The 110,215-nt window shown below is 47.3% G+C and overlaps 2 protein-coding genes and 1 non-coding gene across 6 annotated transcripts; 1 reads left to right on the forward strand and 2 right to left on the reverse strand.

Moving 5' to 3' along the window:
- Positions 1 to 642: 642 nt before the first annotated feature.
- PLOD3 (procollagen-lysine,2-oxoglutarate 5-dioxygenase 3) lies at positions 643 to 37,330 on the forward strand. Its single transcript, XM_035135716.2, has 19 exons — positions 643 to 1,019; positions 15,849 to 15,940; positions 17,150 to 17,286; positions 18,482 to 18,645; positions 20,541 to 20,653; positions 21,554 to 21,617; positions 22,106 to 22,203; positions 22,574 to 22,675; positions 23,050 to 23,181; positions 24,097 to 24,218; positions 24,322 to 24,426; positions 24,549 to 24,674; positions 25,761 to 25,902; positions 26,803 to 26,916; positions 27,653 to 27,718; positions 27,815 to 27,919; positions 34,033 to 34,179; positions 34,546 to 34,671; positions 35,481 to 37,330. Exons 1-19 carry the CDS (start codon positions 914 to 916, stop codon positions 35,634 to 35,636), a joined length of 2,217 nt encoding a protein of 738 aa, XP_034991607.2. The 5' UTR covers positions 643 to 913; the 3' UTR covers positions 35,637 to 37,330.
- Positions 37,331 to 38,933: 1,603 nt separating this feature from the next.
- On the reverse strand, positions 38,934 to 92,581 carry ARHGEF15 (Rho guanine nucleotide exchange factor 15). Of its 4 annotated transcripts, XM_060281824.1 has the most exons (17): positions 92,415 to 92,581; positions 75,573 to 75,952; positions 57,132 to 57,586; positions 54,713 to 55,564; positions 52,815 to 52,875; positions 51,686 to 51,741; positions 50,815 to 51,047; positions 49,115 to 49,275; positions 48,634 to 48,786; positions 47,465 to 47,594; positions 47,039 to 47,113; positions 46,287 to 46,379; positions 44,453 to 44,607; positions 43,921 to 44,085; positions 43,543 to 43,628; positions 41,912 to 42,016; positions 38,934 to 40,743 (listed from the first exon to the last, which is right to left on the reverse strand). In XM_060281824.1, exons 3-17 carry the CDS (start codon positions 57,535 to 57,537, stop codon positions 40,556 to 40,558), a joined length of 2,919 nt encoding a protein of 972 aa, XP_060137807.1. In that variant the 5' UTR covers positions 57,538 to 57,586; positions 75,573 to 75,952; positions 92,415 to 92,581; the 3' UTR covers positions 38,934 to 40,555. The 4 variants fall into 4 exon arrangements, with proteins under 4 accessions (XP_060137807.1, XP_060137808.1, XP_060137805.1 ...); XM_060281825.1 differs by lacking the exon at positions 75,573 to 75,952; XM_060281822.1 differs by lacking the exon at positions 92,415 to 92,581 and having other exon boundaries at positions 75,573 to 80,636.
- TRNAS-GCU (transfer RNA serine (anticodon GCU)) lies at positions 78,383 to 78,464 on the reverse strand. Its single transcript has one exon. It is a non-coding gene; the product is annotated as a tRNA-Ser (tRNA).
- Positions 92,582 to 110,215: the final 17,634 nt, after the last annotated feature.

Consider the following 110,215-nt stretch of genomic DNA (forward strand, 5'->3'; position numbering starts at 1 on the left):
GTTATAAAAAATATTTATAGACCGCTATTTCATTTTTTAACAAACAACTAAAAACCTCTCTCTCTCTCTCTCTCTGTGTGTGTGTGTGTGTGTGTGTGTGTGACATAAATTACAATTGCAGAAAGACGTATCATTAACTGCCAGCATAAGCCTGGTTTTCAGCAGGTGTATGGAAGTGGCTAAGCCGTGGAACAATCTGGGCTCCCATCATTTTGAAGCAGGCGAAATGATACCGTACAATACATTATAAATAATATGGGCGAGGGCTTTAATACCTTTAAAATCTCATAACAGCACCTCCTGCTCTGGGCAACCCACCCTTCCTCCCTGCACACACACACCCCCCAGATCTCCCACCCACCCCGCGCGCAGATTTATTTTCTTGGCAACGTGGCATTGAAGGAAGCGCAGGTCTCCCCCTCCTTCCTCCTCTTTCCAAACACTTTTCGCGAACAGAATTTCTACTGCTTTCTCTCGCCGTCCCGAACTTTCCAAACTCCTGATTGGTCCGCAGAGGGAGGAGCCCCCGCGTCTCGATTGGCCGGCCGCTTGCCCGAGGTGCCGCGCGATTGGATGGCGGCCTCTCTCTCTTTTTCCCATGGGCTCCCATTGAAGAAAACGACCATGAAAGAGACGCGAAGGCCCACTACGTTTTTTTCTGGTTTCATGGGTGGGCGCAGCGGGAATATCGGGACCCCACCGCCGCATTCCCCCCCAAGGAAAGTGGAGGGGGGAGAAATAGGAAGAGGGTTTCCGATCTCCCCTTCCACCTCCCCCTTCTTTTTCCCAGCTGCAGGGCTGTTGCGGGGAGGAGCCTGACGTCGGTCCGGCCCCGCCGATCACGAGAGCTGAAAAAGCAGCAGCCCGGGCGGGCCCCGCAGTCTCTCGCCTCGGTTCCCGGGTTGCCTCCACCATGAAGCGGCAGAGATGCGTCGTTCTAAGCGCCGCCGCGATCCTAGCCACTCTGGTGATGGGCGCAGCAACGACCAGTGAGGGAGATCAAGAAGCCGTCGATCCAGGTACGAGACGAGATTTGGGCGTGGGGGTGGGTTGTAAGGATCGGTAGCAGAATGACCTTTCCAGGGATCGAGTGTTTCCACGCCGGAATGGGGCAGAGGTTGCAGTGGGGAGGGGTTGCAAAAATGGGATGTGTGTGTGTCATATTGAAAGAAGCATATTGGCAAACAGGAAAAAAAGAGGGTCGACCCGGGAATTGCAAGCCGCGCGCGGCGCCAGATAAGCGCCTGCACAGCGCCTTTTAACCATTGCTGGCCTTTCTCTTCGCTTTCTGGGAGAAGCCAAGAAGGTGGCGGAGTCCCAACTCCCATCAGTCCCGAGCAGTGGGCCTGGGATGATGAGAGAGGTCGTTCCTAACATCTGGAAGAAGCGCATCGCTTTCGGGTCTGAAAGCAAGACATTGACGTTTGTAGAGACGGGAAAAGTGTAGCCCAGGCTCTCCAGATGTTTTGAGACTACAACTCCCATCATCCCTGACCACTGGTCCTGTCAGCTAGGAATGATGGGAGTTGTAGTCTGAAAAACATCTGGAGAGCCGAGTTTGCCTATGCCTGGTGTAGCCCTATAGATGGTGTTGGGCTCCCGACTTCCATCAGCCTCCAGGTAGTGTGAACCGGTGGTTGAGGATCGTGGGAGTTGTAGTTCTGCAACATTCTTGGCTAGAAAAAAAATCATTTGTACATCCCTTTCCTTGTGATTGACCAAGTGAGCCAGGCGGAGGGGGAACAGAGGGAAATCAGAAAGGTGTGTGTGTATTTATATAGAGAGCACTTGACATAGTCCTTGTGACAGTGGAGGAAGGGACATGTTACCAGGGCCATCTTTACAAAATGTGTGTGCAGGCACACACATGGCACTAATGTGTTTGGGTGTAATGGGGGAGCAGAGAGGAAAGGTTGTGACACAGGTCAGATGAGAAGCAATAATGGGCCACCAACTTGGATGACTTGAAAAGAGGAATGGACAGCTAGGAAAAAGGTAATCAGTGGCTGTGTCCTACTTCAGCTCAGGCAGCCTGGCTCAGAACAGTCTTTAAAAGACTTGTTTTACTTCTGCCAGAGGAGCAGCAGCAGATTCCTCTCTAAGTGTTTGTCTTTTTGCAACAGATCCCAGTTTGTAGATCTCAGAGTTCTGGTACAAAACAAAGTAGATCCCACCAACTTGCAGTCCGCAACCCTTGGTGCAGGTTGCCTTTTTTTGCCAAGTCTTTTTATTATTTTTGCCAAGATCTGACAAGCGCTCTGATGCTAATCAAAGAATGTATTGTTGAGAGAATTTAGCGCTTTTTCCAGGTGGTGTCTTGGCCTCTCTTGGTTCATTCTCCCTTTGTGAGCCGCCTTTTCCAGAGGATGCTGATCTACATAATCTCGCCATGGTTGGGTTGTGGGAGGTTTTGGGTCGATACCCCACACTGCTTCAGGATCCACAAATCCTCTGACATGCTGGTGTGCCTCTTCTGCAGCATCTCATCCTCTACCCTTGGGACAGAAAAGCAGTTCCTCCTCCTGCTCTTCTTCCTTTAGATGGTTTGAGGAAGAGTCTTTTCCTGCCTTTTGCTTGTGATGTGAAAGTTGCAGACTTGGCGACTTAACAGAATTTGCAAAATTGCAACTTAACTGCTGCCCAGAAATATTTCATGGTGGTTTTACTGCTGCTGTTCTTGATTATGGTGATATTGGGACGGTAGTAGTCGTAGCTTACTGTGCTGGATCACACCGAGGTTCATCTAAGTCCAGCATTCTTAGAGTAGCTAACTAGATGCTTCTGTGTGTCCTCAAGGAAGGGATGCAGTGGCACCATCAGGGCTGAATTTCGAGGGCCCTTCGCCAGAATTAGGACCCCCAAATCCAGCAGGGCTGACTTACCGCATTTTGAACTGAAAACAGGCAGTGGCATCTAAAGAGCTCCTTCCCACCCATAAGGCCATGAAGTCCAGAGTTTAAAATGACCTAACTGCATTGCGGAATTTACAAAGGTAGCACTTCTCTTGCTGCTGGCTTGTGTGACTCATTGTGGTCTGGCCTGCCTTGGTTCCCCTATGGCTGAAATACTTGCTTTTTAAGATACCAGTACGTGTCTTTATAAGGCCCCATTAGCTAAAGTGGTGTCTCAGGTTAAGAACAGTTTCAGGTTAAGAACGGACCTCCAGAACGAATTAAGTTCTTAACCATAGGTACCACTGTAGTTCCTTTGAACTTCTGAAGTCGAGAGCTGGCAACTGCTAAAGCAGGAATGGGGAAGCCAGTGGCCCGCCAGATATTGCAGGACTCCAACTCCCATCACCTCCAGCCATTGTCTGTGCTGACTGGCACTGATGGGAGCTGGAGTCCAAGTAGATGCAGAGGGTTGGTTCCCCATCCCTACTCTAAAGCAAAGTGAGCTCTTGGAAGTAATGCATTGGGACACCCTTTGAGCCCACCTCACACTTAACCCAGTGGCGGAGATTCATGCTCCGGCACCGGGGGGGGCGGGGGCGGAGAGCAGGTGGGGGCGAGGCTGGTGCGCGTCCCGGGGGCGTGGCGCGCCACCCACCGGGGTGTGACGGGCACACCGCCTGGGGGCAGCACGGGTGGGGGGCAGCCGCGGTGGTACTCCCACCGAGATTGCACTGCCAGGGCCAGTGCGCTCCCCCCGCACTCCTCTTCCTCCACCCACCTTCCTTCCTTCCTTCCTTCCTTCCTTCCTTCCTTCCTTCCTTCCTTCCTTCCTTCCTTCCTTCCTTCCTTCCTTTTTTCCTTCCTTCCTTCCTTCCTTCCTGGTTGTGTGTTTTAAGCATGCACTTGAAAACATAAGGCACAAGCAACAAACTGGGGGCACAAAAGAAACATACCAGCTTCTTGGAATCATTCTAGGAGTGTCAGCATTTTATCGTTTAGCAGCTTTTTAGCTGGTGATTAATATTGTCTGCAGGGGCTGTTGCCTCTTGAAAAGGGTTTTGTGCATAGGTGGGTTTTGTGCTTGAAAGCGGGGGCTCTTGGTGTTAGCAGTTTGGCTTGAAGTGTTTTATTACCTGTGCTTTTTTAAAAATTGTATTTATGACATTGCATGTCTTGTTTTATCTGTGAGTTCCCAACAGGCTTTTTACATGTGCAACACACCAATATAAGCAATCAATAATAATTTTAAAATCATATGTATCGAAGAGCCCAAATTGCCTGGGGCTCCCCATTGAATGTATTTCCTGCATAATATATGAATAAGTTCTTGAGGAAGCTTTAGATTGGAGGCTTCCTCAGAGTGGAACCATAGAATTGTAGTCGGAAGGGACCCTGAGGATCATCTAATCCAGGCATCCCCAAACTTCGGCCCTCCAGATGTTTTGGACTACAATTCCCATCTTCCCCGACCAATGGCCCTGTTAGCTAGGGATCATGGGAGTTGTAGGCCAAAACATCTGGAGGGCCCATGATCCCTGACTGCAGACCATGCTGGCTAGGAATGATGGGAGATGAAGTCTTAACGTTATCTAGGAACCCGAGGTTGGAAAAGGCTGCTCTAACCACTATGCCACCAGATTTGGGTGACTGGACCTTTTTGTTCAATGTTGACTGTCTGTAAAGTGAGTGCCTTCTCTTGTTTTCCAAACATTGTGTTTCCTGTTTGGGACGAAGATGGAGCAGCCCGGTTTGCAATTTGGCTTGGATCCTGTCCTTCATAGATCTTTCTCGGTGGCTTAGTGTTGTTTAAGGACAACTCTCCAATGTGAGTTCCAGGGAGATGGCCTCTCTCTCTCTCTCTCTCGCCCCCCAGCCAGCTCTGCCAGTAATTATTTTTACAGAAGTTGCTGGATAGGATTTCATGGGGCTGGTGACTTCCGCCTTTGCGAAATATTACCGACTGCCAAAGGAAATATACGGACCGTGGAGACAGCTGTCCGGTTTTTGAGAGGTATTGCTATGTCCATGAATGGAATGCTGCCAGACTAAGACATTATCATATTTATTTGCATTTTCTCTATTTGGGCTCAAGGATTAGAGATTCCCTGGTCCTAAATCCTACTAGGTTGCAGCAGATGTCCTTTTTCTGCACTCTCTGTCTGTGGCTAAATGATTGCTAAAGGGCTGAATCCTTAGGAGAGGAGAAGTATGGTTTGTACAATTCCAGATTGAAGCAAGCTTAAGTTGGTTTGGGCATAACTGGAAGATAACTTAAAGCACCGGGCCTGCAGCCTAAGGTCTCATTCTGCCATAGCGCTTAAAGCACTAAACAACTTAGGCTCCCAATATCTGAAAAGCCAACTTCTTCCCAGCGTTCAAAATTCACCAAGCACATTTTGCACCTGGCTGTCCGCCACTTGCGACCAAGTGAAGATGCCCGGGCGCCAGGTTGGTGCCATCCACCATCTGGAGGGGCGTGCCTGCGGATCCTTGGATATGGGCTGTTTTCACACACTAGCAACACATCCTGTAGAATTCTGCCCATGATATTTTATCTGCACAATCAGAATGAATTTCAGGAACCAAAAAGTTGTATCGAAAAATACGACTTTCGAGGTGTCTGACCCCAAAATGCCAACTAGGCATTCAGTTTTGGCAACTGTAGCCCTGGTTTAAGGAGCCACTTGGCGCCTAGCTTATCTACCTGAGTTTCTAACACTGCAGTCCGTCCCTACAGACCCTCTTGGCCAGGGGTCAGCAAACTTTTTCAGCAGGGGGCCAGTCCACTGTCCCTCAGACCTTGTGGGGGGCCGGACTATATTTTGAAAAAAAAGAATGAATTACTATGCCCCACAAATAACCCAGAGATGCATTTTAAATAAAAGGACACATTCTACTCATGTAAAAATATGCTGATTCCCGGATCATCTGCGGGCTGGATTTAGAAGATGATTGGGCCAGATCTGGCCCCCGGGCCTTAGTTTGCCTACCCATGCTCTTGGCCAGGCGTCGTCAACGTTTTCCGGTTGTGGGCCGGATCATTCCCACTGATGCTGGCTCGTGGACCGGACACACTCCGGACTTGCGCAGAAGCAATTTCCAGCTTCTGGGTATGGGCGGCGCGGCATTGGAAATTGCTTCTGCGCATGCCTGGACATGCGCAGAAGCAATTTCTGGCGTCTGGGCATGCCCAAACGTTTTGCCATTTTCGGCACCACTCTGCGAGTCCCCGTGCCACGCTCTGCTGGTTTAGCGCAGTGTGGCACGAGAACTTGCCGAGCGGGTGGCTCGGTGACCGGCCGGCTCATGGGTCAGATAAACGGCCTCCGTGGGCCGCATCCGGCCCATGGGCCGGAGGTTGCCAATGCTTGCTCTTGGCTGTCTAGATCAGGGGTCAGCAAACTTTTTCAGCAGGGGGCTGGTCCACTGTCCCTCAGACCTTGTGGGGGGCCGAACTATATTTTGGAAAAAAAATATGAACGAATTCCTATGCCCCACAAATAACCCAGAGATGCATTTTAAATAAAAGGACACATTATATTCATGTAAAAACATGCCAATTCCTGGACCGTCCGTGGACTGTATTTTGAAGGCGATTGGGCTGCATCTGGCCCCCGGGCCTTAGTTTGGGGACCCCTGGTCTAGATTGTCTGAGGGAGCCCACCTGGTAGGTTGGGGTGTGTGAGGGCATTTTCTGTGGCAGTGTCTGAGCTGTGGAGTTCCCGCCACACAGAAAGGTGAAGGCACACCTGTTTCTCGTGGCCCTGACACCTGAGAGATGTGTTTTAGGGCTCACCCTATTTTCGATTGTGGCTTAACTGTTTTTTAATACTGTATTTTTAACTGGTTGTAACCCAGTTTGGGCAATGTGATAAGCCAAACCATGCAGCCACAGGAGGACTAGGCGAGGAACACTCCCTCATCCCAGCCAGCTCCTTGTTTCCTCTGGTGCAAACATGATACCAAGACCTGTTCACAATGAAGGAAAGGATGAGGGAGGCATGACCAGTGATTGGGGATGATGGGTATTGTAGTCCAGCAGCAACTGGAAAGTCCACATATTTCCCCCCCTCCTGACTTGGCGCTAACATGCCTGCTACTTTTCCTTTAGCACCATCCCACTAACTTAATTCAGCTGTCGAACTGGGGATATTCGAGCACAAAGTTTGACCACTTCTTCGCATAGGGTTTTCTCATTCCTCTTAATGCTCTTTCTTTTTGTCCATTTTTTGTCCTGCTCCTGTGGCAGGTTTTGTTAGGCGGCTCCCTGCTAAATAACTTTTCTTTCTTCCCTTTCTCGGTTGCCTGTGATTGACTGGTGCCATTTTTTCAGCTTCTTTCTCTCTCTCTGAGCGCACGGGACAATTTGAGACGTTGCTGGCTGGTTCTCGAATTCTCTGGCGACGCGGGGAGCGGGACTGGCTGGGAAGGCTCTCGCCAGACTTTCCAGAGTTTGAGGAGCAAAAAATAGTAGCTTGGAAAATATTGCCAGAGGGATACAATCGTAGGTTGGCAGGCTAGGTGGCGGCGCCGACGGCTGAGACGAGAAACCCTTGTTCAGGAGAAGTTTGTTTTGATGTGGGAAAGGTGGCTTCTTTTTGGCTTGGGTTTAAAGCAGAGTGGATCAAAACCAATGATTTAAAAATCTTTTTAAAATCGGATTTTTTTTTATTTAAAATGATTTTTAAAATAAAATGCTTTTGGAGGAAAAATCTAAAGATAGTTTTCTATTTAAGTTACGTTATGGTCCAAATGCTATTCATCAGGAAATAAGGATTTATTTTAAGTTTTTCATCTGTGCTAAAACTCAGGTTTCTTTAATTGCTTAACCACATCAGTTAACAAACATGGATATATATGCTGCCATGTTATTCTTGACTAGTGATTTAAATCAATTTTATTTAAATCAAATCCACCCTGATTTAAAGGCAGCCTGTTTTTTTATTGTCAGAGCTCAGGTGTGAAACCTTTTTCTTAGACTGAGGGCTGCATCAACTGAGGTACATATACATTTGCTTGAAGTACCGTGTTGGTCTTAATATAAGCCGCACTTTCCCCCCAAATTTCGACCATGAAAAGTTAAAGTGCGGCTTAAATTTGCTACCTTACAAAAATTGGCTTTTACGATATCGCTGCTGAAGCAGACACGCGGTGAAACGGAATGGGTGTGAGTGCCTGCGGAATTTTAAGGGAGTGGCTTATATTCGGGTTATTGTCTTTTTTCCCCTCCTCCCCCTTGAATTTTAAAGGTGCGGCTTATTTGCGGGTGCGGCTTATATTCAGCCCAATACGGTAGCTGTTAGGGGAAGGACCGGAAGAGCATCTGCTTTGCATGCAGAAGGTCTCTGGTCTAGTCTCCAGCAAATCCAGGTAGGACTAGGAGAGACTCCTTGCCTGAAACCCTGGAGAGTCGCTGCCTGTCCGTGCGGACATTACTTCGCCAGATGGGGCAGTGATCTGGGTCTGCACAAGGAACCTAGGGAGCTGCCTTAGACTGAGTCAACCCACTGGTCCATCTAGCACAGTAATGCATACACCGACTGGCAGCAGCTGTCCAAGATTACAAACCAGGTATCTCTCCCATCCCTACCTGGAGATGCTCTACAGCTGAGCCATGGCTCTTTTCCAAGTACAGTGGTACCTTGGTACTCAAACGCCTTAGTTCCCAAACGCTGAAAACCTGGAAGTAACTGTTCCCGGTTTCCAAACGTTTTTCGGAAGCTGAACATCTGATGCGGCTGTCGGCACTTGTTTCTGGGGCGCCTGCGCCAATCAGAAGCCGCACCTTGGTTTTTGAGCATTTTGGGAGTCAAGCGGACTTCCGGGACGGATTAAGTTTGGCGCTTTTGTTTTTGCTATTTATTTTGCGTTTTTGTTTTTGAGGCTTTTTTGGTTAATTTGTTTCTGTGACTGCGTGGAACCCAGTTCAGCTACCGATGGATTGATTGTGTGACTGTGGAAATGGATAAAAGCCCCCCATCCAAACAATGACTATCATCAGTGCAAGAAAGAAAGAAATAATTTTAATTTTGATCATCTACAATACTGTCTTATTTATTTTATAGTACAGTACATTGATTATTGCTTTCATAAATGATTATTGATTATTGCTTTCATATGGATCAGTGGTCTCGTTAGAAAGTAAAATTCATGCTAAGTTGCTGTTTTAGGGGTTGTTTTTAAAAGTCTGGAACGGATCAATCCGTTTTGCATTACAGTGGTGCCTCGCTTAACGAATGCCCTGCTTAACAAAATTTCCGCTTAACGAAAGGATTTTTCGAGCGGAGGTTGCCCCGCTAGACAAATTCGTTTTATGAAAAATTTGTGTAGCGAATCGCGGTTTCCCATAGGAATGCATTGAAATTCAATTAATGCGTTCCTATGGGCAAAAAATATTTTTTTTCAATGCATTCCTATGGGATTCGCTAGACGAATTTTTCGTTATAAGAAAAGACCCGTGGAACGAATTAAATTCGTCTAGCGAGGCACCACTGTACTTTCTATGGGAAAGCGTGCCTTGGTTTTGGAACGCTTTTGGTTTTGGAACAGACTTCCGGAACGGATTAAGTTTGAGAACCAAGGTACCGCTGTACAAAGCCGCTTCCTAAGGACGTCTTGGCATCCTCTTTTCCCTCTGCTTCTGCTCTCTCTCCCTGGGTGACCTGGTCTTCTTTCTCCCCAAGGTACGGCTTTCTCTGTGCTTTTACCCTCCGACTAAGAGGGACCTTCCCTTGTGAGCCGGAGGCCTCCCGACAGAGCAGCAACCTTGGCCTTCCCCCAAGGCTGCATTCCTGATCCCCTGAAAGGCCCATTGAGGAGCCAGAGGCCCTGGCGCTGTCTGGGACCGTCGGAGCCAAAAGGGGACGCGCAGGGCTTTAAAAGGAGGAGAGTGGAGGGAACCCAGGATGGAGTTACCACTTAGCTGTGCCAGGCCTCAGAGACACAGCTATTGTGGGGTTGTTGTTGTTTTTTATTGCCGGAACGGTGAGGAGAGACGGGGCCCATCAAGATATCTGCCCATCACTCTTGTCTTGGGAAACTCCAAACACAATGTGCCTTTTATTCTCATTTTAATTCCATCCGCCATTAGACTGATTGCAGAGACTCGGCTCTGAATAATTGCTACTGTTAAACCACTCTGCCCACATGGTGCATGGCCTTAGAAGTTGGACTAGAGTTCAAATTCCCCGCTCGGTCCTGGTCTAACCTACATCGCAGGGTTGTTGGAAGGTTGAAATGAGGCTGGGGAGAGAATTGTGTCTACCCCCTTGAGCTGCTTGGGGAATAGGTGGGGGCGTGCGCATAATAAAATACGCAAATAAATGCCCTGTATTTGCGCTCTTGTGCAGGGTCGGGGTGGCGCAAAATGCTTCTCTGCCAAGTGTGGAATTGAGCAGCAAACGCAGAGACCAGATCCGCTTGTATCTTGTAAGGAATGGTAGAAAGAACCCTGGGGTTTTTCTTTTTTGCTTTTTCAAACTCCCTGAAACAGAAAACTAGCGCAGCAGGGCTCAGCTACCTTTCTTCCTGCAAGTTCTTCGTTTTGCAAGGAGTTTTTCAACGGGTGCATTTTTAAAACTGCTCCTTCCATGCCCACCTCTCATTCTGAAATGGCACCACCTGGTCAGGATTCTACCATTCCATTCCGCCGCTTCCATCGCCCGGGCCGGAAGTTGAGATTTACCAAAATCCGCTGGCTTCCACTCTGGTCCTGTAGGTTTCAGTGACGCTGCCCTTGCTGTGTGGTCTCAGAGGCTTACCGTGCCAATGTGTGGATGCTATTGTGCCATGTAAGCACATGAGGCCTCTGTGTGTGTTTGGCGAAGCCTGTGGAACTCATTGCATTAGATTGATTTTGCTCAGGTTCCCATCAGTTCTGGAACAGCAGGGAGATCTGTGGCAGATGCATCGGGGGGGGGGATTATTTTTTCTTTGAGGCTGTACCCACCTCAACTGCATGCCACTCAGCACCCTTTTACCAGCCTGTCATGCCTTACATTGATATAATAAAACAGTGGCTATTCTCTGTTCCGCCTCCGTTCCTGATTTAGTCCACATGAGAGAAATCTGGTGCCTGATTTTCTTCTAATAGAGATTATTTATTGGTCCCAAATGACGGGACAGCATTGCACCCATCTTCCATAAATGGATTGATCAGAAGAGGCGGGAATTATAGGGACAGAACTACAGTACCCAAACTGTATAGAAATTTATTCGTGTTCATGACTGCAAAAAATGGAAAGAAGAAGAAACCCGGATAAAACAAGAATAGATACAAAAGCTTATGGAATACGCAGAAATTGTGAAACTTACTGGAAAAATAAAAAAATCAAGTTAACAAAACTTTTTTATATAAAAGAGTGGAAATGGTTTATTGAATATTTACAAACAAACTGTAAACAGACAAGAACATTGACAGGATTATTGTAATAACCTGCAGTTTTATAAGAGTGTACAGTCGTACCCTGGAAGTCGAACGGAATCCGTTCCGGAAGTCCGTTCGACTTCCAAAACGTACGAAAACCAAAGTGCGGCTTCTGATTGGCCGTTGGACGTTCAGGTTTGCGGAGTTCAGGAGCCAAAACGTCCGAGTGCCAAGGCATTCGGGATCCAAGGTATGACTGTACATTTAAAGTAGATGAATAAATGATTGAGTTAAGTTAATTTGGAATATGCAGGGGGGGAAACAAATTTAAGGAACCACAGAAAGGGGGAAGTCGAGTTTCAATACGCCAAAATGATTGTAAAGTTGCTGAAATGTATAAAATTGAAAATCATTTTTAAAAAATTTAAAAAAGAAAAGGTAAGAGGTGGGGAAAAGATCATCACTGAGTGGTAGAGAATCTACCCAAGTTCAATTCCCGATCTCTCCAGGTAGACCTGGGAGAGAGAGTCGCGTCTGAAACCCTGGAGAAGCCACTGTCTGTCTGAATCGCCCATAATGATTGAGATGCCACAGTAGTTTGAGGCAGGATAAGGCACAGATTCCTGTGAGTCAAAAGGAACTGTGTTGGTGAGATGACTCACTAGGCCCCACTCCCCAGAAACCTGGCAATGGACCACTGGATCGAGACTTATTTCTCACAGCTGGTTGGAGCTGAAGATGCCATGAGAACGAGGAAGAGTCATTGGTCCCAGCAGAGTTACTCCGATGCTCTGAGCCAAGGCTGCAGCTGTGTGGGTTGCAGTCTTCACTGCAAGGGAGGCTGCGCATGTGGGTTTTTTGCATGCATTGCATGTGCAGAGAGAGGCCTTTCTCCTCCTAGAAATCCATTGCATCCGTATTCATCTGTTTGTTGAGATATGGAGGGTGGGGAAGACCAAAATAGGGTTGGCGGGACCAGTCTATTGCCTGGACAAATACCAGTATATTTTGGCTGCTGTTTTAAAATTGTCAAATATTCCATAAAGCCATGAATGCCACCGTTGAGATGGCGGCTCACTTAAAAATAAAAACGATTTACAGTGTTATTTGTCAGCAAGTACAAGAGTGAAGGTTCTTCTCCTGCTAGTAGTCTGACGTATTCCTCATTGGGCAAGGCTGCGTGGCAGAATATCTGCTTTGCAGAAGATTCCAGGTTCAGTCTCTGGAGCATTTCCAGGGAAGGCTGGGAAAAGACTCCCTGTATGAAATGCTGCTGCCGGTCAGTGTAGGCAGTGCTGAGCTAGATGGACAGAAAACCATGCAAAAGTTTAAAAAGCAGCCCCGCATATAAAAATACTTTAAGGTGATTCCAACACAGATGATGACTGGGTTGAGGTTCTTTACTTAAAAGCCTCGTTGGAAGAGGAAGGTCTTCAGAAGCAGATTCCTCAAAAGGCACCTGTATGATTTGCAAAGGGAGGGAATTTCAAAGGGAATGTATTGTTTTGGGTGTTGCCATCGGTCTGTCTCAAGAGACAATGGAGTGCGCCTCCGGGAGTGAAGCCAAAATTCTGGGTTAGCAGCACCGAAATGACCTTCCCGGGGCCCAAACCTGGGGGGAGTGTCTGGAGGTCCTGGGCTGCCCAGATGACAAGACCTCCCCTCCCGGCCTCGCTGATGTGATCCAAAGAAAAGCAGAGCAATATGTTTTGCACCAGTTTGGCTGCAAGAACTGCTCCAAGGAGGTGTACAAGATGCCAACCAACTGTCTTAGGGACTCCACTCCAGATTAGGGTAGGGTTCCTGAGCCTTTTCTTCTCTCAAAGATACCCTGCAAGACAGCAGAAGTTTAGGATCAGAGTTTTCCATCTGACCCTCGCTTCCCTCTACAGCACATACAGAAACCCCATTCTTGTTTCAGGTAGGTAGCCGTGTTGGTCTGAGTTAAAACAAAATAAAAAAATTCCTTCAGTAGCACCTTAAAGACCAACTAAGTTTTTATTTTGGTATGAGCTTTCGTGTGCATGCACACTTCTTCAGATACACTGAAACAGAAGCCACCAGACCCTTATTCAGAGGGTGGGGGTGGGGGTGATGGGAATGGGTGATGGGCTGATAGGAGTGGTAAACCTCTTGATGACTGTTAACGACTGTTAATGACTGCAGTTGGTCTTGCGGGGGGGGGGAAGCAAGGGCTGAGGTGCTAAGGAAAGCTTGATCATGTATAATGAGATAAGAATCCTATGTCTTTGTTCATTCCAGGTGGCTCCATGGTTTTAAGCTTGGTAATGAGTTGCAATTCAGCAACTTCTCTTTCCAGTCTGTTTCTGAATTTTTTCTGTAATAAAACAGCTGCTTTGAGATCTTGTATAGAATGTCCTGGGAGATTGAAGTGTTCTCCTACTGGTTTCTCTGTCTTGTGGTTCCTGATGTTTGTTCCATTCTTGTTTGTTGGTCCCATCCCCTCAATCTGCCAGAGCCTGTCTTTGCATGCAGAGGAAGTCCCAAACTCACAGAGAGTTTGAGACCCACCTGGTTTAGCCAGCCAGTTGAAGCCATTCCTGGGGTGTGACCGCTGTCGCATGCTGGCAGATTCTAGGAGCCACAGCTGAGAGATGAGTGAAGGCTGGGGGGGGGGAGGTGGACAAATTGCCCCAGAAGGAGCACGACATGTCCCCACCAGAGGTAACACCCCATACAACCCAAAGGGAAGGTGCCACCACAATAAAGGCCCTATTCCTGTATTGTGAAGAACAGACCCCCAATAAAGATCTCCAGGAGGCCTTCTCACAGTGATATATTGGGTATATAAGGGCAAAGTGATCTTTAGGTAGAAGGATACAGGGTTGCAGGCTTATTCTGGATCCAGTCCTGAGCCTGTAAGCCAGCCTTCCCAAACCTCGAGCTCTCCAATTGTTTTTGGCTCCCATCTGCCCTAGCTGGCCAGTTGTGGCTGATGTCAGTTGTCGTCCAAAACATCTGGGGAGTGCCAGGTTGGGGAAGGCTGCTGTAGGCTGACCCAAGTGTTGCTGTACAAAAGCCTGAGAGAGGAATGGCCCAGTGACTGCCTTGCATTTATAGGAAAACTTTTATTCCCGTCTTTTAAATACAAATGGAATCATTATCATATGTACTGGCCGCACTATAACCAAGAGTTTATTTGTAATTAGTGTTCTGTATCAAACCAGTTGATGGTTAAAAAACATCTGCGTTGAAAAGTTTATGCTTTTTCAAATGAACAACCCTTATTTGACCAGATCTCTTTTGCCTGGTTAGATGCCAGCCAGCAAACCAAAATTATTTCTTTCTTTCCTTTGGTGCATAAGAGCGGGCCACATTGCGCCTGACCTTGGCTACTACTAGCGATGTTGCTTTTGGGAAGCTTCTCTGCTTACTCAACACGCTTGCAGCTGGCGCCTGGAATACGTGTAGTTCGTGGCTCCGGTGTGATCTGAATCTGGGTCCAAACCAAACCCACCTGGCTGCCTGAGCGCGCAAAATCTGCGCTCCTGTTAGCAGGGATCCTGTTGGTGTTGATCTCCGCTCTCCCCCTGCTCTCCCCCTGGGCCTCTCTCCTCCCTGCTGCTTGCAAGGATGGAAGAGCATCTTTTCCAGCACTTAATCACCAGGAATGTAATAGCTTGTGAGAAGGTAGACAGAGGGAGATGGCCCTTAGGCTATGTGCTACTGAGGGAGGAGGGGACACTTTGGTGAGCTGAGCTCTTGGTAAGGTAGTAGAGAAGAATTTAGCAACCTTCAATTGGAGGCTTCCTGGGGTGAAAGCTGGGCATAGTGTCTTGCGGTGGTCTTCAACTTGTCCAGAACCAAGACCCACCTCTGACACCAAGCTGCAACATGGGACCCACTTACAATTTGCACTGTTGATTTACACTGTAGGATCCCATCTTAGGTGGGGGTTCGCTTCCAGGGGTTCTGTATATACAGGAGAATCCCGCATACCCAAACCCAAGTAAGGCAGAGAGCTTAAAAGCTCTTTCTGTGCTGAGTAACCCTAAGTAGATCAGACATAAAAAGAGCTTTTAATATTATTATTTGCATACAGCCCTATAGCTATAGAACTCAGGTCGGTTCGCAACATAAGAATACGACATAAAATCCACAAAAGACATAATAAAAAATAAAAACAAAAACAAACCAATCTTCCACAACACATTTAAAAGGGGACACTTTGGATGTCACTCAGCCAAAAGCCTGGTTTCAATCCTGAAATCCTCGGGGGAAGAATGGGCTAACAATATTTCCAAGTTCATGTATCCAAATACTTTGCCTCTCCACAAAGAGCTCTTGCTAAATTCTCTACGATTGCTGGACTTGTTCAAGCTGCGAATGCTTCCAAAAATCTTCAGGGAAAATATGCACTTATGGTGCCATCTCCTGCTTTTGAGGAACTGGCTTGGGGGGGAAAAACATTCTTAATTCCTACCTAGCTTCTTTTAGGAACCTGGATCACAGCCCCCCCCCCCCCCGAGATAGATCCTGGCTTTGATAGCCGAGGTGCAGTTTATATATGTAAATCCTCTGGTTTCCATTCCTGATGCCATTTGGGGAATGTGTGTTCCTATTTTCAGGCAAACTCCTGGTACTGACAGCTGCCACAGATGAGACAGAGGGTTACCAGCGCTTCCTGCGGACGGCCAAGTACTTCAACTACACTGTCAAGGTGCGAGAAACTCTGAAAATAGCAGATATTTCCTTTCCATTACAATAATAAAAACATTTGAGGGGGGGGAGGTAGAATGTAGAGCCAAATTTCAGCTCTTAATTTAACTGTCCCTGGATTCTAGTTACAGGTAGGTAGCCGTGTTGGTCTGAGTCGAAGCAAAAATTTAAAAATTCCTTCAGTAGCACCTTAAAGACCAACTAAGTTTTTATTTTGGTATGAGCTTTCGTGTGCATGCACGGGTATCTGACGAAGTGTGCATGCACACTAAAGCTCATACCAAAATAAAAACTTAGTTGGTCTTTAAGGTGCTACTGAAGGAATTTTTTTATTTTTGTCCCTGGATTGTTTCCCCTATTTTAAGAAGTAGTCATAAAATAAGCCATAGCAGGATTTTAAGCATTTAAGGAATATAAACCATACCCCGGGAATAAGACATAGTGATAGGCGCAGCAGCAATGCCGTCAGTGGCAGGAGGAGGAGGAGGAGAAAAATAAGGCACCCCCTGAAAATAAGCAATGGGGGGGGGGTTGAGGAAAAATAAATATAAGACGGTGTCTTATTTTTGAAGAAACACGGTACCTCAGCAGTCTCGTTCTCTGGTACCTCATGGAGCATTACTGTATGGCGGCAGCCAGGGGAAACCTTTCTGAGCCTGAGGGCCGCATTCCCTTGCATGAAACCTTCCAGGGGCCACATGTGAATTGATGGTGGAAGGGACAGAGGCAAAGGTGGGCAGAGCAGCAGAGGAGACTCTTGCCTTTGCACAATAGGCTATATTCCATCCCAGGGCAGGCCCAAGACATTTTGGCACCTGAGGAGAACCACAAAATGGTGCCACCGGTCTGTAACGGGTGCCATTTCCTTGCCAGGGGTGGGTGGCCAACAGCGTCTCCTCTTCGCCAAGAGGCCGCTGTAGAGGTGGCATTGATGGGACTGCCACGGAGGCAGCAGATCCAGCCTCCAAGAAGTGTCCCGTCGCTGTCGTTGCTACCACAGCAGCAGGCAGCCCATTCCTTGGAAGATGGATCTGTTGTCCTTGTGGATCTTGCCGCCTGAGGCGGTCACCTCACTTTGCCTCGTGAGTGGGCCGGCCCTGTTCCATCCAGGCAAGGTGGAAGAGGCATTATCAGTTGAAGGGCAGTTTTGCTTCAGAAGAAAATAACGGATTTCTACCCCTGTCTTTCCCTGTTGCTGTCGTCTCCCCAGACTCTTGGCCTAGGAGAAGACTGGAAGGGTGGGGACGTGGCTCGGACGGTTGGCGGAGGACAGAAGGTCCGGTGGCTGAAGGCGGAAATGAAAAAACATGCCAATGAGGAGGACCTAATTGTCATGTTTGTAGACAGGTGAGCTCACAGATTCTCTCTATGCCAGTCGCAACAACTTGACTGTGAGGGAGGCCTACCTCGCAGGGTTTGTTATGAGACTTAACACTTAGATGTTTGATCTGTTAATTTCATTTCATTTCACTTCTTTTCTTTTCTTTCTTTTCTGCCTGCGTGGGCCCCAAAACTCAGGACAGGTGAGATGAGGAAATAATATATTAGCTGTGCAGGTCACAAGGAAATGGTTGGCGTTGTACTTAACCTGATAAGGGAGTGATGGGGAGGTCAGGGTCTTTTCCTTTTGGAGGGAGGAAAGTGAGGGGGTGGGCATGGAAACGGGAGGAAACTGAAGCTTGGGATGGGGGTATCCTTCTCCGGGGAAGAGTGGCAGCCGACCATTTAATTCCCACCCAGGTATTTGTGATTTATCACACTTTAATGGGTAACCTGGGAAGAGCTGTGTTCAAATCCCCCTACTTGTTAATAGAAGCTGGCTTGGTAGCTTTGGGCAGGTCAGTTACTTCCAGCCTAGCCTACCTCGCAGGGTGGTTGTGCTGATAGAATTCCATCCCAACCTCCATTTGGAGTTCCTTGGAGAAAGCACATGGTTATTAAAATTGATGGGCAACCAAGAAGATAAAGGGTCTGGAAACCAAAAAGGCTGATGGCCAATGGTTGAAGGAGCTGGGTATGTTTAGCCTAGAAAAGAGGAGACTAAGAGGTGATATGATAGCCATTTTCAAATAACTAAAGGGCTGTCCCTTGGAAGATGCAGCAAGCTTGTATTCTGCTGCTCCAGGGGGGATGACCCGAATGAATGGATCCCGTTGCAATAAAGGAGATTCTGACTAAACACCAGGAAGAACTTTATGATGGTAAGAGTTGTTTGACAGTGGAACGGACTCTTGGAAGTGGACGGACTCTCATTTATTGGATGTTTATAAGCAGAGGTTGGATGGCCATCTGTCAGGGCTTCTTTGATTCCTGCATTGTTGGGGGTTGGACTAGATGACCCCCAGGTCCCTTCCAGCTCTACAGTTCTAGGATTCTATAAGATGTTGAATGAGTACTGTTAGTAATTATAAATGGGCATGCTCTTTTCCTGGAGAAGGCCACAGGCGGAACTTGCAGTCCCAGCCTCACGATAAAGCATTGCCTTGCTTACCTGAGGCCCCTCGCTAAAAGCTCTCAATCTGCCCTCATGTCTGCTTCCCAGCTACGATGTGATCCTGGCAGGGAGCCCCATCGAACTCCTCTGGAAATTCCTGCAGTTCAAGAGCAACGTGGTCTTCTCAGCGGAAAGCTTCTGCTGGCCAGAGTGGTCGCTGGCTGAGAAGTACCCGCCGGTGGGCGTGGGAAAACGCTTTCTGAACTCTGGAGGTAAAAGGCCAGCTTCCCTTCCCTGTCCCCCTCCAACTCCCCCTCTAACAACCTAACTTGAATTCTATGCTAGGAAGGCGCATTGGAATCTGCTACTGGAATCAATTATCCAAAGATGTGCATGGGTTTTGCACAATTAATATTCCGGTGCCGAGTGCCAGGTTTCCAAATAATACAGCGTTTCTTTAGCAAGCGGTGTGGGTTTGGATGGGTAGGTGAAACTTAAGGAGGAAAGCATTATATTAGGAAAGCATTATGTTGGAAGAAGGAATGAGATGCTCACTGGAGCTGATACAGTGGTCTCTCGGGTTACAAATGCTTCAGGTTACAGACTCCGCTAACCCGGAAATAGTACCTCGATTTAAGAACTTTGCTTCAGGGTGAGAACAGAAATTGTGCTCTGGCGGCGCAGCGGCAGCGGGAGGCCCCATTAGCTAAAGTGGTGCTTCAGGTTAAGAACAGTTTCAGATTAAGAACGGACCTCTGGAACAAATTAAGTTCTTAACCAGAGGTACCACTGTACTCTTCTGTCCCGAAAAGTACTGTTACTGCTTTCTTTCTGCTTGAGGTTCTAGCTATTTGCTGCTCACACGCTTGCAAGTTTATATCTGCAGCCATATGGACTAGAAGCTTGGAGCAGAGGGAATTGAGCGTAAAAGTTATTTAATATGCTAGATGCTAGATTAGGGGACGTGGGGGGCGCTGTTGTCTAAACCACCGAGCCTCTTGGGCTTGCCGATCAGAAGGTCGGCGGTTCAAATCCCCGTGGCAGGGTAAGCTCCTGTTGCTCAGACCCAGCTCCTGCCAAACTAGCAGTTCGAAAGCACGTCAAAGTGCAAGTAGATAAACAGGTACTGCTCCGGCGGGAAGGTAAACGGCGTTTCCTTGCGCTGCTCTGGTTTCGGAGTTCCGTTGCACCAGAAGTGGCTTAGACATGCTGGCCACATGACCCGGAAAAACTGTCTGCGGAGAAACGCCGGCTCCCTCAGCCTGTAAAGCGAGATGAGCGCCACAACCCCAGAGTCGTTTGCAACTGGACTTAACTATCAGGGGTCCTTTACCTTTAGATGCTAGATTACAAGCTTGCACAGCAAATGTGAGCATAACAGGGCCTGATTGATGACTGGCTTCTTAGCACCTTCTGCTACGAGCACCTGTAACTATCCTGTCGCCTCCAGCTAGGATGCTGCTGCTGCTACTGCCCTTCTGGAAGTGTGCCAGGATTGTAGCTCAGGTGTGCTTTGAAAGTGCCCTGTGAGTAATAATCCAGCAGCGTGACTGTTTCTAAAAGGCTAGGTGCTCGCCTTCCAGTGGCAGGCTTGGTATCCAAATGCGGAGATCGGCATTCTGAGAATTCCTGCTTTACTTAAAAAAAAAGAAGTTTCTAGTCCTTAAGGCGGGCTGGGAAGCTCAGGCCTGGAGACCAAATGTAACCCTCCTGGCCTTTCTACCTGGCTCTTGGAATTCTTACTGCCCCCTCAGGTACACCTTGAGGATTTTAGCCTGGCTGGAATGTGTTTTGAGCTCTGAGAATGCCTCTTGCTTGTGGAGGGGTGTGTGTGTGTATCTCTCTGTGTGTGTGTATACAGAAGCTATCCTATTCTACAAAGATGATATCTGTGATATTTTAATGTATTTGGAAGCCGCCCAGAGTGGCGGGGGAGGCCCATCCAGATGGGCGGGGTACAAAAAATAATAAAATAATAACAATAACATAGATCGGCCCAGCCACTTTTGCTTCTGACCACTGGCACATGGCCCCCAGGAGGTTGCCAGAAGGGAATGTGGCCCTCGGGATAAAAAGGTTCCCTACTCCTGCCTTAAGGCTGCAAGGGTAGGCTTGAAACAGCACATACCCCCTCAAAAATCCCAAAATTGGTGTCTCTCTGTCTCAGGGTTCATTGGCTACGCCCCCACCATCCACCGCATCGTCCAGCTCTGGAAGTACAAAGATGATGACGACGACCAGCTCTTCTACACACGCATTTACTTGGATCCTGCCTTGCGGGTGAGTCTGTTGGGGTGAATGGGTGAGTCTTTGCTGCTCTTGAGAAACGAAGACTGGGAACCCTGTGGCCCTCGGGGCACTGCTGGACTACAACTCCCATCATTCCCGACCGCTGGCCGTGCTGGCCGTGGCTGATAGGAGCTGGAGTCCTGGCAAAATCTGGAGGGCTTTAAGAGACTACCCTGCTGCCTGTGAAGTCCGTTTGACTTCCAAAGCATTTGAAAATCAAAGCGTGACTTCTGATTGGCTGCAGGAAACTCCTGCAGCCAATCGGAAGCCACGGAAGCCTTGTTGGATGTTCAGCTTCCAAAAGAACGTTCGAAAACTGGAACAGTCACTTCCGGGTTTCGATCAATCGGGAGCCAAAACGTTCGAGAACTAGGCTGTTCGAAAGCCAAAGTACGACTGTAATAGATCTTATTCTAATTGCCCCTGCTAAAAACCTTGCAGTTTTTGCTGTCACCTGATCATCTTGATCTGCTAAAAGAAAGGACACCGTAGCAATGGAAAGCAATAGACATTTATTATTTGTTTATTTGTTGCACCTATATCCCACCTTTCCCCTCAAGGAGGTCAAGGTGGTTTTTTTAGTTCTACCCCATCCTCGTTTAATCCTCACAACAACCCTTTGGGGTAGGGTGGGATGAGAATGGGAGTGACTGGCCCAAGGTCACTCGGTGAGCTTCACGGCCAAGTAAGGATTGAACCCTGTTCTCCCAGGTCCCAGTCTGATGCTGCAACCACACTGAATTTATAAATAGATACGACATATAAATCCTCGCTGGATTTGTGTCTGTAGTGGCACTCTATGGGTGCTTTTTAATTGTAGCATTTTGATGGAAGATTATGGTTATGCAAGGGGAGGCTTCTGTTCTTACCTCCTCCTTCCTGTCTCCCTAGGAGAAACATAAGATCACACTGGATCATAAGTCAAAAATCTTCCAGAACCTGAATGGCGCCATTGGTGAGTGGTTGGTATTTTCTGTAGCAGAGTTCCGGTTGTCTGTGAATGAACAGATCAGTAGGGCAGCCAGAACTATACATTTAAAGCATCATGATACCACTTGAAACAGTCACGCCTTCCCCCAAAGGATTCTGGGAGCTGTAGTTTGCTAAAGGTGCTGCTAGGAGGCCCCTATTTCAGAACTACAATCCCCAGAATTGTAAACTGCTCTGTAGCTCTACTCAGCATCCTTAACAAACTGCATTTCCCAGGATACTTTTTTTTGGGGGGGGGGCCATGATTGTTTAAAGCGGTATCGTAGTGTAGATCTCCCTGATCTGCATGTTTGAAAATTCATAGTCATGAGGCAAGCTGCAGAGCACAATAATTCCCATTGTGCTGTGGACATTTATGAAAGGGGAAACATGGGGTTTGTTTTGGGAAGCAGAGATTCAGTTTGTCCCATTCTCTTTATCCCATCTCTTTATTCCATCCTCCTTGTTTTACAGACGAGGTAGTTCTGAAATTCGAACAGACCCGAGTGCGCGCCCGGAACGTCGCTTACGACACCTTTCCTGTCGTCATCCATGGCAATGGGCCCACCAAGGTATTTGAAACAACCTTATTCCTTGGGGTTGGGAGTCTCTGGCAGCTCGCTGAAGCTAAGCAGGTCCGTGCCTGGATGGGAGAACCCACTTAGCCCAATGGACAGAAGAAAAGCAGGATAAAAGCACAAATAAACAATGTGGATGTTGCGTTTCAATTTGCCTCTGGGCTTTGTAGCCAAACCAGTCTTGAAACATTGTCTGATATCTGGGAAGGCAAGCAGGCTCCCAAGCTTACAGTCCTCATGGTGGCAAAACCCACAAAGAAGAATTCAGGTGTGTGGGGGTGTTTGGGGCAACTGTCCTCTATTTTTTTCCCCCTCCCCTCATCTTGCTGACTGGTGTTCTTGCCCTCTCCTTCCATCCCTGCAGCTGCAGCTGAACTATTTGGGAAACTACATCCCTAACACCTGGACCTATGAGGGGGGCTGCGAAGTTTGTGAAGAAGGCCTCTTGGATCTGTCAGGTCTGCCGGTGAGTCGGAGGATGAATCGGGATGCGGAAGAGCCAGCTGTGAGGCTGGAGGTGGGGGAAGGTGTTGAGGGAGCGGCAAGGCCAGCTCAATACATTTTTTGACCGCCTGAGGCGAAGGACAAAATGGCTTCCCTCTCGCTCCTCATACAGAAATGAACTAAGCTGCTGTCGACGGGATAATGCCCTCCTCCATATCTGGGGGTGGTAGGGCTACCTGGGAACAGGAAGCAAAGACAAGGGGCACACACATACCCTCCATCCATCGCTTCTTCCGCCTGAGGCAGCTGCATCACCTTGCTGGTCCCTGCGAGAGGAGTGTTTGAGAGTGGGCTTCTATTTGAGCTCACCTTTCCTGTGGCCTCTCCTTTTTGCAGGAAGAATCATATCCACGCGTGCTTCTGGGTGTGTTCATCGAGCAGCCCACACCCTTTCTGCCTCAGTTTCTTCAGCGTCTCTTGACCTTGAATTATCCATACTCTCACCTCCGGCTCTTCATCCACAATCGCGTGAGTTGTGTACACCCACCCACACACCCTGCAAAGGAGAGGTATTTTGCGCTGTCCCTAACTGTAGCCTAATCCTCATTTTACATTTAAAGCTCAGGTCTAACTAGACCTTCAGATAAACAGCACGAGGAGCAGCAGGGGAAGGGCTGTCCTAGCTTCTTAAATGACTTTTGGGACTCGGGACCCATGGCACAAATTTGCATATGCCCTAGTTATTTATTTTATTTGCTTTGTAAAATTTAAATGCTGCTTGACTGTTAAGAAGAAGAAGAAGAACACCTCAAAGTAGTTTACAAAATGATAAAGCAATGAAATTATCACTAAGGAAAATGCACAGCAATATCTTAAGACATTTGAAGAGTTAAAATACAGATATGTATCAATGCCTCCAGGCAAATTAATAAGCTAGATGACCAGTGGCTTCCAACTTTAACAGTTACAGCTACCCTCAAAGCATCCTGGGTACTGTGGTTTGCTATGGACATTGAGAATTTCTAGGAGACCCTTATTTCCCTTGCGGAGCTACATTTCCCAGAGTGGTTAACAATCCATCTTCTTGGGGAACTTGGGGAATTGTAGTTCTGAGAGGGAAACGAGGGGTTACCTCACATTTCTCTGCTCCCTTAACAAACCACACTTTCCCAGGATGCTTTGTGAGAAGCCAGGACTGACTTAAAGTGGTAGAATAGAGGTTTAAATGTATGGCACGGATATGACCCATATGTTTGGGGGCGGGGGGGGGGGAATTGAACCCAGGCATTCTGAGGTTCTTCTGCATCTGTGGCATTTTGATCTCCTGTTCGGGCCTGGACGTGAAGGCGTAGGAACTCTCTGCCATGTCAGAATGTGGCAACGCCAGGGAGACTCTGCTTCCCTGCTAGGGAGGCTCATTTAACATGTCCCAACCTTTTCCAGGAGGTGTATCACGAGCCGCACATCGAAGCCGAGTGGGAGCAGCTCCGTGGGGCCTTTGAGAGCATCAAGCTTGTCGGGCCAGAGGAGGAGCTGAGCCAAGGGGAGGCGAGAGACATGGCCATGTAAGTAAAAGCAGAAGGTGGCAGTAAAAGCCAGTGGAATTTTCTCCCGTAAGAGGAGAAATGTTCTCAACCCATTCTGACAATTTCCCTGCTTGTGCAACAGGGATCTCTGCCGCCAGGACCCCACCTGTGACTACTACTTTAGCCTGGACGCTGACGTGGTCGTGGCAAACCCGGACATCTTGCAGATATTGATCCAGGAGAACAAGTAAGCAATGCTTCCTTTTTCCTCCCCGGAGCCTTTTATAAGACCATTTGTATAGCATTTCTCCTGCCCCCACCTCCCCATAAGCGACTTCTCTTTTGCTTCTTTCTCCCTCCGCGATCCAGGAAGGTGATCGCTCCGATGATGTCCCGCCACGGCAAGCTTTGGTCCAACTTCTGGGGGGCCCTGAGCCCCGATGAATATTACGCGCGCTCAGAGGACTATGTGGAATTGGTCCAGGGCAAGAGGATGTGAGTCGTGGTCAGAAGCGGGTGGGAAGAAGAATTATGATTAGTATTTATTTATTAAATTTATGCACTGCTCTTCATCTGAAGATCTTGGGGTGGTTCACAACGTAATAATACAGGAGGGTTCTGCTTTGCTCCCAAAAATTTCATTTGCATATTTAAAGCTTTGGTCTTCAGCTGGGGGGTTGGGACCCCTTGCTGGGTCACGGCCTGAGATAAGGTGGGTCACAACAGCGGAACAGCCAACATACAGGTATGTGGTACCCGAAAAAGTTATGACGTAGGCCCCAAACAGCATGTGGATGGGCCAAAGGTCGGCCAGAAGACAACAGGTTTAGACTGCTAATAATAATTGTGCACGGCTTAGAGAACCTGGCTAGCTTTTATCCTTCTTTTCAAAACACTAGAATCTGTGGGCGTCCAATGATGAAGCTGAATGCTGGAAGATTTAGGACAGATAAAAGCAAGTTCTTCTTCACGCAGTGCTGCGTTAATCTATGGAACTCGCTGCCGCAGGAGGCAGTAACAGTCGCCAACCTAGATGACTTTAAAAGTGGATTAGAGAAATTCGTGGAGGAGTTATTGAAGTTATGCTATGCTCTGCCTCCACAATTGGAGGCAGCCATGCTTCTGAATACCAGTTGCTGGAAACCACAGGAGAGGAGAGGGCTTCTGTGCTCAAGTCGCACTTGCTGGTTTCCCGCAGGCATCCATTTGGCCACTGGGAGAACAGGATGCCAAACTAGATTGGCTATTGGCCTGATCCAGCAGGCTCTTCTTGTGCCCAGCTCTTCAGCAAAAAAGTTCCCTGAGCATCTTACTTGCTAGTCCATTAAAACAAGGCAGTTCCTGCCCACAGGCTTACAGTGATATGACACAAAAGGAAAGAAGGGACCAGGAGGGAAGAGGAATCCCCCCCATAGTTGCATAACTTATGTAAGTTACATAGATCTGCCAGTGAAACGAATAGATTTGGGAAGAAGGGAAATTGCGGTGGAAGGGAAATGCGACGACTAGAGGGCAGAATAGAAAACGATGGCCACTTACCTTCTTACTGAGAATTCTCCTCTCCCTCTTCTCTTCCTACAGCGGAGTGTGGAACGTCCCCTACATCTCTCAGGCTTATTTGCTGCGAGGGGAAACTCTGCGCCAGGAGCTGCCCCAGCGCAACGTCTTCACCTTGGACGACACGGACCCAGACATGGCCTTTTGCAAGACTGTGAGGGAGAAGGTAAGGAACGCTTCACCTCCCAGACGTCCCATGAATCAAGATCTCTCTGGACTCTGCTCTTCCAAAAGCTGTGTTCTGTCTCTTCCAGAGATGGTGCAAAAAACCCGACACATTTGCCTGGGTTTGCATAAATTTATTCTACACCTAGCACTTTTGGGGAAAGTCAAAAGATTAACAGAAGCTCTGCCCCGCTTTGGGGAGTTTCACTGCTGGTTCGCTGCCCTGGATTTCAGTTCTACCTGCCCAGTCTTAAAAGCTAGAGACCCCCTGTCAGGGGATTGTTGCGGCTACTCTCGACTAAAGACGCTCCAGCCTGCTCTGTCTTTAAGAGCTTTATTGTGCATACTATTTACAGTGCAGAGACATCAGAAAACATGACTGCCTAGTCTGATTCAGAACCCGGCAATGGCGCTTGTCTGCTTTTGCGCCAGCATAATAGTCTGGGAACTCCAAAACGCTGCCCCCTTGCCCTGCGTCGGGAACTGGGCGCCTGAAGGGGCTGCGTTCCTTCGCCTGTCCCTTGGCTGGAGTGTTGCAGAGGCTCCGACACCATCCTGCGCTGCCCTTCCTCCTCTGGCCAGCTGGGTCGGTGTCGAAGCTCTGATACGTCTGAGCCCCCTCTCCACTCCGCTCCATTCCTCATTTCCTCCTCCTGACTCACTGCGAAGTGCTGGTCAGGGTGACTGGCCACCACCTACGGTTCTCTATACCGTGAATGATGTTCTCAATAGCAAAATTCTGTGATCTTGCAGAACACATATAACCATACAATTTTCTGGGGGTTGGGGGAGCACTTCTGTGGCCTCCCAGGATGCGTGTATTTGGGGGTGGAGGGTGGCTATGGTAACTTTTTTCTACTTATCCAAATTTTAACCATCTATTCCCTCCCCCACCCCCCAGGGCATCTTCCTTCACATCAGTAACCGGGACGAGTTTGGGCGCCTCCTTTCCACCTCCAGATACAACATATCTCACCTATATCCTGACCTCAGGCAGATCTCCGAGAATCCCCTGGTGAGAAGCCGTCCAGTTTCCTGCCTTCCATAATTCCTCAATGCACTGGGGTGTGATGGCTCCCTTCCTGCTACCCATCTTCCCACAAGTTTGAGGGGGGGGGGCCTAGCCAAGCGCCATCTTGTGGCCACTGTCCCGCATTGGGGGACCCCCCTGGAGCTGCACACTTACCTAAAAATTTACCACAATGTCTTGATTTGGCGTTCCCCCAGGATTGTGGGAAATCGTAAATGGCTGTTGCCCAACTGAGGTTTGCCCTTTTAGTATCCCTGAAGTGATGTCACACTGGAGTATAGTGGGAAATTAAAATGGCAGCTCCCTAAACTGGCCACTCGGTGCTTATCGGATCTGAGTGCCAGTTAAGAGCCCAGTGTCTCTGCTGCTATACACAGTGGTACCTCGCAAGACGAATGCCTCGCGCAACGAAAAATTCGCAAGACGAAAGCGTTTTGCGATGTTTTTGGTGACTCGCAAGACGATTTTTTTGTGGTTTTGTTTTGTTTGGTTTTTTTGCCGCGGCAAACCATGCTTCGCAAGACGAAATTATCGCAAGACGAAGCGACTGGTGGAACGAATTAATTTCGTCTTGCGAGGCACCACTGTACTGGATTATTTTCATAGCATATCTCTGCAGCCATGAGGTCTAGAAACTTGCTCCTTGTCATTTGGGGAAATCCAAGATGTACTCCCTGGATCCCTTAATGTCTCTATCCTCTCCCCCCCCCCTTTGGTTCAGGATTGGCAGGAGAAATACATCCATGAGAATTACACTCAGGTACTGGAGGCGGAATATTACGAGCAGGTAAGCATCTCTCGGTTGCCATGCCTTTGCATCACGCATCTCATGTCTCGGAAACTCTCCTTTCTCTTTCATGCCAACCCTTCTCCCCTTTTGCAGCCCTGCCCTGACGTTTATTGGTTCCCCGTGTTCACCGACCAGATGTGTGATGAGCTGATAGAAGAGGCAGAAAACTTTGGCCAGTGGTCCGGAGGGAAGCATGAGGTGGGAGCCCTCCCTTTTTCGAGCCTAACAGAAAGAAGAGCTTTGCTGGATCAGGCCAGAGGCTCATCTAGCCTTGACATGTTTTCTTATTCTCACAGAGGCCAAACACATGCACCCTGCGGTTTCCAGCTGCTGGTATTGAGAGGTTGTAGGGACGTGTGGCGCTGTGGTCTAAACCACTGAGCCTCTTGGGCTTGCTGATCGGAAGGTTGGCGGTTCAAATCCCCGCAATGGAGTGAGCTCCCATTGCTCTGTCCCAGCCCCTGCCAACCTAGCAGTTCAAAAGCACGCCAGTGCAAGTAGATAAATAGGTACTGCTGTGATAGGAAGATAAATGGCGTTTCCATGAGCTCTGGTTTAGCGGTTTAGACATGCTAGCCACATGACCTGGAAAACTGTCTGTGGACAAACGCCAGCTCCCTTGGCCTGAAAGCAAGACGAGCGCCAAAACCCCATAGTTGCCTTTGACCAGACCTAACTGTCCAGGGGTCCTTTTCCTTTATTATTATTATATTCAGAGGTGTCTCCAAGGGGAAAGGGGGGGAAAACCGCCATCTTGGCCTAGCAGCTGTTGGTAGCCTTATCCTCCCTGAATTTCTCTATAATCTTAAGTTTTGGTGACTCCATCAGCTACATCCTGCGAGAGCACAGTCCATAATTTAACTGTACACTGCATGATGAAGTTACTGCCTTTTTTGTCTGTCCTGGTTCTCCCAATTTTCAGCTTCCCTGGAATACCCCCAGGCCCTGCTTGCATGCTCCCCTGTCTGGGCATCTGCTTGGCCACTGTGAGAACAGGATGCTGAACTAAATTGGTCCTTGACTTGATCCAGCAGGTCTTTCCTTATCCTTGAATTCTAGTATTAAAGGGAGAAAAGCATCTACTTTTTCAGCACCTTGTATTCTTTCATATACTTTTACTTGCTAAATTACAACTCCCATGAGAGGTTTCAGCTTGAAATTTTGGGCAAGGGGAGACAAATGTGGCTTGGGGCATCCTTAATCGTTATTATTATATAATTACAGTCATACCTCAGTTTGCGTCCGCTCCGGGTTGTGTTTTTTCACGTTATGAACGCGGCGGACCCGGAACTGTTTACTTCCGGGTTTCACTGTGCGCACATGTGCAGAAGCGCCGCTTGGGTTACGGACTTTTCGGGGTGTGAACGGCACCCTGGAACGGATCGGGTCCGCAACCCGAGGTACCACTGTATAGTGGTACCTCGACTTACAAACCGAATTTTTCAACTTACGAATGGGGGTAATGGCCGCACGCTTACAAATGTCTCGACATCCGGGGGGGAAACGTGGCGGTTTTAGATAGGGATTTTTCGACTTACGAATTTTTCCATTTTCGGTGCATTCCTATGGGAAATCGCGTTTCCAATGGCGTTTTTTGACTTACGATTTTTTTGACTTACGGAGGTGCTTTCGGAACGTATTAAATTCGTAAGTCGAGGTACCACTGTATAAGATTATTGTAGAATCTTAGAAAAGGCAGTGGCGGAATTTGCCAGTATGTTGCTGATTTCTCTTTTTTTTTTTTTTTTTTTTTTTTTTAATAATTATTTATTAAATTTTCCAAAATAAACACATTTAAAACATTATACAAAACAAACAAACAAACAAACAAACATTCAAAAATACATACATCCCAAAAAACATGCTCCGCCGAGCTTGACTTCCCTCCCTCCCCTCAAAAGGTTTTCTAATCAGTTCTTATCTCGCAGTTCCTTTTTATCTAATCTTTAAAGTCAATTCGTAGGATTTATTTCACGCCTGCAAGTGTCTTTAAACCTTTACAGTTCGTTTCCATATAATCCACAAATTTACTCCAATCCCTTAGAAACCTTGTCTCCCTCTGGTTTCGAATCCCGCTAGTCAGTCTCGCTAGTTCTGCATATTCGATCATCTTTGTCTGCCAGTCTCCAATTGTCGGTAAGTCCTGGGTCTTCCATTTCTGGGCTAATAATGTCCTCGCCGCGGTTGTCGCATACAAAAAAAGGGTACTGTCCTCCCTAGTTATCTCTTGGCCTATCAGTCCTAACAGAAAGGCCTCTGGTCTTTTGGGAAAGGTATACTTAAATATCTTTTTCAGTTCGTTATATATCATTTCCCAATATCCTTTAACCTTTTCACATTTCCACCACATATGATAAAAGTCCCCTTCCTTTTCATTACATTTCCAGCACATTCTATTACTCATTCTATACATTTTTGCTAATTTCACTGGAGTTAAATGCCATCTATACATCATCTTCCAGACATTCTCTTTCAAAGCAGTACATGCTGTAAATTTTATTGTTTGGTTCCATAATTTCAACCACGCATCATATTCAATATTATGCCCAAAATCCTTAGCCCATTTTATCATTACCTCTTTCGTCAACTCATCTTTAGTATACCACTCTACCAGCAAATTATACATTTTGGACAACAATTTTATTCTGCCCCCTAGCAACTCTGTTTGAAATTTGGACCTTCTCTCCTCAAAACCAATTTTTTTATCTTTCACAAATACATCATTAATTTGATGATATTGCAGCCAACTCGTCAAATATACTTTAACCTCTTCATATGGTTTCAATTTCCAACCTTGTTCCGATTGTCTTAGAAAATTTTCATATGTTGGTCTCTCGCCTTCCATATTCACTTTTTTCACTATGATCACTTCCATTGGTGAGATCCACCATGGCGTCTTGGTCTCTAACAAGGCTTTATTTCTTTCCCATACTTCAAATAACGATCTTCTTATAACATGGTTCGTAAATCCTTTATGGGTTTTTTTCTTATCATACCATAGATATGAATGCCAACCTGCTCTGTTGTCAAATCCCTCCAAGTCCAACAAGTCCGTATTTTCCAATGTTATCCATTCTTTTATCCAACAGAGACATGACGCTTCAAAGTATAATTTCAAGTCTGGCATGGAGAATCCGCCTCTTTCTGTCTTGTCTACCAATATTTTATATTTTATTCTTGGTTTCTTCCCCTGCCAAACAAATCTTTGTAAATCTTTTTGCCATTCTTTGAATTGTCTTGTCCCCTTTATGATAGGTATTGTTTGAAACAAGAATAACATTTTGGGCAATACGTTCATCTTTACAGCTGCAATTCTACCAAGGAATGACAGCTTCCTCCTATTCCATATCTCTAAATCTTTCTTTATTTCTTTCCATACCAATTCATAATTGTCATTAAACAGATTTATATTTTTGGTTGTCATCCATATTCCAAGGTATTGTACCTTTTTTACGATCGCGATACCATGTCTTTGCTGCAAATCTTCCTTCTCTTCTTTACCAAAATTTTTTATCATCATTTTCGTCTTTTATTTATTCATTTTAAATCCTGCCAATTGTCCAAATTCTTCAATCACTTCTATCACTTCAGCAACACTTTCTTTGGGGTTCTCTAATGTTACAACTACATCATCTGCAAATGCTTTCAGTTTGAATTCTTTCGCACCTAATTTGATTCCTTTGATGGATTGTTTTTCTCTAATTCTATTTAGTAGCACTTCCAGGACCGTGATGAACAGTAACGGAGACAATGGGCAGCCCTGTCTGGTCCCCTTTGTAATTTCAAATTCATCTGTCAAAACATTATTTACTATCAATTTTGCTCTTTGTTCCGAATATATTGCTTCGATCCCATTCAGGAAACATCCCCCTACCTTCATCTTTTCAAGGTTCTTTTTCATAAAATGCCAAGATATATTATCAAAAGCTTTCTCTGCATCAATGAACATCAACGCCGCAGGTTTATCTATTCTAACCTCCAAAAATTCTATCACATCTATAATATGTCTTACATTATCTTTTAATTGTCGGTTAGGTAGAAAACCTGCTTGGTCTTTATGAATCAAATCCTTCAAAATTTCTTTCAATCTTGTTGCCATTATATCTGCAAAAAGCTTATAATCATTATTCAATAACGAAATTGGCCTATAATTTTTTACATCTAAACCATCTGAACCTTGCTTCGGTATCAGAGTTATATAAGCTTCTTTCCATGTGTTTGGGGTCTTTCCTCCTTGAAGTATATTATTCATTACTTCCACTAATACAGGGGTCAACTGTCCATTCAGTACTTTATAATATTTTGCCGATAGTCCATCCGGTCCTGGTGCTTTTCCTTGCTTCATCTTCTTTATCGCATTCAGGATTTCTTGTGCAGTTATTGAGGCATTCAATTTATTCTTCTCTTTTTCCATAATTTGTTTTAACTTATATTTCTCCAGATATTCATTTATCTTTCTAGCATCTTCTTTTCCTTTACTATAAAGACTTTTATAATAATTTTGAAAGGCCCTTCTAATTTCTTTTGGATCTTCAATTATTTCTTCCCGAACTTTAATTTTATTTATTATATTTTGATTTTGTCTTTTCCTCAATTGCCAGGCCAACCATTTCCCTGTTTTATTTGCCGATTCAAAATTCTTTTGTTTCATCTGCTTTATCTTCCACTCTATTTCCTGATTCACCAACATGGAGAATTGTGTTTGCAACATCTTTATATTGTTCTTAATTTGCTGATCGTACGGTTTGTCGATCAGCCTCTTCTCATTCTCCATGAGGTGTCTCAGAATTTCTTCTTTCTTCTTTTCTTTATTTCTCTTTAAATGACTGTTTTTTTGTATTAAATAGCCTCTCATTACTGCTTTGCTTGCGTCCCATACTATATCTATTCCAGTTTCTTTATGCAAATTCCAGTGGAAATAATCCTTCAAGATTTCTTTTGCTTTTTCAGCAGTTTCTTTATTTTCCAACACTTCTTCATTCATTCTCCATCTAAAGGAATTCTGTTCTTTCCCTCTCATTTCCAAAAATACTGGATTGTGGTCCGACAATGTTCGTGGCGTTATTTCACTTCTTGTTGTCCTGGGTACTAATTCTTTAGAAATCCACATATGATCAATTCTTCCCGAACTTTGATTTGGTTCTGAAAAAAAGGTAAATTGTTTCGTCGTCGGGTGTTTCACTCTCCATACATCTACTAGCCCCAGATTTTCCGTAAGTTCAAAGAACGATTTAGGTAATTTTCCATCATACTTCCTCTTTTTTGTTCTGTCCAATTCAGGTATCGCCACTCCATTAAAGTCACCTAACAAGATAATCTTTTGATCCATGTATTCCATTAGGTCTTCCTCCAACTTCTTAAAAAATTCTGCCTTATTTTCATTCGGTGCGTAAATTCCAACCAAAAACATTTTTTCTCCATAAAATGTTATCTGCACAACGATCACTCTTCCCTCCTCGTCCCTCGAGATCAATTTCGGATCCAATTTCTCTTTCACATAAAAGACTACTCCTCTCTTTTTATTAGCAATTGAATTTATAAACTCTTTTCCTAATCCTTTATTAATTAAAATATGACTGTGCTTCTTCGCTACATGAGTTTCTTGCAAACAAATCACATCCAAACTCCTTTTCTTCAAAATATGTTCAATCTTGTTTCTTTTCTTCTTATCATTTAGTCCATTTACATTCCATGACAACACCTTGAGTGCCATGTTCAAATTCTATTACAAGATCTAGTTTAGTCTTGGATGGGTATTTTATTACTATCTTTATCCTCTTCCTCCTCCTCCTCTGGTTTAGATTCTTCCCCCGACTCTCCTTCTTCTTTATCTTCTTCCTCTTCTTCTCTTTTTTTCTCTTTTTTCTTCCTTGGTCTAACGTCTTCTTCTTCTTCTTCCGTCTCTGCAGCCAAAATTGCTAAACTTGGTTCCAACGGCCCCAGGAACTTCTCGTATAGTGGTACCTCGACTTACAAACCGAATTTTTCAACTTACGAATGGGGGTAATGGCCGCACGCTTACAAATGTCTCGACATCCGGGGGGGAAACGTGGCGGTTTTAGATAGGGATTTTTCGACTTACGAATTTTTCCATTTTCGGTGCATTCCTATGGGAAATCGCGTTTCCAATGGCGTTTTTTGACTTACGATTTTTTTGACTTACGGAGGTGCTTTCGGAACGTATTAAATTCGTAAGTCGAGGTACCACTGTATAAGATTATTGTAGAATCTTAGAAAAGGCAGTGGCGGAATTTGCCAGTATGTTGCTGATTTCTCAGTACCATTTGCCTCGGCGATTTTGCCTCCCCCAGGATTCCCGGTTGGCTGGTGGCTATGAGAATGTCCCGACCGTTGATATCCACATGAACCAAATTGGTTTTGAGAAGGAATGGCTGCAGTTCCTGCAGGACTACATCGCTCCCGTCACGGAAAAGCTCTATCCCGGCTACTACACTAAGGTACCAGCTCCTGGGGTTTGTCGGGGGTGGGGCAGGGGGAAGCATCCAGTCTGCCTGATGAAGCATCACAGCTGAGGTGTTGGAAAAAGGGTCGCTGCGAAGAGCCCAAGTGTGGAGGTGAATAGGAAACTGTTCTGAGCTTTGGAAGGAAGCAGAGGAGGGAGGAGGAATAATCAGACCATCTCCAGTTTCACGAAAGCTTCAAGTTTTTTCTCACATCTGGTGGCTATTTATAAACCTAGGCATGGCAGCAAAGTGGCGTTTCCTGAATTATTTCCACTATTCTTATTTTGGGTGTGGGCAATTTTTTGGGTGTGGGTGTGGGCATTCTCCCGCAAGACAATGCTTGACACTGCCATTCTGCAGGCACGAGCAATCATGAATTTCATGGTCCGCTACCGCCCGGATGAGCAGCCCTCGCTCCGGCCGCATCACGATTCCTCCACTTTCACCATCAACGTTGCGCTGAACCACAAAGGGATTGACTACGAGGTGAGTGTCCCCTAGAGGGCGGGAGTTGTAGTGGGGTTGTGTGTGTGTCTGTGTGTATACACAGATAAAGATACAGGTGGCGCTGTGGTCTAAACCACTGAGCCTCTAGGTCAGGCATCCCCAAACTTCGGCCCTCCGGATGTTTTGGACTACAATTCCCATCATCCCTGACCACTGGTCCTGTTAGCTAGGGAATCATGGGAGTTGTAGGCCAAAACATCTGGAGGGCCGCAGTCTGGGGATGCCTGCTCTAGGTCTTGATGATCAGAAGGTTGGCAGTTTGAATCCCCACGATGGGATGAGCTCCTGTTGCTCTGTCCCAGCTCTTGCCAACCTAGCAGTTCAAAAGCACACCAATGCAAGTAGGTATAGCTGCGGTGGGAAGGCAAACACCGTTTCCATGTGCTCTGGTTTCTGTCACGGTGTTCCATTGCGCCAGAAGCAGTTTAGTCATGACCCAGAAAGCTGTCTGCAGACAAACGCCGGCTCCCTCGGCCAGAAAGCGAGATGAGCACTGCAACCCCATAGTTGCCTTTGACTGAACTTAACTGTCCAGGGTTCCTTTACCTTCACTCTACACAGGTACAAATACTGTACTTTCATTGACTATAAAATGTGAACACGGCCTGTTCATAGTTCAACAAGTGCACAGGCTGTACATACAACTGATGCGCTGTACAAATTGGCAATTGCACACCCTGTACAAATTGGCATTGCGCCCATCTTCGGTGTCATGTGCGAATGAGCCTCAAGCACAGCTTGCGACGTACTTTTTCTCTCTCTCTCTCTCTCTCTGTATCCCCCTGAAGGGAGGCGGCTGCCGGTTTATCCGCTACAACTGCAAAGTGGAATCCCCCCGCAAGGGATGGACCTTGCTGCATCCCGGACGCCTCACGCACTACCACGAAGGACTGCCCACCACCCGTGGGACCCGCTACATCATGGTCTCGTTTGTGGACCCCTAACACCAGCTCCACCCCCCTGGTCCTGGGGCAGTGAGTGGGCCGCGGTGGTCAACACGCTGGCAGGAAGAGACTTGTGGGGGGGCAGACGCAGGCGGGTCCTTCCTCTCCGGCTCGGCTGCTGCCTTCCTTGGTGCCTTTGAAAATGGAGGGAAACAAATAACTACGTCCGGTGCAGATGGATACAGTCCTTGCCTGGCACTGAACTTTGGGTCACCATTAGTGACAACCTCCCCCCCCCCCCAATAATATGTGGGTCAAAGATGACAGGCTGTTTGTGCCTCTGTCTCTAACAAAACGTTGCCCGTTCAGGATGTGTTTTCAGTGCCTCCCTCTCTCAGCGTGGCCCAGCCAGCTGGAGATACCGTTGTTTTAGCAGTAGCACAACCATTCTTTAAACATTTTTTAGTTCCTTGCTCAAATCAAGGCACCTCTGGGTTTTTTCCTACAAATATACGGACTACCGCTGCTGTTCTGGTTTTGCCCCAGGTCTTCACTCTGCCCCCTCCACCCACCTTTTCCTATGAGCCTAGGAGTGTCTTTGTCACACCGAAGCTCCCGTCCCTGCATTTTGTGAAAGAATGCCTCTGAGCAACTGCAGAGTGTTTTTCATCTATAACTCCCGGCCGCATGCGGTTGAGGATCTAAGTGGAAGGTGTTTCTTCGTTTCATTGCACCTTTAAAAACAAAAAAAAGCAGGGGGAGGATGAAGAGAAAAATCTCTTCTTACAGGCACAGGGTAAAATCAGTATTAAGGGAGAAGTAAGTCGTTCGCAACTGGACCTAACGGTCAGGGGTCTCTTTAAGCTAATGAGAGGTCACCTAGTAACTCCCACAGAAGGGGAATTTCAAGTTGACCTATACTATACATTTAAAGCTGGTTGTAGAATTTGAAAAGTCATGGCTCCCTCCCAAAGTATCCTGGGAGCTGTAGTTTGCTGAGGGTGCTGGGAAGTGCAGCTCCGGGGGCAAACTACAGTTCCCATGGTTCATTGGTGGAAGCCTTGTGCTTTAAATATATGGTGTGGTCCTCCTCCCTCCACACAGCTACAGTTCCCAGGTTAGTTTAACAATCAATTCCTCTTCCTAGTGAACTCCGGAAATCGGGTCTCTCTCTCTGTGTCTCCCAACAACTCTCAGCACCCCTAACAAACTATAGTTCCTAGGTTTCTTTTGTGAGGGGGAGCCTTGGTTTAAAAAAGTGGTATAAGAGTGCTGTAAATGTTTGGTGTGGATGTGGCCTAACCTCGAGGCGCAACAGCAACAGAGGAGAGCTTGCCTTACGCTGCTGCAGCAGGGGTCCCTATTATGCTTGATTTTTGAAGTATTTTAAACACTGTGACCAAGGCAGCACCTACTCAGACACACACACACGCACCCCTCTCGGGGCATCTGCAAAGTGTGACTAATGTCTTTTTAGCAGTATGTGGAAAATGTGGTGGGGAGGGATGTTTTTTGCATTTGTCAGCATGCCTAAGCCAGGAACTCCCCTCCCCTGGGCTGAGGAGGGAAAGGCCTGGCTTGGCACTTGTGAGACAGGGGCCTTGCGTAATCTCCCATAATCCTGTGGGCTTTTCTTTTTGGCCCTCAGCCTAGTCTGGCTGGTTGGGTGGACATGCGTCGGCTGCTTCCTGTACAAAGCGTGCATTAAGTTATTGGCGTGGCTGTTCCACAGAACACCAAATAAATCTACCTTTTATACTAGACTCTTTTCTGTCCGCAGCTTTCAGGGATGCCGGAGGGGAAAGGCGATCGCTTTAAGGGAAGCGCTTTGGCCTAAGATCTCTCAGTCAAATGTGTGAGAAAGACACTCCTGAGCAGGCATAGGCAACCTTGGCTCTCCAGATGTTTTGGAACTACAACTCCCATGACCCCTAGCTAAGAGGGCCAGTGGTCAGGGATCATGGGAGTTGTAGTTCTAAAACATCTGGAGAGCCAAAGTTGCCTATGCCTGCTCTTGAGCGTTGGGGCCTAAGGAACCATTTCCTTGTGAAGATCTGAGGCAGCCTTCTGTCGAGCCCAACTGTTAGTTTATAGAACCTGGAAATGTCCGCTCTGAATTGTAACCAGAGGCACACCCTTCCTCCCCACTGGCTTACTTTCAAAAGTGTCTGCGAATTGGATTCACTAAGGGTGCCCAACAGATATTTCTGGACCACAACAGGGTTGGGAGGGACCAATGTGGCCCTCCAGGCATCTCTTAACTGGCCCCTGGAACAGTCCCCAGACTGCACACTCCTCACTGGTCCTGCTTTGCCCCAAATGTTTTTGCCTGGCCAGAACTCTGACAGTGCCTCTTCTTGGCTGGAAGATGTGGGAGTGTGTTTGGAAACTAGCCTGCATTAAAAACATCAAAATTTATGCTCCATACGAACACCCTAGCATGTCACCCACAGAAAGGAATGTGGCCCTCTTCTTCCCCTGCCCCCTGGATGACAGATCTTATCAGCCTTGCCCACTTTAATAATGTGTTGGGCTGGGGCTGATGGAAATTGCAGTCCGAGACATCTGGCGGGCAGCAGGTTGCCAAAAGCAGGTTGCTCTAGCTCAGGGGTCAGCAAACTTTTTCAGCAGTCCACTGTCCCTCAGACCTTGTGGGGGGCCAGACTATTTTTTTTTGGGGGGGGGGGTGAACAAATTTCTATGCCCCACAAATAACCCAGAGATGCATTTTAAATAAAAGCACACATTCTACTCATGTAAAAACACGCTGATTCCCGGGCCGGATTTAGAAGGCAATTGGGCCAGATCCGGCCCCGGGGCCTTACTTTGCCTACCCATGCTCAGTCTAGCTGAATAGGCTTCCCTCTTCTGGATGCGTGTTCCAGCTGGAAGGAGACCAGCCTGACACCTCGCACAGAGACACACTTGCCAACCTCCCGTTGAAAGCAACTGCTCCTGCTGCCGTGTTTCTGCACCTGGAGGGACTGAAAAATCCACTAACACCCAATACTGACATTACAGAATGGTCCCCTCTCTCGGCACAGAGTGATTGAGCCTTGTCCTTTTCCAGACTATTGGATCCAAAATAGCAGGTATCTCTCCCCCCCCCCCCGTTTGTCTAGAAGGGAGGGGGCTTGAGCTCAGAAGAATCTTTAAAGGTAGGAAACAGCAAGCCTAAGGGCCAGAAGAGCCACTGGTACAGGAGTGGATACTTCAGGGCTGGCTAAGACAGTGTTCTCATCTCCCCATGTGAGTGGAGCATGTGCATAGGATAAAGTAATGTCACCAGTATTTTAAAAGTATCTGCAAACACCAGAGAAGGAGCTGCAGGTAGAGAAAAAGCCCATTGCCACAATATTCTTCCATCTTCATTTTTTTTTAAAAAAAGCAATTCCGATAGAAAAACACAAAACAAAAGACAACAGTGCAGGCAAATATGGTACAGAATAAGTTAAACATCTTTTTTGTCTGCACCTCCTTGATGCTACCAGAGCTGGTGGGGGTGCAGAAGTCTCCTCCAGGATAGAAGTTAAAGAGGCTGTCCTATATAATAAATAGAAGCCGATCCGTGGCCATGTTTCCAGGGTGGAAGCAGGGAAGAAGATGCAAGAAAGGCCAAGGAAACTCTGGCAGACTTGCAACATTGGTGTTAGGGAAATGCATTTGGAGGCGGGGGGCAAGCAGATCAGTCGCCAGCGCCAGAGGAGGAGAAATGAGCGTCCGAGTCCTGAAAAGTGGGCAGAGCCAGGAGGCCCCAATCCCCTGCAAGGGCTAAAGGAGAAGCAGGGGCGCTGGTTGGCAAGGAGCATAGCCGCTGAGGTAGAGAGGGCCCTGAGGCGAAAGAACAGCGGGGAGAGTCTCTGCAATATTAGCAGAGATTGATGGCACCAAGAGGAAGGGATTCCCCACTTTTGCAAAATGTAAATCCCAGGTTCCTAACATGGCCTGGTAGGAAAAGGCACGGCCAACCCCGCAGTTAGGGCACCCTCAAGAGCCAGGGGTAGGGCGTGGGAAGCAGTATCAGGCCCACGAGGCCTTGGGGCAGGTTCTGGGTCGGTTTACCCACACGTAGAATTGACTGACCCTCTGTATCCAGAGGAGGATGGGGGCTGTGTGCAAATCCTGATCCAGTTTACTGGCAAAGAAGGTGCTGTGTTCAGGCATCCAATTCTGGGAAGGGGGCGGACTATACTTTCAACCCTGCTTTCAAATGGAGTGCCCACCTCCCACATGGTTAACAGGCGTTGGCAAAGGTAACTTCCAACTAGCTGCTCCTCTCCATGCAAAAAAGGGACCTGGCCTTTGCAAGCACGTAAATTCAACCCCCTGAATGCAGGAGGAGCAGACAGGACAAAATAACCCCTGCGTTGACAAAAATCTGTCATTGCGGGTGCCTCTGAAGCATCTACCTCAATGCGTCTGGCCTGGCAATGATGCCACAGGTGTGGGTGGGGTGACCTGGCTTTTCCCCATGCAGCATTGCTGGAGGCGGCCCACCCACCCACCGCACCCCTCTCTCTGGCTGAGGAAGTTGGCTGTCGTCACCCTGGGCATTGAGCTCCCCCACCAAGCAGAACAGGTGCTGAAGAGTTCGGATAAGTTTGCAGTCGAACCAACCGTAAGTGGCTCTGTGCACAGTGCAATGAAGCGGAAGATGCTGACACCACCGCCCTCTTCTGGCAAAAAGCAGGCAAAGCAGGCAGGTTTGGTGGTGTGCCTCTGATGCCTCCGGTGGCCCGCTTATGGCATTACAGTCTTAAGTCCAGCAAGAAGCACTGTGGACATGTGCTATATATTGGTCTTCCTTCTAGCGCCACCTACTGCTGCCATCTTTGGCGCCCCGCTTGTGGCAGTGCTTCTCCTGCCCTGAGCAGAGCAGACGTTGCTCTGAGTCCGAGCCCAGTATTGGGATAAACATGCACCGCCTGGTGTCTCCGGTGTGTTCCCGCTGGTCATTCCGTGGCTCTGTGCCCGCAGCCTCAGGCCGAACTGTACTTGCTCTTCGTGTGGCTGGTGCGCGTCAGCTGGAGCTGGCGGGCGGCCTGCAGGACACGGTAGCGCTCGCGGAGGTTGCGCCGCCGCACGTGCTCGTTCGTGATCTCCTGCACGTAGCGCGAGGGGAACCAGCCCTTCTTGCCGTCGGTCAGGCGGACACCCTCATACCAGCCTACGACAGGGGAGGAAAAGGGAAGGAGACCCATCAACCTCTCGCTTCCTGTCCGCCCCTTTCCTCACCTTCAAAGCCACTGAGGGGGGCGGGGTTCCCCCTCGGGAGTTGGGTTTGAAGCTTCCAGAGCAGCCCTGCTGCTTCGCAGGAAGGGTGGGGACAGAATGCAGCATATCAATAAAGTGTGTGGGCCCTAGATTGCACAGGGGGTGCATGCGTGTGTGTGTCAAAAACTGAAGGAGGACCATTCTTTCGGTAGCTACAGGCCTCAACTTCTAAAAAGACTGCCTTGTAAGAACATAAAAAGAGTTTTGCTGGACTAGCGCAATGGGCCATATTGTCCAACATTGTTCTCTCAGATGCCCTGGTAAGAAGGCTAGAAGATGGACCTGAGCGCAGCCGCACTCTCCCCACCTGCAGTTTCCAGCAACTGGGATTCAGAACCATATGCTGCCTCTGACTGTGGAGGCATAAAACAGCCTTATTCTCCGTGGATCTGTCTGATCCTCTTCTAAAGCCCCCCAAGCTACAGTAGCCATTGGTGCCTCTTGTGGGTGCAAATTCCATAGTTAACTACCTCGGGAAGGTTCAAGAGAATGGGGAGGCGGTGTCCACCATTCCTCCGCTGTCCAGTCCCTGATACTTTCGCAGAGTGATTCGATAACTCCACACACGTCGCTATTAAACATATGTGCATTTCGACATTAAGCACACACACCATAGCTGCCAAGTCTCCCGTTTCCCCTGGGAAACCCCCGTTTTTACTTACCTTTTCCCGGTGGTCCCCCATATCACTTCGTCTCCCGTTTTTCTCCGTTATTTTCTCCTGCCAGCGGCCTTTTTTTCTGATTTGCCCTTCTATGGGCCCAAAAAATGGCTGCCGGCGGATTCAAAAGTCGCATCTACACATGACCGGAAGTGCGTGGATGCGACTTCCTGTGTCGGCGGCGGCCATTTTGGTGCCCATAGATGGGCGGGCCGACACCGGAAGTTGCGTCGACGCACTTCCGGTCATGCGTAGAAGCTACTTTTGAAGCCGGTGGTGGCCATTTTTTGTGCCCATAGAAGGACAAAGCGACACAACTTCCGGTGTCACACGGCTGCCAGTCCCGGATTCTGCAGTCTGGGACTTGGAAGGTAAGACACCCACCCACACACACACACTTACCCTCATTGGTTTTGCGCAACACGTTGACAATGTCCGTAGGCTCTAGGCTCAGTTCGTCAGCCTGGGCAGCAGAGTAGGTCTCAATGCACTGCACCTGAGGGCAGTCTGTGAGGAAAGAGGGAGGGACAAAGAAAGAAAGAAAGAAAGAAAGAAAGAAAGAAAGAAAGAAAAAAAGAAAGAAAGAAAGAAAGAAAGAAAGAAAGAAAGAAAGAAAGAAAGAAAAATAAGCATTGGCATAAGGTACAAGGAGGTTTACAGAAATAGGTGAAAATGATGTTCCGATAATTGGACACACAATCATGGAGGAAGAAACACACACACACACACACACACAAATAGTTCCAGGGGGAGGCAAAGTAAACACTGAGAGCAGGTTGGACACAGACCTGTTCCTCAAAAAACAATGAGAATAGTACATATTGCCTTGTACTGCAGGTTCTACAAACGCTAGAAACTTGCTCTCTTTTTCTTATATATAAAACTTAAAAAATGAACATTGGGAATCTGGGGATTATGGTTCATGGCCAGGAAGGGGAGGAGGGTCCTGCCCTCAAAGAAATAACTTACAGTGGTACCTCTACTTACAAATAACTCTACTTACAAATTTTTCTACTTACAAATGGAGCTCAGTCCGCCATCTTGGATGCAGTTTAGATAGGATTTTTTCTACTTACAAATTTTTAGATAGGGTTGCTTCGACTTACGAATTTTTTCTCCCAATGCATTCCTATGGGATTCGACTTACAATTTTTTTCGACTTACAAATGTGTGTTCGGAACGCATTAAATTCGTAAGTAGAGGTACCACTGTACTAGTTACCAGTAATTGATAGGAACCGCAGCTCTAAGGTGAGGGCGTCATTTTACACTGGTGAGCTTATGCAGCTTACAATTGCGAGGCTTACACAGACCATGAAGAAAAACATTTTCTGTCACAGTTAGCTGCTGATCTATAATTTTAAATCTCAATGTGGTTTTCGTTATGTATGCTGTGTATAATTGCTGCAAACCGACTTGGTTTTTTTTTATTAAAAAAATGAAATTGTGGTATACAAGTATTTTAATAAACAAATCCAAGAAAATCAGTGTACGTGGGGGATGACCACCATCCCTCTTCCAGCACCACTATCCCAATTCAAATCCCACCTCTGAAGCAGTTAGAGTGTCGGGCTATGACACACTACATACCCTTCAAGCACATTCAAGGAACATTCTTTCCCCTCAAATAATTCTGGGCCCTGTAGTTTACCCCTCACAGAGTTACAATCCTCAGCAAATCTGAACGTACTATGACACCCAGAATTCTTTGAGGGAATGAACAGGCTTTGAATGGACTTCAGAGGTATAGTGTGTACAAAGTCTCAGACCAAGATCTTGGAGACCCGAGTTCAAATCCTCGCTTGGCAGTGAAGCTCAGTGGGTAATACTAGGCCAGACACCTTCTCTAGGCCTAACCTATCTCATAGGCTTGTCAGAAGGATAAAATTTGGGGTGGGGGTAGGGACACACTCCTCTGAGCTCCTTGGAAGAAAGGTGGGATCTAAATGTAACAAGAAAGCAAATAAATTCTGCTGGCAGTAAATGACAAGAGCGGATTTTGGGCAGTGTGTACATGAAACCAATGTGTCTCACCCCAGTCCTCATAGATGGTTTCCTGTTTGCCAACCGACTGGGATTCATGGCGAGGAAAAGCCCCCATCCAGCGGTGCATATCTGACCTGAAACCAAATGACAAATCCATGAAAAGCATCTTTTGCCGTGGTGGGCTGGTTCTGGAAGAGATGGATTCTTGCAACTGTGGTCCTGCAAGAATGTTGTTGTTTTGGAAAGTGACTTGCTCCATCAGAACGACAGGGAAGCCCCTGGGCAGAGTTTGCACGCAACACAAAGCCATGATATGAGACACCACGGTTGAATCAACCATAGGTTTGCATTATGTACGAACCAGGACTTTAGCTAGTTGTCATTTTCTTCCCTAATCCCACGCCCAGCCTAATCTCTGCCACTCACTGTGTTGGGGCACGGCAGAGCCGGTCACTGTTCCGTCCTTGATGGTTCTCAAGCAGCGTCAGGTAGAAGCTGTTCTCCGCGCTGTGGCTTGTGGAGGATTCCCAGCAGCCCTGGGCCTGGACGAGAGAGCGGTGAGCATAATCCAGCACCACAAAGCGCTCTGAACTGCAGGAGAAGTGAAGCAGAGGAGAAAACCTATAGCAGAGGGACTGCTAAGCCACGATGTGTACATATAAGCTCCCTTTCTTTGCAGAAAACATCATCTTGAAAAATGGCTTCTATTCCTTCAGCAAAGTGCATAAACAGACTGGTGTGTGCATTGCCATGGTCACACCCCACAAGCAGCCAACACTTGGACAATCTCCGCTCTCGTTAACATTACAGTAAAACCTCAGTTGTCAAACGTAATCCATTCCGGAAGACCGTTCAACTTCCAAAACGTTTGACAACTGAAAACTGAAAGTGGAAGCCTCAATACAATAGGGAAACTTCAAAACAGAAGCCGCCTAGCACATGCTGTTTTTCAGCTCACCTCTTCCGCTGGGTGATGAGCAGCAGGTCGTTGAAGAGGTACAAGTAAATGGGGACCAGTTTGGGCTTGGTGCCAAAGAGGGTGCCCCGGTGCACCACCTCCAACAGCTCGCCCTGTTTCAGCAGCTGCCGGCTCTGGGAGATGATGGGAACTGCCTGGATCAAAGAGAAATCAAAGCACAATTGGGAAAGGAGGTCCAGAAGCTTCCCAAAACAGGCCACCAACTTGGATTACTTTCTGCTGAGCATTTGACGTGTGTGTGTGTGTTCAAGTGTCAGGTCAAATGTTTTTTAGACAGCATTAACTTCATCCGATCAAACACAAAGGTGCTTTAATTATTTACAGGTTTTACACTTACACTAATTATTATTTTTTAAAATAAAAACAACAACACTGCTATTGTGAAACAATGAAATTAACTTTTTCTCTAAGCAACAGGAAGTACCGTACTTTTCCATGTATAGGACTGCTGTTTTTCATGCTAAAAAGAGAGGGTCATCTTATACCATGGGCAGTACATATGGTGGACGTTAGATTGGTTGCTGCCGAGGCTGTCAGCGGCTATTGTGCATGGTATTGGCTGCTGTGTCAATGGGTGGTGTTGATTGGCTGACGCTCCTGTAGTTGGGTGGTTGATTGACAGCTTATGCAGGCAATGTGACAGATGGGAGGCGGATTTAGCTCAACAACCTTGGGCAATCCTCCGCAAAAAAAGCTCAACAACATTGTCCCCCCCCTTTTCTTAAATTTGAGTCCCCCCAAATAGGGGGCGTCTTATAGACAGAAAAGTATGGTAAGCTGTCTAGAACTGCGAGTGATTAACTAACAGCTCTGGGGTTTCTTTTGCTTTTATCCTGGAAGAAGCGGGTTAGCCTTGAGTCACAAAGTCTAAAAACACCAAAATTAAAAACAGAAAGAAAGAGAAGCAATGGCAAAGCCTCACTTTTTTATTTTTTAGAGGTGGTTGCTCTAAGTGAGTAAGTAAGGCCAGTGGGCTAATTTCTCGAGCATCCCTGACATCAAAGTTTCTGGGCATATTTGACAAAGAGTTGGTGGTCAACTGGCAATATTTAACTGGTCTATTAAGAACAATAAGGAGATCCCTCCTTGATAGGCCAATGGCCCATATAGTCCAGCATCCTGTTCTCATTTTGGCCAACAAGATGCCCCCAATGGGAAGCCCATTCAGTAGCAGGACCTGAGCACAACACGATTTTCCCCTCCTGCAGTTTCCGCAACTGGAATTCAGAAGCACACTGCCTCCGACAGTATACATATTCCGCTAATTAATTAGAATGTGTATACTGCTTAACTGTAAATAAGATGTTCAAATGGTCCACAATGTCTATTAAAAACATGAATTTTGCGATTATTATTACATTTACGTGCTGCTCTTCTTCCAAGGAGCTGAAGGTGGTGGCAGATAGGTAATGCTATTTTCACAACAACCCTGTGAGGTAGGCTAGGGTGAGGGATAGTGACCCTGCCCAAGATCGCCCAGTGAACTTCAAGTCCGAGTGAGGGTTTGAACCCTAAATTCACGGATTGCCAACGCTCCAATCACATGGGTAGCTCACCGATTCCAGGGAACACGATCAAATGACTTATTATTTCCCAGGGTTGGGCAAGGCACAGTTGTAAAGGAGAGCAAGATATTCGGAAGCAAGCGGAGAAAAATAACGTAATGCGCTCTGTTACGCTGCTTAGCACAAGTTGCAAAGAGGAAGAGGCGCAGCAATGTTTTCATTCCGCTCTTTAGGCAGGCAGAGAGCATCAGGAAAGAGCCAACTGGAGTGAGCCCAAAGGCAAGGCAGAGAGCTGAAGCCTTCCTGACCTTAAGCTTGTCAAACTCGATCTTGCTGGCAATGTGGATGAGCTCCTCCATGTGACGCATGCGGCCCACCTCAGAGTTACATTCTTCTATTATCTTGGTCAGAGATTGAGGGAATGGGAAAACGAGAGAGAAGAGAAAGTCATGTTACTTGTGGTCATTGAGAGACCGCTGATCTACCACAAAGGGAAGGGAATGCTTTGGAGACAGGCGGTATTAAAAATATACAGTACAAACATGCAAATATCTGCAACAAAATGCAGCAGTGTGCAGTGCTCCAGCCAACCGCACCCTTTCCAGAATACTCCATTCCATTCCACTCTTCTTGGCTAGTAAACATGCTCAATCCTCATCGGGGTAAATTTGGATCCGTTTTTCTTCCAGATCTATTTTTATTTTGTACTTCTGCGAAACTTGGGATTTCACCCCAACTAGTCTGAAACATCCCTCTTGCTTCACCCTCGCCCCCATTCTAGCTACATAGCCATTGGCACTTAGCGCCTGACTATTGGGAGGGAGCAGGATTAAGCAGAGTGGTACAAACAAGGCCATGGCTCAATAGCACATCCGGTGCTTTGGGTGGCAAAGATTCCAAGGTCAACCGAGGGCATCTCTGGTTTGAAATGATATTCGGTAGCAACACTGGAAAAGATGCTGCAGAGCTGCTGCCAATCACAATACCAGGTTGATGGGACCAATGGTTTGACTCCGTCTGAGATGGCTTCATAAATTCAGATTATCAGTGTCATCCTCACCTTGGAAACAGAGGACAAAGCTTTCATGGCGTTCTGCTCTCGCAATGAGCCTTCTTCTGTCCGACGTAGGATATTCTAGGAGATACAAGTAACGATAGAGGGGGAGGAAATTGGGCTTTTGGGTGACCCTCTGCTCTTAGGCACTTGGACAAACTTTTTTTTTCAACTTTCTAACTCCCTCCTACATTGACAAATCTGTCACACAACCTCTGCGATTTGCAGAGGATTCTGGGAGAGCATCTCCCATTTGCCCAAGGTGCCAATAGCACTTCTGCTGGACCTCGCTGAAGACTTGCACTGAGCGTGCCTCAAGGAAACTCTCAACGCTCTCCCTCTGCATCCACACATTGCGGTGGAAGATAGATAATGGCAGATGCTTCCAGCTCTACGATTCTATGGCTCTATGAATGTCTCCAGAGTCCCCACCTCTATGAGCATCTTGATCCGGGTGATCCTCTGGAAAGGAAGCAGCAGGAAGGACATGAAGGGGAGCCGTTGGCATTGGGGGAGCTCCTGGAGCCGGGTGACGACAATGGCAAACTGGGGGTTCTTCTCCCTGAGAAGGAAGAGAGGAGGCAGGATTGGAACAGGAAAGAGGACTATGCCTTCTGGCTGCAGCGCCACCTAGAGAGGGGAGGATGGAACATGCCCAGGTTACACCCAGACTACAGCAGCACATTCTACCTGCCTTTCAAGGTGGTTCAGAAGCTTCCTCTGTTAGAAAACACAGCTGCCTCATTACTTGAGAGGGGCAAGTGATGGGAGCATATGAAGGCTATTCTGTACCGGCTATGCAGGTTCATTTCCAGAGCTGATTTAAAGCGCAGGTGGTTACCTTTAAAGCCCTAAACCAGGGCTAGCCCTCCAGATGTTGTTGAACTGGAGAGCCCTTGCCTGTCAGTGTAATAATAATAATAATAATAATAATAATAATAATAATAATAATAATTTTATTTATTACCTGCCTTTCTGCCTGACACAGGACTCAAGGCAGCTTCCCAATAAAAATAGGAACCATTCAAAACATAGAAAAATTGGTAGCCAATACTGAGCTCAATGGACCAAAGGTCTGTCTCTGTATAATACAGCTACTTATGAACACACAAGCAAGCAGCTATTCCATCAGGTTGCAGAGCAAAAGAAGAAGAAGGGCTGTTTCAGTGCCTCCACTTCTGACTTTGCCTCAACCGTCACATAGCAGGCAGCCATTCCACAGAGCTACCTGAACTGTCTCCATCCCAGCTGGTCAGTATTGGAAGGGCAACTTTAAGAACTGGTGCCTGAGCTTGTTTTCATCCTCCTCCCTCCTCTCTCATTTTCCCTTTCATGTCATCTCTTCTAGATTCTAAGCCTGAGAGGGCAGGAGCCACCTTAATACTGTTTTTCTTTTTCTGAAGTCACTCTGGAATACCTTTCAGCCCAAACAGCACGGTTTTCAAATGCTCTAAAGACACAATCCGAAATTGCTAGACCAACCGCAAAATAAAGAAAGAGATTATTTGGTGAGTGGCCTATTCCCACCGAGAGGCCTTTGAAACTATCAAGAGTATCCCAACAGAACTCCTTTTGCTTCCTTCTCTCTTTCTGCCACTCACATGAGGCTGCTGTAGGTCTTCTCTTGGTACAGCTGGTTGCGCACGTAGTCAATGTAGACCGAGAAGTTCTGCTGTGCGTGTGTCTCCACTATGTCACAGACGTCCGAGATCTGCAGGCTCTCGGCCAGGCGTCCTTCAAGATCATGCAGAAATCTGCCAAAGGGGAAGGGCTGGCATCATGAATAGCCATATATATATATATATATATATATATATATATATATATATATATATATATATATATATATATGGGATTCACAAGAAGTGGGGAAGGGGCTGTAGGTCAGTGGCAGAGCACATGCTTTTCATGCAGAAGGTCCCACATTCAAACTCAGGGTTGCAAATGTCCCCAGACTCGATAAAAGGCAGGCTCCTATTTTCCTGCGTAATCATAGATTAGTTTCCTTTATTTTTCTGGATAGCCCCATGGCGATATAGGGAAAGGGGATAGAAGAAGGGAAGAGGAAGAGGCGGAGCTGACCTTTCGCTGACCTCCTTGACTTTGCGGATGTTGGAAAAGAGGGTACGGTGCTCGCGCAGAAGGATGGTGGCTGTCAGGTCCCGCGATTCCATAAAGTGCTCGATCAGCAGTAACAGGGAGCGCAGATAGGAAGCCTCGGAGGTCACCACCTCAAAAAGGCTCTGGACATGGCAGAGAGGCAAGAACCATGGAAAGGGGCATCAGTGGGAGGAGATGGGCAGGACTCATCACAACCATGGTTTGCTTCGCCTGTCACACTACGCCAAACCATGGTTTAGCACGAACGCGCAGGCTCCATAATTGGAGATTGTGGCCGCTTCAACTCTTTCCTGGTCATTCTGCTATTGTGCCATGCTGAGCTAGGCAATTATTTGGCTCAGAGTGTCACTATCCTGGACAAATCACAAGTTGTAAACCATATGACAAACCTTGGATGCAGCTCATGGTGAAGTCCGAAAAGGGCTAAGCCATGAACCAGGTATGGGCAACTCGCAAACCCCAGTGATTCATTAGTTCAGCATGGCGCAGTTTCAGATTAACCAGGGAGGAGCAGATTGGATGCAATCTCCTCTCTGGTTTGGAACAGCATGATGCGCAAACCAGGCCTGTGTGTGTGATGTGACAGGACCATACCTGCCAAGTTCCTGCCGGAAAAATAAGGGATAGGCAGACTGGAAGTAGCGCTGCCGGCATTTTGGAACTGGGTAGAGCAGCATCGAAAGTCGCTTCTGAGCATGCTCCGCCCAGTTCCAAAATAGCTGCACCACCAGAAATCGCTTCTGCGCATGTCCAGAGACTCCAGACATGTGCAGAAGGAGCCTCCCCCGGCCGGTAAGTAAACCGGGGGAAAACAAAAAAAATTCGTTTTTCCAGCTGGGAACGGCTGGAAAAATGGGGGTTTCCCAGGGAATACAGGAGACTTGGCAGCTATGGACAGGACACAGCTACTCCTACCTATTCTATTTATCTTTCACTAATTGATTACTAAGAACCATAAATAGTGGCATGCCAAGAAAAGCAAACCTATCTACCACACCTCCCATGATGGGCTAGTTGAGAACCCGATTAACTTGCATATGTAAAGTTTGGATTTTGTTTGTCCTAGGGTAAAATCAATCCATGCTTTTCAAACACTGATCAGAACCCAACAATCCATAGCTGTCAAGTTCTCCCTTTTTTTAAAGGGAAATTCCCTTATGCTGAATAGGCTTCCTCGCGAGAAAAGGGAAAACTTGACAGCTATGAACAATCTCATCTGAAAGTGTTCTGCTTCCTAAGGTTTAGAAGGAGCTATTAAAACACACAAAACAAACACACGCAATTCATGAGCAGCTACCCTTTTGAAAGTTGTGCACAAGCAGCTGCCAAATAAATCCCAAATTCCCTCAATTATAAAATGACCCCATTAAAAAAAAACAACAGCTTAGTGGGGTGTTTTAAGATAAGCCCGTCAACCGATTTGCTTGACACTAATGGGTCTCTTCCAATGCTACAATTCTTTGGTTCTCAAAGTGTTCTGGGCTCAAAAAAGTTCTTCATTTGGTCGCTTTCATTCAGTCTGAGGCTGTGGCTCAGCAGTAGAGGACACGCTCCGACTGTGCACAAGCTCCCAGATTCAGTCTCTGCCCATCTCCAATGACAGGATCTCATAGTGGCAGAACTGCAGGAGATCACTCTGCCCGAGGCAACAGCCAACTCACCTCCTGCATCTTCCTCTCTTCGGGGCTGATATTTCCCAGAAGGCCGCTCTCTCGCACAGCGGGCAACTCCTGCCAAAGCGTGCTGTGCGGGATGGGGCCCCGAGGCCCCGCGGACCCTTCACCAGGCGAAGGGCCCCCATAGTCAGAGCTGCTGAAGCTGCTGTTGCGGGGGACCGTTTGCCGCTTGATCTCCTTGGAGATGACAGCCTGGCGATATGTCTGGTACAGGGGCTCTGAGGAGGGAAGAGATGGAAACGAGTTTCAAAAAGAGACATGGAACCCCTCCAGACTGGTGGGTTTTGTTTTTGTTTTTTGCAAATGTATTCTGTATTGCATCAAATATTAGTGCATTAGTAGTTGATTTGTGCTACTAGGCATCATTCCACTTTATTAGCTGTTCCGCAAGGCAGGACTAAATAACCCCCCAGAGAATTTCCTAAAACCAGAAGCAATCTAATGGAAGCTGAGGGTCGGGAGATATGCGCCAGACAAAAGGAGGAACTTCTTCACACTGTGCATGGTTAAACTCTGGAATTTGCTCCACAACACTGTTGCTGTATTAGGCAGTATAGAAATCTATGAAATAAATAAGTAAGATGTAGTGATGGCCAACCTGGAAAGCTTTTAAAGAGAGGAGTGGAGGAGGATAAGTCTATCAGTGTCTAATAGCCATGACAAGTTATGTTCTACCTCCACTTTCAGAGACCATAGGTCTCTAAATACCAGTTGGTGCGAATCACAAGTGAGGAGAGTGCTGGTCCTGCCCGGAATGGGGCACCTAGTTAGCCACTGTGAGAACAGGATGCTGTACTCAATGGGCCTTTGGCCTGATCCATGCTCAACCCTTTTCCTGCACCAATTTCCCACTTACCATCCTGTAGGTAAAGTCCCCAGTCAGGGCCCTTTGGGGATAGCACTGAGCAGTGTCTGCAATGAAGGAGAAGCAGAAAGAAACTAATTGGTAAATTATCTTAAGAGATGATGCCTTCCTGGTCGAACCGAGGATGATGGAGCAGTCAGACTGCAGGCTTGTAAGCTCCACTTTTTTTTTAATAAATCACCTTTAGGAGCCAGATGCAAAAGAAATACACTTGGAAACAACCCACTGAGTGCTTCTGAGCCCATTCTCAGCCTGGGAATTAGTTTTCAGTCCCAGAACTAAGAGTTCTTACATATACATATGTCAGTCCAGGTTTTCCCCAAGCAGTTTTCGTTTCAATGAGATAGAAGGAACCTTCTTGTTCTGGCAATTGCTAAAAAAAAATTTGAGTCCGAAACACTTGACTACCTTGGGGAAGCATCGTAGCTCAGTGGCTGAGCATCTGCTTTGCATGCAGAAAGTCCCTGGTTCAATACCCAACATCTCCATTTAGGACTAGGAACATCCCATGTCTGAAACCCCAGGAGAGCTGCTGCCAGCCAGTGTAGACTATATTGAGCTAGATGAACCAATAGTAGAATGGACCTGGTAGAAATTTAGGCACATTCAGAGATTCTCTGGACAGGCAAGGTCAGCTAAGTGAGCATACAAACAGAATGCATGACAATCTCTCTCTGTGTGTGTGTTTATGGCACTCTTTAAGTCCAGCCTCCTGCTTCAACAGACACAATTTGCAGAAGACGGTATCCCAACTCCATACTCTGATTGATGCAAACAGACCCTCTGCCCTCCCAAAAGCTGGTGGGCTACACTGTAGAAACCTGGAGTGATCCAACCAGCTCTGCAGAGATAGCATTGCACACTTCACTTTGCTTAGGTTACAGCTCTCTTGAGGTTCAATCTCCACTCCAGAAGGCAGCGGCTTGTACAAAATGGGGCAAGCTGACTCAAATGTAATGCCTCACTTCCTATATTCCTATATCCACTGTGAATCACCCAGAAATCTGGGCAAGCCCATCACAACACCCCGCAATCAAGCTCAGCATCCTCTTTGCACATAAGTACTCGTGGACATCTTTCATTCAGGATTTTGAGGGCACGCGGAAGAACACCAACGCACCCGCCATTTGGGGTCTCCGCATCAGAGTCTCCAGGAGTCAGGCATTCATTTTCACAGCCATCTGGTGAGAGAGAAATTTTGCAGTTAGTTGAGATTGGAAAGGGAGCAGAGATAAAGCTATGTGTGGGCGTATTGCTCTCACTCTCTTTTTTCTTTTTTAGGTAACTACCGTACTTTTCCGTCTGTAAGACGCCCCTATTTTGGGGGGACTCAAATTTAAGAAAATGGGGGGAGATTGCAGAGTTGTTGAGTTTTTTTGTGGAGAATTACAGTACCCAGGATTGTTGAGCTTTTTTCCAGGGGGGATTGCCAAAAGCCCCAGAAGCTGCCAATCGCACACCCAACTGCCAGAGCGTCAGCAAATCAACACCACTCATTGACACAGCAACCAATAATAACATGAAAAATAGCCACTGACAGCCTCGGCAACAACCAATCAAATGTCCACCCTATGACTAGCCATGTATAAAACGACCCCCACTTTTTAGCATGATTTTAAAAGAAAATAACAGTCTTATACATGGAAACGTATGGTATATCTGCGAAAGACCACAACATAAAGGGCCACCTCCAGACAGGAGGATTTTTTGTCGTTGACGCAACAATAGTGCTTTTATGAAAGATTTACCCTGGACCTGTTCTGGACATTGTTCTGCTAAGTTTCCTTCCCCATTGTTTTTGCTGCCTCTTTGCCTCATTTATAGCATGCTCTCCCCAGGGAGGCCTGCCTGGCCCCAAGCTGGTCACCGTTTCAGCACCAGGCAAAGATAGTTTTCTCTTCAATTTGATTTGCAAATCAAATTGTTGGACTATGCCAACACGGCAAAATTGACCGGAACGCTCAGGAACCAAGAAGACCAAAACTTTAATAAGGAATGGGGGGGGATTATAATTTATCTTGGAGACCACTGTAAACAGATGAAAACATTAGCAGGATTGTAACAACACTTGTAATATAATGGGTATTATGGAGATAATGAACTTATAGAAAAATATATGGGGTATAGAAAAAGATGCAGTAGAAAATATTTAATAACAGGACCCATGGAGGGGATGATGGGAAGTCCAGAGATTCGGATAAATCTCTTAATTGTGCATATGTGTTAGGTTATTTTTATAATTTTATACTTGTAAAATCAAATAAAAATATGTTTTTTAAAAAGATCATTTTCTCTTCCTCGGCATTTGGGCAGCAGCAGCAACAATATCCTATTTTATCTGTTAACTCTGTTTTTAACATATACTGTATTTTCCCATGTATAAGACGCCCCCATGTATAAGACGACCCCTATTTTTTTAAACCCAAAATTAAGAAATTAAGTTGTTTAGCTTTTTTTGGGGGGGGGGAGAGAGATCACTTCCACCAATTGCTCACCTGCCTGCCCGCCACTGCCAATCGCTTGCCACAGCCACTGCTGATCACACACCTCACTGCAGCCAATTGTCTGCCCGCTCACCGCCACCAACAGCCCACCCGCCCACTTGCCGCAGCCGCCAATCACCTGCCCAATTGCCACAGCCACAGCCAATTGCCAGCAGTCCTTGCCGTAGCCACCAATCACACACCCAGTCGCTGCTGCCAATCTCCTGCTTGCTGCTGCCATTAAATCAAACGCCCCCCCCTGCATTCACTATCCATGTATAAGACCAAACCCAATTTTTGCCTTTTTTTAAAAGCAAAAAGCATTGTGTTATACATGGAAAAAGACAGTCTTTGGGGTAATTTTAGTCTTTTGTTATTTTCCTTGCTGGCCAATTGGCTTGGGACCTTTTCAGGAGGCATGGAATATACTGAATAAATCTTAGCCTAACAAATCTCTTAACAGCACCCTTCTTATCCTTCCCAGGCCGCCCCCCTCTCCCGATTATGCCTTTCACCCGCAGGGTGCTGTCGTTACCTTGACAAGCTCCTTCACCCAAGGGCGGCGGTGGCTGGGTTGGTGGAGGAGGCAGGCCTTGAGGCAATGGTGGTGGCGGCTGGGAGGGCGGAGGGGGAGTCATGGTTGTGGGCAACTGGCAGGAAGGGGGCAGGGGGGGCTGGTTCTGTGGGAGGGGGAGGGGCGCCTGCGCCTGGGAGACGGGTGGCGGCGGTGGGGGCATTGAGGGGGGAGGCATGAGGAGCCCTTCCATCGCAGAGATGAGGCAGGTGTCGCCTTGAGCTTGGTTAATCTCTAGCGGGTACTGCAGGGAACTCCGGCGAGAGTAGGCTAAAGGAACTAAGGAGTTGCGAGGCGGTTTCATGGGGGCCTTGGGTGGGATGGCGGGGGGCAAGTCCTCACCGTCCAAAGAGGCAAGGGAACCCACTTTGCTGCGCCGGGGGGGCTTGGGCATCAAGGGCGGGCAGCGCAGCGGAAGAGGCTCGGCGGTGGATCGGTACCCCGTCAAGACCACACCGCCTTCAGGGTGCCCGTTGGCCGAGGGCGGTGGGTCAGGGGGCTTCTTGCTGCGGGGAGAACGGCGGGATTTAGGGGGCCGCCCACTGCAGGCTGAGGGGCTGGGGGAAGATGGGGCATTGAGCACCAGGAGGTGCTGAAAGACAGGCCCTCCCTCATCCGCAGAGGACGAGAGGTCTGAGGCGGGCCCGTCCTCACAGTCGGCCTGCTGGGAATGTGCCGGAACCCAGGCCAAGACCATGCCTGGCCGCTGTTGATGGCAGATGCAGGGGCAGCCTGAGGGGCAGGTAGCTGGCGACTCAATGCCGTTCTGTTCCACCACATGCGACACGGGCTGCTGGGGATCCTCACTGGGATCTGAGGGAAACAGAGAAGCAAAGAAGATAAAGTCCCTACCAGAGGAGAATGGCAGATCAAGTTGACGGATTATGCCGAAATGGGAAATCGGAAATCAGGAAGACCAAATTTTTAACAAGGAATGGGGGGAATTTATAATTTGTCTTAAAAACCACTGTAAACAGCTAAAACCATTAGTAGGATTGGAATAACACTTGTAGTTTAATGGTGACTTTTGGACACAATGGAGATGTAAAAGATTTTGATTATCATAAAAGATGCAGGAGGAAATGGCTAACAATAGGACCCACAAAGGGGAGCAGGGGAGTCCAGGAGATTCTTTGGAATCTTGTTTTTATGTTGGATGTTGGGTGTGTGATTGCAAAATTTTAATGTGAAAAACCAAATGCATAAATTAAAACGGAGAGAAGAGAAGCAACACTGGAGGCCTTGTCGAAGATAATACAGAGCCTCTGCACTGTGAAGGGATACTGCTTTAGATATTGCCATGCACTGAGGCTCAAAGATAAAAGCAGGACAGGAATGGGAGAGGGCGGAATTGGAAGCGAACAGGGATCCTGCGAACAGGGATCGCGGAATTTGGAAAGCTCAAGTAGAGTGTGGAAATTAACAGCTAGGCCAGAGCTTTCCAAACTTTTCACATTGATGACAAACGTTTTAGACATGCATCATTTCACGACACGGTAATTCGGTTTTACTAGCAAACTGGAGGTTAAACTAACCCCTTTCCAGTCCTGGGAGGAGCCCCTTGAGAATTCGCACAGCACACCTACACACTGCAGCCGACACACTAACGCAGTTTGGAAAGCAAAGAGCTAAGGAAATGGAACAAACTGTTGTGTGAATGAAGCTTATTTTAGATGTGTCCCCATCCCACCTCCCTGCAAGGGCAATACTGACACTGAAGAGGAGAACTCCAACAGCTAAGGCCACCCCTCCCTTCACTGGTTGTTAAGGACAGAGGGCTGGTTGAGGGCAGACTGAAGTTGGCAAGGCAGTGCCCCGTTCAGCCTAATGGACCAGCCTGGACTGGTATGCAAACACACTTTGCTTGCACAATTTATACAAGCAGCAAAACAATTCACCATTACTTGGGGCAGAGATTCCAGCTCGGGATGCACGTGGCTTTTGAAGCATCCCAAGGTACAGGGTCAGAGGTTACCTTCCAGCCAAATACATTTTTATTTACCTTACTTTGATTTCTGTATGTTGTATACTGCCTTGCTGCATTTTTTAATGAGTGTGACCTATAAATATTTTAATACCGTATTGGCTCAAATATAAGCCGCGCCTTTAAAATTCAGGGGGGGGGGGGAAAGACAATACTCGAATATAAGCCGCTCCCTTAAAATTTCGCAGGCACTCACACCCATTCTGTTTTACCGTATGTCTGTTTCAGCAGCGATATCGTAAAAGCCCATTTTTGTAAGGTCGCAAATTTAAGCCGCACTTTTAACTTTTCATGGTCAGAATTTGGGGGGGGGAGTGAGGCTTATATTCAGGCCAACACGGAAATAGGGAAGGGAGCCAGAAACAGCCACATAGCCTTATAGCCAAGCTCACTTACCCAACTGCCCCTGCCCCACCTTCCCCTCCGATATCTTCTCTTCCCCATTCTCGGTGACAGGCACCTGGCTGCAGTTCACAGCAGGCTGAGCGGGCTTCCCAGCCTCTTCTTTCTCCGTGTGGCTGAAGCGCACGATGATTTTACGAACGGCGCCCGAGTTCTGCAGCTTGTGGAGCTGCCGCTGTTGGCTGCAAGGGGGATCAGCCGCCCTGGAGCATCCATCATTGACAGCCTCAGTTGAGGAGCCCTCTGGGGGCAAAGGTGGGGTTGGTCCACGGCTCGGCCTGGCAGAGTCCGGCCTGGGTGGCAAGTACGGTCGTGGCCGGGTGGGTGGGCGGGGCTTAATGATGCGCGTGGGTTTCTGGGTCGGAGGGGTCGCCGGAGGCAGGGGGTCCATGGAGGACATCTTCACAGCGGGTGGGTCATCCGCAGCGCTGCCGCCACGACTTCATTTCCTATTGGGGAGGGGGGAGAGCGAGAGTCAGAGACAGTCAAGCAGAAGCCTAAAGGCAGGGGCGAGGGAACGTTTTCTAGCCTGAGGGCCGCATTCCTCCCGAGGGCCACCTGACAGGCTGCCTGGGGGGTGGCTTGCATTTTTTAAAACACTTCCCCACATTAAGCAAATGGAATCATAGAATTGTACATTTGGAAGGGTCATTGAGGGCAACCCTCTGTAATGTTTGTAGGAATCTCAGCTAAAGCATCCAAGGCAGATGGCCATCCAACCTCTGCTTAAAAGCCTCCAAGGAAGGAGAGTCCACCACCTCTCGAGGGAGACCGTTCCACTGTTGAACAGCTCTTGCTGTCAGAAAGTTCTTCCTGATGTTTAGTCAGAATCTCCTTTCTTGTAACTTGAAGCCATTGGCCACTTTCAGACCACTCCCTGCCGTGCTCATCCTATGTTTGCTGCAAAGCCTTGTGTTTTGTTCATGAACACAAGGGAGCATTCAAAAGACTGAATCCCCACCATCGAAAGTGGCTCAGCTTCCTCTATCACTTAAGGAGGGTGGTAGCCCAGTGGCTGAGCATCTGTTTTGCACTCAGAAGGTCCCAGGTTCAATCCCTGGCTTCCCCAGGTATGGCTGGGAATGCCCTGATACGATAGACAGCTGATGGGGTAGACAATATTGAGTTGGGTGGACCAATGGACTAACTCTGTAGAAGGCAACTCTGTAGAAGGCAATGTCAGTTGGTTGTATATAGCTCTATATATACTATATAGAGAGTAGGGACCCTTCTGAAACAACAGTAGAATAGACTGTGCCACTTAAGGAGGGAATCGCTTTTTTAATGCTCTCTCGTGTTGTTTCTTCAAAAGCCTCTCTGCAAATGGAGAATTAGCAAAGCAAGAAACAGGCTAGAATGGAGCCTTTGTCCTTGATGCACACACATTATTTTATTTGCAGAAAGTGCTTGTTTATTTTAGCATTGGGGAAGGATTCACAAATGGTATCCCATTTCACTTGCAATTGTAGCCAGCACAGTCCATTGCACCATCTCGTGACTAAATTCACATCATTCTTTTTAATACAGGCATGGGTCAAGGCTAGGTTTAAGAAGCTGGAGGGGCCCTGGACCCCTTGGGGAAGGGGGGGACACATACTGGTCTACCAGCCCCAATTTACACTGCCCCACAAATGCTACTAGCAGACTCTCTAGCAGCAACGGCTACTAGCAGTATATATTCATGGGAAATTGCATTATCACACTGAATCATACTGGCTGTGTACACATACAGCTAGATCAGGCATTCCCAAACTTCGGCTCTCCAGATGTTTTGGACTACAATTCCCATCATCCCTGACCACTGGTCCTGTTAGCTAGGGATCATGGGAGTTGTAGGCCAAAACATCTGGAGGGCCGCAGTTTGGGGATGCCTGGGCTAGATAGTTCTTTTCCTCAATTCGGATTGAAGCTGGTTTTGGAGGGGAAACACACTATTTCATAAGAAACAATAGGATAGATATGGATTGTCGCTAATGTCACTTTCCAAACCACCAATGGGAGCACCCTGGATGCAAAGCAACTGGAAGTGTGCACACTTGGTGTGGCAAAGATGTTGCCCTCCCGTTCGTTGCTGGACTACAAAACCCATAATCCCTGACCACTGGTCACACTTGCAGGGGCTGATGGGAGTGGTAGTCCTCAACATCCAGAGGACACTACGTTGACTGCCCTTGTTCCCACACAGATGGGCAGCGACTCTCTCCAGTGTTTTGTACTCGGGCTTTTCTCAAGTCCAGGGATTGAAATGGGTGCCCTTGCCACGACAAGCACGTGCTCCGTCACGGAGCTACAGCATTTCGCTCACGGGAGGCTGAGGCAAGAGCCCTGTAGGCAAAGCGGCAGCTTAAAGGAGGGACTGTGTCAACACCCCCTCAACCCCGGTTCAGGATAAAAGTTCTGGGCGTCCGGTTGAATCAGGCTTCCTTCCGGAAGCATTCCAGAGCCATACGCGAGGTCTTGGCAGCGCTTGCCCAAAGCCCTGTCATCCATCGCTTGGACTCGGCCTCCACAACCTCGTTCGTTTCTGCTCTGCACGCAGGCAGCGCATCCTGCCCTCCGGGGAGCTGAAACACGCGGCAGCCCAGCCGACTCTAAATGCTGCCCCCCCCCTTGAGGGCCAGCTGCCAGAACAGGCCCTCCAGCCTGGCTAGCGCACTCCCGGGCGTGGCTCTTGTACTTCCAGCTGGGGAAGTGACTGCAACAGGGCTGGCCAGAGGCTGCCCAAGGAACTTGGAAATAAAATAAAGAGGCAAGTCATAGGAAATGGAGGAGGGGGGGTTGTTAGTCTGACCCTGATGCAAGCAGCAAAGGGGGATGGCAACTCGCCCTATTTTAGGTAAAACAGGAGCATGGAAGGGATCCTCCAGACATCCAGTTTATTGTGCGTCCTTAACGTTTTGCGCTTGGAGAGTTTATACGTGACCCTGCTTTCCATCCTGTTTTGTGGCTGCAGAAGTTTCAGGGCAGAGATATGACTTCAGTGCATCTTGCTCAAACCCTGCAGCTTTTTATACTGCAAATGCTCTGGTTTTGGGTTTTTTGTCCTCCTTTCGTTGCTCTATGGAGCAAGAGCAAACATAAGAACATAAGACGTGCTTGCAGGATCAGGCCAATGGCCTACCTAGTCCAGCATCCTGCTCTCACAGTGAAGCCTGCAGGCTTCTAGGCGGCAATGAAGTCAATAACACGAGGCAAGAATCACAGAATAATTCATACAGTGGAATGACGTGCAGACACACAGCAGGTTCTTATGGAGATGGTCCAGAATAAATCCGCCACTGATGCACTAATATTGCATGTGATGGTATGTGATGCAGAATACAACCCACACAAAAAAGCCCAACTTTGAAGAGCCCTTGTCTGACTAGGATTTGGCAGAACAGGGTTCAAATTCCCACTCAGCCATGAAGCTCACTGGGTGACCCTGGGCCGGTCACTGCCTCTCGGGCTAATGAGGAAGGGGAGAACTATGTATGCCTTGAGCTCCTTAGAGAAAAAGGTGGGATATAAATGCAATAAATAAATAAGAAAATGACCAAGCTATGCATTGCAGTTGCATCAGTGGTGGCCAGCATGGTGCCCCTGCCCAGATATAACAGAATACAACTCCCATCAGCTCCAGCCTGAATGGCTGATAGTTTAAGGTTACCAGACGTCCCCATTTCCCGGGGACAGTCCCCTGATTTACAAATCGGTCCCCTGACAAAAACCTATCATTCCTACTGAAGTTGAAAAGTGTCCCCGGATTCATTGAAAAAAATCTGGTAACCTTATGATAGTTAGGGATGATGGGAGTTGTAGTCCAATAGCATCTGGAGTACTCCTGCATGGCATAATGACATGTCAACCAAAACCAGCTACAGTGGTGGTAGTGAAGGAGACTCTGGTCCTGACTGGGTCCGTGGGAAGGGAAGGAGTATTTTACTTTCCACTCGGAGCCATTTTCCTGCCCAAACTTTCCTGCCCACTCAAAGCTGCTATTCCACCAAAACAACCACCCCCACCGCCGTCTGACAAGTAAAAGTTGTAGCCCTTTTTTCCTCCAGGGCTTTTCCGTTTCTCTAGAGGAACTCACAAAATAGCATTTGCTACTTGACCCAAAGGGACCGTGACACCCACTCCAGTCCCTGCACCTGCCCCCAGCACAAAAACACACCCGAAACATCCCACAATCTTCCATATTTTTGTGTTTGCATGAGAATCACCCTCCCTCCTTCCTTCCTTTCTTCCCTCCCTCCTTCCCCCCCCCCTCTCTCTCTCACACACATCAAGTTTGTAGCCTTTATGATTTACAAAAGATACCTGGGGGGGGGGGAGGAAATATAGGGACTGATGAAATCTCAAGTTATACAGGAGTGGGCACTCAATGAATAAGTGTTTATATGGTCAGGATGCCGAGCTCAACCCTCTCCCTCCAAGGGCAGAAGCGGTAACAAAAACTATGCCAAAGAAACTATTAGTGCAACTGCGGTAAGCTTGCATCACCGACTCCACTAAATACTTTGCCATCCCTCAATGAAGAATGTGGAGGGGGGCAGAGAGAGAGAGAGAACTATTACAGAGAGAACATATCCCTGTATAGATTACCCTCATTTCAAATCCAATGCCACAACTTCTACAGTGGTACCTTGGTTTATGAACACGATTGGTTCTGGAAGTCTGTTCATAAACTGAAGCGTTCATAAACTGAAGCGAACTTTCCCATTGAAAGTAATGGAAAGTGGATTAATCTGTTCCAGACGGTCCACGGAGTACTCAACCTGAAGCGTACTTAACCCGAAGCATGGGTGTAATTGGTTCCGGAAGTCTGTTCATAAACTGAAGCGTTCATAAACTGAAGCGAACTTTCCCATTGAAAGTAATGGAAAGTGGATTACTCCGTTCCAGATGGGTCTGCGGCGTTCGTAAACCGAAGATTCGTAAACTGAGGTGTTCATAAACCGAGGTTCCACTGTATTTACTTCTGAGCCCAAGCGAGTGCCCTTATCAGCTGCATATAAACTCTCCTGGATCAAAAACTGGGCAGGGCTGGAAAGAATGTGCCAGTCGTCCCTTCCAAAATCCCCCCTTCTTGCATCCCAGCAGATTAATTCCCAGGCCGACTGTTCCTTTTTTAAAAAATTGGCCTAGATCTCGATTCCAGAAAACACGTTCCAAACCCTGCCACACAGGGACACACCCTCAAACATCCCCAAGCACACACATACAACACACTCTGCAGGCTTCAGGCTTCCAGCCTGTTCTCCTAGCCTCATCTTACCTGTTCCCATACCCGACTACTGTGAAACCACAGCCAAGCAGAAGAGGGACCGCTGAACACATGCAAACATGCAATCACATACATGCATGGCGGGGGACTGGCGACGGGGAGGTGGGGTGGTGAGGAGGCAGGAGGCAGGAATGAATTTGGGACAGCTGTCTCTTAGGAGACAGTTGCAAGGACGTCAGCTGCTGGGTATTTTGGGCCCGCCATGTGGGTAGAGAAAGTCAGGCTTTGTGCTGGTCAGGAAATAGAACAGCAAGGGAGGCAAAGGAGGAAAGCAAGGGGATGGGCCTGTAGAGAAAGGGTGTGTGCGTGTGTTTGGAGGGGTACTGGTCGGCAACTGGCAGCCATCAAACCAAAACACGGCCAGGGTAAAGTCCTTGTTTGGCCTGCTGCTCCTATTGGGCCCTAAAATCAAATGCAAGAAACCTTTAGCCCCAGCAGGTCAAAGAGGCTGCGAAAATGTCGCACAAGTTGACCCTCCCCCCCCAAAAATTGAATGCAGCTCCTCTTCCCAATTGGCCCAAAAACGTGGCCTCCCCTATACCACCACCACCCCAATCGTATATTTTCATGCATATGAAAATAAAAATCAGTCCTCTGAGTGTGTACTAAAGGGAAGAGAAAAAGGAGAGAAAATCATGGGAGGGAGCAGGATTGGAATGGAGTATCCTGGAAGAGGGAAGAACTGAGCACTCCAGTGTGTGGCTAAGCAGTGGCGGGTTCAAGGCAGCCTCCTCTGCTCTTTCTCACTCCTGCATTGCAGGGGGCTGGACTAGATGACCCTTAGCATCCCTTCCAGCTCTACAATTCTATGATTCAGCTGCCAGCCTCTCTTGTTCTCTCTGTGACCAACCACGATCACCCCTCTGGGCAGCACTATAAGACTGCAGAGGAAGTTGGGAACCTTGGGTCTAGGGGCCGAATGTGCCCCCCCCGGCTCATCTTTATCCGGCCCTCAGAGCTCTCCCCAGGCAAAACCCAGGTCCACACACCCCAGAGCATTTTTGCCTGGTTGGCATGCATCGAAGTTTACTAATAATGCTGGGTGGAGGATAAAGGAGGAGTGTGCGAGTGTACAGTGGTACCTCTACACAGGGCCACAGCAAACAAGATGAATTTTAACAAGGAGAAATGTAAAGTACTACACTTGGGCAAAAAAAATGAAAGGCACAAATACAGGATGGGTGACACCTGGCTTGAGAGCAGTACATGTGAAAAGGATCTAGGAGTCTTGGTAGACCACAAACTTGACATGAGTCAACAGTGTGATGCAGCAGCTAAAAAAGCCAATGCAATTCTGGGCTGCATCAATAGGACTATAGCATCTAGATCAAGGGAAGTAATAGTACCACTGTATTCTGCTCTGGTCAGACCTCACCTGGAGTACTGTGTCCAGTTCTGGGCACCACAGTTCAAGAAGGATACTGACAAGCTGGAACGTGTCCAGAGGAGGGCAACCAAAATGGTCAAAGGCCTGGAAACGATGCCTTATGAGGAACGTCTTAGGGAGCTGGGTATGTTAAGCCTGGAGAAGAGAAGGTTAAGGGGTGATATGATAGCCATGTTCAAATATATAAAAGGATGTCAAATAGAGGAGGGAGAAAGGTTGTTTTCTGCTGCTCCAGAGAAGCGGACACGGAGCAATGGATTTAAACTACAAGAAAGAAGATTCCACCTAAACATTAGGAAGAACTTCCTGACAGTAAGAGCTGTTCTGCAGTGGAATTTACTACCAAGGAGTGTGGTGGAGTCTCCTTCTTTGGAGGTCTTTAAGCAGAGGCTTGACAGGCATATGTCAAGAATGCTTTGATGGTGTTTCCTGCTCGGCAGGGGGTTGGACTGGATGGCCCTTGTGGTCTCTTCCAACTCTACGATTCTATGATTCTATGATACGAATTTAATGCGTTCCGAACGCACATTTGTAAGTCGAAAAAAATTGTAAGTCAAATCCCATAGGAATGGTTACAGGTAGGTAGCCGTGTTGGTCTGAGTCGAAGCAAAATAAAAAAATTCCTTCAGTAGCACCTTAAAGACCAACTAAGTTTATATTTTGGTATGAGCTTTCGTGTGCATGCACACGAAAGCTCATACCAAAATATAAACTTAGTTGATCTTTAAGGTGCTACTGAAGGAATTTTTTTATTTCCCATAGGAATGCATTGGGAGAAAAAATTCGTAAGTAGAAGCAACCCTATCTAAAAATTCGCAAGTAGAAAAAAATCCTATCTAAACCGCATCCAAGATGGCGGACGGAGCTCCATTCGTAAGTAGAAACATTCATAAGTAGAGGTACCACTGTATGTAGAAACTAGCCTCCTGTAACAAAGGTAAATTTTGCCTTTGTTGCTCTGTCACCTTCTGCCTTAAGCTCTGCCTTACCCTGGATAGGTGGCCCTCAGGAGATTCGTGCAGAAGGGAATGTGGCCCTCGAGCTGAAATGGTTCCTGCTTTACAATCTAAAGCACTGAGTGTGGACTGAAAGGTTGCGGAGACTGTCTGCCCCGAAAACCACGTGACTCCCTCCCCCAAAGCCAGATCTTCATCTTCACATCTTTTTGAGATGCCCTTTAGGCTGTGTCTAGGATTGAACCTTTACAAGCCACGGGTTGGGGGTGGGGAGCAGAAGCAGGAAAGGAAACGTCCCCCCTTCTGCTTCTCTGTTCAGAGATGATCTGCTTTATTTGCCTCCTTCATTACCATTCGGGAAGAAGAGCAGGCCTCTCCTTTTAGCAGCAGGAGCGTAGGCCGCAAGAGTGCAGCGGTTGCTACGGCAACCCCGTAGCGGGTACCTTACAGCTGCCCCCGCCACCTAAGGCTTTCAAGCCTTTGCAGCCACAACGAGGGGCCAGAAATTCAACAGGAAAGCTCCCTCCACACCTGTTGAATTCCTGCCTGAGGTTTTTGCAGTCATTTAGTGCACAGGAGCTTTGCTGAGGTGGAGCGAGAGGCTATCCTGCCCCCATTCTCTCTGCAGAGTCTCCTTCCTCCCTCTCCACCCCCTTGGCCAGAAAAGCCTCCGTCTTGATCCTGTCCAAAAACTCTCAGCCCCTCCTCACGCTCCCCACACGCTCATCATATCGATGACAGGGAGGGAAGGCAGAGCATGCATGACCAGCTGAGGAGCAGCGCATACCCAACGCCAACCGGCCGCACGCCAACGTCCCCCGGGGAGGCCGGAGCCAGGCGCCTCCCAGCTATAGTTCCCTCCTCTCCCTTGACAGGCTGCAAAGCTGCGTGCCTTGCAGCTGATCTTCAGCATTTCAATGGCAGGCAGCCCCACCCCCCCTTTCCAGGCTCCCAGGAGAGACACAGCCATGTTTTGGGAGCGAAGAGAGGGAAAATATTCAATAAAAAAAGCTTCTCTTTCCTCGAGAACAACAGAAAACATTTCTGGGGGTGCTCGCCCCCACCAAACACTTAACAGCTTCTACACAATTCTCAAATTATCTCTAAGCAGAACCCTGTTTCTAATGGTGGAACTCATCCTGGCCCATGAGAAATAATAATAATGATCCCATATATTGAAAGCAAACTGTGAAGATCCAAAACTGCACCATCTACAGACAACACTGCAGGCTTTTGGGAACAGTCGCTAAGACGAGGTACTGTAGAAGAATGTAAAGGTAAAGGGACCCCTGACCATTAGGTCCAGTCGTGACCGACTCTGGGGTTGCGGCGCTCATCTCGCATTATTGGCCGAGGGAGCCAGCGTATAGCTTCCAGGTCATGTGGCCAGCATGACAAGCCGCTTATGGCGAACCAGAGCAGCACACGGAAACGCCGTTTACCTTCCCACTGGAGCGGTACCTATTTATCTACTTGCACTTTGACGTGCTTTCGAACTGCTAGGTGGGCAGGAGCTGGGGCCGAGCAACGGCAGCTCACCCCGTTGCGGGGATTCAAACCGCCAAACTTCGATTGGCAAGCCCTAGGCTCAGTGGTTTAACCCACAGCGCCACCCGCGTCCCGTAGTAGAACATAGTCATAATCAATTATGGAGTGTAAACCCCAACACCTCTCATTTTAAGAATTAAATACCAGAGAGCCCTGCTTTCCGAAGAAGAAGGAAATAAAGCAAGATGGTCAGCGCTTGGGCAGAGATTCAGACTTTTACACTGAGGGAACAAGTCCCTATTTGGGCAGCAGCACTTTTGTTCTCGTAGCCTTACAACATTCAGAGCAGGCTGAAACTCAAGAGGCAGAGCATGCTAAAAGTCCCAGATTCAATCCTTAGCATCTCCAGGCAGGTTTGGGAAGGAGCCCTGCCTGAAAACAATCTTCTGCCAGTCAGTGTAGACAATACTAAGCCAGATGAGCCACTGGCATGACTCAGTATAATATAGCTTCCTAATGAATTCTAGGCATGCTCAGAGATTCTCTGGACAGGGAGAGTCAGTTCAGGCATCCTTCCTACAAGTAGAATGCATGACAATGTGTGTGTGTGTGTGTGTGTGTTTATATGACACTCTTAAGTCCAGCGTCCTCAATTAGCAGAGACAACCCTCATCCGACAACATCCCAAAGCCATTCTTCAACCGGTGCAAGCAGGCCCTCCGCCCTCCTCAAATCTGGGCTATGCCCTAGAAACCTGGAGTGATCTAGCCAGCTCTGCAGTGAGAAGAGCTTGTTTAGGTGACAGCTCCCTGGAGGTTCACACTCCAGAAGGCAGCAGCTCCTAAAAAGTGGGACAAGCTTAGAATGGGATAGGTCCTCAAAATATCAAAATGGAAGCAAAACCCAGAGCTCTTCTGTTACATCTCCAATAAAAAGCTGTGGCTTGTTTTCTTTAAAAGGTGGGGGCTCTCCTCCGCTTTACAGCAAGTTTCTCAGCCTGAGGGCCACATTCCCCCTGGAAAACTTTCTGGGGGCCACATGTCAGGGATAGGCAGGGTCAGAGGCAAAGGCGGGCAGAGGAATGAAAGTTAATTTTGCCTTTGTATGGTCAGCTGTTTTCTAAACACTTTCCCATACGCATCTTTAGCCTGTATCTAGAAAAGCAAGCAGCATTTTCATAGTTCAAGTGCACATTCCAGTCTGGCAAAAACACCAGAAGAGGATTTGGAGAAGGACCAGGAGAGGGTGTGGCTGGGAAGGGGAAGGGGGTCGGAAAGAGTCCTGATGACCAGCCTAAAAGACTTGAGAGGGCCTTAGATTCCCCACCCCTGCTTTACACAATGCTCCTCCTTCAAGAAACCAGTTTAAGTACGCTTCAGTTTGAGTACTTTCAGTTTAAGTACTCTGCAGACCCGGCTGGAACGGATTAATCCACTTTCCATTACTTTTGATGGGAAAGTACGCTTCAGGTTAAGTACGGACTTCTGGAACCAATTACACTCATACTTCGGGTTAAGTACGCTTCAGGTTGAGTACTCCGCGGACCCGTCTGGAACGGATTAATCCACTTTCCATTACTTTCAATGGGAAAGTTCGCTTCAGTTTGAGTACTTTCAGTTTAAGTACTCTGCGGACCCGTCTGGAATGGATTAATCCACTTTCCATTACTTTCAATGGGAAAGTTCGCTTCAGGTTAAGTACGCTTCAGGTTAAGTACAGACTTCCAGAACCAATTGTGTACTTAAACCGAGGTACCACTGTATTCACCTAAGTACAAACCACATGCTATGTGGTAAGAAACTTTGCCTGTTGAATTCCTGCTCCTCGTGCAGCTTGGGACTGAGGAGACCCAGGTGCAAATTCCAAGTCAGTCAAGACAAGAGGTTCACTGGTGACTTTGTGCTAGCCCCTCTCTTTCAGCCTTGCCTACCTCACTGGGTTGTTGTAAGAATAAAGTAGCCGAGTAAGCACAGCATCATATACCCTTCCCTGAGCAACTTGAAATGAAGCTCCACATAATGAAACGAACACGCTTCCCCTTTCCATCCCCACTGGCACTCCAGATAACTTTACATGGCAAAAAATACCACAAATAGGTAATATCTGTAAAAATGTTAAATCACTGGCAATCGCAAAACGCAGGAGCAGGACCTCCCTTCCAGAAGCAAAGCATAGGTGCAGGATTCTACATGTTGAACAAGCCATAAGCAATGGCTGTGGGGTGGAGCTTTTGCACAAAAATGCCAGAATAAAAGATACCGTTTTGCAAATAACAAGTTGCTAGTCCTCATTATTCAGGACCGTACAGGCACACTGCGCTGCAGCCCAGGCTTGTACAGAAACTTGGAGCCACCAGATAGAACCCCAGGGAGGAATCAGAAAGGGTAGGCAAAGCCAAGAGGTGAATCCGTACCTGGAACAATTCTGCTGGCCCCTCTCGGTCAAGGACCTAGTGGAGAAACTGCAGGCAGGCTCCCTGCAGATGCGACATGGCTCTTCCAAGCCACAGCCCCTTCATGGATCCTACCCTTCCAATCCTTTTCCATGGAGAAGGGAAATGCGTCTTTCCGGACACAGGAAACGAGGAGGTTTTAGTTAGCATCCTCTCACTGCAGAGGAAAGGAAATGCTAGGAAAAAAGGAACGGACGGGCAAGTGGCAACAGTTGTTCGCCCAGCACTGCCAGAGCATTGCTTTCTTATTATTTCTAAAGCCCCATCTATGCACAAGCTGTGCTTTTTTACATCAGGGTGTGGAAGAGCAGCCTGGATCATGCTAGGAGGGACAGCAACTCACCCCCAACAAAAAGCCCTATGTCCCTTGTTCTTTGCCCTTGCTAGGCTAGCATTTTTCCTGTGTACAAATCTATCTATCTGTCATATATAGCTCAGTTGGCTAGAGTGTGATGCTGATAACACCATTGGTCGCGGGTTCAATCCCTGTACGGGTGAGCTGCATATTCCTGCATTGCAGGGGGTTGGACTAGATGATCATCGAGGGCCCTTCCAACTCTACAGTTCTCTTATTCTATGACCCAAATTCCATGTACAGCTGTGGTCACCTCACTTTAAAAAAATATACTGTTCTAAGCGATGATATACATACAGATGCACGCATCACAGCACATTACTTTCAACCTGGAACAACCAGTTCACCTGCTTCCGCTAATTTGGAATAAATGTAATGTGGGGAAAAAACAACTTCCTCTACAAGCAGTGGAGCGAGGTGGTAGAACAGACTGTGCCACTTTAGCCTGCAGGTGAAGAGGAGGGGTTGGTTGCTGAGGGGGGGGGGGGAGTCCACATTATTTTTTAAAAAAACAACCTGCTATTTTAAAAAAACAAAAAGCCTAGAGTAGCAGTGAGAAATGTTCCAGATTCGAGCTTTCCCAGCTACACTATTTTCTCATTTGCATGCAGATGTGCTGAGTATGTGGTTTGTTGGGTTTTCTTAAATTCAGGGAAGCATTTTTTAAAAAAAGGAAAAGGGGAATTCTCCTCACTTGCAGCCTAAACTGGTATAATCCACTTCCTGCCCCCTTATTTTACTGCATGTGTTACCCCAAAAAAACTTAATGTTTGCCTGTGTGTGTTCAGAGCACAACGCCAGCTAAACATTCAGCTGCTTTAAAATTATCTGTCAGCATCAAACCTGTCTGGAGCAAGTGGTTCTGGCCACTTCCCAGATGTGGTTTGCTCAGTAAAACACTTTAAAGCCCTTTAAAAGCCCACACAATGCTCTTAAAATGGGCATCCCGGATTTCCAGCGTTTCCTGGCATGACCTAAGGCCTTATGAAAGAGCTACCATGCACTTAATCGCCTTTCTTCCAACAATAGCCAACAAGAAGCCACATGCAGGTTTAGAAGCAAGGCATGGTGGGAAAACCCATCACCTGCAAAAACTGTGCATCTGCTAGTTGGGAGCCTGGGCTTTATTCAAGCCAGCTAAGAACCAAAATGAAACTGTCATGAGGTTAAAAACAAACAAACAAACAAGCAAGTTTTATTGCCATGATCAATGAGGGCTAGCGACCTGTCATTTGCAAAACAGCATCTGAGATACTAGCAATTCTGCACAGCACCCCCACTACTAATCCTTATTGTCTCTAGGCCTCTAACAAATTCTCTGAAATTGTGACACTGAAAAGCACATTAAAACAATAAAGTATTTATCTGGCATCTAAAGATAGAGACAGGGGCCTGAAAAATCTATTACCGGTATATGTTAGGGTCATCTTGAGTCCTGATTCTGTCTCCTGAGGCATTAGCTACCCCACCCAGTTTGGTGTCATCTGCAAATCCCCTCAGTTCCTTCAGCCAAGTTGTTTATAAATGGTCCCAGGACAGAACCCTGTGGCACCCCACTTGTCACTTTTTTCCAGTATGATGAAGAACTATTAGTGAGCACTCTCTGGATTCGGTCAGTCAACCAACCAGCTACAAATCCACTTAACAGTTACCTCTTCCACATTCGCCAGCTCCTCGTGGATCTCTTCACAACAGCGTTCGAAACTCCCATTGTTCTAGGTGCGTTTTGCGACAAGGAATTTCATTAGCGTGGGCTGTTTCTGAGTTCTGGGTGCAGTACTGTGCCTAAGATTTCAGATTAAACTGCAGAGTGGAAGGAAAGGAGGACCTTTTTCTGCCTCTCCACTTCCAGTCACTCTCTGAAGACTGGAGAAGAGATCCTCTTAATAATATTAGGGGGGCAGGCAGGGAAAAAAGCATGGCTTTGTTTTTTGCAGTCTTCAGATGAGGACTAGACCATGTGAGAAATGAATACAGTAGTACCTTAGGTTATAAACGCTTCAGGTTACAAATGCTTCAGGTTACAGACTCCGCTAACCCAGAAATAGTACCTCAGGTTAAGAGCTTTGCTTCAGGATGAGAACAGAAATTGTGCTCCGGCGGCGTGGTGGCAGCAGGAGGCCCCATTAGCTAAAGTGGTGCTTCAGGTTAAGAGCAGTTTCAGGTTAAGAACGGACCTCCAGAACGAATTAAGTTCTTAACCAGAGGTACCACTGTATAAGATTTTAGCTGCAGTTCATTCATTTTCAGCTTTGTATTCTTGCTATTAAAAATGTGTGCCTAGACATTCTGTTGTTGTACCCATTACCTAGGTTTAAGGTGCCATTTAGCTCCCAGCTTTCATATCTCATTTTCTAACACTATTCCTTTTTAATAGGTTATACCCCTCAATTTCTACATTCCAGTCATGAGTCTCATCCCACCAGGTTTCAGTAATGCCTATTAGGTCATATTTGCCATCCTCTATTAAGAGCTCAGATTCATCTTGCTTGTTTCCCATTCTCTGTGCATTAGTATAAAAACAACTGAGACCATAAGCCGTCCCCTCCAGCTGCTTCCTTCTTTAGAAGGTTTCTGGAGCACCACCTCAGTTCCCTGTGCATCAACGAAGGTATTATCTCTAGTATCAGGTTTTACTCTGTCGTCTGCAATATTTTCTCCCTCCCTCTCAGTATTTAGTTTAAAGTTGTCCTGATTGGGTTCCCCAGGCCTCCTGCCACCACTCCCAGCCCACACCTAGTACCGTAGCTGAATAAAGGGAGGGATTTGTCCACAGACCACAAAAAGATCTCATTCTTCTTCTTGAAAACCAAAGTTTACCGCAGCGTTGAAAATGAAAGGAGGAAATAGGGAAGATCAGAATCTGTCTCGTTGACTCTTGGCTTACACCAGGGTAAGTCACAAAGCTGTGGTATTCATCAGCTGCAAAGCAGATACTTCTGATTTCCTAAGAGTATAAGGAGATTGCTGATGGAACAGGCAAATGGCCCAATAGTGGCCAAACTGCTGTCTGTGGAAAGCAAGACGCAAGACGCAAGAGCAACAGCACTCTTCCTACCAGTGATTCCTAGAACCTGGTATTCGGAGGTATACGGTCTCCTCTAATGACAGAGGCAGAGCTTAGCCATTGTGACTAGCAGCCATTGGTAGTCTGATCCTCCATGAATTCCTCTAATCCTAAAGCTATCCAAGTTGGTAGCCATCACAACCTCTTGCGGGAGCAAATCATTGTGCGAACAAGTACTTGCTTTTCCCTGGGTGTCCACAAGTTCTAGCATTACTCCCAAGATGAAAGACAGAGTGAGAATCGTGACCACAAAGCCAAACACAGTTCATCTTGAGTTCAGTTGAGTTAAGGGAGAGAGGAGAGGTGAGTGGGGAATTATCCTTCAGAGTTACTCCAAATTTACACGCCCCAAAACGGAATGATTGCAAAGAGGTCCTTACAATTCATTCCAGAGCAAAAAGAGGTAGTATTTCAACTGAGTGAAGAAGGGGTAAGTAACTAGTTCAGGAGACCTCATATTAGTTGTTTCCTGGTGAACAATCCCAATGAAAGTCAATTGCACGGACGGTCACTAAGTGTTAAATAAAAGGAGCCAGACATTTGGGCTATGAATACACCGGTAGATGGCCATCTTTCATGGATGCTTTAGCAGAGATTTCTGCATTGCAGGGGGTTGGACTAGATGACCCTTGGGGTCCCCTTCCAACTCTATGAGTCTACGAAAACACAGTGAGGTCATTCCCTCCCGCTGCATTTGAATGCTGCTGTGCACACCAGACCGGAAGGGGCGCAGGCATGTCTTCATCCAGTGCGCACAAGCAGTTTGGTTTCCCTGCAAACCACCATGCCATGAACTCCTAATTTATGAAGCCGTCGCCTGGGCATGTGCTGTCCTCTGTTCATGTGCAAGGGCTGCCTCAAACGTACAGACCTCAGCTTAACCGCAAAGCGAACATGGCCTACGTTTTCAGATCGGATGGAAGCTGGTTGGAGGGGAAACACATCGAACAGCTGCGGCTAACATCATGTGTAGATGGCTTCCAACACCAGTGGTGGGAACAAAACACTGAAGCCAGAATAAACAGTAAGGTCCACACAGCCTTCCCGGCCCCTTGGCTCCAGCAGAATTACACCTGGTTCACACCTGGATAAGGAGTTGGTGGGGCAGAGGTTTAACAGAGGAGGATTCCCCCCCCCCCTAGTTTACAGCAGGGTGAAAAAGATCAGCCCCCATAGAGAGCTCTTCTTTATTTATAGCAGGAATACACGAGGAGAGTCCATTTAGCTACATTATTCCAACGGAGCACAACTTGATCAAACCTAGAGAAACTTGAAGTTATTTTACTCAATATCCCTTATGCTGGGTAGAAATTGGGCTCCTGAATCAAACCCGATTTTTCTGCTGCTAGACAGGCACTGAAAGTGTCTTTGTCGCACACAGTACAATCTCTTCTCCAGTTAAATTATTTTGCTTTGTAACCAAAGACTCCTAATGTGCTGAACTACAGTACTACTTGGGGTTGTGGGGTTGGTTTGGTTGGTTTAATTTTATTATAGGGGTTTTCTTCTTTTTTCCATTTTTATGATTTTCTCTTTATCCGTGTGTGCTTGTCTTTCATGAAATTTCAATAGCCAATTTATCACTTTAGTAATCTTTTAAAGTCTTTGTACTTTTTTGGACAAATTTGTGTGTGTGTGTGTTTGTGTTTAAAAAGGCAAGATATTTGGCAACTCTGCGTGTATTCAAAAGCACTCTTTTTTGATGGCATCACATATTCCTGCCTTTTTAACTCTCTGATCTGTATTTTCTCCCTGTCTGCAACCAAAGTCTGTCCTATCATTGTGTTCCTTTAATGGGCTCTTCTCTCATTTGAAAAATCAAACTGCTTGCATGAATCATTCAAAATTGAGACCACATGAAGCAGGCAGCTTTGTAAATAAACCATTGAAATTGGCAAGTCTGGGGAAGAAGGGAGAGAAATACTCATTCTTTAACCCTGGACGTATTTTATTCCCCATACCCTGTTGCCTACTTTAATTTTTGGGGGAGGAGAAGACCCTTTCACTGCTATGTTCCTTTTTAGTTGGGCAAATTTATTCCAGCCCTGCAGTTTTTCCTCTGCTTCATATTTCGGGAGATGGTGGGGGCGTTCCTATTACTGTAAGACTTTTCACGCTCCCAGTTCCAAACTAGGCTCCCTTGGGAGCGGCTTAAGAAAACACATGTAATTCACCCAGCTATAAAGCAGAGTTCTTAATTCTCCTCTTCTCACCCCGATGTTTCACTTGACTTTTAAGCCTGCGAAGGGAGAAGACAAAGGATTTCCCCAGAAAGTGAATGTGGAATGAGGAATCTTTTCCAGCTCAAGGGCCATGATGTCTCCTCTTGGGAAACATTGGGGGGGGGGGGGACATGTGAGTGGTGGGTGGAGCCAGAGCCAGAGGTGGGAGGGGCAATGGGTCTTTGAACAGCCATTAGAAGGAGACGCTTCCACAGACACAAACACATGTGTGCACACAGATGGCCCTCCACCCAGGCGAGCAAAAGGCATAATCGCAGCTGAAGGACAGATTCCAGCCAGGCAAAAGCACCTGAGGAGTGTGTGCAGCAAGAATGGTGAGGGGTGTCTCCTGGGGAGGGGGTGTGGCCTATTATGGAGAGAGACCATAGGTGTGAAGGACCACGAAGGATCACAGATTCCCTACCACCTTCAAACATAACATTCTAAGTGTTGCTTTAAGCCAGGCATGTCCAACTCCCAAGAGAATGTGATCTACTCCCAGTATAAAGAAACTGGCAGTGATCTACCCATTGTCATTGGAGGGAGGGAGGTGTATTCTTTGGGGGGAAGTGCCCAGAGTTGTTGAGCTTTTTGGGGAGGGATTGACAAGAGTTGTTGAGCTTTGGGGGGGGGGAATGACAAAAAACGCTCACCCCAAAAGTCAAGCAGTCACCCAAAAGACCTAGCGCCACATTCCTTGCCCATGATTGACCACAATCCCGCGATCTACCAGTGGGATCCCTCCAGCGATCTACCTGTAGATCGCGGTCTCCCGGTTGGACATGTCTGCTCTAAGCCTATGTACTTGGAAGACTGGATCCCACCCAGCCTAATCCTTCCTGGAGAAGATGGAGAGGTAATTCCTTCTACCACTTCCAATCTACCCTGGGACCAGATCCGTTTCTCCAAAGGAGATTCTCCCAAGCCTACAGAACGAAGAAGCCCAGCTACCCACACCCTGCCACATGGTTGCCAGGGAGTGGGTAGGGAGACGAAAGCCGCAGAAAATCCTGAACAGGATCCGCCCCCTCAAACTGCTGGCTTTGATGTTCCAATGAGCGATGAAAGCCCCCTGCATCTTAGGAGAAGATTTCCAAAAGGTTGGGTTGCCTCTCCCCACTGGGACCATTTTCTCTCCTAAATAGGAACACCTTTGTTAGGCCCTGTTTAAAATGAAATAAAAACCCTTTGTTAAGCCCACCCTACCAGAAACTCCCTCGCACAAGAAAGATCCATTACCCTTCGATTCCAGGCTGCCTCTGGAGCATTTCCACGCCAGATTAGGTCAACTATCCACAATGCAAAATAAAAATATAAAAAATCTCTGCAAGGCGGGGGAACTTCACATCTCCGACTCACTTGAGTTTTCAGAGAAAAGCCAGAAATCCAGAGGCGGACTCGTGCGCGCACACACAAAAAGAAAAAAGCAAGCCAGCTTCCAGAGTGGAGGAAAAACCGTCCTCTTTCCTTCTCTGTTGTTACAGGATGGTTACAACAGCTGCATTCTGCAAGCCTGCCGTGCCGCAACTCAGTCCTCGCCAGCCGTCTCTGCCTGTGGACCTCCAGAGAGAGCTTGCCCGTAAAAAGAATCAAACCGCTCCTTGTTTCTGAGTTGGCTGCTGGAAAAAAGAAAGGGAGGGGAGGAAAAAAGAAGAGCTGGTCCTCCTCTCCTCTTGTTGGAACGGTCTGATGAGAAAGGGTGGCGGGTGGCACAAAAGCAGGAAGGGAAGGGTTGGGATTGGCAGATGCCTTTGCACACAGGAGGAAACCAAGAGAGAGACAGAGCAAAGCACGCCTTTTTCTCTCATTCATTGGGAAGGGAAGGGAGTGGCGGTCGGAAAGGTGGGAGACAAGCACAGAGGACTTATTCAGGGAGCTGGCTTGCTGGAAAGAAGCAAGAGGACCAACGAGATTTGCTTCTGCAAGAAGCACAGCAAGGACCAACAGTTTGGATGGCTGTGAAAGAGGGTGAGGGGAAAACATGTGAGGCTGAGGCTATCCATGGCCCCTGGCCACGTTGGCTGTGTTCTACCTCCACGGTGCCTCTGAATTACAGAGGCATCTGACCGGCTGCCACAGAACAGGATGCTGGATGGGCTCAATTCCCTCAAGCGTTCCTCAAAGGTTCTAGAAGCCAAGCCTTATGAGGAATGGTCGAGGGAGCAGGAGGAGGAGACTGAGAGAAGATCTGATAGCCATCTTCAAATATCTCAAGGGCTGTCACATGGAAGGTGGAGCAAACCCGAACCAATGGATCTAAGAGTTGCAAGAAAGGAGATTCCGACTAAACATCAGGAAGAACTTTCTGACCACAAGAGTTGTTTGACAGTAGAACTGACTCCCACAGGAGGTTGTGGACTCTCGTTTTTAAGCAGAGGCTGGATGGCCACCTGTCATGGATGCTTCATCTGAGATTCCTGCATTGCAGGGGGTTGGACTAGAAAACCCTCAGGGTCCCATCCAAATGTACAATTCTATGATTCTTGTGTTTATGTTCATAGGGCCATCAACAGGCCACGAAAGATGGGCCAGAATGATGCAAAACATTGACATGGGTGGAGATTTGGCTAAGGTATGCCAACTCGTTGCAGCATACATCAATGGTTTATTTAAGAGAGCGCCACCCATATCAGGTTAAGGCTTGCTATCTTCTCCCAGGGTTAAAATGCAGTGTGCCAAATAAAGACTGCAGAAAGAACCCATTGTTATTACAAGCAGAAACCTGCATACACACACACAGAGAGAGGTTAACAATTCTGGGAACTCAATTCCTTTCGACTGTGGCATATCTATTTATTACATTTTTGCAACCCCAACCTTCTGCCACAGAGCTCAGCATGGACTTCAAGATTTCCCTGCCCCCAAGTTAAGCCACACAACACCCCTGTGAGGTAGGTTAGGTTGGCCACTGGAGAAGATTGGGTCAAAATGCTTCTGGCTGTGGAAGATCAATCATGCAAAATATACGTCTAGTGCAGGCATCGGCAACCTCCGGCCCATGGAGGCCATTTATCTAGCCCACGGGCCTCCCGTGAACCGAGCTGCCTGCTCGGCAAGTCCCCCGCGCGCTGCGGTGAACCAGCGCTGCGCGGCACAGGGACTCGCCGAGCAGCGCCGGAAATCGCATCTACGCAGCCGCAGAAGCAATTTCTGGCGCTGTGGACATTTTGGAAATGGGCAGCCAGCACCGGAAATCGCTTCTGTGCAGCCATGGACATGTGCAGAAGCGAATTCTGGTGCTGCGCTGCCCATTTCCAAAACGTCCGCAGCACCACTGGAAATCGCTTCTGCGCCTGTCCGGCCCACGGATGATAGTCCGTGGGAATCCTCCAGCCCACGGGCAGAAAAGGTTGCCCGACGCCTGGTCTAGTGTAAACTGTTTAAGTTGCTCCACCTTAGGGTGTAGGGACCATTGGTCTAAAAATAATTCAGCATGTTTTGTATATACACCATTTAATATATTTACATGCACACTAGTTGGTTAATATGTACTGTGAACTGAGACGCGAGTCAAACCGTTGGTTCATCCGACCTAATACTGCCAAGACTGACTGGCAGTGGCTCCGTGGTTTCAGCCAGGAGTCTACTAGCAGCCATTTTAATTACCCACAATGCCCCTGACGTAGCACCAACCCTAGGCACTGTGGGAAATTAAAATGAAAGCCAATTGCTGCTACCTGCCACTACCTGATAAGCCCATGGCGGGAAGGGGAGACACAGCTTTGTTACCCCTCAAAAAACAAAACAAAAACACTGTATCCAGCCTTGACCTTATCTCCGAACACACTTGATTATTAGAACAGTCGTTCCTGGGCTTTGTTAAACCATAGCTGTGGTACTCCAGATCTTGTTGGCCTACAACTCCCATTATCCCCTGTTTTCTGGCCACACTGCCTGGGGCTGATGGGAGATGTGGTGTCGAAAGAGCCCCAGGAAGACCACAGGGGTCCCCAGGCGCTTTGGCTGCAATCCAGAGAGCCCCGCAGATCTCAGTGTGACCGCGTCTCTCTGGAGCTTTGGCCCTTTCTCTCCCCCAAAAAATTCCACAACGACGAAGGTGGGATTCGAACCCACGCGTGCAGAGCACAATGGATTAGCAGTCCATCGCCTTAACCACTCGGCCACCTCGTCCTTCCTGCCTTTCTGTGTACACCATACACCTCATTTGCTGACAGCAAGGTATGCACCCTTTAAAAAAAAAAGCTTTCATTTCTTAAATCAGAAATACAATTTTCAAGGGACAGGATTTTAAAATACAGTACCTTAAAAAAAAACTGCTCTGTGTGCAGAAACAGGCTCGTGCATGCATAGTTACTGTTTCTTTGCACAAGAGGGTTGCTCAAGAACCTTATTACATAAGAGGGGGAGGGAATCAAATGTAGCCAGACATCCCACTGTGAAAGCTTTCTTGCACAACTTTTCCCCCGCAGCCGCCCACACCTTGTGCCAAAAGCTGTCTGTATTGCCATGCACTAAAAAATAATGGTAATAAACTATACCTGAAAAGAACTTGGGTTTGCCCACAAGCGCACATTATGCAATTTAAGGCCATTATTTGACCGTATTTTGCATTGTCGTTTCTACGAATATCAAGGGACAGTCTGCAGCAACAGTGCCTTGCTTCCGTGACTTCTCGAAATCTTATTCAGCCACCCCTTCAGCTTCCAAGGCTGAACAAGCCTTGCATGCATCAAGCTGGCCTCAATAAGAACTAGAAACTTATCAGGTGGAGGGTATAAAAGGGAAGCATCTCAAAGAGCTGAGCTTTGCTGCCAAAGTGAGTGTGGCATCTGCATAGCTTTCTCTGGGCACACCCCAGGATGTAAAGCGCTTGTGCATTCCTGCACAGAGAGTAGGGAGGGATTTATTGCACTGCATATAGATTTCTGCGTCAGGAGCAAAAATATTTTTTTTTGTCCTGTGTGTGCTGGGTATGGGCCAGGGCGGGGGCATAAGAGCAAGGTTGCGAAACCTAGAAATCTGTTCTGCCAACCCACTTGCGGCTTGAAATCAGGTAAGGTGTTTTAAATCACACTGCATGCGCTAATGAGCATGCCGGTGCTCAAATGTTGTGTCAACACCTACACATTAATAACGGTAATTGCCGCTGTCTTTACTTTTCTGCCTCTGTTTACATGCACAGCCCTGTGTATAAACACCAGCAACTCGGGAGAACGCTTCACATGAGGTGGGTTTCTAATGCAGAAATGACAAGGACGAGGAACTTGTGGCGGTCCAGATTATTATTATTATTAATGTATTAAAAGGTAAAGGGACCCTGACCATTAGGTCCAGTCGTGACCGACTCTGGGGTTGCGCGCTCATCTCACATTATTGGCCGAGGGAGCCAGCGTACAGCTTCCAGGTCATGTGGCCAGCATGACAAAGCCGTTTCTGGCAAACCAGAGCAGCACATGGAAACGCCGTTTACCTTCCCGCTGTAGCGGTTCCTATTTATCTACTTGCATTTTGACGTGCTTTCGAACTGCTAGGTTGGCAGGAGCTGGGACCAAGCAACGGGAGCTCACCCCGTCACAGGGATTCGAACCGCCGACCTTCTGATCAGCAAGCCCTAGGCTCAGTGGTTTAACCCACATTATTATTTTCAATTTATATACCAACCTTTATCAAAAGATCCCAGGGGGTATACACTACAAACACATTACAGAACATCAATGATAAACACATTGATAAAAAGATGATAAAAAGCATACTGACAGACAGCCTAAGAACAAAATAGCCACGAGTCCTCTCTCCCACACTTTTACAGATGTCCCTGAACTACATCTCCCATCTTCTCTGACCATTGGCCCTGCTGGTCAGCGGTTGATGGGAGTCCAGCAACATCCAAAGGGCTATGACCCCCCACCCCATCCCGGACACATGTCACAATAAAATGTTTCCGTTGTTCAGGTGTTGCAAGACTGTTGATGTTGTAGCAGCAGACTCACACAATTCCCCTGCTGGAAATCAAGTGTGATCGTGGGGGTACGCGCCATTTCACTCCCAACACATAATTATGGGAACTCTGAATGCTAGGCCCCTTTTAAGCAGTATTTTACTACTTTAAACACTCACGGCTTCCTCCCAAGAATCCTGGGAACCGCCGTTTGATTACGGCACTATTGTGAGTTGTCAGCAGACCCCGATTCCCCTCGCAGAGCTACAGTTCCCAGCGTTCTCTGGAAAGGCGAATTAATGGTTAAGCCGTTCTGGGAATTGTAGCTGGGGAATAGTGGTTTACTGCTCCCTCTTCCCAGGGAACTTTGGAAATTGTAGAGATGAGATTTACAATGCCACCACCCGCCCCGCCCGCCCTTTTTTGGATGGTTATGTTGAGACCCAACTGTTTAGAAACTTTTGAAAACCGGCACACGCTTTTCCCAGAGAGGAGGCTGATGAGTCACTTTCCGAGAAAGGGGAGCAGTCTGCAAACTGTCTCGTGTCCATTGTCCCTTTCCAACAAAATGTACACTTCCTTCCAGGCGGAATGAGAGCCCGGTAAACAAGCAATCTCAATGGACATCTAAGCATAAAGAGACAGTGCCCTCCTTTCGCCTCCCTGCCCCATTTGCCTTTTAGCAAATAAGAACAAGAAGAAAAACAGCATCCATAGATGCGGACAGGAAGGTTAGATTCTGGACTTAATGGTCTTCTGGGGTGGAAGACCCTAGTGCATAGACACCATACATTAAAAAAATATTTGAAGTACGGTAAAAGTAAAGGGACCCCTGACCATTAGATCCAGTCACGGACGACTCTGGGGTTGCGGCGCTCATCTCGCTTTATTGGCCGAGGGAGCCGGCGCACAGCTTTCGGGTCATGTGGACAGCATGACAAAGCCTCTTCTGGCAAGCTAGAGTAGCGCACGGAAACGCCGTTTACCTTCCCGCCGGAGCGGTACCTATTTATCTACTTGCACTTTGACGTGCTTTCAAACTGCCAGGTAGGCAGGAGCAGGGACCAAGCAATGGGAGCTCACCCCGTCGCAGGGATTCAAACCGCCGACCTTCTGATCGCCAAGCCCTAGGCTCTGTGGTTTAACCCACAGCGCCACCCGTGAAGAAGTACACACCCTCAGAAAAAGAATCCTGGGAACTGCAGTTTACCTCTCACAGAGCTAGCACCCTTAAACTACAGTTCCCAGGATTCCTGCATTGCAGGTGGGTTGGACTAGATGACCCATAGGCTCCCTTCCAACTCTACAATTCGATGATTCTATGGTTCTTTGTGGCTAGCAATATGCTTCCAAATGCAGGCAGCTTCGTTCTAAAATGTGGTACGCCCACCCCACTGAATTTGGAAGCCCACCTGCTCTTTGTGCAGTGTGGCACCGGACGGTGCCTGCCCCCCAACCCTGAGAAAGCTGACTTCGATGCTAACAATCCCTTTCCCTCGGTTCCAAATATCCACAGAGTAGCGGTAGTGGCTATTAGCAAATTTATATCTCCCTCTTCCACCCAGAAGAGCCCAGGGTAGACAAATACAAAAGTGATAAAGCAATGCCCTCAAAAATAAAATAAAAGCATACTTAGTCAAGCCACCAGTCCTCAATGAGGTGGGAAACCTGTGTCTAACTACGTAGCACCACCTGCAGGGAAGTTCTTAGATAACTGAATGCTTCCCAAGACACAACACTTCCATGGACATAGAAAACTAGGTGTTTAGGGGCAACAGCTAGGCTGCAATCCTCCAAGACACCTTGTTTTCCTTGGAGGAGGTGACAAATAATGACTGCCTGGGAATTTCCGTCTGGGAATTCCCAGGTGTCGAAAAATGTTATTTATGTACGCCACTCCTACGGCCGGTATTTTGTTAGCTCAAAAATGGAAAATGAGCAAGGTCCCAACTAAAGAAGAATGGCAACTTAAACTGATGGAATATGCGCAGTTTGCGGACTTAACATATAGAATAAGAAAACAAGAACATCATACGTTTAGAGATTGGATTTTTTTAATTGAATATATTGGGGGGGGATTGAGTACACTTGAAAACGTTGGCAGCATTAAGATAAATTCAACAGTGTAAATATAAGTTTTGATGGACGTAATAATGGAACACTGAAGGGTTTAGTTTATGTAAAATATGCAGGGATTTATGATATGCAAAATGAGCCATGGAAAGAGAAGAAGGGAAGTCGCTGATATTTTAAGGATGTTTAAATGAGTATCCTAAATTTAATAATATAGGCAAATAATGACTGGCACCAGCAGCAGCCAAAATCCGTGAGGCACCGACCTCTTTTCATCTTTGGCATGTTTAATGCATTTTTTAAAAAAATTTAACTGTGAACGAGCTTTGAGTTTAAACAGGGCCTGCGGCCATGGTCCCTGTCCCCAGAATCATAGATAGAGAGAGAGAGCAGTTTCGAGCATACACAGAGAGCCTTCCACTACAGAGCTATCAAAATTAAAATAGGTTTCCTGGCACGCACTATTATAACATTTCAGGAAAGTCGACCGGCCCACACCCCTGTTGAATGATCGCCCTGCAAAATAAACACAATTACCGCCTCCTGATATCTTACCTACATTTCCTCTGACACAGTTTCTCTGGTAGCTGAAGGTCTGAGGGCCTCCCACAAAAAGCAGGCGATGAGCCCCCATTTATTTCACAAAAGAAGGTTAAAAAGCATCCTGTATCCTGGGAACTGACACTGGCTGGCGACATTATGATGAATCTCTCCTGTGGGGTTTTTTTTATTGTGAAAAGGCACTTTATGGTTCTGCAGTCCGCAGCTGAAGGCGGAATCTGAACCCAGCTCTCCCTTAGCCAGACTCCAAAGACGGAGTCTACTACGTCAGGCCAATTCTGACACTGACCATTTCCCCATCCCGCCAGTGTTTCACGGGAAATAAAACAGTAAAACAATTAAAGTCCCATCTCATAACTCCGGTTATCACCTTGGCCTCCTTTCAACCTGTCTCGGAAGCAGGAAATTCTTCCCCACCTCTGCATTGGATGTAATTGGACCTTTCAATCACTCCTAAAGTGAGCATTCAAGAAAATTCAACTACTTCTGGGGTTGGCAGTTATCACTCTTCAAGACACATGGTTCTCAGCTCCAGTGTTAGAAGCTCAGACATATGGCACCTTAAACCTAGGCTGTGGTCACCACAACAGAATATCTAGACACCTTTTTTTCTTTGTTACAATGAGGTTTTTTATTATTAATCTCTATACTGCTTTGTATTTTAAAGAAAAAAATCTCAAAGCGGTTTACAACACATTAAGACATCAAATTTCTTGGGCTCCTTGATCACTGCAGATGGTGACAGCAGTCACGAAATTAAAAGATGCCTGCTTCTTGGGGGAAAAGCAATGACAAACCTAGACAGAATCTTAAAAAGCAGAGACATCACCTTGCCGTCAAAGGTCCATATAGTTAAAGCTATGGTTTTCCCAGTAGTGATGTATGGAAGTGAGAGCTGGACCATAAAGAAGGCTGATCGCCGAAGAATTGATGCTTTTGAATTATGGTGCTGGAGGAGACTCTTGAGAGTCCCATGGACTGCAAGAAGATCAAACCTATCCATTCTGAAGGAAATCAGCCCTGAGTGCTCACTGGAAGGACAGATCGTGAAGCTGAGGCTCCAATACTTTGGCCACCTCATGAGAAGAGAAGACTCCCTGGAAAAGACCCTGATGTTGGGAAAGATGGGGGACACAAGGAGAAGGGGATGACAGAAGACGAGATGTTGGACAGTGTTCTCGAAGCTACGAACATGAGTTTGACCAAACTGCAGGAGGCAGTGGAAGACAGGAGTGCCTGGCGTGCTCTGGTCCATGGGGTCACAAAGAGTCGGACACGACTAAACAACAAAACACTGCACGGATAGTGAACTGTTTTTGTTGTTGATGTTGTTGTTTAGTCATTGATTTCTGGGATGATTTAAATCCCTCCCCCCCCTTCTCTTTTTTAATGCACATAGTCTCCTGAACATGCATGCATGCACCCAAGCCGGTGGTTTATATAACCATAGAATTATTTCAGTTTGCTGCCAAGCAGAACGTTTATAGAGCCTAGGACCATAGTCCAAAAACCTTTGGTCGTGCATCACGCCTGCCGCGGTGAATTATATCTGCGTAGAGATAATGCGCAGGTTTCTGATAAGCTTTTGCTGCGCAGATGCAAAAATGTGCAAAATGAGATAAACGCGTTGCTTGGAAGCTGAGGGTGCACTCCTGGAGTTGCATCGTGGAGAAGAAGGAAGTCTGGTTGGCCTCAGAGTGGTGAATCTGATGGGCAGGAGAAGAGACCCGGTTTCTCTCCGAGACAGATGGCTAGCTTGTGTCCTCCAGATGTTGTTGGACTACAACTCCCATCATTGTGGCTGTTGGCCACTCTGGCTAGGGATGATGGTGGTTGGAGCCCGATAACACCTGGAGGGCTGCAGGTTTGGAGGTCCACAAGTCCACAACTCAGTGGTAGAGCATTTGCCTTGCATGCAGAAGGTCCCAGGTTCAATCCCTGGCATCTCTAGGTAAGGACTCTGGGAGGAGCACCTGTTGAAACCCTGGAGAGCCTCTACCAATCAGGGTAGACAATACTGAGCAAGGTGGACCAATGGCCTGATTCGGTATGAGGCAGTTTCCTTTTTATGTAGTGGTACCTTGGTTTTTGAACAGAATGCATTCCAGGAGTCCTGCAGACATTTGGAAGCCACAGAAGCCATGCCGGATGTTCGGCTTCCGAAAATCATTCGAAAACCGGAACACTCAATTCCGGGTTTCGATTGTTCAGGAGTCGATTTGTTTGGGAGCAAAGGGATTCGCCTTCCAAGGTACAACTGTATATATAAAAAATTACTTATTTGTTTTTTCAGATTAAAATTTTACAGTCCCATATCCAACATACAACATAGAAACAAGATTCCAAAGAATCTCCTGAACTTCCCTCCTCCCCTTTGTGGGTCCTATTGTTAATCCTTTCCTCCTGCATCTTTTATGATAATCCAAATCTTTTACCTTTCCATTGTGTCCAAAATTCACCATTAAACTACAAGTGTTATTCCAATCCTTCTAACGATTGTCAATGTTTACAATGGTTTTTAAGATAAATTATAAATTCCCCCCATTCCTTATTAAAATTTTGGTCTTCCTGATTTCTGATTCTTCCAGTTATTTTAGCCATTTCGGCATAATCCTTCAACTTGATCTGCCATTCTTCTCTGGTAGGGACTGGTATGAGGCAGTTTCTAATGTACCTTATATATCTCATATTCTTAAGTAAATGGCCACTCTGTTCTGGTTGGCAGTCTAAATCGAGGTGGGAAGCTTCAAGCCTGGGTTTGTCAAGTATGGACCTTCATCCCTTTTCTGTCTGGCCCCTGGGACTCTTCCTAAGCCATGCCCTTCGCTGCCTGTGCGCCATGCCCTCCGGGAATCCTGCTGCCTGACTGGAATGCATGCTTGAACTGTGATGATGTCTCTTGCTAGCCTGGTTGGATGATGGCGATTTGAGTGTGTTTGAAAACCTAAGATTTATATGTGGTGCTGTGGTCTAAACCACAGAGCCCAGGGCTTGCCGATCAGAAGGTCGGTGGTTCGAATCACCGCGACGGGGTGAGCTCCCGTCGCTCGGTCCCAGCTCTTGCCAACCTAGCAGTTTGAAAGCAGATAAATAGGTACTGCTCCAGCAGGAAGGTAAACAGCGTTTCCGTGCGCTGCTCTAGTTCGCCAGAAGCGGCTTTTTCATGCTGGCCACATGACCCGGAAGCTGGCTCCCTTGGCCAGTAAAGTGAGATGAGTGCCGCAACCCCAGAGTCATCTGCGACTGGACCTAATGGTCAGGGGTCCCTTTACCTTTACTAGAATGTATTTGTGGCTTTTGCTATTGTCCCCTCTGGCCCCTGAAGTGCTGTCTACAAGGACATGGACTTGAAAATAGTTACCCACTGCTGGTCTAAATGTTTATAAGCGGGGGGGGGGGACCCGTGGCCCTCCAGCTGCTGCTGAACTACAATTCCCATCATCCACAGCAAGCACCAGCAACGGTCAGGGATGATGGGAGTTGTAGTTCCTCAAGGTCTGGAGGACCAAAGGTTCCCCACACTGGGTTTATAGTTTGCTTGGCAATTCTAACAAGCTGGGATGGCTCCGCCAATAGAGCATGAGGCTCTTGATCTCAGGATTGTGGGTTCAAGCCCCACATTGTGCAAGAAGACTCCTGTGCTGCAGGGGGTTGGACTGGATGACCTTCAGGGTCCCTTCCAGCTCTGCAAATCTGCGGAATCTATAGTTCTAACCTGTTGCAACATAGGGAATGCTTGATCTCAAAAGGACTTTGTTTTGACACAATACCTGAGCCTGCTACCAGTCAGATCTTTGGCTGCGGTTCTGTAGTTAATTGCTTTTTATTGATATGTTTACCTGGGAGCAGGTCCCATTGAAACATTACTGCCATGTAGATGTGTAGAGAATTAGACTGTTGCCTTCGGGGCACTTTTCGTTTCATTCCAATGTCGTTAGTTGCCTTAAAGAACTCTTGTGAAAATGGATATTGAAATGTTGCAATAAATATATATACTTACAGCATATATATATAAATTTGTAAAAGATCGCACTATGAAAATATGCACAGCTCTCTCTCTACCTGCATTTAAAACAGCTGCGTATAAACATCTGAATATATTTTGTTTAGGGGTGTGTGCAGCCATGGCAGGTGTTGTAACTCTCCAATGGTTTGAATTCGCCCCCAAGGTGCAATCCTCCATTGTCCCTCCAGACAGACGGATGCCAACGGGGGTGTACATCCCCACAGGGACGCAGGTGGCGCTGTGGTCTAAACCACTGAGCCTCTTGGGCTTGCCAATCAGAAGGTTGGTGGTTCGAATCCCCGCAATGTTGCTCTTTCCCAGCTCCTACCAACCTAGCAGTTCGAAAGCATGCCAGTGCAAGTAATATCATGGGTCAGCAAACTACGGCCTGGTGGCCAGATCCAGCCCAATTGCCTTCTGGATCCGGCCCACTGATGGTCTGGGAATCACCATGGGGATCACCGTGGGGAGTCTGATCGTTTGGGCTGTGCCATCCCCCCCACACACTGTGGCGGTGGCGCCTCTTCGCTCCCTCCCCCTGGCTTCTCCCCACCCTGCCTAGAGGAGGAAGGGGGCTGGGCTTTGTTGGCTGAGTGCCATTTTAAGCAGCCCTTCTCCGGAGCCAGCCCTTTCATGCCGCTCATCGTTCAGCCTTCCAGCCCCTGCCGCTCGCAAGGCACTTGTAAGCAGCCACCGGAGCTCATCCTGTGCTGTGGAGAAGGGGGGGTCGGTAGGGGAGGATTCCACCCCCCAAAAAATAGAGTCCAGCCCCCCACAAGGTCTGACGGACAGTAGACCGGCCCCCTGCAGAAAAAGTTTGCTGACCCCTGAAGTAGATAAATAGGTACTGTTGCAGCGGGAAGGTAAACGGTGTTTCCGTGCGCTTTGGTTTCCATCACGGTGTTCCATTGCACCAGAAGCGGTTTAGTCATGCTGGCCACATGACCCGGAAAGCTGTCTGTGGACAAACGACGGCTCCCTCGGCCTGAAAGCGAGATGAGCACCGCAACCCCACAGTCGCCCTTGACTGGACTTAACTGTCCAGGGGTTCTTTACCTTTACCTTTACGTCCCCACATATACGTGAACAATCTCCCTTTAAAACAGAAACACTCCATCATCTTTGTCTTTAAAATAAGTTGCTGGCTCCTTATTGGAGACTCTGGCTCCTTATTGGAGACTCCTGTGTGAAATGAAACATATCAAAGACGGGGCTGATTCAATATGGCAGTGAGTCGCGACGGCCGCTGTGCTTGTTTGGCATCCCTTTTAGCTTTAATTGAAGCATCAGATGATAGTAATTGTGTTACCTGCTCGCTGGACCAGTGTTGTTTACATCTAAACCTACTCAGTGCGCACTTGGGCATGTGGATGTGTGTTTGCCAACTCATTCGACAAAGTGGGCTCCAGTCCATGTGGATTTATGCCACAGTAAATCTGCTAGCCTTTAGGTGTCGCAAATCCCTTTATATGCTTGCCAAGTCAGGGCTGCCCTTTGCGAAGTGGCCCACGGAAAGCCTTGCCACGTTTTGTTCTTGCTGCAACAGACCGAACAGGCTCAGCCTTCGGGGGAAACTGCCCAAAGTTTTATATAACTTGTTGGCCAGATGAAATGGCATGGAGGGATGGAGAGAGAGGGGTTTAGAGGAGAGAATGCTATAGAATCATGCAAACTCTTTCCCCATGGGTCAATGGACCTGGGTACAAAAACAGTTCAAAAGCATCAATTGATGCTTTTGAATTATGGTGCTGGAGGAGACTCTTGAGAGTCCCATGGACTACAAGGAGATCAAACCTACCCATTCTTAAGGAAATCGGACTTGAGTGCTCACTGGAAGGACAGATCCTGAAGCTGAGGCTCCAATACTTTGGCCACCTCATGAGAAGAGAAGACTCCCTGGAAAAGACCCTGATGTTGGGAAAGATGGAGGGCACAAGGAGAAGGGGACGACAGAGGACGAGATGGTTGGACAGTGTTCTCGAAGCTACCAACATGAGTTTGACCAAACTGCGGGAGGCAGTGGAAGACAGGAGTGCCTGGCGTGCTATGGTCCATGGGGTCACGAAGAGTCGGACACAACTAAACAACTAAACAACAACAACAATTAAGAAGAACCCCAGACATCGATCTAGCCCAGCATCCGGCTTCACACAGTGGCCAACCAGATGTGCTCTGAAAGGCGAACATGCAGGACGTCAGCACAGCGGTCCTCTTCGGTTGTTACTCTCCAGTAAGTGGCATTCAACCCTAGGGATGCAATCCCTTTGGGGCAACCTGGCAAGGGTCACATGTCCGTGGTGAGTGGGGCCAGAGGCAAGTGGATGGAGCATCAGTCTAGTTTGAACAACAGGCTAGTTTCTCTGCAGCACAAACCCCCCCTCTTGGTCCCCCATCCAGACAAGCATTATCAGACTTCAGAGATACAATCTAGCCAGGGAAAAAGCAACTCAGGGGGGGAGAGAAGGGCCGGTGAAAGGCGGGGCCTGCAGAGCATTCCAAGGGCCAGATAAAAAGCCCTGGAGGGCCGCATTCAGTCCTCCAATACCTGGAGATTCTCTCCACAGATAAAAAATAGTTGGTAACCCCCCCTCCTTCTTCATGAATGTCTGATCCCCTTTTAAAGCCACCTGTTTGAAGCTACAGCTGCTGCTACCATACCTTGCCAGTTCCTTCACAAGGCATCTATTTAAAATGGCCTTTTTTGTCCCCGCGGCAATTTAAATCCAATCACCCAGAACACACTTCCCATTCTGCTTCAGATGAAAACAAAGGGTCCCTTAGGGCACCGGAGATTTGGCACAACACAGCTCTAACCACTAAGAGTAACTTCCTCCAAGAGCAGGACCCTAAATTCCAGGAAGCTGCCAGGATGCGGATGCAGCTTGTCGCCCATTGGGTTCCCTTTGAAACATGAGGCTCAAGGAGCTAGAAGTTCCCCATCATTTGCCTGCTAAGCACATGAGTGTGGGTGCAAAGGCACCCGGCATACAAAGCCACCTGTCTTGTGTACACACACACAAACACACACAGACGATTGCTAACAGACCCTCCATATTTCATTTCCACAGTATAAAGGTTCCTTGTCTCGTACACAGGGCACACCTTTCCCATTTCTAACCCAGCAAACCTGGTGGGTGACAAGGAGAAGGTCTGTAGTTGAGTGGTAGAACATATGCTTTGTTTCAGAAGCCCCCAGGAGCCTCAGTCCTCAATGGCACCTTCCAGATAGGACTGGGGAAAGACTCTCTGGAAAGCTGCTGCCAATCAGTGCAGGCAATACTGAGCTAGATGGACCAATGGTGTGACTCGGCGTAAGGCAGTTCCCTCCCCCCCTGTTCTCTGTGAGCCCTTCTGGATCGTCACAATTTTGAATCCCATACTGGCAAATCGGGGTTGCACAATCAAAGTTGAACTGGGTGGGTGTGCCTTGAACGACAAACCCGCTTGGTGAAAATATCGGACCTTTTGCAACAAGGAAAGTGAAGGGGAAATGCAAACGTGTGGAAATAACAATTGTTTGACACAACGTCGTCTAACCTCCCTGCGAACAAATCAGGATAATTGTTCAACAGACAGGTGGAGTGTGTGGAAGTGCCCTTTGTCCAGAAAGCCTCTTGATTTTGCCATCTGCTCAGGAACCAGGCGTCACCCGGAACCCTGCAGAGCTGGGGGCTTTTCCCTTTGCCTGTGACTGGCGAAACTGACTCACACCTTTTGCTCCAGGGTTTCCTGCGCCTTCATCAGATTAGAAGCCAGGCTGATCTCTCAGCCCCAAGCTGTAGAAGCCTGACCCTTGTCTACTCCCCACCCCCCAAACCTGGAATCAGTCGCTCCATCTGGGAAGCGACAGTGAAGTCACAATGGAAACTCACCCCAAGGCACTAGGATTGTGCGTAAAATGGAGGTTGCAATAGCCTCAGCACAGATCACAGCCAGGTAAACTGAGTGTTGTCATTTGCAACATCCGGTTGTGGATGTGCAAGAGAAGGATTGTGCTGGACTTTGGTCAAGAGGTCACTCCATGGACAATGTCCTTGGAAGGGTATTTTCCAGGTAGCAAACCTGAACCGCAAGGTGATCAAATGAGGTGTTCTTGGTGGCCACTCTCTGTAACAGCAGGGAATGGGCAAGAAGGTGTTTTGGAATGGCAGCAATAAATCACTCCCTCCAATAGCAAGCTCAGGTGGTGCGTGCCAACAGGACCATACCAAAACAGGGCCGGCGAGGAATGCAAAGGAAGTACGAGCATGCTCAGGGGAACATCCTGAGGACTAGAGCATCAATGAGGACTAAGCTTGCTCAGTTGGTAGAGAACGCAGAGTTGGAAAAGGAAAACTGGGTGTACGGTAGGTGGAATGGAGTGTCCTGGAGGAGGGCAAGCAGGCTGGAACCCTGAACCGAACACTTGCTGAAATGTGGGTATACACAGCCACATTCTACTCCTGGTTCCACACGTTAGGAACAGCAAATGGTTAAATAAATTGCTACCTGACTACCGTATTTTAATTCATTGACAGTAGAATCCTATGCACATGTACTCAAAAGAAAACCCCACAGAGTCCAATGGGGTTTACTTCCTGGTAAGTGTGACTCTCCATGTCCCTGAGCTGTATTCTGGTTATCCAAAACCAGGTGAGAGCTGGAGCTCGGCTGCAGATTTTTCTAACCTCTGTACCTGGGGATGCGTGGGAATTAAGAAAATCTAAATAAAACCAGAAGGTACAAACTGTTTGGGGGGCACTGTTCTAACAATGCGCTGCTATGCACAATTAATCCTGCTGTACACAATCCGGAGCACGCTTGTTCAGAAATAAATGCCAGAGTTCAGCCACCCCGCCTGTAAACATGAACAGGAATTCGTGTAGCCTTTCGCCTCCTAAATACATGTACATACCTCGGGGGCAGAGCACATGATTTATAAAATCTCTGGCAGTCTCCCGTTTTAAAATCTCTGGCAGCGAGGGTGGCAAAAAGACACCCACTGCCCATGCCTTGGAGAGTCACAGCCAGACAGAGAGGGCAACAGTGGACCCACGATCCGACTGAACGTAAGAAACTTGAGTGCTCCTGGATCAGGCCAAAGCATCCTGCTCTCACAGTGGCCAACCAGATAATCTTTAGAAGACATCTGAAGACAGCCTTGTATAGGGAAGCCTTTTGTAACGTTCTGTTATGTTTTAAGTCCAGCTCTTCCACATGAAAAGTGTTGGGGTCCCTGCTGGGAGCCGCCCCCTTAAAAACCCCATAAGGAGTCACCGATTCTCACCGGGGTTGCAAAAGGTACTCTGCATATGTTCAATGACACTCTCACACGCTTGCACGCTCTCTCTCTCTCCATATATACTTCACGCGTTGTAGTTGAGCCCGGCCCTTGGGGAGTGAAGCGGGAAGGGTTCCGGGGCGCAAAGGGAAAGGTGCGCGCGCGCGTTTCTAAGCAGAAAGCAAGCTCACGCACCCAGCCACCGGATCAGGTTTATAGGAGATCCAGCCGACAGATACCATACCAGAGGTTTAACCCGGAGCCTCTCCTTCGCCTTCTCACCTTGAGCAGCTCAGGAGCCTGGCACGATCCGGCGAGGGCGAAGGAGGAGAGAGGGACGCTCGGTCAAGCGGGAACGCCGATCTGCGCCTTGGCGAGCAGAGGCGAGGCTGGCGATGGCTCCTTGGTCGCTCCGGGTCTCCGATCTCCCGCAGGAGCTGGGCTTGGCTGTCCTTTGTCCCGCCCGCCGCATGCCGCCCGCCGCGCTCGCCTGCTGCCGCCTCCGCCGCCTCTTCCAGGACGCAGTTGGCTCAGGGACCCGCCTCCATGTGCGCCCCCGCCCTCGCCTGGGACCCGGACAAGAGGAGGAGGAGGTGGAGCCGGCTAGGAGGGCGAGGGAGACGATGCGCCGAGATGGCGCCCCCGCCCGGCGCTTCCAGCCCCACCCCGGGGCGCTCCGGGGCGCGCGTAACGCGCAGTCCGGGCCCCTGCCGTTAACATGTTTGCTAGGGGTTAAGGCACGTTGGGGTGAGTGGCGTTAGAGGGTTAAGGGAGAAGTCATAGTTAACTGTCGAGTTGGAAGGGCACCCCCAGGGTCATCCAGTCCAACCCCCTGCAGTGCAGATCTCCACTTTCCGCCCTGGACGTGGCTGTTTTCAGGTGCCGCCACTGCCCCTTGAGCACGGTGGGTCTCGTTTCCTTGCAAACATTATGATGGATTCCTTATGCGCAGGATTTGCCACACACTCTCTTTCTCTCCGGGTGAGCTTATCTACCGGTAGTAGTCTGCGCCCCCAGCCCAAATTATTAGGAATGTAAATGGAGGTCAGAAAAGATCCATACACAACCAGCGTTCATTAATCATCAACCACCATTGCCAGGAATCATAAAGTAAAAAAGAAAAGTAAAACTAGTGAAAATAATGAGGTCACCCTGCTTTTAAATCTCCTCTCTAATGAGATGGACGGGGCTGATAAAGCTTTAACAAGCATGTGACTGTTGGGCCTTAGGGTTGTGAGTTCGAGTCTTGAGTCATCGCATTTTAGAATGTTCGCTTCCGCCTGTTTGTACAGAAGATCGACAACATGGCTGAATCCAACTGTGACCATCATACTTAAAAACGTGCCATGCTCTTCTTTTCCACCCTAGGCCCTTTTCCACTTCCTAGGTCTTTATTCACCCCCTGCACAGTTCCACTGACCCCAGGGGAAACCCTGATCTAGTAACCGCGATTAGGGTTGAAGCCCAAGACAGTTATTCATTTCTGACCTTATTAAAAGAGAGCCAGCGTGTGTCTGCTCCTAGCAGTGTGGTAAAAAAGGAGTATTTTATTTTTCAGTACCTGTAAATGTTTAGAGAGTCCCTCCTTTAAAATGATATAACAAATCCAAACCCCACAATATGTTTACTCCACTTTAATTGATGGCATTTACTCCTAGGTAAATGTGCATAGGACAGTAAGCTTCATAGAGTGGCCAAAATAGGGCTGCAGTGCTTAATAAATCTATTAATTGACAATAAAAGAAAGTTCTTCCTGGATGAACTGGGCAGCAGTTTGGGTCTTTTAAAAACAATAATATGTTATTCTTAATACAAGCCCTTACAAAAAATGCAGGCGGCAAAAAAGCAACTCTCAGCACTCTTAACAAACCACACTTCCCAGAATTCTTTGGGGAAAACCATGATTGTTTAAAGTGGTGTGATACTGCTTTAATTGGATATCGCAGATAGGGCCTAATAAGATTTTGTTAGATCAATAACTTCTATTTATTATGTCCGAGAGACGGGTGTCATTGCTAATGCAGCCAAAACAGCAGCACCCATTATTATTTTTAGTGACGTATAAGTGAGGGTGGCCACACATCAGCCCAATGAGATCTGAGCATGCTCAGTCACCACGGAATGCTGGCTGACTGCTGGTGGGGGGAGGGGTGGCAGAATACAGCAAACAAGGTGGGAGGGGAAATGGAGTGTTATGGAGGAGGGCAGGAATGGCAGACTCTGCACTGCAATATTTGGTTGCAGCTCCCACTTCCCTTCTGCAAAACATGGGCATCGTATGAAAGCAAAGGGTGCTTCTTGCATTGGGTTGACCCTCTGAAATGAATGGACAGGAGGCTAAGGCCCATTCATTTCAGTGGGTCTAAAAGTTCATTGAATACCACCCATATGTAAATTTAATTGATTAATTACCCCTCTATACCTCAGGGGTAAGTCCCATTGAGTCTAAAGGGGCATAATCCCAAATAAGCAAGAACCCACCCCTTTTTAACTTGGGGACTTACTTCTGAGTAAACATGCATAGGATGAAAACTGACAGGTTTACACAGTGCGTATGATGATACAGTGTATAGACCAGTGATGGCGAACCTATGACACGCGTGTCAGACGTGACACGCAGAGCCCTCACTGCTGGCACGCGCCCCATCGGCCCATTCATGCTGTTGTCTCCGCTGTTAAAACCTGGATCCTTTTGTTGTTGTTGTTGCTGGTAGCCAGAGATTGGTTTTTTAAACCTTTCTGTGCTGTTTTTTTACTGGCGCTTTGGCAGACGATGATTGGGTGTAACAGCGTTCATTTTTTAACCCGTTCTGTGCTGGTTTGTTGGCACTTTGGCAGACTGTCGGTGCTGTGTGTTAGTTCCAGCGAAGGTATTATTTGTCATTTATTTCTGTTCTCTTTCCCCCCCCCAAAAAAAGCGCAGCAGCTTTGGGGCATCCCCCCCAAAAGCAAAGCAACTTTTGCACCCCCCCAAAAAAAACCTCCAAAACTTTGGTCAGCAGCTCCCCAAAAAAAGCTCAACAACTCTGGGCACTTTGTGATAAATAAGGGTTTTTTTGTTCTTTTTGGTTAAATAATTAGTTTTTGGTTTATTAAATACAGTTATATATTACAATTATACATTTTTGTTATTTAAACTATAAATATCATGAAATTATGGGTTTTTTTCTCGAAGTGACACACCATCCGAGTTATGCTCAGTTTTTTGGCAAATTTTGACACACCAAGCTCAAAAGGTTGCCCATCACTGGTATAGACTGATGCTTATTTTGGCGTTGTGCGACATAATAAACTTAAGTTTTTAAAGGTTTTCTTACTGAGTTGCATTTCCAGTTTTCATGTAGATAAGGAACGAGTAACCAACTATGGTATCTTCCTTCCATACTTGGGAATAAACAGCATTTAGGCTCCCTGCTCCTGTAAGACCCCTTTACCTGCCTGGACTCAGTGGCGTCGCAGCGGGGGGGGGCGGTTCACCCCGGGTGCCCTTTCTGGGGGGTGACAAGAAGGCACCCCGCAGGGGCTTGCGGCGGCGCGAGCAGCCATCGCACTGCCGCCGCATGTGGAGGATCCTCTGTTCGCGGCTGCAGCCGTGAGCACATGATCCTGGCACTGGCGGCAAACCGCTATGTGCAGCACATGTGCGGCGGTGCACGCATGCGCTCTACGTAACAACACCACACATGCGCTGTACATAGTGGCTTGCTGCTGGTGTCGCTCGAGCACTATACGGACGACGGTGGGATCCGTCCGTCGCTGCTACAGCCGCATGTAGAGGATCCTCTGTTCACGGCTGTAGCGGCAACAGAGGGATCCCGGCACCGTCCGTACGGCGCTGGAGCGCCGCTGCTGGCAAACCGCTATATACAGAGCATACGCAGCGTCGCTGTGTACGGTGCATGCGTCGTACGTAGCGATGCTGCACATTAGCAACCAGACAGAGGGCCTTCTCGGTAGTGGCACCCGCCCTGTGGAACGCCCTCCCAGCACAAGTCAAGGCAATAAGTAACTATTCTACTTTCAGAAGACAACTGAAGGCGGCCCTGTTTAGGGAAGTTTTTAATGTTTTATGCTGTACTGTTTTTAATATTCGGTTGGAAGCCGCCCAGAGTGCCTGGGGAGGCCCAGTCAGATGGGCGGGGTATAAATAATAAATTATTATTATATTATTATTATTAGTTGTACATAGCAACGCTGCACATGCGCCCTACGTAGCGACGCCCTGCCCCGGGTGTCACAACGCCTTCATTCGCACCTGCCTGGACTATTAAATTCTCTCCCCGCCGCCACTAGTTGGATATTTCTCCCTTAGATCATCTCTTCCTCATCTCCAACTGGCCCAGCTCCGACTGAACCGCTTGGCGCTGTTACCAAGCTGGGTGCTGCGTGCCAGCTGGAGAAGCTGCCTGGCACTGTTCCCAGTTTGGCATCTCCCAGTACACCTCTGGCCTGGAAAGCAGCCATTCACCATGGCCTTTTGGCGGCCACTGTCTCCTTGGGGACAGGACTGTAGCTCAGTGGTAGAGCATCAGCCTTGCAGCCAGAAGGTCTCAGGTTTGATCCCCAATGACATCTCCAGGTGGTGCTAAGACTCCTCTCTGAAACCCTGGGGTATCACTGCCAGCCTTTGTAGAGAATACTTTGCTCAATATTCTGACTCAGTATAAGGCAATGTTCTATGCTCCCATTGTGGAGAGAGTCTTGAAGACCAAATTGATAAACTTAAGACGGTTGCATTTGGCCTCCTAAATATACAAGGTGTGACTGGAAATTTTGGTGAATGGTCACAGAAATCGGACAGCGAGAAATATTTGAACATACTGTACCTACCCTCTGATACTATGCACTGTTGACAACGTTCGTAGAACTGGTGGAAACTTCTGGAGAAGTCCTCTTTTCGTACTGCTTTCAGTTCCCTCGCCACAGCAGCTTGGACGTGTGAAATGTTGGGAAATCTGTGCCCTTTCAGTGCAGATTTCAGTTTTGGAAAAAGAAAGAAATCTGGTGGAGCCAGATCAGGAGAATATGGAGGGTGGGACAACTCAGTACTCTCAGTAACGATTTCACGCAGAATATGCCATTCTTCCACCATCATTCAGACGGACAAATGCCGATCCCGCAGCAATAATTCACAAACTCTGTCGACATTTGCCGCCATTCTGCTTGTTGACGGTCTGCCAGACCGAGGATCATCTTTGACGGTTTGCCACCCTTCACAGAAATTTACAGCTTCATCTCAGTACACAATTGTGAGCATTTTGTGCGTTTCTGATGCCGATTGTACGTTCAAATATTTCACGCTGTCCGATTTCTATGACCATTCACCGAACTTTCCGATCACACCTTGTATATTTGTAAACCACCCTGTGATCTTCAGATGAAGGGCCGTATATAAATGTAATTAACATTTGTTTAGTTTTTACTAATATTTTTATTACCTTTTGCTAATAAAACATAGCAAAATTAGTTTTAAGTAATGCGTATAAGAAAGTAAACATCAAAAACCAAAGAACAAGTGTGTTGAGTATAATTCAGAGGGGGAAACCTGACATATTAAAGTAGTCGCCAAGTCAGCTGAAATGCAATAGAGGAATTAAAAAACGAAAGAAGCCTAATCTACCCACCGTGACTTATCAAAGCTCTCCATCGGGATAACTAGGTAATTGGAGGAGAAAGAACCAGCATTGTTCTGTTAACATATGTGAGAATTGGAAACTGAATGCAGCCGGATTTTATCTTTACAAGACAGTCCACAAACAACTCCGCAGTGGCACATTAATTTTTCCAGACGTGGCCGTTTCCAACACCCTGGCCAGCCGTCCCTGCAAGGAAAAACTGCCTGCCAGCTTCCACGTTGGAGCAATTTCCATGCCAGTTGGTAAGACCACCAACTCCTTATGAATCACTTGTATGCTAGATTGTTCCTAAGGGATACTCATCCCTGTTCCAAGCACTGATGTAGAAACTTAAGTGGGCTGCAAGTGAAGGGAACCCACCATATAAATAAATGCAACACTCTGTCCCTCATTTGCTAGCCCCCAGCAGGAAAGTGGAGATATATGTGTATATATTCATATATAAAAATGTAAATATATAAATATAGAATTGTATGCTTATAAATTTTGTGGGCTTACTTGCCTACGATTTGGGGTACCCTCTAAGGAAAACATGCTGCTGTCGTTCTTATTTTATTTGACTTTGACTTTTTAAAAAACTAATTATTAACAGTTTAAGAACAGTGATATGCTCCTGTTCCGTATCGCTGCTTGGACGTTCTATCTAAACCTTAAAATAAAGAATCAATGTCCACATGTACCCCTTTTTCCGCACGCATCTCTCAACGCACTGTGCCTGTTTTCAAAAAAATAAGAATGTGATGTGTGAAGAAGCTCATCTGCTTATCTCCGCCAGAGGTCAGCATCAGACATTTTTTCCCCTCCCCTGTAGAATGTGCGCCAGCATCCCATTCTGGGGCGATGCTAAATGACCATCATTACTCCTCCTGCCTTAATTAAATTGGCGAGTCGCAGAAGGGGGTGGGATGCTCTGCAAAGCTGCCATCTGGAGGAGGAGGGTTGCCAGCTGGACCCTTCCCCACCTCGGATGCTATTTTGCCCTCTCCTATTGGCTGCCCCCCAAAAGCTCCTGGACCAGACCCAGCATCTGCCAGAATGAACTCTGCCTCTCTCCATCTTTCCATGCTGCATGTGGCTGCCTTTTCTACAAGTTCCGAGAGATTCCAAAGAGGAGGAGCCGAAGCTTTTGTCTGAAGCTTGTAGTCCTCCATGCTGGGAATTTCACTGATCCTGCCCTCCCTCCCACTTGGCGATATAAGGAGCTGCTGCCTTTAGGCTTCCCCACCTAGATAAATGGGTCTTTGCTACAAGCGCTCGCCAGTTAGGGTTTTGGTTTTTTTTAAAAAAAAATATTGTTATTGTTCTTAATATTAATTTTATTGCTTTTTTACAATAAAATGTAATCAAAACATAAAGAATTCTCCGAATTCTTGGACTTCCTTCCTCCCCTCTGTGGAGTCCGTTGATAATCCTTTTTCACTGCATATCATAACGTTCTCTAGTTGTCCATAAAACTCTAATAATTTCCATAGTTCATTTCACATTGCAAGATTTATTGTCTTCCTGCTAATGTGTTAAGCTGCTTACAGTGTTCTCTCAAATAAGTTAACACTTTTTCCCCAGTCCTTTTTGAAGTTTTTTTCACCCAGGTTCCTGTTTTTTTCCATTCAATTTGGCCATTTCAGCATAGTCCATCCATTTTATTCTCCATTCTTGTAGGAGTCTTGTTTTCCTTCCATCTCTGGGCTACGCCATCGTCGCATACATGAAAAGTGTTTTTTGCTCCTTTGCTATCTCTGCACCTATAATTCCTAATAAAAAAAGCTTTTGGTTTTTTAGCAAAAGTTATTTTAAACATTTTTTTTAACTCATTATAAATCATTTCCCAATAAGCTTGTTTGGGCTTGTTTTAAATGTAGTTGCTGTTTGTGTTTCTTTGACTGTCTTTAACTATTTTCACCTTGAGACAGCAGCTCAGAAGGTGACTAATAAATTAACTGTCTTAACAGCAGCAGCAGCAGCAGCAGCAGCAGCAGCAGCAGCAGCAGCAGTAATGATAGATGGAGTGGCATGTCCTGTTTGGCCATTTGAGGTGACAGCTTGTCGATAGTGGCAGGGGACACCGTCAAAGGGGCTTCTAGCACCTGAGGCAGCTCACCCCATTTAACAGCTGGGCCAACCTTGATAACAGTCACTGTCTGGTGGGTGAGTTTTGGTGAAGGACCTTGGCTCAGGTTTCCCACTGCCAGTCAGTGTATGCACTATTGGGCTAGATGGTCTGCCTGGGTGTTGTTGTTGAATCTGGGGCTTTCGGCAATGAATTTCAACAAGGAGAAATGTACAGTACTACACTTGGGCAAAAAAATTGAAAGGCACAAATACAGGATGGGAGACACCTGGCTTGAGAGCAGTACATGTGAAAAGGATCTAGGAGTCTTGGTAGACCACAAACTTGACATGAGTCAACAGTGTGATGCAGCAGCTAAAAAAGCCAAAGCAATTCTGGGCTGCATCAATAGGAGTATAGCATCTAGATCAAGGGAAGTAATAGTACCACTGTATTCTGCTCTGGTCAGACCTCACCTGGAGTACTGTGTCCAGTTCTGGGCACCACAGTTCAAGAAGGATACTGACAAGCTGGAACGTGTCCAGAAGAGGGCAACTAAAATGGTCAAAGGCCTGGAAACGATGCCTTATGAGGAACGGCTTGGGGAGCTGGGCATGTTTAGCCTGGAGAAGAGAAGGTTAAGGGGTGATATGATAGCCATGTTCAAATATATAAAAGGATGTCATATAGAGGAGGGAGAAAGGTTGTTTTTTGCTGCTCCAGAGAAGCAGATACGGAGCAATGGATTCAAACTACAAGAAAGAAGATTCCACCTAAACATTAGGAAGAACTTCCTGACAGTAAGAGCTGTTCGGCAGTGGAATTTGCTCCCAAGGAGTGTGGTGGAGTCTCCTTCTTTGGAGGTCTTTAAGCAGAGGCTTGACAGGCATATGTCAAGAATGCTTTCATGGTGTTTCCTGCTTGGCAGGGGGTTGGACTGGATGGCCCTTGTGGTCTCTTCCAACTCTATGATTCTATGAAAGCAGATACTCTGTCTCTGCACCAAGGTCCTTCTCCAAAACTCACCCGCCAGACAGTGTCCATCCAGCCCTAGAGGTGGGCCCACATGGGGCTCAGTTAAAGTGCTTTAAATTGAGACAAAGCCCTTTAGCGGCTGGGGGGCGCCAGCGCATACAAAATAGCTACCTGCTCTTGAAAAGTGCTTTAAATCTTTTTAAAGCTCTTTACCACCAGGCAACTTCCTGCTTTAATGCTTTTAATGTAAAGCACTTGACATGTAATGTGCTTACACCAGGCAATGGTTGATTTGTAAATCTGAAAGCCACATACATCCCGCCTCCTTATTCCTCATTCCTTTCAGGAGACTTAGACCCCACTTGCATACCCCACAAATGTCCCAGAAAATCCGGGACACCCCATGTTTTTGATGAGAGAACGGCGACCATTTGGGGAGCCATGATCTCGTGCAATTTTGTGCCTCTGCCCCTTTCCCAAAAAAGAGCTCTTGTTCAGTGCCACAATCTCACGCAGTGCGCCATAATATGCATTTTTGAGTGACATGCCCCCCCCCAAAACACTTTTTTCAGTGGAAAATTGCAGCGCGAAAACTCGTTTCATCGTGGCTGCTAAAATGGCCACCGTGCTCTCGTGAGGGGGGGGGGGAAGGGAAGATGGTGTCCTGGATTTTGCTTTTGTAGTGTTGGAAGATATGTACTGTACTTGCACTATACAGTACCTTTTTAAAGCAGTATGATGCCATTTGAAGCACTTGCTACTTCTCCCAAAGAATCCTGGGAACTGTAGTTTGTTCGAGGTACTAAAAGTTGTTAGGAGACTCCTATTGCCCTCAGTTCCCAAAGTGGTTTAGCAAACAATCCGTCTTCTGAGGGGATTCTGGGAATTGCAGCTATGAGGGGGGGGAATAGGGGGTCTCCTAACAACTCCCAGTCGCACCCTTAACAAACTACAGTTCCCAGAATTCTTTGGGGGGGAGCCATGCCTTTTTAAAGTGGCATGATACTGCTTTAGGTGTATAATCTGAATAGCGCCCTAGTAAGAAAGTTTAGATGCCCCTGCCCCCCCCACCCCAATCCAGCTATCTCATACCACACTATCCCCTTAAGATACACCAGCATTCTCTAGTCAGAATCCTTGTTTTCACAAAATGCGCTTTAACACATGATGACCCCAGGCCACATTTATGAATCAGGAACTAATAGAACCCACCTCCCAATATGCTTCAGGTCCCTAGAATTGTGTCTGACCCTATGAAGGTGTCTGGCAGATTGAATATTTCACCATATGCTGAAGACATACCTATTCTCACTGTGATCTTTCACGCCCGAGAACTATCTGTATCTTAGGAGTTACCCTAGTCTCCTGATTGTAAATTGCTTTTAATGGGTTTTAATAGCTTTACGTTGCCATAACCTGCCCTGAGACCTGAGGGAGAAGGGTGAGTAAGAAATGTAATTGAGGATGATGGCGATAATAATTAATAATTGACGTCTATTAAGAAGCGCATGTCTTACACAGAGGAATTCCAGCCATGTAGAAAATTGTTCACTGAAAAGATGGATTTGTCTTTTTATCGTACATCATTTTAATTTTTGTTAAGCTGTTTGGGGATTTTGAAATGTTATTTCCCTATATAAATATTTCCAAGAAAGAAATCTGTAAAATACTGTAAATCGGTAAAGTTGCTACTACTGCTTTAGGTACCTCTTATTCATAAACATTAGCGTTATTGCTGTTTTTATGTGTCTTTTTTCCATTTTGGAGGGGGAGGGTCAAATTTGAATTAAGCTTCTAAATCAGGCATAGGCAAACTTGGCCCTCCAGATGCTTTGGGACTACAAGTCCCATCATCTCTAGCTAACAGGACCAGTGGTCAGGGATGATGGGAATTGTAGTCCCAAAAAATCTGGAGGGCCGAGTTTGCCTGTGCCTGTTCTAAATGCTGTGTCGTTGCTTTTACTTGAGTGTTGATTGTAAGCTGCCTTCATCTTTTCAAAAGATTTTAAAGAAATGTTAAGGTGGGGTAGATTTTTTTTTTTATGTACAGTATTTGTAAAGCAGATGATCTGACTCCACCATATTTTCAAGCACTTCCAAGAGGAGAGGATGACAAGGGATGCCAACCCCATTATATGAACAGATCTGAGGAGTCCAATCTCAAAAATTAATAAATCTAGGTTTGTTGGGTTCCTTATATGCTCTGGCACTATTACTTTTGCAATGCAACCCCACCCTTGCTTTCTAAAGACCTCTCCAGGTTTCACGGTGATCTGTGCTCATGGGGGCATTTGCCCATCCTTATTTTATTTTATTTTTTATTTATTAAATTTGTATACCGCCCTTCATCCAAATATCTTGGGGCAGTTCACAGCATAGAAACACAAAACAAAGCCACAAAATGCAATGCAAGTGTGCTTAGTTAGGACTGCATCTCTTGAAAAAGGAATTGGCCACTGCTTGAGGGGCCTGTAAACCTCACCAGACATGCAGCATCTGAGTCATATCCAAAATACCGTGATGCATCATGCTGGGCCCTGAGGAGATAGGCAGGCATGTGCTATCTAATGATCAGCAACCGCCCAGAGGTGGCCTGGTCACCTTTGAGGCAGCTTCAAAGCGAAGCTCCCCCTCTCACCAATGGCGGATGCTAAAACGGCAACCCGAAATGTCCCACTCGGGACATAAATCTCATTCCATCCTGTGAGAGGCCTGTTCAGGATGGGGGTGATGATTAGAAACACATTCTAGTCCAGTGACGGTTGTGCAGGTGGTGTCTGGAGCACAACCACAAAGTTTTTTTCCATTTAGGTAGGGGGGAGGAAGGGACTTTTTTCAGCATGAGGGCCATCGTCCCTCAGGGGCAACCTTTGCAGTGGGACATGCCAGGCATGGGCATGCAGGGAGCAACTGACAGTTAAGTCCAGTCACGAACGACTCTGGGGTTGCGGCGCTCATCTAGCTTTATTGGCCGAGGGAGCCGGCATACAGCTTCCAGGTCATGTGGCCAGCATGACAAAGCCGCTTCTGGCAAACCAGAGCAGTGCACGGAAACGCTGTTTACCTTCCCACCAGAGCGGTACCTATTTATCTACTTGCAGTTTGACATGATTTCGAACTGCTAGGTGGGCAGGAGCTGGGACCTTACTTCTGTACAATATGCAAAATTTCAGCCACACAGAAGTCAAAGGTACATAGGAACAGATGAAGAGTGCTCCTGGATCAGGCCAAAGCATACTGCTCTCACAGTGGCCAACCAGATAATCTTCAGAAGACATCTGAAGACAGCCTTGTATAGAGAAGCCTTTTGTAACATTCTGTTATGTTTTTATAGATGTTGGAAGACGTCCAAAGTGGCTGGGGCAACCCAGTCAGATGGGCGGGGTACAAATATAATTGTTGTTGTTATTGTTGTTGTTGTTGTTGTTGTTGTTGTTGTTATTATTATTATTATTATTATTATTATTATTATTATTATTATTATTATTATGCCCATGGGAAGCTCGCAAGACCTGAGGGTGGCATTTTAAGTTCAAGTTCTCCACATTGCCTGGCATGTTTTTAAAGTCCCCATGAACACCCACCAGCATTTTAGCTGCCCGTTTCTCCTAAAATATTTTTGTACACACTGTCTTGCAAAACAATTTCCCCAAATATAATGCAGTGTCATATGCCCTCCTCACTAATGCATGCTTGTTTGTGCGGACTTTATCCTAGTAAAAGTTGTGGAACTTCCTTTCCGCAGAGTTGCCTCTGGCACCTTCATTATACGGCTTTCATCGAATCCTTTCAATGAATCTTTACTTTGGCTTTTGACACTTGAGGGGTACCGGTATATATTTAGCACCCGCCTCATTTCTGTGATTGGAAGTTGTTTCAACTTGTCTTTAATATCGTTTTAATTGTTGTAACTCGCCCTGGGACCTCAGGGTGAGGGGCAGGCTTGTAGTTGTTGGTTGTTGCTGGTTGTTGTTGTTGTTGTTGTTGTTGTTGTTGTATTTGTACCCCACACATCTGACTGGGCTGCCACAGCGATAATAAAATGCAGTTTTTGACACACATTACTTGACTGGAGAAATTTTGAGAAGTGCTCATTTCAAAGTTTGGTGGTGTTTTGGTCTATATATTGTTTCAGGAAGTGCAATAAATAAGTATTTTATTTTAAATAAGTATTGGATTGCATTGCTCCTCCACCCCTACCCCCCACAACCAGCAAACGGCCACATCCAGGTGTAGCTGTTCCGAATTTTCGCCTTTCCCGCAGGGGAGCCAACCCTTGGGCTCACCCTTCCTCCATCTTCCTGGAGTTAATTGTCAGCCAGACCTCATGATGACTAGAAAGCTGGTAATGATTTGCAGAGCCTCCTACACACCAGGCTGGTCCAGCTCCTCAGGGCAGGAGGCCGTCTTGAAGGAAGCATGTGCTGCTCAGCACATCCTGCAGACTCAGCCAGGGAGCACTTATCATGCCACTACAGATAATTCTCCCAACAAGCTCCAGGCGGAATCTTTTCATGCCACGGCAATGGCCTAAGCAAGCATCGCTTCCAGATTCCCACGCATGCATATCCCTTAGGGCAGTGCTTCCCCAGAAATTTTGAACCCCAAAGTTGCACTGCTAAGTCTTCTACCTTGCCTACCCTGCCCTGACCCGTAGAGGTAGAGGAAAAATCCAATTCAGGTTGCGTTTAAAGACGTAACCTACCTAATTCACACTTTTGGAAATGATGCATAGACTGAAACAAAGCCACTCCCATTAATTCACACTAATTCTGAATTTTGCAGTGTGGTTCTCCGGGCGAGGAATGTATACTGCTAGGTAGACGTTTGCCCATAAATGCATGCATAAGTGAAAATAACCTATACAAATGCATTGGTGCAAATAATGGTGTCCTGGAGGCTGTTGTCCTCTTCTCGGCATCTGCCCGTCTCTAGAGACAATGGAGTGCACCTCCAGGGGTGAAGTCAAACCGCTGCATTAGCAGCACCAAAGCAATCTCCCTGGGGCCATAAGAGCCAACTCCTAGGGGCTGAGGTCCCTCTGCCCCCCCTAAAATATTAGAGCCACCCTCCCCCAAGTTGATGGGCATTGCCATTCAAATTGTCTGTGTCCGCCGTGTCTTGTGAGATATTTTGTGGCATGCATTCCCAAACTTCGGCCCTCCAGATGTTTTGGACTACAATTCCCATCTTCCCCGACCACTGGTCCCGTTAGCTAGGGATCATGGGAGTTGTAGGCCAAAACATCTGGAGGGCCACAGTTTGGGGGTGCCTGTTTTGTGGGATGGAGCTTGCCTCCCCCCCCCACAATTTTATTCAAGTTGGCATCCCTGCCCAGGGCACTGAGACCTGTGGGTATAGGGTGGTATATAAATTCAATAAATATACATAAAAATGAAGGGCCTGGGCTGCCCAGACGACAAGACCCTCCATCTCAGCCTTGCTGATGTGATCCAAAGGAAAGCAGAGCTAGACGTTTGGCACCAGCCTGGCTGCAGGAGTTGCCAGAAGGAGGCGTACAAGGCACCATCCAACCATCTTAGGGACTCCACTCTGCATTTGTGCAGAATTTACTCCTTAGCCTTTTTTCCTTTTCTTCCAAAGATATCTCACAAGGCAGTGGAAGTTTGGGACCAGAGTTTTCCTTCTCCTACCCCTCACTTCCCTCTACAGCACAGGCAGAAACCTTCTTGACTGGTAATAATAATAATAATAATAATAATAATAATAATAATAATATTTTTATAATTATAATAATTATAATATTTATTATTATTATTATTATTATTATTATTATTATTATTATTATTATTATTATTCCCCAGCCACTCTGGGCAGCTTACAGCGTATATAAATACATAGTAAAACATCAAGAATTAAAAACTTTCCAATGCAGGGCTGCCTTTAGATGTCTTATAAAAGTTGTGTAGTTCTTAATCTCCTTGAAGAGAGGGTGTTTCCCAGGGAGGGCACCACTACTGAGAAGGCCCCGTGCCTGGTTTTGGCCCTCTTCCTCTTGGATTCACTATTGGTCTTCTCTGCCTGTCTTTGCATGGAATCCCTAACTCACCGAGGGCTTGAGACCCATTGGCTACCCTCGCCTGGTTTAGCTGGCCAGTCCAAGCAGTTTCCTTTGTGTGGCTATTGTCACATGATGACAGCTTCTAGGAGCCACAGCTGAGAGCTGAGTGCAGGGTGGGCACCAAAGGTGGGCAAACTACCCCAGAAGGAGCACAATGTGCCCCCATCAGAAGTACTACCCCAGTGCTGAAGCAATAATCAGCAACCAGACAATTCATCTTTTGTAGGTGATATTGTCTGCTGGAGGGGGACGGACAGTCTTGCCCTTTGCCCCAGCCAGCAGCAAGTCTTGGGCTATGCCTGTTCCTTTTCCTGGGTTTTCAGATGAGCCTCCCTTGTTCCTGTGATGGTTTTTCTTCTTTCCTGAATTCTCCTGGAGTGGACTGGTTTAGGCTTAGGCCAGAGCATTCTGGAATCCTGGTCCGGATCAATAAATGGATCTACCATAGATGTTACATTTAGTTTGCTAAGGATTCTGAGACCCCCATTTCCCCACAGAGAGCAACAATCCGCAGAGTGGCTTAACCATTAATTCCTCTTCCCCGGGCTTCCCACAGGTATCTGCTTGGTCACTGTGAGAACATAGGAACCGAGTCAGACCTTTCTAGCACAGTATTGTCTACAGTGATTGGCAGCTGCTCTCCATGGTTTCAGACAAGGGATACTCTCTACCTGGAGATGCCGGGGATTGAACCTGGGACTTTCTGCATGCAAGGCAGATGCTCAACCACTGAGTTACCACGGTCCTTCTCCGAGACTAGATGGGCTCTGCTTGTGTTCTTATGACATGTTGGTTCACCTAATAAGGGCATCGTCGTAATATGGATTTAGGGATTTTTCTTATGGTCCAACACAGCTTTATTATTTGTGTTCCTAGCATCCAAGACTGATGTTAGGTGACTGTCACTCCACTCCAATGCAGTATTCAACATTGTTTTGGGGTTAAGAGCTGGCAGGAAACTTTCCTCCTGCGAACGTCCTTAAGTCATCTTAAGATCCAGTCTGACGTTCATTCAGAACAAAGGAAACACACAACAGGGATAAACCACGATAGAGTAAGACAAACTTTATTGGTGTCAATACATAAATAAATAAATTAAATAAATACATGAGTGTTCAGAGCCACACAGGGCCCAACCCGTCTGAATAATTTAACAAATGCAAAATTAAAAACATTTAACAAAAGCACAAAAATAGATATCCTCTCCCACTGTGGACAAGCCTTGGAATAGTTTCCAGGCTAAGTCAGGGGGAAGCAGATTTGGGACATCTGAAAGATGAGGACACAACAAGGGATTAAAAGGCAAATTAGCAGCTGGGGGAAGGGAAAGGGTTTCTGGGGTTTCCCTTTGGCTCCAGCCTTGGAGGGCGAGGGGAGGTCACAGTGGAAACTGGCAGTTTTAAGTGAATTTTGGGAGCTCAGAGAGTTTCCATCCCCACAATTTGTTTCAGCTCAGTTCGGAGGATACAGGCATATCAATGAAAACACAGTGAGCATCACCAAAAAGAACAGTATTATGGACTCACACAGCGGCCAACTACAAAATTACATTCAACCCACGACTCCTGCCTGCCGCCCGCAAAAGGAACCCAAACCAACATGTGGATTAAATTCCCCTAAATTTACAAGTTCTGACTGAGAACTTTGGATTGAGTTATGCGCATACACAGTCCTGAGAATCTGAAATGACTCACATTTAGCTGCTTGGTCATTTCCATGCAAATACACAACTTTTGAGGATTTCTCCCCAGATAACCTTTCTACTGGAAATCTAGCACATCATGGTATCTGGAACTGCTTCTCCATTCTAGTTGGGTTTGCTCGCATGGCAACCCTGCTGGAGATCTTTCCTTTCCCCCATTTCTGTTTTAAAATCAGCGAGCAGCCATTATCAATGTTGAGCTTTAATGACTTGCCTGAGGCCTCACAGTAAACCTAGGCCTCCTTTCTCCCGCTTCATGCCCTCTGGGTGTTGTTAGACTCCAACTCCAAGCAGCCCCAGCCAGACAGCCAATGGTAAGGGGTGATGGGAGGGCATGAGGTTGACCAAGTAGTCCCTAGCCAACAACCACACTGCTTTCTTAGGGGGTCAAAGATACAGGCCATCTTTTTTCAGAGTTTCTCTTGTTTGCTGCCATCTATTATCCAACATTCCACCAGGAGATATTGTCTGACCAAGAAGACCCAATGGTCCAATCCAAGATGGTAGAAGAAAATGGATGACTGGTTAGAGGATTCAGTTCAGTGTCAAATTACAACAGGTCTGGCTCAGACATATGTTTTGAACGTCTCCTTCCTGAGGCAGTCGTCGCATTGCTGCTGCCAGCAGCTGTCCATCCTGTTGCCCAAACTCCGAACACGGCGCACCTTCCGTTTGGAAACCAGGCCTTTGCGTTTCTCAGCCATCCTCAGCTCTGTCTGAGCCTCCTTGTTCTTCTTCTCCTCGGCCAAATGGCAGATCCGGACAGCGCCTTCCAGGGTGAGCCTGTCCTCTTGGAGCAGCTGCTGCCTGGCGAGGCCGTCTCGGCAACCCAACACGACTTGATCCCGCACCAGGGACTCCCGCTGGGCCCCAAAGTTGCAAAAACGGCACTTGCGCTGCAAGTCGGCCAGGAAATCCTCCAGCGACTCGTGGGGCTCCTGGAAGCGGGTGCGGAAGAGGAAGCGCTCGTAGGCCTCGCTGCGGCGCGGCACGCAGTGTCTTTCGAAACGGGCCAGCACCACCTCAAAGTCTTCTTCTTCCGCCGGGTCCAGCTGGAAAGAGTTGTAGACCTGCAAGGCCTCTGGCCCAGCCACCGTCAAGAAGAGGGCCACCTTTTGGTCGCTGGGCCACTGCGCTGCCCCCGTCGCTTTCATGTAGAGGAGGAAACGTTGCTTGAAGAGAGGCCAGGTCTCTTCCAAGTCCCCGTTCATCTGCAGGTCTTCAGGAGGAACCAACAAAGCCATTTGGGGATGGATAGATGTTACGTTCGAGAGATGCCTTGCTGCCAGTATATCGCTGGAGGTTATGTCCAAAGTAGGGAGGCTACTGGTGCACTGCCTTGCACACCAGCATCAAGCTCCTATTTGTACCTCCCGTCGGGTGCAAAGTGATGAATCATGGGGGAACCATGCAGGGCAGGCAGCGACACGCTGCCTTGGTTCTCATCCCAGCTTTGTCACTCCAGGGCAGGAGTTGATGAGACTGAATGTACCCATCTGGGAAAGGAAGGGACTCACCAAACAAAGCTTTACATGAGCCGCCGCTTAAGGGCCATTAGATGACAGCTCTCCACCGCCACATTCTCCGACTTCTGCCTGGGGCTGCAGCAGGATTCCCAAATACAACCCTGTGCACGGGGTT

The sequence above is a fragment of the Zootoca vivipara genome, chromosome 13 (assembly GCF_963506605.1).
Source record: "Zootoca vivipara chromosome 13, rZooViv1.1, whole genome shotgun sequence".
Taxonomy (NCBI): domain Eukaryota; kingdom Metazoa; phylum Chordata; class Lepidosauria; order Squamata; family Lacertidae; genus Zootoca; species Zootoca vivipara.

Bases quoted from the DNA above. Each gene is read 5' to 3' on its own strand.
- PLOD3 (XM_035135716.2), top strand. From the start codon at position 914: ATGAAGCGGCAGAGATGCGTCGTTCTAAGCGCCGCCGCGATCCTAGCC. The intron at 17,287-18,481 runs GTGAGCTCACAG...TCTGCTTCCCAG, and splicing joins ATTGTCATGTTTGTAGACAG to CTACGATGTGATCCTGGCAG. The intron at 22,204-22,573 runs GTATTTGAAACA...CCATCCCTGCAG, and splicing joins ATGGCAATGGGCCCACCAAG to CTGCAGCTGAACTATTTGGG.
- ARHGEF15 (XM_060281825.1), bottom strand. From the start codon at position 57,537: ATGTCCTCCATGGACCCCCTGCCTCCGGCGACCCCTCCGACCCAGAAA. The intron at 51,048-51,685 runs GTAAGTGGGAAA...TTCCCTCCTCAG, and splicing joins GGGACTTTACCTACAGGATG to AGCCCCTGTACCAGACATAT. The intron at 48,787-49,114 runs GTCAGCTCCGCC...CCCCTTTGGCAG, and splicing joins GTCAAGGAGGTCAGCGAAAG to ATTTCTGCATGATCTTGAAG.